Raw genomic sequence first — 144,179 nt, 5'->3', positions numbered from 1 at the left:
TATTATTATTCTCTTTTTACAGATGAGGAAACTGAAGCAGCAGGTAAGTGACTTATTCAGGATCACACAGCTAGCATCTTAGGCTAGATTTGAATCTAGGTCTTCCTGACCCTATGCTTAATGCTCTATCTGTTTTGCCATCTAGCTGCCCATTTGTGATCATTATTTGCTGCCTATGTGACATCAGCAAAACACTTCTTTCTCTGGGTCTGAGTTGTCTTATCTTTAAGATGAGGGGATTGAACTAGATGATATCTAAGGTTCCTTTTATCTATTCTAAATGTTCTTTCATGTCTGCAAGACATTTTTGGTATCTTTCAGGCCCCCCAGTACCATTTTCTTTTAACTACAGAAATATTAAGAAAAAAAACATAATGAATTTAACATAGCCCTGTTAGTTTGGGAAGTAATAAGTAAATAATATTGCTTCCTCCATTAGAGAAGGAATAATTCAATTTAATAATTAGGTTAGCATTTATTAAGCTCTGATTATGTGGTAGGTACTGTTCTAGGTGCTGAGGATTCAGAGACAAAAGCAAGACAATCTCTGTTCTTAAAGAATTTAAGAGTTTATGTGAGGTGGGTATGGGAAACAGATTTCAACATAAACGCAGGTAAGTAAATACAAGAGAATAATCAAAATAAATGCAGAGTATTTGGAGGAGGTGATAACAATTGAGAGAATCAGAAAAGACCTCTGGTTGAAGATGGTCCTTGATTTGAGCTAGGAGGTTCCAGCTAGGATATGAATAGGAGGAAGGAGAACATTCTAGGCATGGGGGTTAGACACAAAGATGGAAATAGATGTATGAGGTAATGGGAAATAGAGTGGTTTGGCTGGCACATATAGTACATGAAGGAGGTTAATGTATGAGCAGCCTGGGGAGATAGGCTGAAGTCAAATTTTGAAGCTTTTTAAAGAATGCCAAATTGTATTTTATTTTAGAAGGCAATAGGGAGCCAATGAATCATCTTTAAGTTAAATATCATTTATATCAAGTTATAGAGAAATTTCATCAAAAACAAATTTACCTGAAGTCACTGACTGGGTCATTTCAAAAGATAGTGATAGAAGTTAATACTTATGCCCACAGTTTTTGATAGTGGATTCCAAAATTATTGAAATTAATATTTAGTGGATTAAAATTTTTATTGTTCATTTAAAAATGTAATGTCTTATTAATGACTTTTTTGCATGATAACAATTTCCTGATACACTTTTTCCTACTCTTACTGCCCCATCCTTTGCAACAAAGAAAAGGAGGCAAAATTAAACCAACACATTTATTGTATCTGACTGCATTAGCCACATTCTGGAAACATACTGGGAACTATGTTTCATCATCTTTTTTCCTGGACCAGTAATGATCATAGGATCATAGCATATAGCTCTAAGGATCATAGAGACAAATAAGCCTAAATCTTTTATTTTATAGATAGGGAAACTGAGTACAGAGAGGAGAGATGACTTTTGTCATTTGAATCCACATATTCCTGACCCCAAATTTGTATTCTATCAACTGCATTGCAGTTAGTCTGAAATGTTTCCTTTTATTGTTATTTTATTTCTTTTCAATGAATATTTATATTATAAACTTAACAAACACCAAATAAAATAGATATTTCCATATACATAGTATAGTAGAAGAGGATTGTCATGAAAATGACATTTTATTATATGCCACTTGCTTCATCTTTTAACTATAATAAATTCAACATGTAATATTCAAAACTGTTCTTTTTTTGGGGGGGTGCTTCTCTGTTCTCTCTGGTGTATGTTTCTTGGTGCTTCAGTAACCCTCTTTTCTTTCTTTTTTTTTGCTACCCAATCCCTGACTTCCCTCACCTTCACAACTCCCTCTGTATCTCCATTAGAAAACAAAAATAAGAACAAAACCTTTTAACATATGCATAGTCATGAAAAACTAATTCCTATATCATCTATGTACAAAAATCTATCTCTTATTCTTTATTTTGAGTGCATCATCTCTCAGTAAGTAGATGGCGTGTATCATTATTAGTTCTCTGGAACTAATTGGTCATCGCATTGATCAGAGTTTTTCAAAACATTTTTTCTTTATAATGCTGTTAATATATAAATTATTTCCCCTGTTCTATTTAGTTCACTCTGACTTATTTATACAGGTCTTTCCGGTATCCTCTGAAACGGTCCATTTCATAATTTCCTTTGGCATAATATTCTATCACATTTATAGAGTTTGATAATTTCTTTAGTAATTACCCAAAAGGAGGTTAATCCTCTGGTTTCCAGTTTTTAGCCACTTCAAAAAGAACTGCTATAAATATTTTTATATATAATTCTTTTCCCTCTTCAATTGATCTCTTTAGAGAGAGGGAGTGTGTGTGTGTATGTGTATACACACATACATATACATATATAGTACATAGGGGTACTGATGAGTCAAAGATTTATATATGTATTCCTTATTATTTTTACATATACAGATATTCCATATTTACTTACAAATATGTATATATGTATGAAACCTCCCTATCCTTTTTTGACTTTAGTCCTATGACATTCATAGCTGCCCCAGCCTAAAAAAATGAAAAGATCCATTCTGTCATTTTATTGATAAGTAGTATGATTTGGTGGAAAAATGACCAGTCTAATAGTTAGAATGCCTATAACTAGCCATTATCTAAGAAGGAGACCTTCAATATATCATTTGACCTTTATTAACTTTAGTTTCCTCACTTGTGAAACATGGACAATTATCCCTTCCCTATCTCCCTTGGAGAATCCCCGCTACCCATTCAGATCTCCAACTGTTTGTAAATTATAGAGTGGCTTGCCCAGAGTCACAGAACCAGAACTGTTGGCTAGCCTGATTCGAATATAGGCCAGCTAGCTCTTTATCCATCATGTGGTGCTATCTCTTATCCATCAACATATCTCTTCCCCTCTCACTTTTTTGCTTTCATTCTGGAAGATTAAAATTAGTATCCAATGACTCCAAGTATTATGTTTTATAAGATTATAATCACTAAAGTTGCAACGCAAATTCCAAAGCCCTATTGAAATGAGGGTCAAGTTTGTCAACACCAAAGAATAGTAAACTGATAAAAATATGAATGAGAAGGGGAGAGAAAAAAAAACCCCACTCATATTTCCAAGCATCACAACTGTCATTTAATGTCTTCCTTTCCCCATAATCTACCACTGTCAGATCACATCGAAAGCATTTCCCTTCCAGATATTAGGCAGATTGAGCTAGTATGAGTGACTCTCATTGATGTTCATAAAGGTAAGATGTTTGCCCTAAAGGAAAACAGGTCTTTCCTTTCAGAGGAGAGGAAGGGAAATACGTGCCAACTCTATGTTAACATGGTTCATCAAAGATAAAATTCCAGATAACTTGCTAATGCTGGTCCAAATTTTTGTTTTTCTTTCAGGTCAAGGAAGTCAGTCCATTGACTAATACATCAGTCATGATCTTTAATACCTCTGCATCACCTCATCTGTATCAAATTCAGCAGCTGCAAGCTTTGACTAATTATAGCATTGGGGTTTCCTGCATGAATGAAGTAGGCTGGTCTCAAGTGAGCCCTTGGATTCTGGCCAGTACAACTGAAGGAGGTAATTTACAATGGACACAATGAAAATAGTCTAGCTGACAGTTAGTTATACACAATAGCATTAAAGGCAATTTAATTTGAAAGTAATTCTTTACTTTTCGTCTTAACTTTTAGTGGTGTGGAGATGGGATGGAAGAAACCTACCTCCTATATTTATTAAGGCTTTAGGATTTGGGACTTTTTGCACAATAGTATTTTCTCTGTGTAATATAATTTGTATACAGAGATTTTGTTCTTGATGCACCATGGATTAGGCATGCATTTTTTATTTGCTTTTCTGTAAATGGGGATGGATTTATGCTGACTCTTCCACATTATTTCCCTTCAACCTCATTATGAACAGTGACATGCATTTTAAAAACAGCTAGCTAGAAAAAGAGTTTACAATATGTGACCATGGATCTTTTTTTCTCCCTTAGTCTGATCTTGTGATTTCAACAGGGTAGGGAACTCCTCATATTGAAAGAAACTTTCCCCAAGTATGCAGATTATTAACTGACTTATACCTTAGAGTTGTTTATTATTTGCAGACTGGGGAATTTAATATTTCTCCAGATGAAGGGAACTGCTTTGTTATTAGAAGAGTATAACACTTTTTCTTAGCACCTTGCTTATAGTGGCTTTGAGTGAAAACAGTTTGACTCTGCTTCATTGGTGCAAGAGAAGAAAAGGAGCCTGGTAGCTAAGTGGGGAGGATCAGATGAGAACCAGTTAGCAGAGAATTAGCTTCATATATTGCAGATTGTTTTAAAATGACCAAGGGCATTAAGGACTAAAGTACAGCTTTTAGACCTACCCTGGGTATATAAATTTATAAATTTCCCCATTTGTCTTTGCTAGCTTTCTGTAAATTTGTGCCCATTCTTCCTAATAGACACTACATGTATTGGTGGGAGAGTGTGACCCAAGTTTATTGGTGGACTATGATGTGTTATTACTTCTTTTACCTACTCTTCAGTAATTGTGGTGTTTACTTATTTCTTCTTTAAAGATGTGTTATAATTGTTCTTGATTTAAATGACATATTTAAGAGATACTAGTTAAGTAAATGTTTTATGTTTAAGAGATACTGATTTTATGTAAATGAGGAGCCTGCTAATGGAGGCTCAAGAAGTATAATGGTAGGTAGTAGGAACGCATCCATTTCATCTCTGTTACTCCATGATCTTGAGCAGTGATTCCCAAAGTGGGTGCCACCGCCCCCTGGTGGGTGATGCAGCGATCCAAGGGGGTGGTGCTGGCCACAGGTGCATTTGGGGGTGGTGAATAACTGTAAGGAGGTGGTGATAGTATGTGACAGGGGGCACTAAGTAATATTTTTTCTGGAAAGGGGGCGGTAGGCCAACAAAGTTTGGGAACCACTGATCTTGAGAAAGAGTTTGAGTTCTAGCAGAAGTTATTATGAACTTTTCTGGGATCTTCCATTTTGAGGACACATTGGGAATAAATAAGGGCAGAGTAAGAACACAGATTCACACTGTGCTTAGTTCACAGTATTAATACCTAGTGGATATCAGGAAAGGCATTTTTATAAAAAGGTGGTATCAAATGTTTATTATAGTTATGGAATCTAGTAGATTTTTTTTAAATGAGGGTTTAAACCTGTGAAAGCATAAGAAGGCTATATACTTGTTGTTGGGAAAGACCATGTCAGGAGGCTTATAATCTCATAGTATTCTAGAATCCTTTTCCCATTGTTGCATATTTCTAAAATATATCATCACAGATTAGGAAGAGGAAAGAATATTGAGTTTGGTGTCACATAGCCAGAATTGTAATTTTTTGATAAAGGGGAATTTGTTCGCTTTGGAGTGATATTTCCACCTTTCTCTCAAGTGCCACAGCCTATGAAATAAATTGAGATGGTGGTAAAGACAACCTATTTTATAATAAACTATATAGAATAGAGGAGTGGGTAGAAACGAATAGAGGCATGCTAATGGTCTATCATGTCAGGGCTACACAACTACATATTAGTCTAAGGAAGGTAACGGTACCTTAAGAATCAATGTAGGGGGCAAGCTCAGTGGATTGAGAGCAAAGCTTAGAGACTGGAGATTTTGGGTTCAAATCAAGACTCAAACATTTCTAAGCTGTGTGATCCTGAGCAACTCACTTAACCCCCACTGTGTAGCTTTAATTACTCTTCTTCTGCCTTAGAACCAATCAATATGCAGTATTGATTCTAAGACAGAAGGTAACAGTTTTAAAAAGTCAATGTAAAGAATCTGCTTTTATATCACAGTCCTAAAAAATGTCATACAGAATGGACTCTTTACAAATGTTTGTTGAATTGACTGAATCATGGAAGAATCTTATGGGAAATTTGTTTGAACCTTTGAAGCAGGTTATTGGACAAACATCCTTGGATTTTTTCCCCTTAATCCAAGTATGAATTTTTAAAATTATGTTTTGTAAGATACTGAAAGAAAGTAATCACAAACACAAAAATAATAGCTAAGCAAGAAGCTAAATGGGGATAAGTCAGGGACCTAATCATACACTAGAATCAGGAGATACCAGTCATTTTTTGAAGTGAATATATATATATATTTGAGATTCTTTTCAAGAAGTTGCTACATTCCCTATCCTGACTCCTAATCTGACTGTGGGCCATATTCTGAACTTTTTTTTTATCTTTTTAAGATCTACCTTTACCCACATGGCACATTACTATGGGCCCTCGGATCGGAACATAGAGTATTTGGGTGTGTAATGGGTTATGAAATAAAGTCAGAAAGCTAGACAGGAGCCACATTGTGGAGAATATTAAATGCCAGGATAAAGAGTTTGTATTTCATACTAGAAGCACTAGGGAGCCACTGAAACTTTTAGAGCAGTGGATTGATAGTAGGATTTGAAACATGAAGGGTCCTTGATCTTGAGTTTTATAGATGACAAAACCGAGGTTGTTATTTGTACCAAAGTCACATAGCAAGTGGTTTATTTTATAAGAAGGAAGAAGTCCTGATCTGTTGCTATTTCATTGATGCAGAGAATTCTTTGTTGCTCACCAGGTGGCAACTCATTTGTAATCTAGAATCTCTAAAAAGTGCCAAGGAAAAGATTAAATGACTGGTTCAAGACCATTCAGTCAATTTATGTGAGAGTCGGGACTTACATCTAGGTCTTCCTGGTTCTTAGGTCAACCTCTATCCATTATACCACATCGCTTTGTACAGAACAAGTTATTCCAACTCAGTCTCTCACTCTCTCTCTTTATAATGTTCTGTAACCAATTTCCCAGAGTCAATTAATGAAAAACTTGAGTTTTGCATTGGTTTTTTAAAGCATATTATGAATATAAGAATATAACAATCCTTATTTCCAGTGAAGAAATGCTTTAGATTAGAATCCTCACCCCACACATTGAAACAATGTGCTTTATGTATAAAACATATTGCAATGGATAACTATTATTTTTCCTAAGCTTCTGAGTTAATTCTTAAATGCCCTTTAAAGGTTTCAGCCAAGAATGCTATCTTAGCTTAAGGGTTTTGCTGACATGAGGTTCTTACAGGAGCCCAGTGTTTGAGTGCATGTAAGCATTGACTTCCCGTTCTGGTCAAATATGGTGTTGATGATATCCTTTTTACTCTTTCTCATATTCAGGTTATTATTGATAATAAGCTGCAGTTTGCTTATGCCCACTGTGCATCTTTCTCTTCTCCTTTCAGTAGCTGTCCGTGTGAAGGACTTTTTAAGTAGAAATAAAGCAAAATTTAAAACTTCATGTGGACTTTTTTATTATTTGAGTCCATATATTTTGATAGCCGAGCTACTGATTTCCTAAGTGGTCTCTTCTACTCTAATATCTCTCTTCCTATTCCACTCCTATGCTTCACACAACTGCCAAGGTTATGACCTTGCATAGAACTAATCGGTACTTCCCTGCTTAAGGAGCTCCAGTATTCGACTCTATTGTCCTTAGTGTCCATCACAAATGCCTATTTGGCATTGAAAGCTCTTCACCATCTGGTCCCAATCCATCTTTCTGGGCTTATTTAACATTACTACCTTCCATGTCCTCTGCAGCTGAGCCAAACTGACTCATTGACCATGTGCAACATTCTACCTTCCATTACTTTGCCTTGTACAGTGATGCTTGTGTACACTTTGTACACCCCATACCTAGTATGTGAGATTTCTTCTTATCCTCAGCTCTCAGAATCCTTAGTTTCTTTGAAGGCTAAGGCGAAGTGCTCTCCCCAGATACTGGTGCTTCCCCACTGCACCCTTCCCCTTTTACTCTGTGTGTGTGTGTGTGTGTGTGTGTGTGTGTGTGTGTGTGTGTGTGTGTGTGAGAGAGAGAGAGAGAGAGAGAGAGAGAGAGAGAGAGAGAGAGAGAGAGTTAGTCTTCCAAAGGACACTGATCCCCTCTTAATAGACTATACGCCAGCCCAGGTGAGCTGTGTAGTGCATTGTATAAATTGACAACCACACCAGTCCTTTTCCCCTCAGCTTGTTTTGCTACTTGACTTCTTGTTATTAATTCGTGTCTAAATTCTAAGGTAATCAAGGGTTATGTTCTAATATTTTCTCATAAATTAATAGATATGCATAATCTCTCATTAATTAATTAGCTGTGAACCTTCACAACAGTTTATAGGATAGAGAAACCACAATGTTTTCTTTCTCCTCCTCTTAGCTTCTCCTCCTCCTCCTCTTTCTCCTTCTCTTCCTCCTCCTCCTCCTCTTCCTACTCCTCCTTCTTCCTCTTTTTCTTTTTCTTCCTTTTTCTGTCTGTCTGTCTCTTTCTCTCCTCTTCTCCTCACTTCTTATAGGCTAATTTAACCTTGCTGGCTATATACTTTCTTAACAGTATAATAATACAGAGACATAGTTAAGTAAATAAGGATTACTTCTAATCATTAACTACAATTATTGATTTTTCTTTAACTCTGGAAACATAACATCCCCATTCAGCTCACTCAAGATACTCGAAATGAATTAAACTCAATTATCTTACAAAATATCTCTTCACTCTTTCTGATTGACAATAACTCACTCAGGTGAGTTTTGGTGGCCAAACAGTCTTTCTCTGGACAGGGTAGTCAAACTATCCCTTTTCCAAGATCTTTATCCTCGTAAAAGTACGGTAATCATATCTATAGTCTCTGTATTAGCATCTATTGAAGCTGTAGTTATATGTACATATTGTATTAACTTTTTTCTTATTTGAGACCTTGTGCTTTGATAGCTGAGTTACTGGTTTCTTAATTGGTCTCTTGTTTCCTTTGATAGGATATAAACTCAGAGACTGTCACTGTCACTTTTGTCTTTCTGTGGTACAGCGGAAAGTGCATTGGCTCTGGAGTCAGTGAACTTCCATTCAGGTTTAGCCTCTGATGTCTGCTATTTGCATTGACCTCTCTGGGCCTCTATTCTTTGTCTATTAAGTGAGGAAATTATACTAGCTATCCTCTGAGGCCTCTCAATCTATTATTGTGTAACCTGGGATTTAGCACAGTGTTTGGCACATAGCAGGTGCTTAATAAATGCTTGTTGACTGGCTATTGGTAACCAAATTTCTTTTTAACGCTTTAGTTTTTTTGTTTGTTTCTTTTACAGCTCCATCAGCATCACCTCTGAATGTTACAGTATTTCTGAATATTTCCAGTAATAATTTAGAAGTAAGATGGAAAAAACCTCCACTTAAACGCCAGGATGGTGAACTGATGGGCTATACGATATCGTACATGTGGCAGGGTGTGGAGTCATCTGTAAGTCTAACCTGGAAAAAATAAACTCCAATGTGCCCCTTTGACTTGCTCTTTTAGCCTCCTTAAGTTAGTCATAGTGAAACAGTTTCTTGACCATTTTCTGTTTGTGAATAGATTTGGTTTGTATTCAGTTCAATTCAGCAAACATTACGTGCCTACTTTGGGAAGGTGAATAACATAAAACAAGGCTGGAAAAATAGATGGGAGCCATGCTGTGTAGATTTATAAATGCCAGGCTGAGAATACTGTAACATATCCTAGGGTCAATAAGAAATCACTGTAGTTTTTTGATTAGTTTGATTAGATTAAGACTTGACATTTGTCATATCTGTGTTTGAGGAAAATCAGTTTGTCTGCTGTGTTTAGTATGGATAGGAGAGTGGAAGAATGCAGATACAGGGAAACTGTTTAGGAGTCTTCTTGATGCATCCAGAGAAGAGGTGCTAACTAAGAGCCTGAAATAGGGGAGAGGTGTATAAAGAATAAACAAACTTCTGCAGTTACCTTCTAAGAGTATATGGACAGTCATTGTCTCATACATTCAGGGAGTGCTTTTAACTTTTCATATACTGTAATTTTAAACATTTTACTCAAACGTATAAAGTGCTTTGCAAACTTTAAAGCACCACGTAAATTTTATACACACACACACATATATGGCTACATTTTCGTCACTGGAGAACATCATAGAAGGTATTCCAAATCTACTACAAGATTTCCCTTGGCATGACTGTTAGACTAGATGAAATAGTGTGTTGGATGAGCTTCTGGGACTCAGTTTCTTTATGTGTAAGATGAGGATAATATCATCTTATTATTTGCCTTTCCAGGGTGTTGGGAGGATCAAAAGAGATAATGTATATAAGGTGCTTTCAATATATAAAGTACTATTGAAACACAAAATTAGGCAACTAGTTGGTGCAATGGATAGAACACTTGATCTGGAGTCAGGAAGCTGTGAATTCAAATCCTGCCTGTGTGATATAGACTAGCTAGATGACCCTTGACATGTCATTTAACCTCTCTAAGCCTCATTTTTCTGTTTCCTTGTATCTAAAACATGGATAATCTGCCCCATAGTTGTTATGACAATAAAACAATTTTGTAAGATACTTTGCAAACCCTAAAGTGCTGTATAATTGTTAGTTATTAATATAACTATAAAATTAGTTTCCTTACCTGGAAAATGAGAATAATACTGCCTGCCTTACAGAATTGCTATGAGGGAAAAAAAATTAGATACAGTATGTGGCTATTACTACTGTGAGCTTATGGGAAGGAGAAAATAAGTTGTTTGAGAAATAGCTGGAACAATTATCTCAGTTATATTTTTAGGCAGGTAAGTCCCTTTTTTCCTCCTGGTTTTAGCAGTGATATGGATTATTTTCATCTCAAACAGGATAGTGGGTCTTTCTGCAAGTAGACAGTATGTGATAAAGCTTCAAATTATGGAATAATGCAATGAATGGAAGGCACAGCAATCTTTATTAAAAATATGGTAAATTGTTTATTTCATAAGCATCTATTTCACGAACATATTTGTGCCTCTCCTTTTCATTTGTGCTATTTCCAAAATATTTGTTTTTCAATGTGAAGAGCAAACAATTTAAAGATATTTGATTATATTAAATGATTCATGCTTTTCCTTAAAATACAAGATTACATTTTCATTTCCCCTTTTCAGGCCCACATGGCTCAGACACAATGAAATTGGGAAAATAGCCTCTATTGCCTTGTGACTTCTTTGCATTTTGAACCATTGTGAAATGTCTGAACTTCTTGACTTATTTCCCAAGTTCTTTCTTATAAATTGACATGAGTTGCTTTCCATTACTGCTGAGATAAAACAAATGGTCTGGCTTCCTGCTGCAGATGGTGATTTGATGGAGTGCTCATATTGCCCGTAAAACTTTTTCACAGACTGTAGGTAGAAAATATAAGAGAAGGTTTGACGGGGAGAGATTGTGAAGATGGAAACTTTTGTCTTTCCTTCTTTAAAAACATTATTTTAATTGATACTTTTTGCTTTTAATTTTTGTCCCTTAAATTTCCTTCAGTATTTCTTCTCATATCTCTTTTCAGAGAAGTATCCCATAAAAGAAAGTTTTTTTTTAAAGAAAAGAAAAATCCCAGCAGAAATCACTATCTCAGAAAAAAACCTGAAAATATATGCAATGTTCCATACTTGTGGAACTCCAAGGACTGCAGGGAAATTTAAGGGAAATGTTTCCTTATATCTTTTGTTTGGAACCATGTATGTTCCTTATAGTTTTTTTCAGCTAAGTAGTGCAGTGAAGAGGGTACTAAACCTGGAATCAGGAATAATCTGAGTTCAAATCCAGATATTTATTAGTTGTATGACCCTTCACAAATTACTTAATTTCTGTTTGGCTCAGTTTCCTCCTCTGTAAAATGGGGATAATAGTAACTATCTCCCATGGTTGTTATGAGATAAAGCAAGATATTTATAAAGAACTTTGCAAACTTTAAAGCAATATATAATATTAACTATTATTGTGATTGTTATAATTTTGAACAATATTACTTTCAATTTGGGGGAGTTATTCTTTCCATTTATATTGTTAAAGTAATTTATATTGTTTTCTTGGCTCTGTTAACTATCTTGCTTTGTGGAATTATTTGCATGTTTCTCTCTATACATTATATTTGTCATTTTTTAATAGCAGAGTAAAAATATTTCATTACCTTCATGTGTTACAATTTGTTTAGCCATTCCCCAGTCATTGTGGATCTATTTTGTTTCCAGTTCTTTGTTACTACAAAAAGTGTTATTATAAACGTATTGGTGTATATGGGGACTTTCTTTTTTTAATAACCTTTTCGGGATATAAGCTTAATAGTGGAATTTCATTGTCAAATGATATGAACATTTTCATAGCTTTATTTGCACAATTATAAGTTGCTTTTCAAAATGAGTGTACTCTGCCATCAGTGTACTATTATGGCCTCTTCCCACAGTCCCTCCAACACTGACTATTCCCATCTTTTGTCATTTTGCCAATTTTCAGCGTATGAGGTGAAACTTCAGAGTTACTTTGATTTGCATTTCTCTTAATAGTGATTTGAGTATTTTTTTTCCATGTGCTTGTCAACAGTTTAGCATTCTTTTGAGATCCTGTGCCTACCCTGTTCTATTGGTTTTTAGGATTAGATACATCTGTATATCTTGGTTTCCCAACTTGAGAAATGTGATACAAAGATTTTTTCCCCATTCAATTGGCTTCCCTTCTTAGCCTATATGTATTCTTTTCTGTGTACAGAAATCTTTTAATTTAGTGTCCTAAAATTAGATATATTATCTTTGCAATAGCCATTGTCTCTTCTTTGATTAAGAATATATCTCCTAAAAAAAAGTAAAATAAAATAAACAAGAATACATCTCTCTATAGCTATAAAAGCTTCTTTCCCCACAATGGTGTTGGTGATTTATTACAAGATATTGGAGTTTGGAGCTAATAATTAAATGAAAACAAAAGGCACCAGTTACATTTATTTAAAAAACAAAACAAATTACAGCATGGTTGAGATCAAGCATTTCTTACATAGAACCAAGGTGGTTCTATGATCAACTAACTATATATTATTATACTACTACCTTCCTCCAAGAGCAAGTAGTAAAAAGGAAAGAAAATTAAACTCCATCCCGAATCACTCTGTTAACTGAATTATGAGTTGCGTTTTTCTCAGGACCTGAGTCACTTTGTGGGAATAATTTAAGACATCAGTTTCAATATTCAGGGGTGAAGTGTTTACTCTGAATAACTTATATTCCATAATGCTAGCTAGCACTAGTCTTGAGCTTTTGTACTTGCCTTTATTGGCCTTGCTCCCCTCACTCCTAATTTCTGATTTGCTGTGGGCTGGGAAACAAGATAAATAAGCTTGCTAGACTTGCATGTAAATATGGGTCAGAGTGAAAGGTCAAGAGAAAAATGAATGGCATTCAAACAGTGGTTTTTAAGCAGTTATTTCAAAGGCCACCTTCCTACTCCCTTTGCTAGTTCTGGTTTAGGGACCTCAACCTCTATAATAAGTGAGCTGTTACCTTGCCATGATGAAATGTGGTACCTTTATTTTGCAGAATGTGGCAATCCCTACTAAATCAAAAGATCCTTTTATTAAAAATGAATTAGCTTTCCATGGAGTTGATATTAAAAGGAAAATATTTTGACACCTGGAAATATAGTAGTGGCTGTGAATGTTTTCTTCTTTTCCCCATAAATCAACTACTCAAGAATCCTGAATATCATCATAGTGTACATTTTCTTGGCTTTTAGTTTTAGATGGTACAAAGTCCTATTTGGATGTTTTAATAAGGCAGGATACAAGTTTCTTAAGTTATCTTTTGGTAAAATTATATAATCTATTTCCTGAAATAATAGAATTTAGAGATACTAGAGGCCATAAAGACAATCTAATCAAACTCCTTTATTTTATAGGTTTTAATTGGTAGGAATAAAGAGAGTTTATTTTGACTATTGTCTATGTAATTGAGTAAACCACGATTTGAGTTATTTTCTATGAATAACAATAATGTTAACAGTAAATAGCATTTTATAGCACTTTGAAGTTTACAAAACACTTTACAAATATCTCATTTTATCCTCACTGCAACCTTGGGAGTTTGGCCCTATTTCCCCTATTTTATAGATGGGAAAACCGAGGTAGACTGTGGTTAGGTGACTTGCCCAGGGTAACACAACTATTGTCTGAAGCTGGATTTAAATTTGAGTCTCCCTGACTTCAAATCCATATGTATCCATTTTGTCATCAATATGCTTATATTAGGATATCAGAAGATATGGGGTACAGTAGGAAGAACACTGGAGATAGATGTATATAAAATTAGCTTTGCACTAAATTTGGTGCAGTGCATTTTTTCTAATTTTTGGCCTCTTATTTCTAGTTATAGGGTTCAGTATTAAATGGTAGGAATGAATATTGTATGGATTTTCCTGAGGCTTAGCTTTCCTTCAAGGCTCAGCTCCTGTGCCATTTTGAAGGCTCCAAGGAAGCTTTCCCTAATTCCCTTAGTTATCAATGCTCTTCTCTTCCTCCTCATATGATCGTGTATAAGCTTCACAGTTTGAATTCTTCATCCCCTCAATAGAATGTAAGGATCTTATATGAGATTATTTTTCATTTCATCTCTGTAGCCCAGCACTTAAGATGGTACGTTACACATAGTGGACACATAATAAATTCTCGCTGGATCTTATTGAATTGGTTTTGGAATCTTGGCCTGAATTTGAATCTTTGCTCAACTTTTGATTACTCATAGTGGAGTTAAACCTTGCTCATATCTCTTCAAATTTTTTGTCTTCCTTATTTGTAAAATGAAGGAGTTAGACTAAATCTCTAAGGTTTCCTCCAACTCTGAAATCTACCTGTGAGGGTACAGTCAATACCAATTGTAAAATAGTGGTGGTGTGAGAGGAGGCTTTTGTTTTATGTCTTTGTCTTTTTCTGGTAGTGTTTGGTACCATCTCTTTACTATTAAATTTGCATTCATCCATCCTGATCATTGATAAATCAAATGTTCTTCCTAGAATTAGGGCAGATAATGTCTAATCAAATCCAGCTGCCATAGGAGGGACCCAGATTTGCCAGCAGAAAATTATCTTATGAAAAGAAAACTGTTAATAAAATTGACAGTTTTTACAGGTTTCACATTTCCTTGGACTCTCTAAAAGCTACTTTTAAATGCCTGGGATTGGAACAGGTCTTGAGAGTTAGGAAATTGAATGTTGAGAAGGAATGATGGAAGCATCATAACCTACACCAGCTAGAGCACTTTATATTAAATACTATGAAAACTCTCTTGTTCAGGGTTCATGGCCCTTGCCTTTTGTTCAGAATGTCCCATTTTGCTCACTGCTCCCATTGCCTGTGACCTCTTGGGCCTTCTGCCTCCTTAGAGATGCAGGCTCAGCCCAATGGAAAGGTCATTTGCATTTTACTAATTGTATACACTGCATATAATAACAGTCTTATGATGGCAGAAGTTTAATGGCTCATTATGTGCTGGGCAGAATTCACTTTGACATGACTGAGCCTAGGTTTTCGGAATGTTATGAAGTGGGGGTATGAAAATTCTTGTAAAAGATTTGTTGGAGGAAGAGATTATGCCTCCCTTCAGTCTAAAAGCATTTGTTATTTTTTTGAGTGAGAGGTGTTAATTTTGATATGTTCTACTTTTAAATGTCATTTAAAAATATATATATTCTCTTCTCATTCATCCTTTGTAACAAAGAATTTTTAAAAAGAGAGAAAAAAGCAGAACAAGAAAAACAACGAATATACCCACTGAGACCAACAATTTTTGCAATATGATCTAACTATAGTTTCCTTCCTCTGCAAAGAAAACGAAGACATGCAATTTTTCCCCTCAACTCTTCTCAAAAGCCAAACATCTTGACTATTATAATTTCCCAACATTCTGAAAAGATTGACTGGACCATAGTGTTGTTTAGTCATTTTAGTTGCATCTGATTCTTCGTGACATCATTTGGGGTTTTCTTGGCAAATATTTTGACGTGATTTCCTGTTTCCTTCAGCTCATTTTAAAGATGAGGAAACTGAGGCAAACAAGGTAAAGTGACTTGCTCGGAATCATACAGCTAGTGAGTGTCTCAGGCCACATTTGAACACAGGATGATGAGTCTTAAAAGGAGTGGTTGCAATCATGATCTCAGAGAAAGCAAAAGTAAAAATTGATCGAATTAAAAGAAAGATGAGTCTTCCTGACTCCAGGCCCAGCACTTTTATCTGCTTCACCACCTAGCTGCCCCAGATCATAGAGTACATGACTCAGAAGACTGGAAATGTAGGTTGGTATCAGGTTGTAAAAGGTTTTAAATGTCAAATAGAGGAATTTGTACTTGATCCTGGGAATAATAGGAAGCTACAGGAGTTTGAAAAAAGGAATGACATGATCAGATGAGTGCTTCAGAAAAATCCCTTTGGAAGCTAAGTATGGTGGATAGGTTAGAATACGGTGGAGATTTATGACAGGAAGACCACTTAAGAGGGTATTGCATTAGTCCAGGTAGGAGAAAGAAATAAGAATATTTGACAAAAGATTAGATATGTGTGATGAGTAAGAATAATGAGTCAAGGATGATACACTTGACAAAAGTAGGGAAATTTGGAAGAGGAGTGGCTTTTGTGTTGCTTGGAATTCAGGGAGGTCCTGTTTAAAAGTATTTTACAAACTTCCTGTGGACATGTGGGGGACTTTGAAACTACATTTTCTGTGATCCAATGGGTTTCCGGTTTCTGATGTGATAATGTTAAACAACGGGAACCAACGTAGAGTGCAGCTTAAATTCGGAGGTTGGGCTTGAGATGACCTCTTTGACTATGTAGACAAGATGGGGACTGGAGGCAATTTGAATTTTTACAGGCGTGTGATCTAATTTATTTTACCATCATGGCTTTAATTAAATTATTATTTTCCCTCATAATATCAGCCTTTATCATTTTTAATCCTTACACTTTTGAGAGAAAGATTATGACTCCTGTTTTGTACATATTGAATTAGATGTACCTAAGAAATACGTAGTTTGAAATGCCCAAGGAAGTATAGAAGGAAGAAAGTAAGGATTCTATGAGGTAGGCACAAAAAGAGAATATATTCTGTCTCTGAAGAAAGTTCTGTGAATCTTTGTGGAGAATTGGTTTGCATGATTTTTAAAGAAATGTTTACTTATAAAATATCTTGGGTATGTAGCAATGGGGCACACATTTAGAAAGTAATTCATACTCTTTTATTCTGATTTGGGTGATAAAAAATTTTTTTTCTCCCAAATTCCTTGGCACTGTCCAACTGTTTAACACCAGAAACATATACAGTTTTTTACAAATCAGGAATAATACTAAAGAAAGGGCATTGCCATATACTTTGCCAAGTCATCCTAAGGACTATGAGTCCTTTCCATCTGATTTGCAGCCCATATGTGCTATGTCATCCATTAAAATGTGAGCTCCTAGAGAGCAAGATTCATCTGACTTTTCTATTTTGATTCCAGCAGTTACAACAGTGCTTCATTCACAGTAAGCACTTGATAAATACTCCCTTTATTCATTCCTATATACAGTCTTGAAACTCTCTCAGAGACTGATCCCTGGCTGTTATGTAGTTATACTAAAGATAAATGGGGATCCTGTATCCTACTCCTATTATGCAACTTAAAGCAGCACAGTAGAGAGTGTAAGCATCAGAGGACCTGAGTGCAATCCTGTTTCTGCTACTTAACTACTTCTGTGACCTTGGGAAAGTCACTTAACTTACCTAAGCTTCATTTTCCTTATCTGTAAAATGAGGAGGAAGTTGGATTTAGTGGTCTTTAAGGTTTCTTCCAGCTCTGTAGTTCTGATCCTATGACTAAGAAACTGCTACTGATTAATCACCAGTCTCATTCAGTAAACAATCTAAAAGAAAATTGCAGTTGTATTGTTTCAGCATACATCCCAAACCCATTCCTCTTTCAAATTTCCCTACTTCTCTCTCAGTTGCATCATACTTGACTTTTTATTCTCACTCCACATATTGAATCTTTTGCCAAATCTTTGTTTCATTTATCTATCCATGTCTCTCTATTTACATAGCAATATGTAAATGTCATATTTATAACATGTAATATATGTTATATGGGTGCACACATTCATATGTGTGTATTTATACATATGTATATGTATATATACATATTTTTTCCTATTGGTTATGTTATATAACACTTCTCTTTATAACTTGACTTTCAAGTAAGAGCTTAAAGTTGAGAATCAAGAAAAGAGGTTATACTCATTGGATAAGTCATTACAGATCTGGCTATAAAGTGAATGATCCAATATCTCTAAAACCAAAATAATCTCTGGTCCCATCCAGTGTGAAAAGAGCACTGAACATAGAAGGACAAGTTCTAATTTTGCCACTGGCAAGCAGCCAACATGGGCAAGACATTCACTCCTCTTAACTTCAGATTCTTTTCTGTAAAATGGAAGTAATCCTTGTTCTATCTATCTCACAGTTGTTTTTAACTTTGTAAGCAGTAAAGTGTTATATAAGAGTGTGTGTGTGTGTATGTGCATATGAGATGAGAAAGAAGATATGGAAGATATGACTACATCAGTGCCTTGATTACATGTCCCATGAAGTGAAATTGCTTTGCATTAATTTATTTTCATACAGAAAGGTCCAAAAGATCTCAGCTCAAGTTATGTCCTTTCTAACACAAATTCTTATTTTAAAATAACAAAGATGTCAGATTTCCCCTTTCCAAGATAGATACAAGATATAAATAGGTAAGTATATGCATGATAATTTGAGGATGGGGCAAAGGTCTTTAACAGTACATTGCAAATAACAACGCTTTGTTCTATAAAACAAAATTGCAGTGATAGAGAAATAGCACTAGATTTATAGTCAGAAAATGTTGGTTTGAATCCTGGCTCCATCACTTACTCTTTGAGTTAATTTGGGTAAGTACCTCTCCCTGGATCTTTTTCTTCCCTCTCTTAAGTAAAGCATTTGAACTAGAGGTCCTCTATGAGCCCTTTCAGCTCTAAATCAGAATGGGAATGTGGATATTCTTTGACATTCATTATGACGGAAATGGATCACTAATGTGGCTTATTGATTGGTTGGTTGGTTGGTTGGTTGTTCGGTTGTTCCTAAGGTAGAATGAGCTTATTGCCTTTTATAGTAGTGAAAGAGTCTCAGAGATTGTCTCTGATACTCACCTGAGCGCTATCAACTGGGAAATTGTACATGGTAGGAAGGAATTTTTAAAGTGTACCTTTTGAGCAATTAAAGAATATATTGTACCGCCTTTTCCTTGTTATATAGTCCATTCAGCTATAGTCCCTTCATTCTTGTTCAAGTTGTTCTTGGTGTGGTTGCTTTTCTGATGCCTTATATATTATATTTTTCCATAAAGGAGTTGTGACAACTTACAATCACATACATATATACTAATATGTATAAACTCATGTAAAACAAGATGAGCAAAAATACAAAATAAAAATACATTAAAGAGGGTAGAGAAATAGATGTTTCAGAAACTCAGTGTGCTAGGATCTTTAGTTGAGTGTTGAACTTATTGTCAGGGCAAGCAAAAAGTGAAATCTTTGGGTTTATATAATTCTTTAACATTCATGTGAAGTGACAGATTTTCCTGGTACTGAATTATATGAAGAATTTATTGTGCTCCCTATATATGTCATGTTAGCTAATTCAAGAGTGTGGGATAATGAACAAATCACTTAACCCCTATGAACCTCAATTTCTTCATTTGTTAAAAAATACATTGAACTAGATAGTGTCTAAATTCCCTTTATGCTCTATATCTATGACCCTAAAATAGTTTTAACTGCAGTTTCACAAAGGTACAATCAATAATGTTTTTTATAGGGTATTAGATTTAGAGTTCAGAGAAACCTGTCTTCCAGGTATCTAATCCAACCCTCTCCATTTACAGATAAGGAAACTGAGGCCTAAAAGCAGATATTTGATTTGCCTAAGGTCCCACAGTAAGCATCAGGGGTGAGATGCGAATCTAGACCCTCTAACTCCAGAGTTTTCTGTTTTTCCCCTCTTTAATCAGTCCTCTAGAGAGAACAAGGGCATAATATTATCTTAGCTCAGTAAACCCATTTCTTGGATGAGTGAAGATAATATGGTTCAAGTGTATAACTTGCTGATGATATACTTAATAAAGGTCCTATCTCAAAGATTTTAAGATTATTAGACTTTTGGGGAGGGGAAACACATATACATATGCGTAAAAACAAAATATGTCCAAGCAACATAAATTTATTATTGGGAAAGTTATCTTATAGAGGGTGGAAGCTGGTCTAAAGGATTCTAGGAATCAGCCTTTTTTTAAGGAAAACAACATGGGCATGTATACTAAATTACAAAGCAAATACAAAGTAATCTAAGTAAACAAGACATGTAAGATTACTTGTCCAAAGTCATGGAGGTAGAAGAATTGCATTTCATGTTGACGGAACTGCAGACCAGTTCAGCAGCGCTGAAGCGGCAAGTTATGAACAGGAATAATATGAAAGAGGATTAGAAGGGTTGTTGGGAGCCAGATCAGAGAAGGTTGACTCAGAATTTCCCCAGAAGTTGTATGACTGAGAAAGCTTTTGTGGATTCTGTGTTTATAGAAAATGAAATCATATTCCTTTAAAAGTTAATAAGTTAATCTTGGTGGTACTTAAAGGCTCTCATATTCTATATTCAAAGTCTTCCCAAGAACTTAACACAGTTCCTGGCATACATCAGATCCTTAATAAATGCCTATTAACTGAATGACCTAAAAAGGACAGGGAGCAGACCTATCATTTCATTGGCATTTATTATTTTTCATATTTCAGTCATGTCCAACTCTTCATGACCCCATGGACTTCTGTGCATGCAGTTTTCTTGGTAAAATATTGGAATAGTTTGCCATTTCCTTCTCTAGTGGCAAACAGGTTAAATGTCTGACTTGCCTAAGATCACATAGATCAGAAGTTCCTGAGGCTGGGTTTGAACTCAGATCTTCCCGACTCTAAGACTAGAACTCTTGCCACTGAGCCACACCTGGCTGCCTTTTGGCATGAAGAGCTCACAAATGAGTAAATGTCTCCTACTTATGCAGGGCCACAGCATTAGTGTCTTTAAAAGCTCATTAGAGGGGCAGCTAGGTGGCTCAGTAGATCAAGTTCCAGACCTGCAGACAGGAGGTCCTGGATTCAAAAATGGCCTCAGACACTTCTTAGCTGTGTGACCCTGGGCAAGTCACTTTGCCTAACCCTTACCGATACTTAGTATCAATTCTAAGCCAGAAAGGGGGGGGGGACTAGAAAAGAAAAGAAAAGAACACTATTTAGAGTACCAAGAAGTTATGATTAACCTGGATCACAGAGCCAGTTAGGTCAGGAACAAAACTTTAACCCAGCTCTCCTTGGCCATGAGGTCAGCTCTCTATCCATTTATGCCATGCTGCCTCATTCTGCTTTGACCTCTACTACCACTTTAAGCTTGTAATATTAACCTTAAAATGAATGCAGTTGTCATGTAGACTAGGGGTATCACATATGGAGCCTGTACAAATTAAAATCTAACTGGGAAATATTTCACAAAATAAATAAAAATAAAAAATAAAAATACAATAGAACATAGATAACATAGTTGTCTTTATGGGCAGTTTAATATAAGACTATATTTCCATATTTCTCATGGTACATAACATTACCCATTGTTTTTTTAAAACCTGTAGCTTCTTATTAAATCAATACTAAGTTGATTCTAAGGCAGAAGAACCATAAGGGCTAGGTTATTAAGTGAATTGTTCAAAGTCATGTAGCTAGGAAGTGTCTACTGTAGCTGCCCCTTCTGTAGAGACTTTTTGTGCTCTTATCTTCTATCTTAGCATCAATATACTGTGTATTGGTTCCGAAGCAGAAGAGCAGCAAGGGCTAAGCAATGGAAGTTAAGTGACTTGCCGAGGGTAACACAGCTTAGAAGTATCTGAGGTCAAATTTGAACCCAGGATCTCCCATTTCTAAGCCTGGCTCTAAATCCACTGAGCTACCCAGCTGCCCCCTCTCTTTCTTTAGTGTTTAAAGTTTTTAAAAAGTGCTTTCCTTACAACAGTCCTCTGACATAAGTAGTGCATATAGTCTTATTCTCTTCTTAGGTCCAGTTCTCTTTCCCCATCAGAGTACTTCTGAATATCTCTATCTATAGATTTCTATGCATAGTATAAAGATTAAATTAAGACTAAATAAAGAGCTTTGAAAATATAGTCTCGTACTATTTGTGTAACTGTCTCATTTCTGAAAAGCTGTACATAAGTCAGAGTAATTTCTTTTTTTAAAGGTATTTTTAAAGTAATAAAGGGGGTGGCTATTTATTAAAAGGAATTTTCTGGTGAATGTTGCTATTTCTATCATAAGATGGTCATTTCTACTGAAATATGTACTGTTTGTCTTATTAAATATCACACTGCAAGCAGTTAATGGCGGTTCCATCTCTGTCAGTGCAATAGAGAATGAGAATATTTCCAAAACCCTCCAAAGGTACAAGCACAACTGAATTAATTTTGGCTCCCTGGCAAGGTAGTAAAGTTATGTTTTATAGATTAGGGCCAAGAGACTAAAATGGAAAAATAATTTGCTTTGGTTTTCATAATGAATGACATCAAAGGATATCAAATGATATCAAAGGAGAAAACTTTAATTTCCCTCTTTATTCCCAACCTACTCTTTAATCTCTTTGTATTATTCCTTCCAAAAAAATTCAAATTTAAAAACCTTATACTTTTATTAGGATTTTGGTTCCTTTATCAAATGAGAGACAACACGTATTGAATTCAAATAGAAAGTGAGGTCATTAATCCATACATATGGTTCTATAGACCACATAGTGGCTTCATTTTTAAATGGAATGTTATCTGTGTTTTGTTGTATTTTTATTTTCTTTGTTAAATATATCACAATGACATTTTGATCTGGTTCTGCCTGCATTTGGGAGTGTTGCAGGCTGCATGTGTTTGACTCCTTTAGTGTAGTAGAATACACATTGAATTTGGTGTCAATGGTCCAAAACTTGTCTTGGATACTTACTAGCTGTATGATATGAGCAAGTCTTTTAACCTTTTCAATCCTCTGTTTCCTTAGATAGTAATTAGTACCATTTATCACAGAGGGATGTTGGGAAGAGAGGTTGTGTGGTCCACTGGATAGAACTCTGACTTTGGAATTAGACAATGTGGCTCCATATCTCACCATGTTTACTTCCTTCCTTGGTCAAGTCATCTCTTGCTTGGTTTCAATTTTCCCATCTGTAAAACAAGGAAGTTGGATTAGATATCCTCTGGGATCACTTTCAGCTCTCAATCTAGCATCCTAGGAAGATGCCCTATACCTAAAGTCCTATGGAAATGTGAGTTATTGTATTGAAAGAGTATTTCAACAAAAAATAGTAGAAAACATTTATTAAGTTTCAACTACGTACTGAGTACTTTGCTAGGAGCTCAGGAAGAAACAAAGATAAAGGAATTGATGATCTAACAGGAGAGGGAAATAGATATAGTTATCATTTTAAAACAGAGCTGCTAAGAGGCTCATGGTTCAAGTAGGTTCTGAGGTGGTTCCATCGCAGCTGTGCCCCGATTTCCTCTTGCTATTTACTGATTTCCCTCATAGACAATGCATTGTACTGTCATCATATATGCTGAGATTAGTGAACAGATGGAAGGGAGTTTACTGTATTCCTCACCAGTCAGCCATGTCTATTGTATAATATTTCAAAAAATAGTTGTTTTCCACCAGTAAGATGCAAAATAGCACTAGTCATTTTCTCAGCTGCTTGGCTGACTAAGTTCAGGCTCAAGAAGTGACAGTGTGTGTTTGGAGGAAAAAAAAGAATGACTGTACTTAATGATATTTTTCCTGAAAAAATTAAAATACAGAATGACCAGTCAACCTATGAATCCTTTGTTTATAAAGCTTCTTGGCAGTGTTTCAGAAAAGCTCATGTAGAACTCAAATGCAGGGAATCTTAGGGAAACAAATCTTGGAGGCAGCAGGAAATGGTAGAAGGAGCCCTGGGTTTGGAATCAAAGAACGTGGGTTTGAATTTTGGCTCTGCTGCACTCATATGACTTTGGGCAAGATGCTTAACCTTGCTGGGTGAATTCAACAACATGAATGCTTAGATCCCTTCCATTTCTATATCTTATGATATATTCTTCCTCTCTCTCTCTCTCTCTCTCTCTCTCTCTCTCTCTCTCTCTCTCTCTCTCTCTCTCTCCCCCTTCCCTTCCTTCCCTCCCTTCTTTGTCTCTCTCTGTCTCTCTGTCTCTTTCTCCTTCTCTCTCTCTCTCTCCCCTTCTCCCTCTCTCTCCTCCTCCCTCCCTAACCTTATGTCTTAGAATTAATACTAATTCTAAAGCAGGAAAACAATAAGGGCTAGGCAATTGGGATTAAGTGATTTGCCCAGAGTCATATCTAGGATGTGTCCGAGGCCAGATTTGAACCCAGGTTTTCTCAACTCCCGGCCTGGTTTTCTACCTATTGTACTACTTAGTTGCCCTGGCTTGCACTTGAATCTGATGGCTTAGTCCTTTCAGCTGTCCTGACAGCCTCATCTATTTTCTATATATGTACATGTTGTTTATATATGTACATTTTCTACATTTGTACATGTTGTCTCCTCATGTTAAACTATAAGACTTTCGAAGCATAGGCACGGTTTTTGCATTTGTCTTTGTGTCTTAGTAACTAATACAGTGTCTGAGGAATAGAACTTCAATTTAATTTAATGCAGCAAACATTTATTAAGCAATTACTATGTGCCAAGCACTATGCTAACCACTGGGGATACAAATAAGAAAAAGATAGCCTTTATCCTCAAGGAGCTTATAGCCTCATGGGAGAAGACAGCACACAAAAGGAAGCTGAAAAGGTGGGAGACAGGGAGTACCTGATGGAGAGGGGGATGTTGTTTCAAGGAATCAAAACCAAGCAGAGTTTTTGATAGAAAGTGGAAAGTTACCTGGAAACTTCTGAGTCCTTTATAAAGGAAGGCTTTCAGAAGTATTTATTGCTCTGCCCTCCAGCCCCCCAGTCTGAGGGAAGAGGTTACTAAGGGAGCCAAGAAGGTACTGAGTCAATCAGCATGGAGATGAGATTTCAGGTGGTCACCTTATCCTGCTGGAGCCTTGATGTCCTTTGGCATCAGCCAAGCAAAGCCTGTAATGGAAAATGGAGAGCAGCTGTAATTGTTTAATAAATGCTTTTTGATTTGATTGATTATCAGGGGATACTAGAAATGTTTCTATGAATTTGCCTAGGCACAATGGAAAGAATGCTGGATCTGCAGTCTGGAAGATTTGAATTTAAAATTGGCCTTAGATACTTCCTAGCAATGTGACCCCTGGAGAAATCACTTAACTGCTATCTGCCTCAGTTTCCTCAACTGTAAAAAGGGGCATAATAATAGCACCTATCTCTCAGGGTTGTTCAAGAACCAATATTTGTAAAGTGCTTAGTTAGCATAGTGCCTGATACATAGATTGGTAGTATTTTTTTAATTGAAAATCCTTACCTCCTGTTTTAGAATAGCTACTATCAGTTCCAAAGCAGAAGAGTGGTAAGGGCCAGTCATTTGTGGTTAAGTGACTTGCCCAGGGTCACACGCCTAGGAAGTGTCTGAGGCAGAGTTTATATTCAAATCTTCTTGACTGCAGACCAGCACTCTATCCACCAAGCAACCTAGTTGCCTCAGCAATATCTTAATATAAGCTCAAAGCCCTTTGAGGTAAGAAAAATGAGAATGTATCTAAAATGACACTTCTTTTAGTAACCTTTCTGGGTTGTACCGTTTTGTTTCCTGATGATTCCTGCCAGGTCAGAATTAGAAAAAACTCTGGCTTACTGGCACATATTCTCCCTTGGCCATGAATAATGTGATTGTCCCTTCCTTATAGATGGGGCTTGACTCCACCCTGCAAAATTACCAGGACGAGTGACTGGCACAAGACTGAAGGGCATAAGAATATGAGTGTCACGGAAACACTTGGTTTGGGTTGGGTTTCAGCAGCCTCTGATGCTGTCAGCTGGGTACACTAATTATTACTTACTCCTTAGAAAAAGAAATGACTCCCCTTTGTAGAGTGAAGTCAGGGATTCTATATCCAGAATCCAGGGCTTCTATATCCAGTGGAAAGTTCTGTTTTGTGATTAACTTTGCATTTGGGTGGAAAAAAAGTTTTCCCTGTTTTATTCTCACAGAACATTCTCCTGAAAAGGTTAGCCTCTGATTCCCACTGTACCTCAACTGTATCAAAGATTGTATAGAAGAACGATTGAAGTGAAATGTGAAAGAAAGGAAAAGAAGGGAGTGGCTGGAGCTAGAGAGATGGAGAGATAAAGAGAGAGAAAGAAAGACCTTATGGCAATCATTTCAGTTTTGCTGAGTTTTGAGGAAAGGCAACTAACTAGGTATAATGAGTGGAGCACAAGTATCAAAGGACCTGGATTCAAACTCATGTATTCTTATTTTTACTTTCTTGTGTGATATTAACAAACCACTCATTCTACACACACACACACACACACACACACACACACACACACACACACACACCTTCTTATCTGTAAAATGGGGGAATAGGACTAGAATCTAGTCACTCGGTGAACTTTAAGGTCCCATAAAGGTCTCAATCCTATGAATCCCTTATATTTTAGAAATTCATTATTGCTTCAAAAATATGACCTTAGTGCATGTCGTGGTAAAATTTTATTTCTAAAAATCGAGGAGAAAGAAAGCCTGCTTATGTAATCTTTATAGTGTTGTTTTTTAGAAAGCAAGAAAAGATGATAGTCCTATTTATAACATGAGGTAGTGGAAAAAACCCTAGATTTGCAATCAAAGTCCTGGGTTCACATTATGGTTCTGTAACTTTACTACCTTTGTGACCTTGGAAAGTCACATAACTTTGCTTGCTCTTATTTTTCTCAACTAAAAAATGATGAGCTTGGACCTAATGGTCTAAATCTGTGCAACTACAGTTTTTTAAAGGTACAGTTGGCTGTATCAGTATTTTGATGATTTTTGTCTCTGTTCCCAGCAGGAATATTCTGAAGAAGTGGACCAGAATGACAGCTTTGCTCTTCTTCCTGTGTTAGCTACTAATATTACATGTACAGTGAGGATTGCTGTTGTCACTAAGGGAGGAATTGGGCCTTTCAGTGACCCGGTGGATGTGTTCATTCCAGCTAATGGTAAGACTTAATATCCTTATTTGCTGCCAGAAAGTAGTTGTCAGGTGGTGACCAGATTGTCATTAAATACATTATGGGAGGAGGGAATGATTTAAGACTGATGTCAGAGTCAAAGTACATTTTTTTGCAATCATAAAATCACTTGGTTTTCCTAGTTATAAAGTATCTCATCACATGCTTTTAAATGGCCCCTGGTTGTTCTGAAAGTCTTACGGAAGTATATAGTTCATTAGGAAGATAAGTGCTTTGAAGATAGAAAATTTGGCTTTACTCCTTGGATTTTCTAATTCCCTGGGGTGGAGAAAAGTACTTCTGGAGATCATTGAATATTAACTTGCTAAACCAGTATTATGGGGATTGGCAGGATCTTTTAGTTCAGCAGAAAAGAGAAAGACTCATCTAATATTTATCTTTGGGCTTGATTTTGAAATACCACTTGACACTTCAATCCATTTCTACTTCCAATATTACTGTTGGAAAGGCCAAATGGCCTTAATGTGATACTCTCCATAAACAAGTAGATGTGAAAATGGTATTCTCAGGACTGGACTCTCCAAAGTGCTCCTGGCTTACAGATTCAAAATCCTGGTCCTATGCAGTGCTTTTGGTACCTTGTTTTTTATTCTTCTGGCGTGGAGTCTTAACATTGCATCAGGTGACCTAGTACACAGCCTCTGATTTCACAGTCTAATGGAACCACTTTTGTTCTGACTTTGGCCCATCTTGGACTTGTCTAAATATCCTGGCATAAAGGGCTATTGTTGTCGTGTTGTATTTGTGTGTGTTGTGCAGGTTGGTGTAATGTCAGTCAGCCAACAAGCATGGATTAAACATAGACCACATGCCAGGAATTCTGTTAAGGGGATGTAAAGATTAAAATGGAGCAGGTTCTTCCCTCAAGTCACTCATGTTTTATTGGGGAGTGGGTTAGGGTGGGGTATCTTTTTCTGCTGCTGCTGTTTGCTTATAAAAGTGGCCTATGTATCCAATTGCAGGCATAGTCTAGGAATAGAGGCCTGAATTAACCAGCCCTTTATAGAGAAATAAGAACAAAGGGGGCCTACCCATTCTTTCCACTTAAACTTTGCTCTTAGGGTTAGAATAGGATCTTTTCACAGGTTTTAGATTCTGGGGAAGGTTAGTAATTAAATTCAGTTTAATCTAATTCAACAGAAATTAAGCACCAACTGCCATCACCTGTACAAAGCGATTTACAGAAAAGGAGAACAAAAGCATAACAAATGAGACATTAGAAAAAGCCTCATATATTGGAAGAGACAGAGGGGAGGGAGGGTGAGAGAGAAAGGGGGCAAAAGGGGGAAGGGAGAGAGATTCAACATATGGGGAACAGCCTATTCACTTTGCTAAGATGTGCAAATAAATGGAAGATAAGTATAATAATGATAGCAAGGAAGCTAGTTTGTTTGGAGAATAGTGTGTGTGTGGGGATAATAATAAGTATGGAAAGATAGGGCATAAAGGTTAGCTGTGTTTCCCAGTGGTTAGAACACCAGACCTGGAGTCAGCAAAACCTGAGTTCAAATCCATCCTCAGATGCTGATTAGGTGTATGTCCCTGGGCAAGTCATTTAACCTTGTTTGCCTCATTTTCCTCACCTGAGAAAACACCAAATGACATCACTATGAGTGATACATGATTGAAAATGATATAGTAACAACAACAATGGAAAGATAGGTTACATCTAGAAAGTGTGAGGGCTTTAAAAGATGAACAAAAGAGTTTTTATTTTACCCTAGAAGCAATAGGGAGCCACTGAAGTATGAGAGTGATGTGGCAAGACCTGTGTTTTAGAAGTACCAGTTTCATAGTTCTGGATGGATTGGAGGTGGGCAGGATTGGATACAGGGAGACCAGTAAAGAGGCTATTTCAGTAACATATGGGAAAGGTGGTGAGGGTCTAAACTAAGGAGTGGTGATCATGTAAGTACATCCCCTTCTTTAAGGGGATGGATGTGAGAGATGTTGTAGAGTTCTAAGAAACAAAGTCTTGATAACTAATGTGATATGAGTGGTGGAAGATGGTGGAGAGTTGAGGATGATTCTAAGGCTGTGAATCTAGGTAAACAAAAGGATGATAATAGTCTCAGTGGAATTATAGAAGTAAAGAAGATTGATAGATTTGGGGGTGTGTGAAGTGGGAGGTAATTTTTCAAGTTTTATGAAAAATCCATTTAATTTGAGAAAAGTTGTATACATAGAGAAGGGAAGGAATATGTGTCTATGAAATAGAAATATCACGTCTTGGACTTCTCTTAAAGGAACATTGGCGGGGGCAGCTAGGTGGCTCAGTAGACTGAGAGCCACTACTAGAGATGAAGTCCTGGGTTCAAAATTGTCTCAGACATTTACTAGCTGTGTGACCCTAGGCAACCCACTTAACCTGCTTTTGCCTAGCTCTTACTGCTCTTCTGCCTTGGAACCAATACACAGTATTGATTCTTAGGTGGAAGGTAAGGGTTTAAAAAAAAAAAACAAAAGAGAGATAGGCTGACCAGGTACAGATTTACTTATATGAAGTCCAAGAAGATAAGAGCTCTTATCTATATCACATATAGTAAATGCCTTTCTCTGAAGTTTACAAAGTTTTAAAGTTATTTCAGATCATTTTTGTGTGATAAAGTGAATAAATTCATCAAAACCTTAGCACTGTTTGATGTTTGTTTTTCCTTTCTGTTATTACTACAAACCAAGAGAATAGAAGACATGAAAAACTCTTAGTTTTCAATATGAAAAAGTGTGGGCAATCCAATTTTTTGTTGGTGGAAAAAAAAAACTGTGATCAAGACAAAAACCTACAAAATTTGAGAAGGAATCTCCAAGGCTGCTGAAACCTTGATCCTACTTGATCCAGAATCCCTTCTATAATATATCTGACAAGTGATCATGTAGCTTGAACACTTCTTGTGAGGAAGAACCCACTATCTCTAGGGAGATCCCATTTCATTCTTGGATACCTTGAATTGTTTGAAAGTTTTTCTCGCACCAAGCCTAAATCTCCTTCTTTGCAACTTTCACTGGTTTTGTTTCTGATCTCTGAGACCAAACAACAAGACCATTCCTTCTTATATTAATTACCAGCAACCTTTGAAAGGATGAAAATGTAGGAGTGAAGAGAGAGCAGCACTAAACTGTTACTTCTTATTTGGTTAAAATTCTAAGAGTATTTTTGGTTTTTAATTTGAAAATGACTTTTTTCCCTCCTAGGCATAATAGACTTGGCTCCTTCTTCAACTCCAGCACCAGGGAATACAGACCCAATCATAATTATTCTTGGATGCCTTTGTGGAATTATTCTTATTGGACTAATTCTTTATATATCTCTAGCTATTAGAAAGAGATTACAAGAAACAAAATTTGGGTAAGTCAAAGAACTATAATTAGCATTAAAACAAATAATATTACATCTTTTTTAAATCAAATTTTATTTTTTTAGTCATCAAAAAATTCATCTTTTCTGCCTCTCATTCCCTTTCTCCCTCCAATTTTGAAATAAAAGAATACTACATATTAGCACTTTTCTGATTAGTCATTTTGATATGCTCCTACTTTCAGTCCAATTAGATTGAGCCAAAACCATTCTGTAGTAAATGGTATAGTAACCTTTAGGATGACCAGTCTACCAAATCATACAATTTTCTTAGTTAGGCAGATTCTCAAATATTAACTTTTTTGTGGTTCACTACAGTTGATTTTGGCAGAAATCCAAGGCTAAGAATCACTCTCAGAGATAGTTAATAATACCAATTCAATTTAATAATCTAAAACCCAATTAATATTTCTTCAACTAGAAATCATGCAAAAATATCTTTAGTATAAGTGTTTACTTATGTATAATTATATGTAAAGATCTTAAATGTTAAATTATCTGGTTACAAAAACTATACTTTACTGTAGAGATCCCAAACTTTTTCCTGATGAGAACCTACTTAAAAAAATGTTTTCCACTAAATCTTACGATCACTAATAATGGAGAAGAGTATTAATCAATTACAGTCAGTTATGGGGGACCCAAATTCATTTCCCATCACCTGTGGATGTATTGCCAGACAAATTCTCTTCTTTGGCATGACCTCCTCCTGCAATTCCTCAAAACTTTGGGGAATGGGAAGTGGTGGTGGCATTTGACCTGCCCTGCTCATTGAATATGATTTAGATACTAACTAGTAGCTTTTGGTTATCCCATTTGAGAACCCCCGATTTGTAAGTATCACACTTCAACATGTGAACAACAAATCTGTAGTTTGAAAAAGTGAACGGATCTTTTTCTCAGATGGGTGATTTAGCTGAAATGTCTCCCTGGTGTTTTCAGTTGTTTGGTTCTTAACTGCTTTGAGTATTTTTTGTTCTTTCTCCATATCGTCAAGTAATATTCAGAAGACCCAAAGGCTGCAAATATGGTATAGAAGAAAAAACTGGATTAGAAATTGTGAGATATAGCTTCTAGTTTCCAGCTTGCCACTCATTGACCCTTGGGCAGGCTGCAACCACTTGGCTTTGGTTTCTGCATCTGTAAAATGAAAAGGTTGTACTGCAAGATCTGTGAAGTCCTCTTAACTCTAAAATCAATGTGTTTAAAACTTTTGGACTTTAAAGCAATTCAAAAAGATATGTTAAGTGCTTACCATTTGCAAAGTATCTTGCTATATACTTGAGGATACAAAGAGATAACAAAAAAAAAACAGACCCTGCTTTCAAGGGCCATTCTGCTTGAGGGGTCCAGCATTGATTTGGACAACCCTTAAAAATGTGTAGTTAAACAAAACATTTTATTCCAACTAGGCAGAAATTCCTAGGTTAGCATCATAGCAGGTATCTGATATGTAGAAGTAGTATTTCTCATTTTGTGATAATTGGATTTTTTTGAGGGCACTTAGAATGGATGATCAGTAAATGCAAACCCAAAGAAATAAAAGATAAAATCACTCTTACGCATAGAAGACACTCAGAAAAATGCTAATTGAATGACTGGCGGTTTCTAATGGCTTTAGTCAAGGGCTTCAATTGCTGCTAAAGGCTAGACTCCCCTTTCCAGTAATCTCACAAGTACCTCCCTAATTCTTTCACTTGCTACCCTTTCCACTTCTATTTTCTTCCTCCTTTCAGAAGGAAATTTGACGTCTTCTTGACCCATAAAATTCCTCTAATCCAGGGATTCATGGACCCTGTGGCAGCCTGGCGAAACCTTCTTGGAATAATATTTTATTGCTTATACTCACAACACAATGAAATGCTAAGTTTCAGTTAGGAATTAATGAAAATAAAGGTTTATTTTCCCCCCTACCTAAGTTCATTTACCTCCTGAAATCTATCTATGGCAAGCAGGCAAAAAAAAAAAGTCAGATATTTACTATATGCCAGACATTGAGCCAAATGATAGAGGCAGGGAGAAGGGAAGGAAGTCTGTAGATCTAGTTTTAAAACTCTAGCTCTACAGTAATCATCATACATATTTTTTAAACTTTAGAAGTAAAATCTAACTGAGATCTTATTGAGTCATGGGAGCCCCTTGGCAAAGCATCAACATTTTTTTACTATTTTAGTCTGCAGGAACAAATTACCAAAAATATTAGTAGATGCAGAAGGAACAAGCTTTCAGGGAAGGGGTGTTACTCTTTGCCTAGCCAAGATTTTTGACCTGACCAATGGCTCTCCAACATTTTTGGATTCTGGAATTCAAGTTATTTGAATATTGCATTGCAAACTTGGAAAGGCAGTGGAAAGAAAAAAAAGAAAAACTTCATAAAATGAAAATACAGTTTATCTTTGGGAGGAGGGGTTCTTTTAAAACAAGAGTTCTTAACTTGGAATACCTAAATTAAGTTTGAAATTTTTATATACATTTGAATTTTTGATATCTATTTCCACATCCTAGGTTTCCTTTGTAATCCAGTGTACTTTTATTTTATTCATTTAATAACATTATTCTGCAATGAGATTCAAAAACTTCACCAAATTGTCAAAGGGGTCCATGCCACAAAAAGAAGACTATTCTCTTTTAAAAGAACAAGCTGATTAGCAACAGGTACAATTAGTGAAGTACTTGATTAAACAATGTATCACTGTTAAATCACTGTGTGATCCTGGACAAATCACTTAACCCTGTTTACCTCAGTTTCCTTATTTGATGGAGGAGGAAATTGCAAAACCGTATAGTATCTTTGCCAAGAAAATTGCAACTGGGGTCACAAAAAGTCAGATACAACTAAAAAATGACCAAGCAACAACATGTATCAAGTTCTGTGCTAAGTTGAGGATACAAAATACAAGGAAGCACAATAGTCTCTGCCCTCAAAGAGTTTACCATTCTAATAGGAGTAGACAAAAATAAATTGGAATTGGAAGAAAATTTTGAAAGTGAGTGTAGGCCTGATTCCAAGCAAAATAAGGCAAAAACTCGCCTGTCAGCTCCAGTGTTCCAGGGACTTTAGCTGATGGGTGGCACAGTAGTTAACATTAACATTTGCTCTCTGTTTTATGAATTCAGTTTTCCAAAAAGATTACCACAGATACATATTTACATCTTAATTTTTTTTTCATTTAGGAGTGCCTTCAGAGAAGAGGCTTCAGAATTGGTTGTAAATTATAAAGCAAAGAAGTCTTTCTCTCGACGAGCTATTGAACTTACCCGTAAGTTGACTGTTATTTCAATTCTCTTGAAAGACATTTAAATGGTTTTCTGACTGGCAATCCCACATCTGTTGGGGTCCTAAGAAGCACTAACTAAGTGGAAGAACAGATGTGAATAGTTTGATGAAGTAAATGAAAATAAAAAGCTAAGCTTGGAAGCAGGAAGACCTGAGTTTAGAACCTGATTCTGGCAATTGTTAGCTGTGTGATCATGAGGGAGACCATTCATTAGTCATTCTATGCTTCAGAGAATTTGCTAGAACTTTCAACATTTGAAATCTGTTGGTTGAGGTAGTTCATCACTGTGAATTTCAAGCTCTAAAAATCAAAATTAGTCAGAGAAAGACTTTATCATCCACCACTATTTTGGACATCCTTAAAGCTGGTTTATTCATAGGCTTAGATCTGGAGGGGATGGATTAATATATGTAGATTTGTAGTAGTTAGAAAACCAGAGCAGTAGAATGGAGCCCTCATACTGATAGCATTACAATAGCTGCTTTTAGAAGACCTGGTCAGATGTCAAATGTTCAAAAGAAAGGAGTAACCCCAAAGACTTAACCTTAAGCATTATTTGAAAAAGTTTGTTACCTGGTAACTGTCTTTCAAAGCCCATAAAGTGATTTGTTCTCTAGTGTCCTTTGTAAAAAATCATGTTTTCTTTTTTCCTAGACTTTAGATTGCCCTAATCAGATTAGAATTGCAGGGGAGGTAGGATTAACATGATCACAATGATTGTGAATTACTTCTGAAATAATGTAAAAGGAATCATACAAATGTTAAGATACTTTTAGGTTTCAGGAGAAAGGCTGTTACAATGCAGTGATGGGTATATAAGTAGACAGTCAAGTCATTTAGTTAACAAGCATTTATTAAGCTACCCACTATATTCCAGATTCTGCACTTCATGTAGGGCATAAAAAGAAAGACAAAAATGTGATTCTTATCCTTAAGGAATTCACATTCTAACAGGAAAGTTACTGTGAAAATAAATTAGATAGATAGATAGATAGATGGATGGATGACAGACAGACAGGCAAGCAGGCAGGGCAGGCTAGTGAGATAGCCCAGAAATTAGGTGACAAGGGCCTGCACTAATGTGCACTCTGCACTATTTGAGTGCAGAGAAGGTGATGTCTATGAGAGATGTGAGTGCAGAAATGACAAGACTTGACAACAGATTGGATATATGGGGTAAGGTAAAAGACTTAAGGATTTTACCAAATAGGGAAGTTTAGAAGTGAGGAGGGTTTGGGGAGAAAGATAAAAATCCTGCTTTGGATAAATTGAGTTTGAGATGTCTAAAAGGCAATTGATGCTTTGAACCTGGAACTCAGCAGACGCATTAAGGTTGGATATATAAATTTAGGAATCATTTGCATAGAGATGATAAATAAACTAGTGGTAGCTAATGAAATCATCAAATGAGATAGTTTTAAAAAAAAGGAAGAAAAGCAGTTCCAGGACAGAATCCTGGGGGGTATTCAGTTTATAGGTGTGACCTATGGAAGGATTCAACAAAGGAGATTGAGGAGTAGTCAGACAGATAGGAGTATAATCAGCGGAGAAGTGTTATGAAAACTTAGAGAGAAGAGAGTATCAAGGAGAAAAATGTGTTTGACAATGCCAGGGACTACAGAGAAGACAAGATATATGAAGATTAAGATAACAGCCATACATATAATTTTGGAGAGAGCAGCTTCTGTTGAAAGATGATATCACAAACCAAATATTAGAGGTTTATAGGAGAGAATAAGAAGAGAGGATATAGAAGCAATGAGGCAGATGTCAAGAGTAATCCAGGGTTGTATTTTGTCAAGGCACCTCAAACTCAACATTGTGAATGCAAGATTTGTTATCTTTCTCCCCAGATCATCTTTACTTCCAAAATCCCCTTTTGGCAAAATCCTTAAATCCTTGCTCTTATTTATCCCATATATATATCCATTCTGTTGCCACATCTTGTTGTTTTAACACTCACATCTGTCATATATATATATATATATATATATATATATACACACAAACATATATATATATCATCTTTTTGTCAGGGCAACAAGAAACGGACATGGAATCTGAGAGGAGAGGATTGTGAAATTAAAGTGATTCACTAAGGAGATGAAATAGAGAAGGGAAGAGAGAGTAGACAAAATAGAGGTGATGGTCTGTGATAGTACAAGAGGGATAGAAGACTTATAAGTCATTTTAAGGTTGAAGAGTAGAATTGGGAGTAGTAAAATATGGGAGGAGAATGAAAGATAAAAGATTTGTGATCAAATGAAGGCGTTTCACAGTCTTTGAACATTGGAAGTAGATCACTTTTGGGCGATGGCAAGATCCCTATGTATAGTGGAGATAAAGTGGAGGCATGATGGGATCACAGCTTCATAGCTAGAAGGAAGGGAACACGCATTTATTAAGTAACTACTTTGGCCTAGCACTTTCCAAATATTATCTGATAACTTCCCTAGTCAGATAGCTAGTAAGTGTCTGAGGTCAGATTTGAACTTGTCTTTCAGACTCCAAGTCCAGCTTTCTATCATAGCATCACTCAGCCATCTCCTAACTTTTAGAAGGGACCCAAAAAGTTATTTACTCCATCACCCTTTTTTCACCAATGAGGAAACTGAGGCTCCAAGTTACTTGTGCAGAGTCATGTAAGAAGTAAAAGCACATACCAAGTACTAGAGTACTCTTTTTTTGTATCTTTTTTATGCCACCAGAAAGCAAGCTCTTCCTAGGCAGGGATCATGTCTTCATTTATATCGGTAGTACTGTACTAAGCACCAGGCTTTTCCATCCCCCTTATAACTGTTTTGTCTCATCCCTGTAGAAACTGAGCACTTTGACAACAAAGACTACTTTGCATTTCTGTTTGCATTCTTCAAGTTTATCACAGTGCTCTCCCATAGGAAACACTTAAATGCTTTTTGATTCCGTGTCATTTCATATTAAATCCTTAACAAATACTTATTGATTGATCATAGCATATACTCAAGAAAGCCAAAAAGAAAATCTTCTCTTCATACCCACTTGCCCCCTGCTATGCTGTGGCCCAATATGTAGCAAATCTTTTATGGTCTTGGAGAATTCATGAATGGATTTTCCCATGGTAGTTAAATATCTGGCCAATTAGGCTGTTAGCATTAAGAAACTAACCTTTCCCCGTGTTCATCTGGGGCCTGAAGGAGGTTTATTCTATCATCCGAGCTGTAACAGAAACCACTGTAATAATTATCTTTAGCATTAACTCTGGGTCACAGTATCTATGTTATGGAAACTGTTAGCCCTTATCAGTCTTCGAAGCACTCTGCATCCTCTTTTGGTAGGGCTTTCTATTTCTTAATTTTTTCTGATTTGTCCTGTATGTATGTATTTTGCATATAGATATTTTCTCATGTTGTCTCCCTCTCTTATTTAAACTGTAAACTCCTTAAGAGTCTGGGCTGCCTTTGGCCTTTCTTTTTATACCCTAGCATGATGGTCGGCACATAGAAGGCTCTTAATGTTTGTTGAATGAACTGACTGATTGAAAAAAGATCCTCATGATGTTGTCAACCACTTCTTATGCTTCTCTTTCAGTGAGCAGTTTGGGGGTCAGTGAAGAATTACAGAATAAATTGGAAGATGTTGTCATTGATCGGAACCTCTTAACTCTTGGAAAAATTCTGGGAGAAGGTAACAATTTTGGAACCATTATTAAAATACAGAAAAATTACCCCAAGATTATTTTATGAATTTGAATAATGTGAAATGTCTCTGTGGGTATTTTTTGGATCATTTAAACTTAGAAACAATAAGGTTTATGAGGATGTTTGTTGTGAAGATCTGCTCTTTGAGAGTTGTTCATAAAACAGTATGTTTTAGTCCCCTGTAGAGAGAAACACAACTACTCTTGTGAGAGTGAATATCCAGAAACTCATCAGTCAAATATTAATGTGCTTTAGACTGAATTTTCTGATCCTTAAATATATAATTTCATTAGGAAATCTAGATACAGAAACACTTATTAGCTATGTGACCCTGGACAAGTCACTTCTAAGATTGTTTCTTCATCTACAAAATGGCAAAACTTTTTTAAAGACTCTAGTGCACTACAGAAATGCAAAAATCCCTTTCATGACAGTATTAGCCATCTTGTACAAATCTCTTTAATGTGTGGCTTAGAGCCTTAGACTAGAAGAGAGCAAGATTCTCTTTCTATTTCAATATTCAATATATCACTCTTTGTTGTTTTGGTTAAAGTTGAAGAAAGTCTAACCTTATACATGAATATAATAGGAAAAGGGAGGAATATCTTAATAGACAAATAACTTCTCAGTATTATTATGAAAATCGTTTGCTCTCACAAACCCCCTTAAAGGCCTCAGGCACCTCAGGGTTCCCCAGACCACCTGTTGAGAACTGACGTTCTAGTTCAAGTCCCAGAACTGCATTTATTGTCTGTATGAACTAAGGCAAATCTCTTTACATCTCTGAATTTCAGAATCTGTATCTATAAAATGAGGAAACTGAATGAGTTGATCATTAACTTGTCAGTTCCTTGAGGGAAAGGAGTATCTTCTACCTCTTTCTGCATGCCCAGTGCTTAGCCCAGTGCCTGGCACATAGTAGATAAAATTAAAAGTTTATTGACTGACTTAATTTTAGGGTCCTTTCCAGCTCTTACTCCTTATTCTTCTATTACTAAACATCCTATGTTTGGGCTACTGTGTTAACCTCTGCCTGGTATAAGCATGTTAATACTTTTAACCAAACTGGCAAAAATTACTTTGATGCTCTTAGGTCTCTTGTTTTTGTGGGGTAATTTCGCACAGGATTAATATAAACTGTTGCTTTCTTTTTTAGGAGAATTTGGGTCTGTAATGGAAGGAAATCTGAATGAACAGGATGGAACATCTCAGAAAGTAGCAGTAAAAACCATGAAGTGTAAGATCTCATTAGATTAATATAAGTACTATGGGCAGAGAGTGGTTTTTGTTATGTGTTTTATGGGAATATGTGCCATAAGGATTCCAACCTTAGGTGATGAGGCACTCCTACTTTGATCATATAAGTAAAAAAATCTGCTTGGAAGAACAAAGGAGAGGTAGGAGGAAGTTCTGCTGCTGGGGGAGAGATGGAGAAATGAGAGAAAGACTTTCAGGTGGCTTTGTCATTTCTTATGGAAAAGATTCTAGGTTTCTCCCTCTCACTGCCAAAAGCGTTTGGGTACTTGTTCAGGCCCAAGATTAACCTTTCAGCCAAATGGCTTTAGCATCCTGATAGCAATACTCTAATGCTTCAATGGATCCATGATCACATTTGTCTGGGTTTCCCTCTGATTAGAACCAACCCATACCTTCTCATTCTGTGTGTTTCTTCCTTATATTTTTCTACAAATCCTCCATCTTGATCTACCCAACACAGAATAGGTCTTCCTTTAGGTCTTTCAATATTTCTCACATACCATGATTACATTATGGTATTTCAAATTAGCAATACATTAGTAGTACATAATAAGATGGCATATTTTATTTTTTAAAATTTCATCAAGGCCCTTAAAGAAAATGAACTGTTAAGCCTGCTGTTACCCCTAGTAGTGGGCCCACTATTATTACCTTCACTCTTCTCTTTTTCAACTCATGGCTAATGTTCTGTGGTTTTGTTAATCAAACATGAAAGGAAACTTAAATTCTTTCAAAATTGGACTAGGCATTAATTGGGCATAAGAAGAACTGGAATGCAAGGGTAGTCTTTTGTGCTTATATATATCCTAGAAATTTATTACAACAATAAAAAAGGAAAGACTTATAAATTAGTAGCAAAATTTGCTTCTAATTGTGGCCATTTAAATAAACATGGACTTGGTCTGAAGTATTTATTAATCTCTCCTTTTCTTTTTATGATTTTTATTTTAGATTTGTGAACATACTCTCCATGTGCCTGCTTGCAAGCACCTTTGCATATTTCTTTTGCCCACTGGCATGGCTGAGGTTAACAGGGGGAAGAGTGGATAAAAAGGAGTAATAGATTATGGACAGAGCTGCTGACAAATTTATTGGCCATTATAGCTTTCTGAATGCCACTGCCAAGTTAATTTAATTTCCGAAAATGGGGAGAAAGCAAAAAATAGCTTTTTAGAATTGAATTCCTGACCCTTGAATAATACTTACTTATTTAACACAACATTTTTGGAATCCTCTCCATTCTTTAAGATCTTGTTCAAATGTTATCCTTTCCATAAAATTTTCTCTGATTTCTGTCCTCTCCTTACTCCCCAAGACAGATGGACACGATCCTTCCCCTCCTAAAGCTTCCTGGTACATGGTACCTTTACTACATAGTTGGTGCATTTCATTTTAGATTTACTTATTAAGTAAAGATGAGATATATTATAGGAAGGATTCTTTTTCAGGTTCAGGTTAGAACAGATGGCCACTGAGGTCCTTTCTAACCCTGAAAAAAATTCTGTGGAATAAAAAGAATTCTTTGTTTTTCATATATCTCATCTGCTCAAATAAGTGGTAAGTTTTTATGGATAAGGTATTATTGTCTTTATAGCTCTCTCATTGCCTACCATTATGTCTGTACATAGCATACATTCAACAAATGTTGGTTGAATTTATTGAATTATATCTTTAGCACAGCCAAAAAAAATAATATATTTATATAATAGGAAAAAGGCAAAGTGAATTTTAGGAAGGTAAAAAGTGCTTCTCCTCCCACCCTGTAACTAGATAAAATAACTCTGATCTCTAAATTTTTTCAACTCTTTTTTTTTCCAGTGGACAACTTTTCCCAGAGTGAGATAGAAGAATTTCTCAGTGAAGCAGCATGCATGAAAGACTTTGACCACCCCAATGTCATCACACTCCTAGGTACGCAGACCAGATGACAGAAATGTAGCCTGAAAAGAGGTAGTTCTACCAAAATATAATCACTGAAAGTAAACTCAGAGGAAGCATTTGATTTTAACAAAACTTCACAGCTTTTTCCCCCTCTGAGTTTCTCTGCAGCTTAGTTTTGTTGATATTTGAAGGCATAGACCAGATCATCCATTAGACTGAACTTCCTGAGGCCAGGGACTGCTTTTTTGCCTCTTTTTGTACTCCCAGTGTTTAACAGTGCCTGGCACCTAGTAGGTACTTAATAGTTTTTATTGATCAATTAGTATTGTGTTTGGTATAGGACATAATGAATTTTAAGAAAATTACTTGCTCACTTTCTTGAGTTCCTTAGATTTCACTTTTCCTGCTTTAGGCTACCTGACTAACATTGCCTCCCCATTAATCTGAATCTCTGGTCTCTGCTATTTCTTTGCTTGCTTTTGATCACTCTTGTTTTTCTCTCTTTCATTCTCTTCCTTTGCTTATCTCAGATGTCCCAGGTCTCCTTATGACATACTTATACTCCTGCTGCGTCTTACACTGACAGTAATAATGATCTTGAACTCCACCTCCTTGGGTTTGTTTTCTTATGTGAAACACTGAAGAAACATCACCTACTGAAAACTGACTAATCTAATACTGCTAGAGGTTAGTTTTTCACCACTGGGAACTTTGCTCTTATTTTTCTGGTGATGGAATTAGGACATTCAGGTCAACATGCTACACAGGATCAGCACAGTTGGGCACTAAAGTGGGGATTTCCCTAGACTGAGGTTTCACTTCTAGGTCTGATTATGCCACTGATGAACTGCATTGTTGGCATGGGAATGATTTATCCACAGTAGGTATTTTCTTCCCCCCCAAAATAGCATATGCCCTATGTACCAGAGCAATAGTTTGAAGGGAAATCAGATTCTATCAACAGAGCATTTGAGACCAAAATACTAAATATAGATAGAAAGAGTTATAAGTTTGTATTTATGTAACACTTTGTGGTTGACAGAGCAATCTTCTCAGAACTCTGTGAGGTAGGCAAAGGGAATGTTATCTCCACATAATTGATGAGTAGTGGAGGCACAAGGAGATTAAATAACTTTCCCATAGTTATAGCTATTGTTGTCAGAACTGAGGATCAGACTCATGTCTTCTGAGTTTAAGTCTGGGTTTTTTGAGGCACACTAGCCTATTTCCCATACTTTTTCCCAAGATGCCTGCTGAAGAAAAGGAAAATGTTTCAGATTATTTCCAGCTAAAGTTTACATTTTTCTTAAATGAGCAGTAAACTAATTTTCATATCCTAAGTACATATATCCTGAGACACTAGTAGTGGTAATCTGTGCCTGGTAGCTGGATGAAGCTGATTTACTATTAAAATTTAGCCACAAATAACCATGAAGTAATTCCCTGAGAGTTGGATCAATTGCTATTTTTATGAACTTGCAATTATCCAAACTGTAAATCAACTTTTGAAACCATATAAGTAGGAAATTTCCGCAGACATATCCTTAAAAAAAAAAGGCATAGGGAGAAGCTAGGTGGTTCAGTGGATTGGGAGCCAGGCCCAGAGATGGGAGGTCCTAGATTCAAATCTGGTCTCAGACACTTCCTAGTTGTGTGACCCTGGACAAGTCACTAGCCCTTACCACTCTTCTGCCTTTGAACCAATACATAGAAAGAGTTTTAAAAAAAGGCATATTGAAAACATTTAGTTCTATCTCCTTTGTGCAGTGGACTTTCACAAGAGGTAAAACATCCATTTACTCTTTTATCAAAACATAATGAATTTGTCTTGCCTGAGTTTTTTTTAATACCTGTCAGCCTTTAGTGGGAAGGCATAATAATGGCCATTCCATGAGGAAATGATTATGTGATAACAACTGGGAACCAATGATGAGCTTCTGCATTGGCAGTTTTCTATGTTATTGATCTTCATCTTTAAAATGCTTTGAGAAGTAATGGAGAAAAGTATTTGGGGATCTTTGAACAAAACATGTTTTATGTAGCTGGAAATATTGGTTCCCCCTATTGAAAACAATATTCTATTCCATTTGGGCATTTGAAAATATGTCCAAGTAATGTTTCACAATGAAAAAAACTGCTAATTATAAATAAATAGTTATCCACCAGAGACATCTGTGGGTATACTAAAAAAGGCACTGAATTCAGATTCTGAAGATCAGAGCCTGAATTTTGGTTCTATGGTTTCTTTCCTGTGTGCTCATGGGCAGGGCATTTAACCCCTCTGTTTCCAGTTTTTCTCTCTGTAAAATGGACTAATCCTTAACTCACTGGGTAGTTGGGAGGATAAATTGAGATAGTGCATGTAAAACTTCTAGTAAATTGTAAAGTACTGTAGAAACAGAAACTTATTTTTATTATTAATGATGTGTCAGAACCTAATTACTGTATGCTTAGCAATTTCAAAGTGTTTATAGGAAAGCTTTAATAGCATCTCTTATTAGGAGATCATGGCATAGGCTAACCATTTTTACAATGAGACTGCCTTTATGTAACATTTACATTTCAGGGATACAATATAATATATAACATATCTACCTTTTTTATTCTCGTCATGTCTTTGTGGTGTTTTTCATTGTCATTAATTTTCGGTACGTGAAACCAATTCATCAGTAAAAATTTAATGTCAGTATGGAGTACAACTGTCAATACTAATTTATGTTGAGAAGGGTGACATAGTAGATAGAACACTGACTTGGAATCAGGAAGACTTCAGTTCAAATTCCTCCAGTCGTTAACTATTAGTTTTGTGACCAAGAACAAGGTACCTCTCTGAGCCTCAGTTCTTTCATCTGTAAGACAGGGATAATAATACCTTCTAGGACTGATATATCTGTCAATCAACAAACACTTGCTATGAGCTAGGCAAAATGCTAAGTGCTAGGGATGCAGAGATGAGATACTGTTATATAAAGGGATCTGCAAACTTTATAACACTATACAAATGGCACTTATTATATTCATTATAGATACTTCCTATAAGAAACCCAGAGTTCCACATGGCAATATTGTTTATCAAATTAATTGATTGTCAGATACATAGATAAGATGGCAGCAATCTAGAAATTTTAAAAAAGAACTGGATGCTGTTTTCTTTCATATTCTGTGAATGGAATTTATATCCTATGAGCTCTTTAATGAGACTATTAGAAGGGAAACATGGCTTTACTTAAGCAATTATCTCTCAAGCATTTTTTTTTTCTGAGGTTGTATAACAAAGATGGATTTTATGATACTAATTTATCCTTTTCTTAAAAAAATTTAGGTGTTTGTTTAGAAATGAGTTCTCAGCGCATTCCAAAGCCAATGGTTATTCTACCCTTCATGAAATATGGTGATTTGCATACCTACCTGCTTTACTCTCGATTGGAAACAGGACCAAAGGTAATTATCAGATCTATGATCATTTAACCACCACATCATTCCTAAACAGTCATTCTCTACCCCTGGCCAAGAGTCTCTGACTCCTATATTTTATTTATTTATTTTTAAGATTATTCTTTAATTTATTCCAGTAACAAATTTACACATACATTTTCCATGGTTATATGATTCATATTGTCTCCCTCCCCTTTTCTCTCCCCCTTCCCAGAGTTGACAAGCAATTTCACTGGGTTATACATGTATTATCAAGCAAAACATATTTCTATTTTATTCATTTTTGTAAGAGTAATCTTTTAAAACCAAAACCCCAAATCTTATACCCAAATAAATAAATGATAAATCATATGTTTTCTTTTGCATTTCTACTCCCACAGTTCTTTCTCTTGATGTGGATAATGTTCTTTCTCATAAGTCCCTCAGGATTGTCCTGGATCTTTGCTTTGCTACTAGTAGTAAAGCTGATTATATTTGATCACTCCACAATGTTTCAGTTTCTGTATACAGTGTTCTCTTGGTTTTGCTCATTTCATTCCACACCTGACCACCTATGTTTTAAATGTTCAGAAATCCAGATATCATTCTCAGATAGCATTTTCTTAACTTAATGAAGATTCCTGTGTGTAGTCATGAAAATTATTATCCTCTGCTTCTAACTGTTAGGGTTAAGGGAGCATTCTGCAAAGCCTGAGATCAGTATTCAGAACTTCAGCTGAGCCACTGTAGAAAGTGCCAGGGTAGCAATAATAATTATAATAATTATGATAGCTGGAATAAATAGGACTCTAAAGTTTTCAAGGCAGTTTTCAGATACCATATTTTATCCTTACAGCAATCCTGGCAGGTGTGTGCTATTATTATCCCCATTTTACAGATGAAGAAACAGAGGTGAATAGAGGCTAAGTAACTTACCCAGGATCTCACAGCTAGTAAGAATATGAGGCTAGACTTGAAGTCAGGATTTCTCAACTCTGTGTTCAGAGCCTCTACCCATTATGCCACCCAGCTACCTCCAAGAAAGTGGCAAGTGATCTTCCCAAAGAAAGGAACACACCTCTCTTTTTTTCTCGATTTATCTTCTTAGGAGTGATGGGGTGATAATCCTTTTTTTCCCCCAAAAAAATTCTTTTATGTCTTCAAACCATGTAAGTCCTTAGATAAATATAGGAAACACACAAGATCCCAGAGTTTCTGAATATATATTATGTGAATTTCTTTCAGGGAATAAAGCATAATGGAACTAAGTTCTAAGTTAAATGATGCTCTCTTGTTAATGACCATAGTTCTTTGGTCCATTCAGATTCTGGGAATTTTGTGTGGAATACACTTCCTTCCAGGAAATGGAGAGTAAATAAAATAATATTTCCAGCCCTAATTCTCCCCCTGAGCTCAAACCTGACATTTCCATTCTTCTGCTAGATGTCTCCCTCTGGATGTCCTGTTGGTATACAAAAATACCATGTTACTTCTAACAGGAAAATATCCTTTCCCTCTCACATCTTCCACCCATCTTTCTGGATACTTTCTTTTACGTCTTTTCAAAGTGTATGGGTACTACAGTGCAGTATCATTACATTCAGGTTACCTTCCCTTGTTCTTACTAGAGGACAGACATTTTAGCATAACTCAATTGTTTTAGTTTTTCAAGTATTATTATTGAGACTATGTTTATGATTACTTTGAAAAGATATTAAATGAAATGATTATAACATTCTTCTTCTGAAAAATTAGTCAATAAAGAAAAGGCACATACCAATTGTATTTCTTGTGAGTTTTTTTACTGTTTACATCCGATTCTGAAAGGTAATCTTTAGGAAATTAAATGTCCAAAGTGTGCACTATAAATAAAAAAGACATTTATTCCTAATTAACTTGCAGTTTCCTAGCAACTCTATTGCACATGAGTAGATTAGATTTGAAGGCAATTTATAATAGATACAATATGTGACTGGCATGTAAGTTTAATTGGGCTATAAAAACTGTTCAGCTCCAGTCTGGCTTTGTGGGAAAAGTACTGACAAACATATGTTCTGTGGAAAAGAAAGTCATGGAAAATTAAGCTCCCCAGGGAGCATGTGGGTCACACATCATTAACCCTTGGATGGCTGAATGTTTTTGAATATGGATTCACTTCATTTGGATTTCAAGATGTGCCTTCAGCAACTCAGTAAATCCTCTGTTTCCAAATAGAAGGCTTTATTTAAATCAGCATCTGAAGAACCATACCACACAAAGGTTAGGTGGGTTTTAGGAGGACATCATGATCAAGTCATCACAGTTGTGATTATCTCTAAGGAAATAATCATAGCATTTTAGAGCTAGAAGGGACTTTAGGTGTTTGCGTGTGTGCCAAACCTTACATTAATATGATTTCTATAGCATAACCAAAGTGCTGAATTGCAGAACATAGCATTAGGATTCTTGGGGGAAGGAGATTTCTTAAGACCCTTTTATGTGTGTGCATGAAAGTCAAGTGTTCATATGTGGGGAGCTATTTTTGGGGTAACTACTTGATATTGCAGTCTCATGGTATTTGATGGTTTACTGGCCAGACAGCCTGTTAGTAACGAACTCTGTACTTAGTTAGGCTGGTCCTTGGAAAGCAAAACTAGTGTGTCCTTGGCACTGTACACAAAAGTCTTTCCACAGTAGTAAAAACCTGCCAGAACTTGTGTTCTGCTGGCATAACTTTTGAGACAGAAGCCAGGATTACCTCTAGGCCACAACGAGGTCTCAGAGTAGGACTTTGCTCAATTCTACACATATACTCAGACACACACACAGAATATGTGAGTATGTAATATAATAAATAATAAATATGTAACATAAGCATGTCATAAACACATCAGTATAACATATATTGTAAATATATGTTTATAAATACTTAATATGGCAGCATGTCTTAATATCAAAACACCAGAAAGAAAAGTTTATTTGATTCATAGATCCTACAAATAGTATTTTTATTCAATCAGCAGTCACTCAACTGAAAATAAGTTTTGGGATGGTTGGGGAATATTTGATACAGTATTGGGAATTGATACCAATGGGAATCCCAATTAAGATAGACTAGACATTTTTTTTTAAACCCTTACCTTCTGTCTTGGAGTCAATACATAGTATTGGTTCCAAGGCAGAAGAGTGGTAAGGGTAGGCAATGGGGGTCAAGTGACTTGCCCAGGGTCACACAGCTGGGAAGAGTCTAAGGCCAGATTTGAACCTAGGACCGCCCATCTCTAGGCCTGACTCCCAATCCACTGAGCTACCCAGCTGCCCCCTAGACTAGACATTTTAACTTTTTTTTTTTTTCTTGGTTTCCTAATGCTAGTTTCTGGTAGCAACATTTTACTCTTTCTCTGGTAGGAAAGAAACTATTTTTCAACACATTTTAAAGCAAAACTAAAATGAAACCATATGGTTTCCAGACATATATAGTTAATTGGAAACAGTGTTGTTGTGAAGGTTCTCTGACTAGTGAACATCAGATAAGACTCCAAGGAAGCCAGGCAACTTCAAACTGGAAAAATACTGCATTCCATTGTGCATTCTACCAGTATTCTCTTTCTACTGGCTATTTGGTTACACAGTGACAATTCTATTTTGCCTTCCTATTTTATGAAGAGGAAAATCAAGTGGATATTTACTATGTCTTAATGATGACATGAAACTCCGAGGATTTTTTTTTAAACAAAGCTTGGATTTTTTGTTTTGTTTTTCTTAGGAAGTCATAACTATGATAACAATATTATGGAAGTTTAAAGTCCATCCTTTTAATTATTGTACTCTTTTGAAAAACAGATGCATATGCTAAACTTAATTTAGGCAGAATTGCGCAAGTTCTTGAGGAGATGGGGTTTTTACTTGTTTCTTAATGATAAACAAAGCTACACTATTTATTAATTCTTTATTTTTTGGTTCCTCAGCATGTACCCCTGCAGACCCTACTGAAATTCATGGTAGATATTGCATTGGGAATGGAGTATCTGAGCAACAGGAATTTTCTTCATCGAGATCTAGCTGCCCGAAATTGCATGTAAGAATTCTAGTATAGTCTTCATCTTTTAAACTCATTATATTTCTTTATGATTCTTCTATCATAAAAGAAGAGGAAATGGCTGTTCATTCCACTTAAAAGTTGGAAGGGAAAAAATCATTATGTAGGGGAAGAGCAATGTTTTGTGTGTTTCAAAGGACAGATAGCTCAGGTTACATTTTGTATAAGAGCTAGAATTGCAGCATCTAAGAGTTAGAAAGGAATCATCTTGTTTAGCCTATCCCTAAACAATATTTGTGAAAGGATCCTAGAACTAGGTTGTTTACATCTCTTTTTTTGTTTTTTTTTTTATTTTTAAATTTATTTGTTTAAAACATTAAAATATCCAGTTAACTCTATCCTTCCTTCCCTCCCCTCTCCCCATAAAAGAAGGCATACAAGTAATTCTTCAAACAACATTTTTGTTTCTGTATATACTGTTCTCTTGTTTCTGTTTGTTTCACTTTTCATAATTTATGTGGGGTTTTCCATATTTTCCCATGTATAATTTATTCATAATATATTCATAACTTAATGTAGGGCTTTCCAAGTTTTTCCAAAATTAACCTGCTTATCATTTTTTGTGTCATAGTAGTTTTCCATCACAATCATATGTCACAATTGTTTAGGCATTCTCCAGTTGATGAACATGCCCTAAATTTTCAATTCTTTGCAACCACAAAGAGAACTACTATAAACATTTAAAAATATATAAGTTCTTTTCTTTTTCCTCTGACCTCCTTTAAAAATAAACCTAATAGGGTATTACCGGGTCAAAGGTATACATAGTTTTATAATTCTTTGAGCATAATTCCAGATTACTCTCCAAAATGTTTGGGTCAATCCACAGTTCCACCAATAATGTATTAGTATCTGCATATTCCACATCCTTTCCAATATTTTTCATTTTGTCCTTTTATCAGGCTAGCTAATCTGATAAGTGTAAGATCATATCTTAGAATTGTTTTGATTTGTATTTCTCTAATCAGCGATTTAGAGTATTTCTTCATAGTTATATATGCCTTTAATTTCTTCATCTAAAAACTGTCTGTTCATATCTTTTGACCAGTCATCAATTGGGGGAATGATTCATATATTTGACAAAGTTCTCTATATGTTTTAGATATGTGAGCTCTAGCTGAAAATAAAAATTTTCCCTTCTAATATTGGCTATATTAATTTTATTTGTACAAAAATTTTTTAGTTGAATTTGTTCAAAATTATCCATTTTACATCTTAGAATGATTTTCTATCTTTTGCTTATTTATAACTCTTTCTCCTATCCATAAAATTGATAGGTAATGTGTTCCCCATTCTAATTTGCTTATGATTTCTCCCTTTATGCCTAAGATCATGTATTCATTTTAATCTCATGTTGGTAAATGGTATAAGGTATTGTTCTATATCTACTCTCTGCCAGACTGCTTTCTAGTTTCCCAACAATTTTTACTAAATAGTGAATTCTTATCACTAAAATTTTGATCTTTACTTTTGTCATACACAAGGGTATTATAATCTTTTACATGTTGTATATATGTTCTGTTCTACTGATCTACTTTTCTATTTCTTAGCCAGTACCAAATAGTTTTAATGATTACTCCTTTATCATATAGCTTAAAATCTATTATTGCTAGACTACCTTCCTTTATATTTTTTCATTATTCCTTTGATATTCTTGATCTTTTGTTTTTCCAAATGAATTTTATTCTTTTTTCTCGATCAATATAATAAGTTTTGGCAATAATTTGGTAATTTAATTGAGGTAGCATTGGATAAGTAGATTTGTTTATGTTGGATTGTCAATTTAATTACATCCGCTCTCTGAAAGGGTAGAGATAAGATGGAGGCAAAGGTACACAGATTTACCTTGACTCTACCAAAATATCATCCAAACAATTATGATAGAATGTCTCAAAGGAAATTGTGAAGAAGCATAACTCACAAAAAAGATAAGGTGAAATAATTTTTTAGCTCAAAACAACTTAGAAGGATGGCACAAAATATCTGTTGCATTGGGGTGAAAGTGGAGTATAAAGCAGCATGTCAAGGCAGGATCTCTGATAGTAACAGACTTGGGAAGCTGCTGAATCAGCAGCAAAGGTTTTTGAAGCTCTCAGCCACAGACAGTAAGGGGAATCAGGCAGTTGCTCAGAAGGAGATTATAGGGTTCCCTTTCCTGGCTCTGGATGCAACACTCTAGTAGAATTACCCATACACAGAGCCAGATTGCAGTCCTGTGTTGTGATCTTAGAGTGAGGAAGAGCAAGTAGTAAGTACACTTGAGGCTTTAAGGGAGCAAGGGACTGTGGTTATAGTTCCAAAATGGAAGAGAGTGTTGATGGTTGTTCATAGGCCAGAGCACAGCCTAGGAAAGTATTAAGCAGACCTCTTCTTAGATCATACCATCTTGAAAGAATTGAAAAGTTATAGATCTCCAGAGCTATATTTGAAGGCAGTGCACAAATTTCCTGAAACTTGGAGGAGTTCTCCCTTCACTACAGGTACAAAGTCCAACTTTTACAGTTAAGTCAAAAGAAAAGAAAAAGGCTGAAAAATAAGCAAACAACAACAAAAAGAAACTCAACATAGAAAGTTATTCTGGTGCCAGAACACAAACTCAGAAGACAACACAAACTCAGAAGACAACAAAGTCAATGCTGCTGTATCCAAAGCCTTCAAGAAAAATAATAATTGATCTTAAGACCAAAAAGAATTAATAGAGGAGCTTAAAAAGGATTTTAAAAAAACAAATAAGAGAGGTAGAAGAAAAATTGGGATGGAGGGGAATGAGAGGAAAATCATGAAACGAGTCAAAAGCTTGGTAAAGGAGTCACCAGAAAATACTGAAGAACACAATACCTTAAAAAACAGAAGAGGACAAATGGTAAAAGAGGCACAAAAATCCATTGAAGAGAACTCCTTGAAAAGCAGAATTGGCCTCATCAGGAAAGATATTTTAAAAATGCACTGAAGAGAAGAACTCCTCAAAAGGCAGAATTGACCATCTGGGGAAAGCAGTACAAAAATTCACTGAGGAAGAGAATTCTTTACAAAGTAAAATTGGCCAAATGGAAAAAGGGGCACAAAAACTCACTGCAGAAAGTAAGGTCTTTAAAATTAGAATTGGGCAAGTGGAAGCTAATGACTCCACATGACATCAAGAAACAATTAAACAAAGTAAAAAGAATGAAAACAATAGAAGAAAATGTGAACTATCTCATTAGAAAAGCAACTGATCTGCAAAACAAATCCAGAAGAGAGAGTCTAAGAATTATTGGACTATCTGAAAGCCTATTGGACTATCTGAGAGCTTAGACATTATCTATTAAGGCAAACCATCCTGATGTTCTAGAACCAGAGGGCAAAATAGAAATGGAAAGAATCCACTAACCATCTCCTGAAAGAGATCCCAAAAGGATAAAATTCCATTACTCTCAGGTTAAGGAGAAAATATTGTAAGTAACCAAAAAGAAATGATTTAAATATGGAGCCACAGGCAGAAGAACACAAATTTAGCAGCTTCTACATAAAAGGATGGGAGGACCTGGAATATGATATTCCAGAGAGCAAAGAAGCTAGGACTTCAACCAAGAATCATTTATTCAATAAAACTGAGTATAATCCTTCAGGGAAAAAATGAGTATTCAATTGAAACAGAATGAAGTAATCAGGACCAGGAGAACATTGTACACAGTGTCAGCAATATTATCTGATGAATAACTGTGAATAGCTTAGCTCTTCTTAGCAATACAATGATCTAAAACAATAACAAAGAACTCATGGTAAAAAAATGTCATCTGCTTCCAAAGAAAAAAACGGATAGAGTCAGAATCCAGACCAGAGCAAACTTTCACTTCCTTTTAAATTTTTTTTCAGTTTCCTTCCACAAAAGGATTAATATGGAAAATTATTTTACATGGTTTCACATGTAAAATCTCTATCAGATTCCTTACCATGTTAGTGGGGACTGTGAGGGTAGGTAAGGAGAGAATTCAAGACTGAAACTTTTTTAAAATATTAGAAATTGTTTTTATATGTAATTGGGGGAAAATAAAATACAATTAAAAATTATATTGACTGCCTACTCATGAACAATGACTTTAATTATTTATATCTGGCTTTATTTGTATAAATATGTTTTATAATTATGTTCATGTACTTTCAGGGTTTGTTTTGGCAGATATACTTCTAGATATCTTATTCTATCTATTGTTAGTTTAAGTTGTTTATCTTTTACTTTCTCTCTTTTCATAACATATCATTGGGGATTTTAAAGTTATGCAAATGAGTTAGTATTTTGAGCCTGTAGTTATTGAAGTTAAACTTTCTGTCCCTAGGTTACGGGATGATATGACTGTGTGTGTGGCTGATTTTGGTCTCTCTAAGAAAATTTATAGTGGTGATTATTACCGGCAAGGTCGTATAGCCAAGATGCCCGTGAAGTGGATTGCCATAGAGAGCCTTGCTGATCGTGTCTACACAAGCAAAAGTGATGTGGTATGTATGACATGCTGAATGAACAGCCAAAATGATGAAAATGATAGCATACAAAACAAAATGTCAAGCAGATTCTTTTTACTCTTTCAAATGATTAAACACTTGGGAATGCGTTTTGATCTTTCATGATACTATAAGATATTTTAGTTCATAGAAAAGGAGGGCAACATGGCATAAAGTCAAAGACTCAAAGACAAAAGGACCTAGATTCAAATTCTGCCTCTGAAATTTATTAGTCATTCAACCCTGAGCCCTGAGACTCAGGACTATTGTGAAGATCAAATGAGATAACATAAAAAAAATTTGGTCTGAAGTCAGGAAAATCTGCATTCAAATTCAACCTCAGACACTTACTAGTTGTGTGACCCTGGGCAACTTGCTTTACTTCCAATTGCCTCAGTTTCCTCAATTGTAGAATGAAGATAATTTGTGTAATACTCAGGAATGTTAAGAGGATCAAATGAAATATTTGTAAAAATGCTTAGTACAGTTCCTGGAACATAGTCAACACTCAATAAATGCCTGTTCCCTTTCTTGTTATAATCTGACATTCGTGAGACCCAAGCTTCACTTCAGTCACTGACTTTTTATGAATTTAGATATGCCATTTCATCTCTATTTTCCTTAAAATAAAAAGGTAATGATGTTGTCTGCTATTAACTACTTAAGAAGTGAGTTAATCTAAGTAAAATTATTTGGCATCTTCAAAAGACAGATGCCTATGTCCACATAATTCATACTATTCCAACTTCATTTCCATGTGACTTAAATTTTCTGGGAAAATCACAAGATGGGAGTTGACATTAACAATGAGAGAGTGCAGTAAACAAAATATTTCTGGGTGAAATGCTTCTGTATCTTTCCTTGCAAGATTTCTTGGAATGAATTTATTAAAATTAATTAGCAGTAAAAGTAACACCGTGTTATTTCCATATTGTGGGAACATAACATCCTAGATATAATTATCAACATTGTGTGTAATCTGCATAGACTACAGAAAAATGACCTTTTCTGATGAAAAGAATCATTCAATCTTTCTTGAAATGACATTTTGATTTGTTATTGCTTTGTCATAGTGGGCCTTTGGAGTGACCATGTGGGAGATAGCCACCCGAGGGATGACTCCATATCCTGGGGTCCAGAATCATGAAATCTATGACTATCTTATTCATGGCCACCGACTGAAGCAGCCTGATGACTGTTTGGATGAACTGTGAGTGCTGCTTCTCTATATTATCTCCTGTTTCTACTATTGTCTTGAAAGTATTACAGATTATACTGTAAGCTCTTTGAGAGGAGAGATTAGATCATCTTTCTTGTCCATTGACATGCAGTGCTTTGCATATGGTAAACACTCCATACCTGTTTGCTTATTAATTGGCTAACAAAGTCATACAGAACTTGATTTTAGAAAGGAGTTAACTGCTTACAGTGGCAAGATTTATTGAGGGGTGGGAGAGGCACAATGAGGAACATTGAAAAATACTGTTTTTTTAAATGCACATAGTTCTAATCTCCAAGGTTTGGGAGTTTGGGTGGCAGGTGAATCAAGTGATATATAGATAGATATAGATATAGATATAGATATAGATATAGATAGATAGATACATAAATAGATACATATATAGATACATAGATAGATCACTCAAAGCATTTAGCAGTAAACAATTAACATACCAATGGATTTGTTATCTTATTGATGTGGGTATGCCTTCCTACAACCCATTATCACCATTTGTCCTTGTTCCTGTCCTCTGGTATGTACTCTTAGAAGGAAAAGCCACCTAACAAGCTAACAACATTCCTCTAGACCTTTTAATGTTATGCAGATACCAGTGCAATATATTGTATGTTCATCTGTTTTCTTTTGTGCTCAGTACATGACCTATCTACCCCTTTTGCTGATCTTTTTTTTTCCCCTGGGATAATTTTTTTATGTGCTACTCTAACACAGAGATCAATTAATAGATGGAACCCACAGGTGTTTTATCCTAATTCTAGGGCTGGCATTTGACTATGGATCTCTTGCTTCCTCAGCTCTACATAGTATTATTTTAATCATATAATTCTTCTCCACACTTTCATCCCCCACCCTATTTTGTGTAGGAGAAAAATACAAATATTTTGCTCGCTTAATGGATATGAAGCACAGATGGATTTTCTAACTTATAACAATTAATTTTATGAGTGCTATTTTGAATTCAACTCATCATATTCATTGAGCTCCTACAAAATGCAAAGCACAATAGAGTACAAAATTGAAGAGATTACAAAAATGAATAGGATAAGATCTATGCTCTGAAAGAACTTATACTGTAGAAAGGAGAGATAAGAGAAGTACAAAAATAACTATATCAGACAAAACAATGATAACTGCTAGAAAATATATAAAACCACTGTATTCTGGAGGTTCAAAGGAGATATAGAGGTCATATCCAGTGATAAGAGATAAAGAAAGATTTAAAGAATCAGGTGGACCTTAAAGGAAAAGATCTAGGGACAGGTCCTATAATTTCACATCTATAGATAACTCTGAATTTCAGGTCAAAATCTTATATACAATTTATAGAGCCTTAAAGGATTTTCTAAAGGACTAGGAGATTAAATGATTTGCCTGGGGTCCCATTAACAAAGTGTGTAAGAGGTGAGATTTGAATGCAATCCTGAATTAAGGACCAATTCTCTTCCTGCTACACCATTCAGCTTTTTAAAGATGATTCACAAAGATAGATAGAATTTCAAAAGAGAGAGAAGGTAAAGGGTGGCATTCTGGCTAGAGGGATTAGCATGAGAAAGAATACAGACTGGAAAGCCAGGGACATGCAAAAAAATATTGGGTGTTCATTTCTATGGATGCTTTACTGTTCAGCCTAGTACTAACAAACATTTTTTTTAACCCACAGGTATGAAATAATGAGCTCTTGCTGGAGAGTTAATCCTTTGGACCGACCTACCTTCTCAGAGTTAAAACTCAGATTAGAAAAGCTCTTGGAAAGTTTGCTTGATGGCCAAGAAAAAGCCGATGTAATTTATATTAATACACGACTGTTGGAGGACTATGAAGGAATGGCAGAGGATCCTATGTTCACTCAGATGGACATGGACATTGATCCTAATTATATCATTGCCTCCTGCACTCCCAAGCCTGACTCTAGTGTGGTCACAGTAGAAATGCATGAGAATCATCTTAATGAAGAAAGATATATCCTGAATGGATTAAGTGAAGAATGGGAAACACTTCCTTTGACTGCTCCCACATCAGTGACTCCTGAACAGATGAACACGGTTTTATTGGAGGACAAAGTTTTGAGGAATGGGGCAACATGGTCACAGTCTAGCACTCTGCCTATGAGTAGTACCTTACATGATGAACTGTTGTACGCAGATGACTCTTCAGAAGACTCTGAGGTTCTGATGTGAAAGAGGAATAGTGATAAGACTTGAAGGGAATGATATGGTTATAGATGCGAAAGGTCTACAAATGATTTATTCTTTTATTATTTACTTGGTCTTCCACCAAGTAAATGGTCTAGTCCCAAAGTGCCATTTGGAAGTTGACTAGTTAAGTAGCTATTAATAATTCATAATATATATTTGTAAATAAAGAAATATATGTGTATAGAAAGAGTTGCAAAGAGATTATATTTTATTAAAAGATGATCTATTTTATTTCACCATATCTTGTAGATATGAACATTTAGGTTTAAATAGTTTTATCTTGCCAATATTGGTTTCTTGTTCACATCATGTATAAAGGTTTTAAAAAGTTGTTAATGTTTTCCTTTTTTTTCTTTTTGTAAATTAATAATGAATAAATCTGTACAGTGAAATTTTAACTTTGAGTTTTCTTCTGCTTTCTATAAAATAATTCTTTCATATTAATTATGTAATTGACAGTGTGTTTCTACCAAGTCTCTGAATTGCCTTTCTTGGTCTGAATTAGCATGTTTTTAGTCTGTAGACTCTTTAGCTCTTTCTGAGTTCTGTGAAACATATTTCCTTCCTAATGGCAGAGAGGGTGGGGAGGATCATAGATTAGTATATTTTATACTTTGTCAGATGCTCTCACTATACCTGATATTTTAGCTTACACATTTTTTTTGTCACAATGGAAGGCACAACATGAAGAGAGGCAAGCTTGAAGTGGCTTTTATCAAGACAAGTGGTATCAATAAATAATTTTTAAAGAAATAATTTTCCTTGCTTTATCTCTGGTTGGCTTGTCTTTTAATGACTTAGCCCTTAGACTTAGCTGAGATACCAGCCTGCTGATCTCCTATTGGTTTATCTCCTTCCTCCTAAATCCTCTTCTATATTTCCATGGACATAGGGGTTGAGAGGAATGAGTATAGGAATACAACTAGCAATATTGTATAATTTATAAATAATAGTTCAATAATAAATTCAAATCAAGGTTTGTTTATTAATCATCTGCGTTATTCAAAGCATTTTAAGGTCCGGTAATGTAAAGATAGGCAATTCCTACTCTCAAAGAGCTTGTAATATACTGGAAAAAAATTCTACTTTGATACAAATTAGAATATAATAAATGTATCAGATATATATAAGCAAACTGCTATATTATTTCTCATTGGGTGAAGCAAAGATTACTTTTGGCTGGTTTAGGGTTTAGATCAAGGCAAGCTTCATGAACACAAACTGATTTTGTGATATACTTTTCCTATTAAACATAACCTTGGCAGGATGCATTATAATTATTTAATTTAGGGCAGTTATGAAGGGTTATTATCAGGGGGATATCTGAAACAGGGTCATTCCCACAAGAGAAACTTTAAATAATCAGGAAAAGATGAACATGCCCCCTTCCCACAGAGAACTGAAGAATAGAATTCCACAGACATTTATTAAATAACTACTATTTGCAAGGAATATGAAGGTTAAAAACAACAGTCCCTGACCTCAAAGAGCATCAATGGGATGGGGGATGGAGTAGATATAAAACATTTACAAATAAACATAAGTGCAAAATAAATGGTATTAGATACAAAGTAGAGAAATAACCATTGTGTTCTAGGAAGAGTTGAGGAAGACAACATTTTCACATGGGAGTAGGTAGGGAAGCAAGAAGCCTCAGGAAATAGATCATGGAGGTGGGGTATAATGTGAGCTAAGCACTGGAGGGAGAAGATTTTGAATAGCAGAGCAAAGAAATGAATATATTCTAGGCACATGGGGCAGACTATGCAAATACTTTGAGTGGGATCATCAAGAAATAATAATCCTGTGGCCTAGTCCTCTAAATTAGTTGTAGGATTTAGACAGGGTTTCACAAAAGAATCAGACAGGTCAGTGATGTAAAAAGCTATATACTTTTCATTTTGGCTATGAAAGCAAAATTCAGAGGCCAAAGTATTGGGGAATAGGGATGACAAAGAAAGGATACAACCAAGTCAGTAGCTAGTACTTCAACGATGATACAATACACAAGAAATATGCACAAGAGATGGGTTGGAAGGGGAATGATGGAGTGGTGGTGTTGATAAGGTCTTGGGACTCTGTATGCCACATTCAGGCAAGCTTTTCTCAAACTCCTAGTAGTCATGTAGAATAACTGAGTTGCAACCACCATCACACTGAGGCAATTTTGGGGGCCACTGATATAGGCAGGTGAGTAGGTTCTTGCTACAAGTGGTATGTGTCCTATCTCTTGTTTCACAGGCAGGAAATGCTTAAGTTCCCAGTTAAATCAAATAGAGTACTAGTGTAGAATATAATAGTACCAGAAAATGGCAGAAAGGGGTTGTTGAATTTGAATACATAGCTAATCTCCAGTAAAGTGGTCTACGAAACTCAAGTGGGGCTTGATTCCATAAAGGTTGACCTCAAGGGGGTGTGAGATAAACTAATCGGAGGTTGGAAGATGGGTTCTGTCCAATCTTCTCTGATAGACAATCCCAGAGCTTGTTTCCAGGGTAATCACACCTACTATTATTTGTCAGCACTTCCCCTGTTTTTACTCTCTTGTCATTGTGCAGACTTAATTTAACTTCTACTGGGCACCAAAAGCAGCTGCTGCCTAGGACACCACTGGGAAAATTCTACCCTTCCCATCCCAGAATACTTACCTTCTGTCCCTTACACCCCTTGGGGCAGTCACAACTTGGAGGACAGGTTCTGTGATCTGGAGCTGTGATTCCCACCTTCCCCTTTTCGTTTTGGCTCTGACAAAGTGACTTGTATCACATGAGTGAACATGGCTGGGTTGTGATCTACATTTCAGATCTGATCACATTATCTTTCCTTTAAAACCTACCTAATTTCTGTACTTCTCTATTTCTTTCAAGGATGCCAACCATCTTCCTAGGCTCACAGGTTCATGACTTTGGTGTCATCTTCAACTCTTCCTTCTCACGCACCCTGCATATAATTATAAGTAACATTCATATAGTGGCCTAGTTTACAAAGTGATTTGTACTTACTATGGACCAGGCACTGTGCTAAGTGCTGGGAATATAAAGAAAAGCACAAGTACTGTTCACATTCAAGTGGGGGAGATAATATGTTAATAACTAGGCACATAGAAGATATGTACAGAAAAGATGGAATATCTTAGAGTGAAGGCACCAGCCTTGGAGAGAACGGGGTGGAAAGACCTGGAAAGGCCTCCTAATATTACTCCCCTACTTAGTAAACTGTAGTAGCTCCCTATTGGCTTTATCAACACATATTTCCTCTTTATCACATTTGTAAAAGGGGTAAGAATTATGGTTGGACTGAATATTTAAGAGTTTTGGTTGCCAGGAATTTAGTCAATTCCAAATGATTTTTATGGTAATTTATTACAATATATAAAAAGAGTGAAAGTAAGAAAATCAGAGAGAGAATAGGGTAAGATATCTAATCTAAAACACTAAGTATTTTGCTCCGACCCCTGGCTCAACCCAGGTAGAGCTAATTAGTCCTCAGCCAGAGGGGCCTCAGCCTTGAGCAGAGGGCCTGGTGGTGAATAAAGCAGGGGCTTCAGCCACAAAATCTCTCCCTAGAGGGGAGACCTCTCCTGAGAATAGTCCCTTCAGAAAATCCAGGAAAGAGTCAGTCTTTTTTCACTCACCCTCATGGTAGTTCTAAAGTAGTCCAAGGTCCTCAGCTAGAGCTCTTCCAGGATCCTGTCCAAAGCAAAAGAGCATCCCAGGAGGTTCTGGCCACTTTTAAAGACCACTCCCTTTGTCACTTCCTGTGCATTCCTTCTGTTTTAACATGTACCAATTACAGTTTTGCTTAGGATTTCCCAGGGGCCAGTCAGTCGATTCTGATTCGTCACCCACTTTTGCACACATGGGTTACAGACCTCCCCCACTCAAGTGTAAGTGGGGTGTTTATACTTTTGGTGATTAAATCTAAATGGGCAGGATAGAGTTTATCTCATCTTCACACATTCTTTTTCCATTTTTATTTGTATAACATGCAATTATTAATATATATTTATTATAACATGCAGATGACATAAATAAGTAAATATACACATGTAGCAAATATGCTCTGGCCTCACTCTTCCACAATCAGTCTACTATATATGCCCATCAGAGTACTAGGGATCTATGTGAAGGGTTTGGATGCTTCCTTTACTACTATCGGTTTGAGCCCTATTACAGGTGCATTTCCCCTACTATTAACTGCAAATAACTAACATTCTAATTCCACTTAACCACTTAACATTAATTTGTTTATGCAAAAGATATTTAGCTCAAAGATAGAGCAAAAGAGGCTGCTAGGTGCCTCAGTGGAGAGAGTGGCAGGCCTGAAGATGGGAGGACTTGGGTTCAAATCTGGCCTCAAATATTCCCCGGCTCTGTGACTTGTGGAAAGTCACTTAGCCCCAGTTGCCTAGTCCTTACCACTCTTTTGACTTGGAACCAATACACAGTATTGATTCTAAGACAGAAGGTAAGGGATATAAGAAAAAAAGATATAGAAAGAACGGAAGTACAAACATTTGTACTATCTTCAAACATTTCATGAACACATTCTCCCTTAGAAACCTTGGTTTTTAGAAAGAGCAGGATCAATCTTAATGCGATTTCTATAAAACATTTGTCCCATCAAGTTCATGTCCAAATGCAGGATCACTTTTGGATGAAGCCTCAACTCAAGTATCATCTGGTCCTGAAGTTTCCTCTTCACTCCTTTAAGCATTGATTGTTACAAAATCTGGCATGGTCTTGACACTGATACCCCTGGATGCCCAAACTGACTCCCCCATCCTCTCCTGACCTTCTGAAACCCCCAAGGTAATAGTGCCCAACTTCACCTAAAACAAAACCTAAAACCAAAGAACAAACCCTGAGGAAGAGAACCCAGGGCCCCTACAGCATTGTCTCTCACAAGACATTGTCAGCAAAGGAGCCAGGCAAAGAGATGTCCCACAAAGAGAGAGAGAGAGAGGCCAACTTAGAACTTTGGAAGGTGCCTCCAGTTCTGGTTTTATAACTGCAGCCAAAGAGGTTGCCATTCACCACATGGTTCGACCAGAACCAATTAGAGAAGGTCTATGTGTGTTCTAAAGTTTCTCCAAAGCATTTTCATTACATATCAGCACAACTCTCCTAGAAGCAGACTTCCTACTGTTTTCCATATAGGGAATTGCATCAAATGAGCACTCTGAAGAGTATACTACATTGGCTTCTAAGGATTAGGCATATTAGCCAATCCCCCATTACATATGTATTATGCTTCATACTCAAAAATATATTACTTAAAGAGGTGTGCAGTCAAAAAGGGTTGGAGAGCATTAGTTTAGAGCAGAGACAGCTTATAGCAAATGATCCTTATGACTCTCAAAGAGGCTCACAAATCTTTTTGCATATTTTGCAAACTAAATGAAAGAAATATGTGAAATAGACTGCAAAGGGGGGCAGCTTGGAGGCTCAGTGGATTGAGAGTCAAGCCCAGAGATGGGAGGTCCTGGGTTCAAATCTGAATTCAGACACTCCTTTGCTATGTGATCCTGGACAAGTCACTTAACCCCTTTTGACTAGTCCTCACTGCTCTTCTGCCTTGGAACCATACACAGGATTAATTCTAAGACAGAAAGTAAGCATTTTAAAAAAGGAAATAAGCTACGAAGGTAGATTGGAACCAGATTGTGTATAGCCTTAAATGATAGTCAGTCAGTCAATAAGGATTTACAGAGTGCTATGTGCCAGGCACTGTGCTAAGTGGTAAGAATACAAGGAAAGGCAAAAAAGAAATCCCCGCTCTCAAGAAGCTGAGAGTTTAACAGAGGAGACAACATGCAAACAAGCATGCCTCACACCGGATGAATTGAAAATAGTCAACATAGAGAAAGCACTAGAATTGCTTTTTGAAAATCCTTTCCTTCTGTTTTAGAATCAAGGTTCCAAGGCAGAAGATGGTAAGGGTTAGGCAATGGGAGTTAAGTGACTTGCCTAGGGTCTCACAGCTGGGAAGTGTCTGAGGTCAGAATTGAACACAGGACCTCCCATCTCTAGGCCTGGCTCTCCATCTACTGAGCCACTAGATGCCCCCAGAAAGCACTAAAATTAAGAGTAGTCAATCAATCAGTGTTTGTTAATTGATTCTGGAAAGGTTTTGCCTTTCTTAGGTAGGTGAGATTTTAGCTTGGGCTTGAAAGAAGCCAAGGAGACAACCAGGAGACAGAGATGAAGAGGGAACACATGCAATAGTGGGAAATAGCTAGAGAAATTTCAAGGATTCAAGAGAGCGAGCATGTATGTTGTGTGTGAGGAACAGCAAGGAGGCCAGTGTCACTGTACTGCAGAGTACATGTATGTGTTAGGGAGGGATGCGGTGGGATGGGAAAGAAGACATAAGAAGACTGGAAAGGTGGAAGTGGTGGTGACTAATAATAATCTGAATTTATGTAGCTTAAAGTTTATAAAGTGTTTTATGTGTGTTATATAGTATCTTAGATTAAAAGTATTATATGTTTCTAACAACAACCCTGTAAGGGGGTACTAATATTATATCTATTTTGCAGATCAGGATTTGGAGGTTAAGAGAAGTTAAATGATTTGATAAAGGTCACACAGCATAAGTATCTTAGGTGAGATTTGAATCAAAGTCTTCCTGACTCTAGGTCCCAAACTCTATACATTCTAATGCATTACCTCTCTCACTAAGCGGTTTATATTTTATTCTATAGGCAGATGGCTGGCTCAGTGTTTTAGTAAGGAAATGACATGTTAAAGGATATACTGGAGAGGGAGAAGAATGGAGGTAGGGATGCCAGTAGGAACACATTTGTAATAGAACAGGCTAGAGAAATTTGTAATAGAACAGGAAGCTGGTCATGTGAATAGAGACGTGAGAGACAGATTCATAAGATGCTACAGAAGCAGATTCAATGAGATTTGACATCTGAAAGGATGGATATATATATATATATATATATATGTAGTGATGGGGAGTGGAGATTGGAGGAGAAGAGTTGAAAATAGCTCAAAGGTTCTCAGTCTGGATGGCTATGAGGGAAATGGTGCAAAAAACCCCCAAACAACCAACTAAGAAAATTGGAAGAAGACCTCAGGGTTAATATTCTGAATATGTTGAATCTGAGGTGCCACTGGTAAACCTGGAAGAAGAAGCTAGAGATATATCATTGCAGTTCAAAGGAAATACAAAGGTTAGATATAAATTTAGGAGTCATGTTTGTAGAGGACATAATTAAATTCATTTGAGAATGGTTAGAAAGGAAGAACACAGTAAGTGGCACAGTCTATAGATATTCCAACACTTAGGGGGCAAAAGGAGGCCAATGAACCAGCAAAGGCCTGAGTGGGAAATCAGACAGACGAGGAAATGAATTTAAAAGTATTGTTTAGATTTTAGTTAGACATCTGAATATAAAGTATTTAAACAGACCAACAGATGGTAAACTAATTAACTGGAATAGACTTTTGAGAGAGATTATGGGCTCTCCAGAAGTTTGAAAAAGTTAAGATGGAAAGTTTTCTAAAAGGGTTCAGGACTAAATGCCTCCCCCTCCATATCATTGAGTTTACATTATCTCAAACCAGCCCTGCCATTAATTAATTTGATGTTTGCCCCTGGGCAGTTCAATTATAAATTAGGCCAACCTTTTTAATAGGATTGTTGTGAAGAGAAAAAAATAAAATGGGGGTGGGGGGAGTAGGCAAACGAAATGTGGCATAGAGAATAGAGCCCTGAACTTGGAATCTGAAATATCTGTGTTCAAATTCCATCTCTGGTACTTGGTGTAGTATGCAGAATGCTATACTTGGAATCAGAAAGATTTTGATTTGAAATCAGCATCAGATACTTAATAGCTATGTAGCTCTGTATGAATTGCCTGTAGACTTGGAAAAATAGTAATATTTATTTTATAGGGTTGTTTGGAGATTTAAATGATATAATAGATCTAAATGGCTTTGCCAACCTTAAAGTCTAATATGAATATAAACTATTATCATAATCATGATTATCTATGTGACCAGAGATAGTCACTTAATCTCTCTGAACCTTAGGTAATTCTTTGAATATTTATTTAACTGAATCATAGAAGGGTTACATAAGAAGTGCTAAAGACCTATGACAATATTTATTTTTATTTTCATTTCCAAATTCTTTCCCTCTACCTCTCCCCCACCCATAAAAAGGCAAGAAATATGATATCCATTATACATATAAATGATGACAATATTTCTAAAAGGTATTTTAAGTGATTGCTTTTTTTTTGTCACCAAAAAGTCCAGATGGTCTCATCAACAAATATTTAGTGAATGTCTACCATGTACAAGATCTCTAATGGATGTTATATGGGCAAAAAGGAAGTAGAATAGAAGACCTTACTCTTCAGGTAGTAATTTGATTTCATAACCTAAAGTGATGATGAAAAACATAAAAACAAGAAATACAGTGTTCAGTACTTCATGGCAGTCTTTCTTGGCCTTTATTTCATTTAAGAAAAAGATCTTATGATTCCTTTTCAGTGCTTATTTCTATATGTTTATAAAATAAGACTTTTAAATAGAGAAGTCTGCTAACAGGGAGGTCTGAAGCCACCAGACAGAAAGGTGAATGCAGCAAAGTTCAGTCATTTGGGGTGATGACTTTTTTTTTGAGATATTAAGATATACAAAAGAGAAACTCATTTCATTGACTATGTAATATAAACTAACCAGAATGGGTAACCATTTTTGGATTTCTACATGTGATATTTCTTCATTCCTTTTTATATGAGAAGAATGAAGTTTACATTCTATTTTTTGGAACTATTTCAAGTCATTTAAAATTCTGAAACTGCAAAACATATCATTTCTGTAGCTTTATCTGAAGGTGTTTTCAGGGTGTATTTCTATAAATATAAAATGTATATATAGATGAACAGTCTAATTTTTTTCACATTCTGAGCTAAAAAGGAAAATTTTTCTCTCCATTTTTATTTCCAAGTCTTCAACTTGTTTAGGAAGCTGGCTTTTGGAAAAAGAAAGCACTATTAAAAAGAAATGGGGCAGCTAGATGGCTCAATGAATAGCAAGTTAGGCCTGGAGATAAGAGGATTCAAATATGACCTCAGACATTTTCTAGCTGTGTGACCCTGGATAAATCACTTAGCCCCATTGCCTAGTCCTTCACTCTTCTGCCTTGGAACCAATACTAAGTATTGAATCCAAGATGGAAGGTAAGGGGTTAAAAAAACTAATGCTGATTTGACAATCATGGGGATGTCTATCAGTTGGAGAATGGCTGAACAAATTTTGATATATGATTGTGATGGAATAGTACTGCGCTGTAAGAAACAATGAGAGATTAAATTATTTTTAAAACTTGGGAAGAACTATATGAGATAATGAAGAGTGAAATGAATAGAATCAAGAAAACATTGTTTATAGTTACAGTTATAATTTTTTTGAAGAATAACTTATATATGTTCAGCTCCAGAGAATGAACTGAGAGAACTGGAAACACAAAAGACATAGTCTATATATTTTGCCAAATGATGCTTTCTGTGGTGTGGGAAGGGGAAGGAGGGACTGAATACAATAATAATTTTTTTAAAAATTCAACTTCAGACACTTGCTAACTGTGAAACCATGCATTTGTCTTCTTTACGTCTTTGTAAAGGGATAATAATAGCACCTACTTTCCGGAGTTGTTTAAAGGATAAACTGAAATAATATTTGTAAAGTGCTTTGTAAATCTTACAGCATTATTTAAATGCCAGCTATTATTACGTTTGATTCCTTTAGCTCTTGGTGATGTAGCTAACAATGGGTTGTGTCAAATGTTGGTAGGTTTGTCATTTGGATCTGATTCTGTGAAGTGGAGGCACAAGTGAGGTCTAGGAAAGAGATGCTGTCAGAAATGTGGCCAGAGAGTGAGTGGCCTTCTTCCCCTGTGCAAACCCAAGACCAAAAAAAGGCTCCCCATGAGGGAAACCAGCAAGAAAATGCTTTCTTAACATAAGTCAGTATGCTAAAATCTAGAGATTGTGATATCTTCCAGGAGTGTACATAAATTCAGCTGATCTTGAGGATGTCTGAAGCCTGTGGCAGCATATTATTTATGAACTTTGCCACTCAGCAATGAGAGAAACTATTTTCCTCCTTGTTCATAAACTTTTGTGACCTCTTTATTATTCCTTGGTCAAAGGACAAAGCAAGCAAAGCATATGACATTTGCTGAGTCAGTGAGGAAATGGTTTAAACAGGAAGAAAATCAATACAAATAGCAGACTAACTTCTCTTAAATATTCCAAAATGAAAAGTAGGGGAAAAGGGAAGATTTGTTTTTTTTATTTGGAAATTTCAGTAATGAAATATGTTGGAACTGTGTTCCTCCAGTTCTTTTTCATCCTTTTTCTCTTTTCAAAGCTCCCCAAAGGAATACTGTTATCTAAGATTCTTCCTTCCAGCATCTCTCCCCAAAATAGGTGGAACTAAAAAATATAGATATTTAAAAGCTGAAATAATTTACTTGAAACACAGTACTTCCTGTTTAAAATGTCCCTTATAATACTGGCCACCTTGCTGTTGCTCACACATGATACACTCCTCACCCCTATGCCTTCTCATTGAGTATTCCCCATATCTGGAATGTTCTCCTTCCTCTTGGCTTTGTGGAAAATATATGTAAGGTAATGGGGTCACCAGGGATATTATAAAGAAACTAAGTGGTTTGTAGGAACACACTCTGGGATTTATGAGAGACTGGACCAGGATGGAAAAACCAGAGTTTACTGGATTCCCACAGGAATGGCAGTTGATCTCAACTGTCACTCAGCTTCCACTAGGCCAGAGTATAGTAACAGGCTGACAAGGTAAAAGGGACTTAACAGCTTTAATTATATTTGACTAAAAGGTGGGAAAGGGATTTCTATACTTAAAATCTAAAGGATAAAACCACAGGGCAATGGGAGGACTTATTCTACTCTTATCTAAGTGATATAAACTAACAGGGCCCAAAGAGCCCTGTGGAGTCTCTGCCTCAGACCTGGAACCTGCCAGTCTTGAGTACAGCTAGGGCTTTGTGGCTTTGGGATTCTCACTGCAATCCACTGATGATCTCTGGATGCCAGGAGCTAAAGTTGTCTCAGGAACCAAGTAGTGAGGGTTTTGCTTGAAGCACTGTCCACCAGAACTCAAACTTCTCCTTCTCCCTTATCTCTGTAGATCTTGTCCTTTTTGCTAGATGCCACACCACACAGGATCCCAAGGAAAATCAGGATGCAAGATGTCCTTTTACTCTGAGTGCTCCCAGGGCTAACCACAGTTTGTGTTAACCCCTAATGGTGTCCCACTCAGAGCCAAGTCACCTCTTCCTGCTCCTTCATTCCAACCTGGAATTCCCAGCTCTCTAAATCTCCTGACATGACATAATTACCAAAAAAAACATGCAAGCTATCACTCTCAATACATGAGTTACCTTCATCTTTTTTTCTGGTCATACTTATCTTTGATAATCTCTTTTAGGCTTCTTCTTCACAATTGTGTATTGGACATAGATCTAGATTTGAATGGGACTTCAGAGGTCAGTTAGTCCAATCTTCTCACTTTACATTGAATTTTTTTTTACATTTACATATTTACATATTTGAACCCAAGACCTCCTGTCTCTAGGCCTGGTTCTTAATCCACTGAGCCACCTAGCTGCCCCTAGAATGACGCTTTTGTTGAAAAGATGGGCCTTTGTTTTTAGGGAGAAACTCAACTTCATTAAAAAAATCAGTCTAATTTCCCAAAAACACCAAGAAAGGGTCAGAACTACTAAGTATCTGAGGTCAAATTCAAACTTAGGTTTTCCTGCCTCCAGACCCAGCACTTTATCTGCTATGTCACTAATATCATACACAATAAGATGGAGCAATAGAGTCAATATTATACATAGGTGAGCTTGTTTCACCAGATTTTAATTTTCTTCCAGGATTCTGGTACTGACTTATTATATATATAGTTTGTGTAATTAGAATTGGCTCCCCAGGACTTCAATTTCCAGCATCCCACTCTCCTCATATTACATGCTGTCTCTCTCTCTCTCTCTCTCTCTCTCTCTCTCTCTCTCTCTCTCTCTCTCTCTCTCTCTCTCTCTCTTTTTCTCTCTCTCTCTCTCTCTCTGTCTCTGTTTCTCTCTCTCTCTCTCTCTCTCTCCCTTGATCATATTGGTGAAAGCGGGCAGGAGAAGTTACTCACGCGGGTTTGCTTTTTTAGGTTTGAACTTCTATTTCTTTTAGTTTATTTTCTTTCTACTTCAAATGATTATTAATAAACTTTATAAATTAATATTTGGAGTTATTGGAAATTAATTTAAATCTTACAGGTTCAGTGGTTATTGGTAACTATCAAGCATTGCCTTAGGTCCTGTTTTACTCCATTGTCCTGGGTCAGAACAAAAGCCTCATCAGTGGAGCAACAAGAACTTTATAGCCGCAACAAAGAGACATCACCAATGTCAGAATCAATGGCCAGGTTCTCTCCTCAACAAGGCTTGAAGTTGCCTTGACAAAGTTCTGTCTTTGATACTATGTGAACTTGCTTTGCCTGATATTTGTCCCTTTGACACCTTATCAATGCTTAATGATGATTCTGGCTATTGCCTTGATGATTCATCTTTAAAAGACAGGAAACGGAACTGCTCCCTTCTCCATCTCTACTGAGCTACCTTGCCCCTCTACCCAGCAGCCCAATGGAAGCACTTACTCCTTCCCCTGAACAAAGTGCCCAAGCCACTCCCCTGCCTTTCTCCCTCCTCTGTATGGGGTAAAGTGGTCAGGGGCGGGGGTGATGGTGGTGGCATTTGGTCAAGGGGGGAGGAGCACACACTATCTCTGAAAGGTTTGCCATCACTGCTCTAGAGACTCCTCCATCTACCCTTCTCCAAGAAAATCTGATTCTTGGGGGCAGCTGGGTGGCTCAGTGGATTGAGAGCCAGGCCCAGATATGGGAGGTCCTGGGTTCAAATCTGACCTTAGACACTTCCTAGCTGTGTGACCCTGGGCAAATCATTTGACCCCCATTGCCTAGCCCTCACCCTTCTTCTGCCTTAGAACCAATACACAGTATTGACTCTAAGACAGAAGGTAAAGGTTTAAAAACAAACAAACAAACAAACAAACAAACAAAACCCCAAATGATTCTTGCCAGGAGAAGAGCAAGTCTTAAAGAATAAACCTGTAGTTATCCAACTGTGATAAACTTTTGAGGTTTTCCCAAAGAAATGTAAAAAAATAAAATAAAAAGACTCAAAAGTCTGAAGGCTGTAGACTGGAGGATAGCTTTGTATTCCAAGTAAGATATTAAGCAGGAGTTATGAAAACTAATCTCTTATTTTTCCCTGGAAGGAGCAAGCTACCTTAGGAAATCCCATTCTCTACAAATAAGGTGTTATTACCAACAAATCACATACCTCTTATGCAAAAGAACCTCACACTTTTATATAAGAAAACTAGAAAATGATTTTAGCCTAGTGTTATGTCAACTTTGTGTATCTAATGGCTTTGCAATTTAGTTATATTTTCTGTTTTCCAATGTTTTCCATATTCTTTCTTTTCTTTTCTTTTAAACCCTTAACTTCTGTGTATTGGCTCCTAGGCAGAAGAGTGGTAAGGGTAGGCAATGTGGGTCAAGTGAATTGCCCAGGGTCACATAGCTGGGAAGTATCTGAGGCCAGATTTGAACCTAGGACCTCCTGTCCCTAGGGTCTGGCTCTCAATCCACTGAGCTACCAGCTGCCCCTCAATATTCTTTTTTTAGATCCATATACATTGCTTAAACATTAGAAGTAATTCCATCTTTCTGGACTTCTAGCCATAGTTCATTGACTATAATCATATGGCATATTACCAATGGCTAAGGGGTGACATTATCACATGGTAGCATAAATTATTGTTTTTATCTATATTTATAAATGACTTATCTATATCATATATATTCATAATATATCATAAAATGTATCATCTATATTTATAAATGACTTACCATCCATGAAAAGTAGTAGGTTCACTTGTATTAGAACTCTTCCTTCAAGCAGTGAAGCACTTGTTAGGGAGGTGGTAGAAAGGATTCTTATTCGGTGAAGGATTGAAGAAAATGGTGCCTGGGGTCCTTTCCAGATCTGAGGATCTGTAGTTCTTTTTATGCTGGTTTTCTGAAAAAAGATAAATGCAAATGTAAATAACAATCACAGCAAAAATTTCTTCAAGTCCCCAGAAGAAAAAGAGAAAAGAAGGAAATATAGCAAATATACTATCATTATTTATAGGTACTTCTCAAATACTATGTTTCCAGAAGATGCTGACCTGTTGATAGAGAGAGTTACCAAAGCCAAGAATCCTCTATATTTATGAAATCACAGGTCCAGTTCCTATACCTATCCTTAAAGTTTATTTATTGTCAAGTAGCCAGGTTAGGCATAGGTTGGGTGGTGGATACAGTGTGATTACCTAAATAAATACACATATTTCCACATCTTACTACTACTGTCTCATTTCTTGAGATGATATCATAATGTTATGTCCAAAATTAAGGTAAACTGAAGCATATAGTTCCAAGCACAACCAATTTATTGACAGAGCATGAATTTCTCCATAAACAGGGTCTCAGCTCCCTCAGGAAAGCTAAGACTCAGCTCTCTTTTATAAACAAAAGGAAGATCATTTAGAATAGAAGACAGTATCATAGATAGAAAAAAACAGTATGACCAGTTACAAAGCTTATATCATAGGTGCGAGGAATACTATGGCTGCCTGGAAATTGGGAATGAGGGGCTATTCCATCTCTCCCTAAAAATTTCATTGTTTCAGACCACCTGCAAAGGCAGTTTAAAAACAGTGGACCAGACTGTCTTGGATAACAGACCAGACTTCCTGCCATCCATTTGCATCTTTTTTTTTTGAGATCTTTTCCTTTCTTTGCAGAAAATTTTGAAAGCATATAGGGTTGAAGATGTCAAAACAAAATTTAATTTCTTAATATCTAGATAAAACAATCTCAGTCCTTTCTGCCATTCTCATGTTTGTCAATGGCCAAAGTGTTGGTTCTTTCAGTTTAAAGCACAAAAAATGTTACTTTCAAGAATAATTGGATGACTTCCTTCCTGAATCATCTTCTTGTGAGCCTATACTCTTTTGCACAAACTGAGGATTCACTGTGATTTCTTGATCCATGGTTTTGAGTGGCTCATCCAACTCTAAACATTTCACCATCTCCTGATCAGTGTTATGAAGTTTAGATGGATTATTATATTTTTAAGGATTATCATGGAAACTGGCCATACCATCCTTTTGAGTAATACTTGCAAAAATTTCACCATCTTCTATCATGTGAAGGACATATTTTTCAGCCTCCTGAGATCCTGACAACTGTACATGACATGACTTGCCATGTCTTATAATGACAATGTTAAAATTTCTTTGATAGCCTATGAATGTTCTTCTTATAAAGAGAGGACAAACTCTGCTTAACTAGCCCCATACTGTTATCTCTAGTGAAAGCTTCACTATGCTTGTCTGCCAGAATTCTAGTTCTGATGAATTATTGGTTGAATAAATTAGTGCTAATTCATGGTAAGCATCACTAAGGGGTTTAATGAATCTATTTACCATCTAAGAAGTATATTTTGGCAGCTGTTGAACTTTGCCTAGTAATATCAAAGAAACTAGAATATATTTTTTTATATGATTCCAACATAATGTGACTGACTGCCATTGGAATAGGTATGGCCTATTCATAAAAGTAGAGTGCTCTTTCAAAGTACTTTCGCCCCGAGTAGATCATTCCACCATAGTAGTGGTAACATAAAAAGTGCTTTGTGTCATAAGCCCCATTCTCCTTACAAATGTCTACCATATCCACATCCAGGTAGGGGAGGGTAGCAGGCTTGAAGCATTTTGCCAATAAACAAAATTAGCAGAGATATGCATGTACTGAGGGCAGCTGGTTTGTATTCATCTGCATCTTGTCTATGGCTTGTCTGAGGATACCAGTTCCTTACAGGGCCTGTTTTCTTTCCATGAGAGTATTTGTTAACTAGGGGCAAAGACCAGTAAAATTGTCTGTTGCATATGTTCCCCGTTACAAGAGCTGATAAAAAGCTGAACCTGTGAGAATAATGTTCAAAGTCAAGTCACAAACAGAACTGGAAGAACCCCTAAGGAATGCTCCTGTGCATTCAAAGCACCAAGTACTGTATCAAGATGGGATATAATTTTTGCTAACAGTTTTCCATTTTGTTTATCAGTTCACAAAGTTGTGTCATTTGTCCTAGAGCCAAGAGCTGCCTGATACTGTTCATGAATTTCTCCATGGCCAAAGCAATGTTAAGCCCAGGGAGGGAGGGAAAGGGGAATCGGGGACAGGGCAGAGAGAGGCCCAGACTGCAGCAGGGAGCTCTGTAGACTTGCAGTGATTGAACAAGGTGGCCGTCCAACCCACTGTGCAGGAATTCTCCATTTGTAACTATCAAGAATAACAGATTTCCTTGAGGCAAGAATAGAACAGTGATTAGCAGGAGAAATAAACATCTAAACTTAACTCAGAGACAAAGCAGAATTTACAGGAAAGTTGAATTTCCAAAATTAACTCTTAGACAAATGAAACATGACATAAGCAGTTACAAAAATATAGGCAGTGGTATAGAATTGAAATCAATAACAAAATAAAATCGGTTTGATGTTTCCAATTTTCACTAAAAACAAGACCAAAAAAACATCCACCCCATAAACCTGGGGAGCAATGTCCCATAAACATATACAGCATCAGTGGGAAGAGGTGATTCACCCATAGAGCACCCTAGTGGAGAGGAAGACACTTTTAAGGAACAAATATGGTCAAGGTGACACTCCCCACAATGGATAGGTAAAGAATCCCTTTCAAGAGTTAGACATTTTTTTCTATAACTGACTCTCTTCTTGACTTCCAGAGCTCATACTCCTCAAAGATGACTCCAACTCTGCCTTAGTGAGACTTGGTAGAATTATGTTCAGTTTTGGATGCCAAAGTTTAGGAGGAACATCGATAAGTCAGAGAATATCCAGACAAGGAAAATGCAGATGTTATAGGGGTTTGAGTCCGTGTTATAAGAAGATCAGTAGATATATTAGAAGAGAAACAATTAACTGGGGAAAAAATTTCATCAGCAATTTTCTCTGACAAAGGTCTCATATTCAATATAAATGGAACTTAAAAAATCTGTAAGATCACCTGGGACAATTCTGAAGGACTTATGATAAAGAATGCTATCTACCTCCAGAGAAAGAACTGTTGGATTCAGATGCAGATCAAAGCACACTATGTTCCCTATTAGTTTGTTTATGATTTTATTTTGGGGTTTTGGTTTTATGTGAATATTCTCTTACAAAAATAAACAATATGGAAGTATGTTTTGTATGATAATACATGTATAATCCTGCTCAAATGACCACTTCTGAGAGAGGGGAGGAAAGGGAGAGAGGGAGACAATTTGGATCTTTCATTTATAATTTCAGAAAATGTACGTAGAAAATTGTTATTGCATGTAATTGGGAAAATAAAATCTTAAAAAAAAAGATGTGTTCCCTAGGTTCTAAAGAACCAGGAGCACTTGTGGAAGTTGCAAAAAGGTGAATTTTGGCATGACATCTGGGCACATTTCCTAAAAACTAGAATTTTCCAAAAGTGAAATGGGTTGCCTCAAGAAGCAGTGGGTTTTCCTGTCCTTGGAAGATGAACACATGTTGAGTATATTTAAATAGGAATTCATTTAGTTGTAAGGGGACTAGTTAGCTGTTGAGCTTCCTTCCAATGCTAAAAGTTCTGATTCTATGTAAAGTTTAAAATACTATGTCAATACACATTCAGCCCACAAATGTACACAAGCAGGAGTTTTTTATAACAAATTTCTGATTTTACTTGTCCTTTTATCACTTTGTCTCATAAAATTTCAAGGCACTCTATAAAAAAAGGCTCCTTGCTTTCTTGTTGTATGGCATAATATGTTTAAACAGTATATGCATTGATTTCATCTTAATATAGCTTCTGATTATTATTCAGATCTCTTGAAGAACTATTCTTAAAATATTATTACTTAATAAATTAATGCTTTAAATCAATAAAAATTATAAGATCAACAGCCTTCAAAGGATATGAATAGGCAGTTCTCAAAGGAAGAAATTAAGTGATTCGCTATATGAAAAAATACTAGAGAAATGCAAATTAAAGTAACTGAGGTACTATTTGATGGAGAAGAAAACTGTAAACCACTCTAGTATCTTTACCAAAAAAATCACAAATGAAATCACAATGAGTTGGACATGATTGAAACAACTCCACAGCAACACATTCTATTTCATATCCACAAGACTAACAAAGATGACAAAAAAGGGCAAAACGACAATTATTAAGGGGGTTGTGGGAAAACAAGTTCACTATTGGTAACTACTCTATAACTCCAACCAGGTCTGGCCCCCCCAATTCTTTATGTTTCAAAATGACCATTTCCTTTATTTCTCTACTCTCCTCAAAGTCCAAATTGGCTATTTTCAAACAAGGTTAGGAAATAAGCAATTTCTTTCAATATCCCTCTTAATTTTTTTCCTGGAGCACTTTGTCTGGATGCCTTCTTTGCCGCATCATCATAATAACTAGGAATTATATAACATTTTAAGGCTTATAAAGTGCTTTACATGTTATTTTATCCTTACGAAGAGGTACCATTATTACCCCCATTTTACAGATAAAGAAACTGAAGCATAGAGTGGTTTAAGTAACTTGTCCTAGGTCACATAGCTAGGAAGAATTTTGAGGCAGGTTTTGAACTCTGAACTTCTTCATTCTAAATCCAATACTATATCTCTCCTCTGAATAAAGCTGCCTCATCAGGGTCTACTTTGTATTTATTTATGTATATGTATTATTCTCTATAATGTAATTCTCTTGGGAAGAGCAGGGAGAATTTTTTTTAATTTTTAATCTTCTGGAAATTCATACAGTATATTTTCTTTTAGTTTTGCACTTAATAAAAGTGTGCCAAATGGAAGGGATTTGGGAGTAATTAAAGTAATTATGATGTGAGAACCAAATCTCACTGCCCTCCCAGAGATAATTGTCTGACCTTTGTTTTGTCTTCCTTTATATGCCTATATAAATACATCATGGAGTGATGTCTTCACATACATGGATTTTAAGTGAGGCAGAGTTGCAGAAAGTTTTCATTCAAATTCAGTGGCAAGACAAGTCAGGAAAACTGGTGATGGCCCAGGATATCTTGGATGAGCTTGGCCTCTTTAATCTCTGACCAAGTTCTAAATGCTCCACAATCCCTTGACACTCCCTTAACTTACCAATGGGTTTGTTGCTTATTGATTATTCTCAACTTAGTTTAGCTTATCTGTTGAGAAAGTTTACTTGGGTTTGGCTGCTGTGCATGTTACTGCTTTTTGGAGTCACAGGTGAGAGCTGGGTAGCAGGTGTGATTACCTAAATACAGTGTCATTACCTAAATAAATACACATATTTCCACATCTTATTACTACTGTCTCATTTCTTGAGATGATGTCATAATGTTATGTCCAAAATTAAAGTAAACTGAGGCATATAGTTCCAAGCACAAGCAATTTATTGACAGAGCATGAATTTGTCTATAAACAGGGGCTCAGCTCCCTCAGAAAAGCTAAGACTGAAAGAGGGTGACAGCTCTCTTTTATAAACAAAAGGAAGAATATTTAGAATAGAAGACAGTACCAAAGGAGGCAAATCAGCCCTCAAACAGGCTCAGTAAGTCCTCACACCAAAAGTGCTAGTCCTCCTTGAACACCCATATACCCCATACCCTTGCAAAGGTATATGTATGTTAAAAGGAAGATAGCTGGTGAATCCAAAAGCTTCTATTTGGCATTATTTGGTTAGTATGCCATCCCTCTCATTTGGTTCTCTTACTTTGATAAATTATCATTCATATAATGACTCCAAATTATAAGCATATTGTAAGGTCTCTTCTTTTTAGGTTCAATCTCTTAGCAACCTCCTCAGCTTCCATGAATTTAAGCAACATCTCTATGCAGGTCACTTCCAGATCTCCACATTCATCCTTAAATCTCTCCTCTGTGTTCTAGTCCCATATCACCTATGTCAACTGGAGAATTTGACCTGGTAATCCAAAATCTCAAATGCATGTTAAAACTAGATTTTATTATTTTCTCCCACTCTTTCGAAAACACATTTTCCTTCTCAATTTTCTTATTTCTGTCAAAGCTATCAAACTTCCAGTCGCTCAGGTTCACAATCTCAGTATTATCCTTGACACCTTTCTCTCACTCATTCTACATATCCAATTGTTAATTGCCAGAACCTATGGCTTCCCTCTCAAATATGTTTCCTTCTCTCACAGATAGTATCCTACTTTAAGTCCTCATTACCCTTTATCAGAGCTATTGCAATTGGTTTTCTAATTGGCCTTACCTCAAGTCTTTCCCTCTCCAATCTATTCTCAACACAACTGCCAAGCTGACAGTCCCCCACATCAGGTCTAACTATGTAATTCCCCCATTCAATAAATTCCACTGGATCCTTATTGCCTTTAGTATCCATTATAAACCCCTTTGGTATTTAAAGGCTTTGACAATCTGTCTTTAATATATTTTTCAGCCTTTACAATAGATCATTTCCTTTCATGTACTCTGCCACTCAGCAAAACTGGTCTTCTGTTTCTCACACACATTACCATATCTTTTCACCATATCATTGAACTGATTGTCTCCCATTCCTGGAATGCACTCCTTCCTCACCTTCAACTCTTGGAATTCCAAAATTTCCTTTCAGACTCATGTCAGAACCTTAGGTCAGTTTGACCCACTGAGGCAGAAAAGCAGAAGGGAAATCTCAGAGAGAGGCATTTATGCTGTGTCAGATTCTGTAAGGACAGATCTTAATTGCACACAGAACTACAGACTCTTATCTGAGAAGAACTTCTGGCCAGCCATAAAACAGTTTTAGACAATGGAACCTTGGGAATGTTTTAATTAGGCTGAGGTTTCTGGTGCTGTCCCTTCATAAATCCTTAGCTGTATCTCTTTGGACAGGTCTCTTCCTTGGATTGTGTCATTATATATCCTATGAATTATGTAGATCAAAATAACCTATGTATACTTTGAAATATGTAGAACAAAATAGTTTGACATTCCCTTGAATGTAGAGAAACATCTGCATTTCTGTATTCTCTTTCTCTATTTGCTTTGCTGTATCCTATGCTGGCTTAGCACGATTTTGCTGTATATGTGTGAGCTTGACTTTCAATAAACAGAGCTAAGTGAAGCTACCCAGTCTGGCCCCGCCTTATTCATTTACTTCAACTCTAAGAGACCATGGACTTTGCCCCCCACCCAGAGCAGGTCTCTGCAGGGGGCAATAAAAGGCTCAGGTAAAATACAATTTACTTTCCCTCACAACACACTATCATACTTTCCCTTCCCTATTAGTGCCTTCTTTTCCAAAGTAACCTTATGTTTGATTTTTGTATATTCTATAAATAGAGTTGTCTCTCTGAAGAGAATACAAACTCATTGAAGACAGAGACTATTTAATTGTTGTCTTAATAACTCCAGTGCTTAGCACAGAAATTAAGCCCTTGTTGCTTAGTAGGAATTACAGAGAGGATTAAGTTTGGCAAAAAGAAAAATTTTTCTAACAGTAAAGTATTCAAAAGTGAGGTTGGTTGGTTTCTGCAAGGGTAGGTTCTCCAACACTGAAGAAACAAAGGCTGAATGAACACTTGTGAGGGATTCTTATTTAGATAGGGTTAGAGTGGACAATTCCAACTGTGAAATTCTGTCATTCTATGTGGGTGTATAGGATATATATATATAAAATATAGTCTTGTAGTGCCATCTTCTGGTGAAATGTCATATTCTAGAAATGGTTTCACACAGTTTAGAAAAAAAATTTTTTTTAAATCATGACAAGTATAGAGATTAAACAATTGCTTTTATTTTTATTTTTTTATTTTTAATTTTTTAGAAAAAAATTTTTCCATGGTTCCATGATTCACGTTCTTGCTCTCTCCCCAACCCCCCCACCCCCCAGTAGCTGACGCACATTTCCCCTGGTTATATCACCTTTGTGTGTTAATATATGTTAGAAATTATGGATTTCCAGATGGCTAACAGAGGAAAGAACCTTTGAGATGATCAGTTTTTCATGATCTAGAATTTTAGATCGATAGCTTTCATCCTAACAAATGAAAAAAAAAAATGTTATGTGAGTCTTCTGTAATCTTTGTTTCCTTCCTTAGGTAATGTGGTTTGAGGGTTTCCTTCCTTAACTCTATAGAAAGGCAGCTTATAATTATACATATATTTTTAACATTTATTAATATTTATTTTTTAGAAAAGTTAAAATGGTTACATGACTCATGCTCCTACTTTCCCCTTCACGCCTCGTCCTCCCCCCCACCCCTGGCCAATGCGCATTTCCACTGGTTTTAACATGTGTCATTGATCAAGACCTATTTCCATATTGTTGGTAGTTGCATTGGTGTGGTAGTTTCGAGTCCACACCCTCAATTATGTCCACCTCAACCCATGCATTCAAGCAGTTCTTTTTCTTCTGTGTTTCCACTCCTGCAGATCTTCCTCTGAATGTGGGTAACGTTTTTTACCATAAATCCCTCAGAACAGCTTATAATTATATTAATTATACAGGGAAGGAATGCAATATGTGAGTTGACCATCAGATAGTAACTCTGTGGAACAATTTTTCTTAAAGCTGCAATATCCCCTACTATTGGTCACTAGAGGGTGCTCAACCTAAAGATGACCTAGATTGCTACCCATAGGACTGTAATAGGTATAGGCTTTGAAGGTATAAAGGCAGGTTTTTGCAAGTAGATTAGGGAAAGCCTTGGCTGGAAGTCATGGACATTCTGTATAGAATACAGGGGGTAGGGAGGAGAGAGCTAAGCAACAGATATTGCTGTTTTGTGATGGGTTTAGAGCTGAAGTGCAATCAGCAGTCCCTATTTGACCTGGGATCTTGGAGAGTGGTGAAGGTTGTAAAGGCTGAAGACATCATCCTGCAAGTCAACTCTGAGTAGGGAAGAGGCCTGTGTTCTGGTGGACAGTCTGCAGACATCTCTCCCTACCTGGTTACTTTGGATCATCGGGCCGTGGAGGAGTTGGTTCCTGGTATCCTGAAGACATCTCTGGATCAGTTGTGAGACCCCAAATCCAAGCCCTCTTCCTCAGGTCCTTAGCCAAGCTGTCAAACCTGGCAGGTTGGCTTAGGAATTTACACTTTTGACTCCAGTCCTGGGCAGTTAGATATAGTTTCACCTCACCCCCTCTCCTATCCTTTCAGAAAACAATTAAAACTTTTCCCTGTGTGTTTTTCTTCGTACCTTGAAGTTTCCATAGTGTGTATTTATTATACTCTGAGTTTATCCCTTGTCTAGGAGAAGCAGGGTGACAGTTAGGGCCTGTCGCTTCTGTAAACAGTCTTTTCCTTAACAGTAAACCCAGTATTCCTAACTTGGTTTCCCCTACTGTCCATTCCTGTCTCCTACTCACCCCTTCTGAACCCACACATATAATATTTAAGTTAACTCCCCTGGTTTTCCCCATAAGACTACTGAAATTGTAACATCCAATGGCAGGGTTGGTCAGGCCCAGAATTTAATAATAGCTAGATTTTATGTAGTTTTTTAAGTTTTTCAAAGTATTTGACAAACTATTTAATTTTATTTCATCTATTTACCACATTTAGGCATCTTCACTTAACTAAATAGATTAAAATCAATAACAAATGTAGATACATTAAAAATCATATAAAAGCATTTAAAAATTCTTATCTATGAATTTTTCCTCCAGAATACCAGAAGCTATATATGACTTGGGGACTGTGAGCCATTTCTTTTTAGTTATAACGAAGTTCCCTAAAGCTTGAAAACCTTTCAGGGTTTCTGTGCAATTAATAAAACCACTCCTATTATCAAATAAGCAAAAAATTTGTTTTTGAAGGAAAAAAAATGTGTAACTTCCCGTAGAAAGTTGTATCCATCTTCTTTGGGAGAAAATAAAACATAAGGACATCTCTATTAGCAGTAATGAATCACAATGTCTCATAATACTCCATGTTTTTGACTTTGTCTTTGTTCCAGATACAGTGATGTGGAAAATCCATTGCTACCTCTTGATTTATAGTTCATCTTCATATTAGTGGTAATGAGATCTGTTGGGGAAAAAAATCCCAAACTGATCTGAGAACCAAGAGACCTCAGGTCTTGTTGAGGGTTTGTTTCTGGAAAGAATGTTGACCTTTGTTAAGTGATCTAAATTTCCTGTACTTCCACTTCTCAATTTTTAAGAGAGCAATTATAACACTTAACAATATAGTGCTTCAGAGTTTTAAAATGCTTTATTTACATTTTTTCATTTTATATATAACAATGACCCTGTAGAGTTGGCAGAGTATTATTATTGCCATTTTAGAGACAAGGAAACAGATTGAAACAGTTAAAGGTCATTTGCCCAATGTTAAGAAATTGCCCAACTTTGTAGTTTAAAATCTTCTAATCTCATTTAATGTAGTCATATGCTTCAATATTTTAAGGATTCATGATTTCATTTTGATGCATATTGTAAATTTTAATGTTTCTGGGGACAAAAAAAAACAACCCCCTGCTATGCCCCTTAAAACTGAAGATGTTCTTCAGAAGACAACACACACACACACACACACACACACACACACACACACACACACACAGTCCATCATCAGAAATAGTCAAAGTCTTTCCAGCAGGGTAGAACCTAGAGAGTATACTTGACTGGCATTGTCATTAAGAAACCAAGTTTACCTCCATATTAAATGAAGCACTAGAAAAGAATTTGAGCTATATTTCTAAAAGTACTCATGAACTCTTTCTCTTATACATAGTTATGAAAGGTTTTAATTCATTGCTCCTGCTTATTTATGATGGGATCTTTTATAGTTAAGCTTATATAGGGTAGCTAGGTAACACAGTGGATAGAACACTGGGTCTGGAATGGAAGTTCATGCAGTCAGACTCTTTGTAACTAACTCCATTTGGGGTTTTCTTGGCAAAGATACTGGAGTAGTTTGTTATTTCCTTCTATAGCTCAATTTACAGATAAGGAGCTGAGACAAACAGTGTTAAGTGACTTGCCCAAGGTCACATAGCTAATGAGTATCTGAGGCCAGATTTGAACTCAGGAAGATGCCTCTTCCTGACTCCTGGCCTAGTACTCTATCCTCTTCACATGTAAAATTGATATCAAATTGCTTGATTTCTCAAGTTGAGGAGAGAGGTAAGAGAGAGAGAGGATTTGGAATTAAAAAAAATTTTAATGATTGTTAAAAAATTTTATATTTAATTGAGAATATTTCATGAAACAAACGTTTAAAAAAGAAAATACATCTCCTGCCTATAGCTGCAAATGCCTCCCTCCCTCCCCCCTACCAATAGTGTTGGTTATTTATTTGTTGAAAAATACGATTTTTGAAGGTAAGAAGGATTTTTATAAACTGGACCAGAGTGAAGTGAGCAGAACCAGAACAATTTATACAAGATTAACAATGTTGTAAGGGAAAACACTATTCCTAAGGATCTATAAAGAATGCTATTTACCTCCTAACAAAGAAATGAATTTGGGATGGAGAAAGTAACATATTTTTAGTCATAGCCAAACTATGCAAACTTTGCTAAAACAATATAGAAAAAGAAGGAAAAGCGGGTCATTAAAACATTTTTTAAAAATAAAAGAAGAGAACAAAAGAAAGGGCAGAAGGAAACACAGAATAGCACATCTTAGAGGTTATGTAGTGAAAAATTAAGATTACTCTCAGCCAGGCACTGATTAAGCATATAGGATACAAATTACAAATAAAAATGTTCATTTTCATGTGCAATCTTCTTTTACTGTTCTACTTTGTAGTTAATAATTTTATTTATTTGTAGGTTAATAATTTATTAAACTATATATTTTCAAAGTTATTTAAAATATATTTGATATTAAAATATTTAAATGTATTTGAGATATATTTATTTAGTACTTACAAAATTTGTTAAATATATTTGTCATATATTTACTTGTATTACAATTTTATGTTGTTTTATATTTTATTATTGTTATATTTTAATACATTTATTTATTTTTATATAAATACATTTTATATTTGTTTTTGTTTATTTAAAAATAATTTTAATTTGTGGAGATGATCATTTGATTTGGTGTCAAGTTCAGAATATAAAAATAAAATTAAAAAAGCATATTAGTAGAATGTGCTTTACATACAGCTGTATAATAAATATTTGATGAACTGATCATATTTTAAGATAAAAGTTTTGTTAAATTGGTTTGGGTGGAAGCAAGAAAGTGGAGAAAGCTAAAATTACTCTCAGGAAGTCTGGTGGGGAAGGGAAAATAGTCTGGGAAAAAAAGGATGATAGCTACTTCAGGCTTCAAGGTCAGAAGACTGTTTTTTATCTTTGTTGCTTAAATATTAGAGAGGGAGTATAATTAATGGAATGAGAGCCAGCATTGGAGTCAGGAAGACCTAGGTTAAAATTGAGCCTCATACACATAAGCAACATTTTTATGGACAAGTCATTCAGTCAACTCCCTAAAACTATAAATTATAGGTGAGTTGCCCAGCTATACCAGTGGAAATAGTTTCTCTACCTAGGATTCACTACACCAATGAAATCACACAACCAGACACCTATAAATAAATAAGACCTACATTTGTAGGCAGAAAAGAATAAGTCTTTGGAAAGTGAAGAGGGGATAGGTGATGGAAGGAGATGGATCTTGAGTACAGACAGAGAGATTAGCCTTGACATGAAATCTGGAGTGAATGGAATGGGTGGATGAAGAAAGACAGGAAAATATGGGGTAAAAGGAAGCAAGTCAAGTAGGTACATGAAAAACCAAGATACATTTTTTTGTATGTATGAAGCATAGTTTATATGAATGTGATTAATCGATCCTTCTTACTAACATACCTTCTCTGTGATGCTTTTGCACTTATTCAAATATTCAATACTGCAAAAAAAGCAACAAAAAGCAAACTTAAAAAAAAATCTAAAATCAGTTTTGTAGAAGTAGCAACAAATTGTTTTTTCCTTTTTCTCCCTACTTCTTAGCAGTGCCTTGACAAATAGATTGCACTTAAAATGCTTTAAAATTCTGCTTTTTTTAAACCTCTTGTTCTGTTCAGTTTTTGAAGGTTGGTTTTTGTCACCATTAGCAATCATCATTTTTACAGCCTGCTCCTCCCCCAACCATTTACCACTTTCTACAATCATCAACAATTCTATGCTTCAGGTTTCCTCAAAATACAGAGAGAAATTCAGAATTTTAATGTTGAGCTAGGGTAAGCAAAGTAAGACTTTCTTTAAGAAGCAGCAGATTTTTCAGCAAATACATTAGTGGTGATGCAGGACAACCAGACACCAGGAGCTTTGCATTCCAATCCTTTGCTTCTTGCAAATTATGAGTGCCAAATGGAAAATCACTTTATTATTGTCACTGTCACTACCACTACTAACATCCCATTTTCCATCAATCTGGAGGCAGGGAGGCATAAACACTCTACTGGTTGTCCTAAAAGCTTGAGTAGGACTTAGAGCTTATTTTACACGGAGGTTTTAAAACTAAGCTTTAAGGGCAGCTAGTTGACTTGAGAGCCAGGCCTAGAGATGGAAGGTCCTGCATTCAAATATGAACTCAGGTACTTCCCAACTGTGTGACCCTGGGCAAGTCACTTAAACCTTACTGCCCAGCCCTTACCACTCTTCAGTCTTATAGTATTGCTTCTAAGGTAAGAGGTTAAAAAACACTCAACTAAGCTGTGATGGCTTTAAAACTGCACCCCGACCTTTGAGACACCCCGTATTTGCAGCTCCTGCTGTTCAGTCACTGGAATCGGATCCTTCCGTGCCAAGGCTTCTGAGGCCTGTCAAATCGTCAGTCCTTCTTAGCGCTCTGAAGCCGTCCGGGCATCCATTCTGGGGTTCTCTGGTCTCTTCTACTCATTCTCATTCTCACAGTTTCTAGAATCTCACTGCCATCCATCCTTCAGTTTTGAAACTTTGCATAGAGGGTTCGGATGCCCGGGTCGTGGCCTAGTGAGAGTCTAGCCCTCCCGAACCCGGGTTTCCTTCCTCCCACCACAGGGGGATTTCGGAAACAGTCTTCACCTTCCCCAACTCCAGGACTGGGGTTCCCGCGAGTGCACAAAAGGCTACGGCGGGGTCAGGGGGCGGGGCCGCCGCGTGGCAGGTGAGGGCTCGAGGGGGGGGCGGAGGCTAGTGGGTGGAGCGGGCGTCACGCGGGCAGCAGGTGAGGCCTCTGCGTCAACATGGCCGCCTGCTGCCAACTCCGGGGGAAGCGGCTCCCGGATCCTAACCGGAGCAGCCGTGGTCCCCGCCCCTCCCGCCGCCGCTTTTGCAGTTCGCCACACCGGCTCCCCCCCGGCCACCGCAGCGCGCTTTCGCTGCTGCTCTTCCTCCTCTGCTGGCTGTGCGGAAGCGCGGGGGCCGCCCCGGAGCCAGGGCGCTGGGCCGTTACCGTCAGCAATGTAAGTGGAGGCTCCAGGAGGCGAGGCCGGGGGCTGGATGCGGTGCCTTTCCGGCCTCCCGGAAGCCGCAGGAGCTCAGTCTATTCCCCCTTCTCTTCTAATCCCCTTTCTACGTCAAAGCCAAGGTCAAGGCCCTCACAGACCCTCCCTGTGTGGAGGCTCGCCATTGGAGTCTATGGGCGGGTATAGATCGGAGCCTTACATCGTAGGACCCCGGCAACGTGTTTAAGAGGCCTGGGGTGCGGAGGCAACATACCCCTTAACTCACAGCCACCCCGCTTGCAGCTTGGGTGGAATCGCATCTGGAGGTGGGCTGCAAAACTGGTCCCAGAGGACGATACATCCCTGGCCTGGGCTTTAAACTCACAGTTGCTTGCATTGACTTCAGAGAGAATAGCCTATTGGTGGAGGTTTTTTGTTTGTTTGTTTGTTTTTGTTTGGAGTGCTTGCCTTGGATTCTGGAAGACATGTTCAAAGCTAACTTCTGACTGCCAACAAGCATTTATATTATCTACCTATCAAGAGCTTACTTTATGTTAGCTGTCTGAGTTCCTTGCTCTCAAGGAGCTCACATTTGAATGGGGGAGAGTACATGCAAATAACTATGTATGTAAGCTGTATATCGAGTAGATCAAATGTAGTCTAGTCTAAAAGGGAGGCTTTAGCAATTTGAGTCATACTTTAGAATCTTAAAGGAAGCCAAGGGAGATGGAGTAAGGGAAGGATCATGTTCCAGGCACAGGGAGCAGCCATGCAAAGGCAGGGATGGAGGACTAACTTGTCTTGTTTGTTGACCTGCCAGTAATTAGGCCAGTATAGCTGGATTCTGGTGTATAAAGGGGAGTAAAATGTAAAAAGAGGCAGCTCAGTGGCTAGTGAGCTAGGCTTGGGGTCTGGTCAAATTTGACCTCAGGCTCTTACTAATACTTAACTTCCAGTTTGCTCTAATCCAGTGGAGAAGGAAATGGGAAATCACTAATATCTTTGCCAAGAAAACCCCGTAATGGGTCACAGAGTCATACAGTACTGAACATCAACTTATTTTAAAGTATAAGAACACTGGAAAGGCAAGATGGATTCAGATTATGAAGAGCTTTAAATGACAAAGGATTTTGTTGTTGATATTGGAGGTAATAGGGAGCCACTGGAGCTGAGAGTGAGGAGGAAGAAGTTTTGACCTGGGAAGACTTTGGATAAATGACTTTTGAAGCTAAAGATGGATTTTAGAGATGAGAGACAGGGGATACCTCCAGTTAGAAGGCTAGGCATGTTGTGATGACACTAGCTTTGTGACCCTAGCAAGTTGATGGGATCATAGATTTTGAATTGGAAGGAAAAAGACCATCTAATTCCACTTTTTAATCTTAACAGGTAAGGCACTGAGACAGAGTTTAAGTGACTTGCCCAAGGTCAAATAGGTAGTGGAACAGGAATTTGAACCTGCATTCTCATTGCAAGTCCAGTACTGTCTGGACATATTCCACAATGTCTGTGTATGCTTTAAGCAATTCCTTAGGAATTATTTACCAAATTTTAGGTTGGTGGTGGGAATTTTCATACTGGGAATCATAGCATAGATTTAGAGCTGGAAAGGTTCTTGAAAGTCATCCAGTCCAATTGTATCATTTTACAGATAATGAATTGTAAATCATACAAGTGACAAATATGAGGAATTTGAAATAGTGACTTCAAATTCAAGATGTAATTTTACTTGTACATTTTGTATGCTGTCTGGCACATAGTAAATGTGCTTGTTGACTGGCTTTTAATAAATATATAATTTACTCATAGATTATGACTATCACTATTTCTGAATATACAAAGGTAGAGGGAAAAGTTTTTGAGGGAGTGTTTGAAAGGGTTAATTTTAGAGTGAGTAGGTGAAAATGTCTTAACAAGAGAACACCATGAGAAAACATGGAAAGGAAATGCATAGGAGAATAGCAATTATTTTATTTTATTTTTCAAACCCCTACTTTCTGTCTTAGAATCAGTATTATATATTGGCTACAAGTTAGAAGAATGGGAAAGTCTAGACCAGTGATGGCAAACCTCTGACACATGTGTTAGCACTGACACACAAAGCCATTTTCGATGACACACTGCCGCATACAGAGAAGCAGGGGGCCGAATGCCGAGGCTGAAACATTTGCTGTAGTGTAGTATAGACACTCTATGCACTGTAGATGACAATTCTACCTATATTAATATACCTATTTTGGTTTATTAAGTACAGTTATATATTACAATTATACATTTTTGTTATTTAAACTATCATGAAATTATGGGTTTTTTTTCTCAAAGTGACATGCCACACAAGTTATGCTCAGTTATTTGGCAAATTTTGACACACCAAGCTCAAAAGGTTGCCCATCACTGGTCTAGGCAATGGAGGTTAAGTGACTTGCTGAGAGTCACCTAGTTAGGAAATGAGGACAGATTTGAACCCAGGACCTCTCATCTCTAGGCCTGGCTCTCAATCCACTGAGCCACCTAGCTGCCCTTGGAGAGTAATTATAAAATACAAAAAAGGAAAGGGTAGAGTTGTGGGAAATTTTTGCAGAGAAGGCAGAAGAGAAGATGGTTATCTTTTCCTTTTCATAGATCAGATGCTTTGTCATGGATCCAGGAGTTGGATGAGAGCAGTGTTTTCTCCATTGGAGATAGATTAGTTTGATGTTTTGACTTAATCTCAATACTGATATATACTCAGCTAGACCTTGAATATATTTCTAGGAGTTATAAGAATCTCTTTCTGCATTAAAGCTAACAGAGAAATTTATAGTTATCATTGCAGTAGAGTGGTAGAAGTAAAATGGCTCATGAATACTCTTATTTGTATTTTTCATGTCTGCAGTGTTTCTACAGAATCATAAACTTTGTAAATGCAGAGCACCACATTTATTACTTCCTATAAGCTTGATTAAAGATTTCTTGAAGTGGAGACATTAATTTGCCATTGAACTTTGGGGACAAATAATTTCCTGTTCTTAATTGTCTTAAGTTTTGCCATTTATATAACAAATTAAAAATAAAGTCAGAAGTAATTAAATATACAGTCTCAGAGAAGAAAGGAAAGAAGGATTACTGAAGGAGCTAAGATCTCACTTGTAACTGAACATTCTGTATGAGGTACTTCCTGAAAAGGGAGGGGACATGTGCTCTTTTAAGGAAAAAAACAAAACAATAAATAGCATTGGTTTATGACTTCTTAAAGGGAGATAACCATTAGAAAGCATAGAAAGATCCTTGGTCCTTAGTCTACTTCTCTCTCCATTAGTTCCTCTAACTCTCCAAAACGACTATACTACACATATAATAATAGGTACATTATAGGAAGTGTAATAGGCCAGAACTTCCCAAGCAAAATCCACAAAGGAAGCCAGCAATAAAACCTGTAATATACATATTACTTTTTTTTACACATACATAATATTGAAAAAAAAACCTTAGTAAAACTATGGCCTTAAATGTGTATATATGTATGTATGCATACACACACACACACACCCCAAAATATTGATAACCAGAAAGGCAAACTGGGAACCCTAACTTAAGGAGGAAAATTTGATATCAAAGTAATCACTGAGACATTGGATAAAACCTTTGATGACAATATAGCTTTGAAAAGGTTATTGTATTCCTGATTCAATAGGAACAGATTGTGTGGGAGTTTAGGTGGGAGAATAGGTACAACATATATATTAAGAGGACATAACTTATTTATTTAAATAAACCTAGCAACTAGCGATATATATATGGTGCAGGATTTTTTCATGCTTTATAGAGTTCCTCTGTTAGTTCTTGATTCTGTTAGTTCATGATGTGGGTCTCTAGGTCCTTATGAAGTAAAAGGGCATTCAGTATCATTGATCAGTCACGCTTATACCTGTCAAGTTAAAATTGTGACTTATCACCAGAAAGTAGGCTTGGTGTATGTTTGTGGTGTATGTTTGTTTTTTTAACTGCAACACAGCTTATATGCTAAGGGGCTAAGAGGATGGACAAAGGTGGAGAGAGTATTCACATTGATCAAATTATGGATCTGTAGTTGTATTGAAGCATATTCTTGGAGATAAGTGTCAGATAAGTAGAGATAAGTATGTTTTCAGGGTATCTACAGAATATTTCAGTGCAGAGACAGACATTTGTTCAAACATGAAGATGAAAGATGAGATGAAAATAATGAAAGGGAAATAGTCATTCTTTACTAGTCACATACATTTTCATAGAACTAATTAATGTCTGAAGGAAATTAGGCCAAGCTTAATAGGAAGCAATTAGCAATTTTTATTAATATTTTGTATTTTAGAAGTTAAATTCATCCATGTGATTACTTACTCCCTCCACCAATATAGATTACAGCTCCTTTAAGCCTTGGCAGATGACCCCTTGAATTGCCCTGGATACACATTTCATCATTTATTGGATAACCTCCTGATCAAAGACTTAGAGCTTGAGGGGCTCTAGGGCTGTAATCTAACCTCTTCCTTTTATGTATGAGGAAACTGAGACCTGAATGGGTAAGTAACTTAATGGCAAGATTTGACAGGACCAAGTCAGGATTTGGACCCACTGACTCCAAATTTTCAGTGATTTTAGTTAGGCTTGTGACAAAAACAGTGTTGACTGTGATAAAACATTTCCTGTTACAATTGGAGATTGCAAAGGAATCCGAAGATATTCAAAGAAAATATTTTTCTAGTATTTTGTTCCTTACATCTTGCTCCATTACAAATGATTTTTCCTTTTTAAATACAATTTTAAGAGCAGACTACATAATAGCATGTTCTTATGCTGCTAAACAAATGGAAACTAAAATAAATAAAGGATTGTAATATGGTAACTTTCTTGAAGTGAGATGGAAATATGCAACAGTAGAGCTTTTTGACTCTACAATTTTCAAAGAAAATTTACTTCTGATTTTGAAAAGCTTCTTTGGATTCAGCTACCCTATTCTAGGAACCTTTTAACAGGTGGAACTTGAAGCCTTTCCAGGTGTTGTTTGTTGGCAGAGACTTGTAGAGAACCTTTAGGTTTTATGATGAAAAAGATAACCAATACCATTCATCTTGATTATGCTAATAGTTAATTAAGTATATATGCAAAATAATGGGCAGAAAACTTGCATGTTGTTAAGGTATTAGATAATGCACATATAGTTTTGACGATAAGCAATTAAAATGTACCCTATGATTTCTTTCAAATAAATACAGTCTTCATAGAAAAAAATAACTTTTGGTGCTTTAAAATATGCAGTTTTATATGACTAGGTAGCATGAGAAAAATTATCAAAACTCTGGTCTTGCTTCTGTATTTACTGGACCACCCTGGTCTATCAAAAAAGAAGGAAATTTCAATTCTTCTCAGCATTTGTTAAAAATCAGATTAGTTATTTTATTGTGGTTTAGGCCAGTATCACTTAGCCTTATAGTTATATGAGGGAAATGGACTTCTGTTCCTGAAAGTTTTTAGAACATGTCCTGAGGGTTGTAGAATTGGATTCAAATTAATCTATGCTTCTTTACAAATTGATGTCCCATCATATCTACTTGGGATCATGACTTACCTTTAACTGGCAAAAAAAAAAAATGAATTTGCAGTATCTTTGCACAATGCCTGGCACATAGTAGATGCTTAATAAATGTTTATTGATTAGTTGACTGATACTTGTTTCTGAACAGCTACTAAGGCAGCCATCTTTCCAGTATTTATTTTCAGATCACATGCTTATTGTGCAGTTTTATATATATTCTGTAGCAAAATGAAATGCTTTAATTTTAAGCAGTAAAGAAAAGGTTTAAATAACAAGCTCTTTAAATACCTTTAAGACTAATATAACATTTTAATTTTTCTTTGTAGGGATCAAGACCATTAATATTTAGGAAAACTATGTTTAATTCTACTGAAATCAAACTTAAAAGTAAGTATAACACTATTGAGAGATGGTTTTTTTCCTAAAGACATATTTTAGCAACTTTATAAGGTTTTAACTTGAAATGTTATAATTTCCAAGGCTGAATTTTTCTGAGTCACACAGTTCCCATAGTCATAATCCCATTAGCTAAAAAATTAGAGATGTCTGTTTTTTTTAAAACTTATCTTTTTCTTTCAATTATATATTATTAGGAGAGGCAGCAAAGCAAAGTAGGAAAATGTCCAGACTGGGAATAAGAGAATCAGATTCTAGTCTTTGCTAGTTTTGGGATGTTGAACAGATTATTTAATCTCTGTTTTCTTTCATCTGTAAAATGAAGAATTAGATGATCTCTAAAGTCTCTTGATAGTAATCCTCCATTCTGTATTAATCTAGAAGGATTTAGTCATTTTTCTTTTCTCTGTGGAAAAGAATTACTAATTGAAGGAGTTTTGCATTTTCAACTGTGCTGCCTTTGTCTTTATGGATGAGTGCATAGAAAACAATTGTAGGATGATATGAGACTTGGTGGATCAAATAGATTAGCCTGATAACAGATATACATGACTCTTACATTGGATTTAATCTGTGTTAGCAACATTTAAGTTTGTGCAGTATTTTAATTATGTTATTTACCTTTTTTTGGATTGAATAAATTGTTTTTATTGAGTGAAAGCATTAAGCACTTCAAAATGGGTTACTTAGAAAAATACTTTGTTTGAATTTGTAATTGATATTTTCAATGTAAAATGAGATTCTTTCTTTCTAAACAGTTAAGTCATTCAGCTGTCCTGAGCCTGTGAATTTTACCATAGAATGGCATTTGAAATATCATGCATGTCACAATGAATATACTAAGATGGAAGTAAGTAAAACACAAATGTTTTAAGGATTGTGCTGCTAATTAGAATTGGTGGGGACCAGGAATATATTAAAATATTAGAGTGTCAGATTAAAAGATAAGGGCTTTACATTTAATTTAAGCAAGCAAGCCCTCATCCCTAGAACATTTGTTCTTCATCTATATCTTTTTGGATCCATATGGTCCTTGAAGGCTAAACTTATTGCTATGTTTTTCTTGAAATTTCTTTGATTCTCTAGGATACTACCTTCCCAGTTGTTATTGTTCTTTCCCCTCTCAAATTACCTTTTGTATACTTACCTGTGTATATATTGAACCCTACAGCAGAATATTAGCTCCTTGAGTGTCCAGATCTATTTATTCTTTCTGATAAGGACTGCTTAGTTGATAAGTAAATAATGGGACATGGGAGACGATCTTGACAGTTAACTCATAGCTGCTTCTCCGAAGTGTCATTGAGTCACAAGTTTATTATATATGAAAATTCAAACTCCCTTTCACCCAAAAACACAGAGTTTTACAGCTTCAGAGACATTGCAATAAGTTTAGGCAACACACAGAAACCTCAGAAACTTCAAGGTGAAGATAAGAGTACAAGGTTGGATTGTAGCTGCCTCATTATCAGTTAAGCCTGGGAATATTTTGCTGGGTCTGGAAGCCCCTGAATTTTTCAGCCTTGAATGTCTAAAACCATTTTTTGAGACCCAGCAGCTGCATTCCTGACCAAAGGGGAGAATGTTAACCTTTTGGCTGCCGGTTTGCTAAGAGCTTAAAGCTTTCTAATAAGGAAAGGTGTGGATCAGAAAAGGAGTCAAAAGAGGAGTCTCAAATTTTTATCTATTTGATACTCTGTTTTTCTTATTGGCTTCCCACACTTGAGGACAAGGGATTTCTTTTTCTGTCTTTGTTTCTCTGGCATCTAGCACAGAGTTTTCAGTTTAATAGACAATTAAAAGAGTTTAATTTATTGTCCTAATTTTGCCACTAATTTGAGATTTCAGATTAAGTCAATTAAACTGTCTTTCTAGAATACTAATCCCCTAACTTCTTCACCAACATAATATAAAAAAGTTAAATTAATAAAAATATAAGAAAAACAATTTTTCTCCAGATGAACTTTAAAAATTAAGAACAGAGATCATAAGACTTTAATAAATGTTTCAGTTCCATATTATGGCTCAGTTAAGAAAGAAAATATTTAGGAGAAAGAAGAGAACAAATATTTTAAGTGAAAGGGGAGTGAGAAAGAGGAAGAATGACAAAGGAATGGGAAAGAAGAAAAATTGGCATTCCCTAACTTGCATCTAAGGAAATAAATATCTTTGTCACCTCCTTCATATAATTCTAAATTGCTTTCCAGAATGGTTAGATCAATTCATAACTGCACCCAACAGCATTTCAGTTTTCATTTTTTCAACAGCCCCTCCAACATTGACTAATTCTAACTTTGGTCATCTTTACCAGTTTTCTGAGTATGAGGTGAAACCTTGGAATTGTTGTGGTTTCTTTCTTTTTTTTTTCCCAAGTGATTGGAGAAGTCTTATATTGTTAATAGATGGCATTCTTTTGAGAATTGTTTATTTATATCCTCTGAATATGTATTCACTGGGGAATGCTTGTTGGTCTTATATCATGGCCAGAAGGCCATTATTTAACACATTTATTTTTCTAGTCAGCAGTTTCTCTTGTTCTTGCTGGACTCATTTTTGTTTCTGCAAAAGTTTTTCAATTTGATGTAATCAAAATTACCTCTTTTATCTTTTGTGTTCTTCTCTGTCTCTTAAGCATTCTTTCTTTAGCCTTAGTTTCAATAGGTAGCTGTTGGATGGGAGGATTTGAGGAGGAAAGAAAGAATTTGCAGCTGAAATTGAATTAAAACATGATTGGGTTGGAAAAGGGAAGTGGGAAGGGAGAAAATTTGGAGCTAAAAATAAAATTGAATAATAAAAAATTTTTTTGATCCACTTTTCTTTTTTGAATGTGAACTTTTATTAATACTGCATTTCTAAGTCAACTTTATAAATACTGCATTTGCAAGTAGTCACCTTTTCATTGTTGAAAATTTAGGTGTAGGATCATTTTAAACTATTTTAAAACTTGCTTCAATTTACCCCTGTCAAAAAGCAAAATTGAAGCAATCTTAAACTTTTTTTGGTAGGAACTGTTAGACAAACACATTCTTAGTGGCAACGAAGACTTCTGTAATGATTATTTCCAAGGAAAACAATGTCGCAAGCAAAAAAGTGAACATTTGAATTGTGACAGCAGTTTACAGATGTTTCCTATGTTGAGTGTGAGTATATTGTGAATTTCCAGAATATTATATTAACATTTTTTCTTTCTAGTTAATGCAAATGTCAACAAATTTTTATTAGTCACTGAATCAGAAAGTGTTTAATTTTTATCTACTATTCAGTAGAGTGCTTTTTTTCTTCTTTAAAAGTGTTTTGTGTGTATCACTAATAAAGTATTGGGGAAATGCATTTTATTTTAGTGTATTTACTTTCATGCTAAATTTATAACTTTGTGATTTTTCATTGTGTGATCATTAGAAATTGATGTAGCTTTCTTTCTAATTTATTGGGTATAACAGATCATGAGTACAGCCTTTGATATCATAAAATCCAACTTTTATCCCCCAACTCAGTGATGGAGAACCTTTTGGAGATGAAATGCCAGGCATCCTACGTCTCCCCTCTCTACTCCCCCTCCCAAACCCCCCCCCCCCACACACACACACAGGGGAGGAAGAAAGCTCTCCCATTGGGCTGATAGGCAGAGGGGCAGGTGAAGTGAGGAACAGAGAGGGGATTGGGAGTGACCCAAACTCTCTGCTCCCCTTCTGCTCTGCTGCTTGTGAGCTGTCCATATTACCCCCTGTGAACTTCCATTGGGCACCTGGGCAGAAGGGTGGTGGAAAGAGGGAAGGGAGCAGCTCTATCCTAGGCCCTCTGCCTTTCTAATTATGAACTCTTAGTGGGGGAGGATGGCCGCATGCCCACAGAGAGCGCTCTGTGTGCCACCGGTTCACCATCACTGCCCTAACTCCTGAATTCTCCACTTCAGATGAGGTTATTCTTGGCTAGGGTCTTAGAAGACTCTAACCACCACCAAAATTCATTTTTCATATTTTAATACTTTAAAGAGCAGCTCTTTAAATTGTACTTTCTGTCCCAAAATATATTCACAAAAGATTTGTGCATCAGAGCATCAGTGTATAAAGTAGGGACTGGGACTCTCTGTGGGAGGTCAAGGGATAACTTCCAGAATTATATGATCAATCAATGAAAAAGCAAGTTGAATCCTATCTTCCTTGCAATAGCCAATCATGGAATTTGTCTCCAATACAACTACACCTTTCCTTTTGCTCCAGCTATTGTCCCTCAAGGTTAATTATAACCTAATGATTATTTGGGTGCCTTCATTAAAAGGTCCCATTAGGAAAATTCTTTACTCTCTACATGCCTGTTCTCTTATCCCACTGCAGCCCCTGCATACTAACCCAAGTCGAGGGCCACAGTGGGAAGCCATATTCATTTCTTTGTCTTCATTATAACTGGGTCTTTTCCTTCTTCCTAAAAGGGATTTCTACCATCAATTTATAAATTGATTAGTTTTTTGCAAAACAAAACAAAACAAAAAACTTCTTAAGCTATTTTTATTACAAAAATATTTTTTCCTTATTTTAAGAGCTTTATTTTAATATTTGTTTTTCCCATACAAAATGTGTGTATATTACTAGCATTTAAGCCAACTTTAAGCCCATATCCTTGATTAATTGTATATTGACTATTCATAAAGGTTGCAAAGGAATTTCAAGAGAATATATGATCCCTGAAATCTCATTCCAAGTTTTATAAGTAGAGGTTATTTTCCATTATTTTTTTTTTTTTTAGTGAAAGGAGTTATTTCACATCTAGTGGACTTAGGCAAAAAGGAGTAATTGTTAGGTCTAGTGGACTATGGTCAAATCTCTAGTTTTCTCTTAAGTGTTAAATCCCTTTTCCTTTAAGATTTCCTCATACATTCTACCATTTAAAACCTCTTAATTATTTTAAGTGTCATTTTTTTCTTTTGTCTTATTAAAATGTGGGTCCTCTATAAAACAACTAAACTGTGATATCTATTAGTTTTAAGTATTGTAGACTTAAAAAATAATACCAGTGCTTTATTTTTGCCTCTCTTACTCAACTTGTTCTTTGAGATTCAGATATTTTATGTAGAGAGGCATTTCCCATTTGGTATGTGCTATCTTTGACAACTGTTCATTTTTTTTCCTTTCAGAAAGTACCATATAACAGTTTTTATTTCAAGTTAACCTTGTTGATATCAATCATCTGTTCTCTTTTTAGAGTAAAGAGCAAACAGTAATAAATATGAAAAAGTTTCCAGATTTGCAAGGATCAATGGTAAATTTTAATTTTCATTAGTAAGAATTCCAGAAAAAAATCTATCCCTGGATAATAGGCAGTTTTATTATGCTGAATTGGCAATTTGCATGTGTTTGGAGAAGAGGCAGAATAGGTAATTTGTAAATAGAGTTTTAGGATTGGGATTTTTCAAATGGAGACATACATTGCATGTTTTAAAGGTTTTTATTTAATGATCTCAGGATGTCATTTCTTTTTTCCAAACTGTTATTTCTCTGCCTTTTACCTTTTGCCCAAGAGAAATAAAAGAAAAGACATAAGCCAGATGATAGAGATTAATTTTATTCATTTTCAGTTGACATTTAAACTTTTTTTAACAATTATATGTAGAAACAATTTTTGAAGATTGTTTTCTGACATTTTGCAATCCAGATCCTGCCTCCCTTCCTCTGGGCAGTAAATAGTCTGATTTAGGCTCTACCTGTGCTTTCATGCAAAGCATGTTTCCATATTGATGGAGATTATTTAAGCTCATAGGAATGGGTCAGACAAAGCATTAAAGAGAGAGCAAAGGAAACAACCATAGAGTGTAGATAGAAGGGGCAAGGGAAGATAATACTTGTGGAGAATTATAGCATATCAGTAATTCTGAGAAAAGTGAATTTAGGAGAATCTTGTAGTCATGGAATTTAGAGCTAAAAATAGGACCTTAGAGATCAATATAGTTCCATTTTATGTTAGATCCAGAGAAGAAAAGTCACTTGCCCAAACTCATTAAGGTAACAGTTTGTTATGGTTCCAAGTCCCAAGTCTTTTCTCCCCCACTGCTTTTCTTAGAGTTAAATGAATTTTATCCTTTGCTTTTAATCTATATTCTTCAGAAATTTTCTGAACTATTGTTTTAGAAAAACTAGATGTTGAAAATAGCTACCAAAAAAAAAAAAAAAAAAAGATGGGGTAGCATAGAAAGGTGGCTTTTGGAGAGAAGTTTAAAGAAAACTGCCCCTTTTTTGGCCCAGTATGATAATACTTAAAACAGATTTATTTAAATAAAACAGATATTTGATATTTTCAACATCGTTCTGACTTCTATAATCTATGTTTGCTACAAATTGAAAACAAATTCAACAACTGATACTTGATTTAAAGCATGAGGAGTAAATAATTGTTTTAAATGGCTATTTCTAGTTGCCATAAAATAATTTTTTCCCCTTACAGGATGATGTTGTAGCCACAACATGGAGGGATGGACCACATCTCTTTATTGTTTCTTTTAAAACAGAAAAAGAAGATACAAACTGGAATTTGAATGGTACAGTTATTTAATTAAAAGCATGTTTCTTTGTGTTCAGAGTATTCTGTCTCTTATTCTGAATGCTAACATATCATTTAAAAGTTAATTATGCTTCAGAAAGTGAATAATGTTTTGGAATGGCCTTAAATTTCTAGATGAAAGTCTTTTGCTTTTCCTAAGAGCAAAATTATATTTAAAAGAAATGTTTTAATTTCTATTTGGAATATCTGAGAAACTTAATTTTTCAGTTAAAATTTTGTTTAAACTTTAAAATATTATATTCATCTATAAAGCTCACTTTGCACTTGCAAATTAAAAAAATACTTTAACTCATGTAATATTTTGGAGATTGTCAGATATTTGAAATTTTCTTTGACATTTTCAGAATTTTATTATATTGAATGTTTCTTGAAATAAGTGAGTACTATTGGACACTTGAATGGTTTTGATTTTATAAATTTCAAATACATTAGCTTGTAAATGAGGTTTTATTTCATTTCAGTACACATATACTGGAGGCAGACCTAGTAGGGATAAGTATGGTACTCTGGCAGGTTGAGGAAATGATAGAAATGGTGAAAGAGGGCCAAGTCAGACTCATTTTTGCTTTGGAAAAATGATCTTAGGATGAGAAAGGATACAACAAAACTCTTGATAGAGAAGTGAAGCCCAAGATAAATAGGAAGGTTGTAAGAGAGCACCTATTTGGTCTTGATGAATTAGTCATCAAGCTTAGATGAACTATGTGCATACTAAACAACTAGTAAATGGGTGAGAGGTATTGACTTTGAAAGACTGAAGAAAAACAAATATCCTAATTTTTTAAAAAAGGGAAGAATGATATGCAAACTATAGACCACTGAGCTTGCTTTTGAATTCTGTCTGAATTCTAGGATAAGCCATTGTGGCAATAGGATTTATTTTGTTCTCCTTCCTCTAGAATTAGAAACAGAAAAATGAATAGAAGCCACAGAGAGGCATATTTAAATATTATATGAAGAAAATCTTTTTAGCAATTAGAATTGCCAAAAGATAGAATGTGCTACCTTTGGAGAGAGTATATTCTTCCTTGTAGATGTCTTGAAATTAAGGCTGGATGTGGTAGAAGTATTTTTTTCACATGTAAATGAGACTTAGACTTCCAACTCTTAATCATTTAATTCTGAGAGAGCCAAAGAAGGAGAGATCCTATCTCTTGGAAGAACAATGAAGACTTTAATGGATGAATTAGCATTTAATTTGATCTATGCTCTTAAACATGAGAAGACTTTCAGTGGGCAGATGTTGAGCTTTAGCTTTGAGGGTGGGAGCAGAGCACAGAAGCATGATGGCTGTATGCACTGTGAGAAGGAACAGTGGGAATTGAGGGAGGCCAAAAAGGTTTCTTGAAGCCATGCATCAAGGCTGTTAGTTTTCACTTAAGGATTTGGGACTTTATTTGGTAGGCAAGGTGTTATACCATTGAAAAATCTTTAAGTGGAAATGTAACTTGATTATAGTGATGCCCCAAGAAAAGTACACTGAGGAGTAGCTAGATTAGATCGTCCCAAGAAGAGAGCCCTGTAAACTATTTCAGAGCCAAAGGCAGTATTTGAAGTGAGAGTTAATGGGTTAATGTTGTGATAGCGGTAATAGAAAGGAGGGAACAGCTGTGAGAGATCTAGTAGGTGGAACCAACAGGACTTGGTGACTGCATGTAGAAAAGGAGAAGGGAATCAAGGATATTACAGTTTTAAGCCTGGGTGATTGAGGAAATGGCGGGGCCATTAGTAGAAATGCTCAAGTTCAAAGCAAGGACACGTCTTGAGAAAGATTAGTTTCAGACATGCCCAGTTAGGTCTAGTCAAGGTATCAGAGTCAAAATACCAAGGAGGTTGTTGGAGTCTGTGATCTGGAGCACAAAGGAGAACTTGTGACTAAACAGTAAGGTTTGGAAGTCAATCCTATTGAGGTAATAGTTGATATTGTGGGAGGAGATGAGATCCCTATAAGCAGAAGGTAGAGAATAATACTGAGGACATAGCCTTTCAATGACACCTACATTTAGGGATATAAGGAGAGAAAAACTACCAGAAATAGAAATAAAAGAAGCAGTCTAAGCTGATGTGAATAAAAGATTATAAATCTGAAGAACAAATGGGGTGGGGTTCAAAATGGGGAGCCCCAAGTATAAATTAATATTTTGTAGTGAAAGGAAAGCAAGAGATGAAATGAATGAATAAAATGATTGAAAGAACTAAGGAGAAGTAAATGTCTTAATCTTGACTCTAATCATTCCCACTTCTTATTCTGGGATAGGAAGAAGTACAGGATTTAAAAATAGGTGAAAATTGAGGTCTTTGAGGATTAGAAGGCTTTCTACTAATCCTAACTCCTCTACTAAAGCTAGTTTTTCATATATTTATTCTCTTACCTATCCTCAGCTATTGAATATTCTAAGAATAGAAAAGAATTGGCAGCATTATATTAACTGCTTTGAGGAATCTAAAAGGGGACTAAAAGCTTTTTGAAGACAAGGAATAGACATGAAATAGATAACATTTTTCTTAGTTTTAGACATCCAGAATGCCAGATTATTGTTGTAAATGATATGGATATCTGGATACAAATTTGGCACAAATCATTTGACACAGCATGGGCCAGAGTATTGAATTAATCTGTCAAATAAGCTTACCATTCTGCCAGGTGAAATATGGTATTTTTTTTGGTTAATTTGAATGAATGAAGAATTATAAGTATTATGTGCCAACCAATGTGTTAGTTATATAGTTAAAAAGGCATGATAATCACTGCTCTCAAAGAGATCAAATTCTCACTGGTCAGGGTGGAGATGGGGGGAGAGCAGAGAAGACTAGTACACATAGGAAGGCATAGCCACAGGGAAGAAGATGCACAGGGACCTCTCATCAGGGAAATGAATATGTTTAAAGTAGTTTAACAAAAGAAATTGATAGAAATTTTGTTTTTTTTTTCCCCCACCAGTTTCTCTTTCGATGGTGGGCCTTCATGGATATATCTCTGCATCAGAATGGCCTTTAATGATTGTAAGTAGGAGAGTAAATGGAAATGAACAAATCTTATGTTAGAGCTAGAGTTGTTAGATGTTAGAGCTAGAGAGAAAATCTCTATATCTCTCATTTTGTAGATGAGTTAGTTGAAGCCTGAAGAGTGAAAATGGATTTTCTAGGATCTCTCAAGTGTCTTACTTTGTCAGTTCTCATCCATCGAAGTACCAGAAATGTAATAAATAACTTAGAATGTTATTTGGCCAGAGGAAAACCAGCCTTAAGAGAAATAAAACTTAACATGATCTAAAACTTATTTTCTGTTTACAGTTTTACATGGTGATGTGCATTATTTACATTTTATATGGTATACTCTGGCTGATGTGGTCTGCCTGTTATTGGAAGGATCTATTAAGGATTCAATTCTGGATTGCTGCTGTTATTTTCCTGGGAATGCTGGAAAAAGCAGTATTTTATGCGGAATATCAAAATGTCAATACCACAGGACTGTCTTGTAAGTTGCTAATCATTTACATATTTGCAATATGAGACATTGGATGGGTTCTATAATAAATATGGGACAGGAAAGAGTTGAAGGAGAACTATGTGGTCCTCTGAGTAGGAATTGGACTTGTGTTGGCATGCATTCCCCACCATAGTAGCTTTCCAAGCAGAGCTTAAATAATCAATCACTTGTGGGAAAAATTTTCCAAGTAATGACTTGAATTAGATGGCACTCAAGTTCCTTCTGATTCTAAAATTCTGGAATCTTGTGATTCCTTTCCTTATTCCTGTTCCTCATTTAAGTAAAATTCTAGTTCACTGTTTTTGATCCTAGTCAACTTAATCTTCCATGTGTAATTGTATTCTCAAAGAGTAGCTTATTAACTTAAAATGTTGTTGGTGAAAATTAGAGATTTTTTGAGTTAATTCTAGTTACTTGCTTTTCCCTTTCCCTTTTCAATATGACACAAGGAATCTATTTTGTTAGCATCACACCTGTAAACTATCCACATGCAGCCATTTTTTCATCTTTATGGGTTTCTATATTCATGGATGACAACAAATCTGAGAAAGCATTGTTCATATCAATTTGAAGAGACGGGAAATCTTGAATATGGAGAATTTCCTTTAGTTCACTATTTTGTATCAGAAGTTATTTGTTTTCTTTTCAGCCCAAGGCTTATTAATGTTTGCTGAGCTGATTTCTGCAATTAAGAGAACATTAGCACGCCTCCTGGTTATTATTGTGAGCTTGGGCTATGGCATTGTGAAGTAAGTATTAGGTGTTATTACAACCTACCTCTGAATTTTCCTCCTCCTTTTAATGGTGCCAGCACTTTCCCATTTAAAACCTTGGAATCAGTTTTGGCTCAGTCTCTCTCATCCTCTAATTCATTCCCAGTCCTATTGTATTTACCTTTCTTTCATATCTGCCTTTCCTTTAAATTCTCATTACTGCTTAACTAGTTTAGGATTTCATTACCTATGGCTTGGCCTATTGTAATAGTTTCTGATCTGGTCTGCCTGTTTCATGTTGCTAATGTAATCTTAAGAGATAATGGCTATGCTTATGTAACTCCCTCCTCAAAATTATGCCATTTTAGTGTTTTTATTTCATAAAAGCTTGTTCACTGATCTCTATTTGGGCACATGTTTTATCACATATTAATTTGTGCATTAGGGTGAGAAGAGGTTCTTTTTTTTTACTTTTTTTTGGGGGGGGTGGCAATCCTCAAGCATTATAAGCCCAAGTTATGCTTGGGAGAAAGGGTTCTAACTCTTCTGCCAGGGAAATAAGTGTTTGAATTTTATTGGTTCTAATAAAAATATTAAATACCTTAGATACTAGAAGATAACTGTTTTTGAATGAATCTCTGGCGAATACCGAGAGGTTAAATTACTTACCCAGGGTCACAGCCAACAATTCTGAGAGGTAGAATTTGAACTCTGGTCTTCTTTTAGAATTTAGACCTCTCATGAAAAGAGAATAGTTCCATTTATTCTCTTTGTGTCCTCAGGGCCTTGTACAGTGCTTGGCATATAGTAGGCTCCTATTCATTGCTTATTGATTGATTCTTGACTCTTGAATTTGGTTCTATCCATTATTCTATAATTGCCTCTTAACAAAAAGTCAAAGTACAAAAGGAATTTTGATTATTGAGGGTTCCACATTGCATTCTTTTAATTTTCATTTAATCCTCTCAGAACAGTGCTTTTAAAAAAGCATAGACCCAGTGCCCTAAGATCGATTTATTCTTAGTCTCTAGATCTAATCTGCACAAACTCACTGTTTTCTCTTGCTGCCTTAACTCACTGGGTCTTCCTTTCAAAGACCCGATTGCCATCTGTTGTTGAAAAAAAGCACAGGAAGAAAACAATTGGGAATTGCTTCTATGTAATGAATTATATGATGACTTGTTATTAATACATATGTACTGGTATGGTTTTTTTGGTTGTATTTTGTCTTACTCATTCTGTTTTCTCTTGTTTCATTGATTTAGACCCCGTTTAGGAACAGTTATGCATCGAGTGATCGGACTGGGTGCTCTTTACTTCATTTTTGCAGCTATTGAAGGCATTATGAGAATTATTGGGGTAAAAAGTGGCAACTTTTTAAAAAATTGTTTTTAAGACATGTTATACTTTGTCAAATCTTTTGGTGAGTTTCTCTAGAAATGAATTTACATAGTTTAATATTTATGCATTTTTAATTGCACAAATTTACAAAAGGTTTCATCTGGATTAACTTGACATTTCTGCTTAATATTTTCATCTTTAAAAATTGTTACTATTTCTCTTGACCATGTAAAGAACCAGATAAACCCTTACTAATGTCTTCTTACATAGTCCAGTTTTAAAGTTTTTGTAGGTACAATTAAGAATTATGATAATTACTTCAAAGAATATTCTGCCTTAGATATTGTGAAGTTTGAACACTTGATTTCCCCATGTAAACTTTGCAAATTATTGATCACACAGACAACCTAAATATTATTTGCATACATTTGAGCATTTTTAAACATTCAGATATACTTTATTAGCAGTTTTAACTGATAGGACACGACCTGACTTGCTGTTAGATCTTTTTTAGCTGAATTATATTTATCCTTATTAAATTACATCTTTTTAGATATGTCCCATGTTTGAGCCTATCATGGTGTTTCTGGTTCTTAACTTGTCTGTTACATGTGTTTGCCATGTCTCTAAGCTTGGTGTATTCTCCAGATTTGATAAGTATGCCATTAATTCCTTTATTTAGGTCATTGATTAGAATCTTGAGTAGTACAGGAACAACCACTCCACTAGTTGTCTCCTAGGCAAGACATTTCACCTCTGTCTGTCTCCAAGATGGAGGTGATGATTATAGCATTTATCTCCCAAGATAGTTGTGATGATCAAATGATTTATTTGTAATACACTTAGCCCAGTGCTTGGCACATAGTAGGTACTTAATAGATGCTTATTTCCTTTCTCATCCCCTTTTCTTTGATCTTTCCCTTTTGGAAAAACATCCTTTTTAGTTGTACTTTTTTTTTTTCCCCAGTAACCTCAGGTCATTCTGAGTTCTGATTTTCCTGACATTATTCTCATAAGACTGTGTCATACTTTTTGTGTTTATCTTCAGTTTCCTTCTCTGACTTCTATCATCTGTATACCATTTAAGAAAATTTTAAGTTGGTTGGTGGGTAGTTCCCTCTACATCTATATCGGGCACTCTGTCATTTTCCCTCTTTTCTTCTCATAAGAAATGCTCTTTTCCCTTTGCTTCTTTAGTGTTTTGTTCTTGAGTTTCCTTACCTCATTAGTAGAAATGTGAGCCCCTTTAGTATAGAAATTGTCTTACTTTTGCATTTGTATTTATAGTACCAACTGTATGGAAGGTGCTTAATAAATGTTCAATGATTGATGCTTCTTAGACTCCAGCAGAGCTTTTCTGTCTTTTCTCTTTCTCCATCACAAATTTTAAGAAGAGGTCTCTATATTTCCCCTTTAATTCCTAACCAGAAATGAGTTCTTGCTTGTTGATGAGAATCAAGTACAGAATAGAAATTTATTTCATTGTCTTTTTCCTATTTTGAAGGATGAAATTATCATTAAGAGACTTCTTAGGGGCATCTGGGTAGCTCAATGAATAGAGAGCCAGGCCAGGATCTGGAATGTCCTAGGTTCAAATCTATCCTCAGACACTTCCTATTTGTGTGACCCTGGGCAAGTCACTTAGCCCCAATTGCCTAGCCCTTATTGCTCTTCTGCCTTGGAACCAATACACAGAATTGATTCTAAGATGGAAGTTAAGAATTTACAAAGAGAGAGTTCACAGAACTGCTTCTGGTAAAGATGGATTGCTAGGTTATATCAAGATAATTTGTTTCTAGTTATTATTAAATCATACCCTGGGGTTGTGATCTGTTTGGTTTTTTTTTGAACTCATCTTTTTTCCCTTTATTTCTTGGTGTTCATTAATGTCTGTTGACAACACCTTTTTGCTTCTGCTTCTGCTTCTCTTCATCTTAATCCAGATACTCTCTACCATATTTTCCCTTCTGTTTCCTAGATTTCCTTGAATGAATACATCTTTTAAATATATGGTGTTATTCTGCAAATCCTGTTTCTCCTTTACCTATCTTTTTCCTTTGAAGAAGACATGCCACCAGAACCATATTCCCATGTCTTTTCTGGCCATGGCTCAGTGATATGTATGGTGTCAAATTTTCTTCTTTGTACTAAGATCTCTAGTTTACCTCACTTATTATCCATACGTTGAACATAATAATAGTTAGCATTTATATTGTTCTTTAAGGTTTGCAAAGTGCTTTAAAAATAATCTCATTTGATCCTCACAAGAACCCTGATAAATAGGTACTACTAATATTTCCATTTTACAGATGGGGAAACCAAAGGAGACAGAAATTAAGTAAGATGTCCAATATCACACAGCTACTAAGTGTCAGAGGTTGAACTCTGGGTTTCCTGGATCCAGGCTTTGCACTCTGTCCACTTTTCCACCTATCTGCCTCATATGCATAGATGAATGAAGTAATTAGTTTTATTATGAGCTTTTTTCTTATACTTTGTCTCCTGGAACTGCTAGGCATCTTTATTGCTTCTTCTTATCTTGTACCTGTTCTTTGATATCTGATTTGGTAGAGATACATAAGCAATTTTTCCCATACCTGCTTCCTTGTCTGTATAAATCACTTTTAAGTAGCTTTGTCTATATAGTCTATATAGGTGCTTACCCCCAGGCCTTGTTAGGCATTCTTCTTCTCTAACCAGGAGCCTGTCATTCGCTCATTTACACCATTATCCAGAAATGCAAAACATTTTCAAGTGGCATCTTATTAACTTGATATCTACTTTCTAAACCTCATTTTCCCTCCTGAAGCCTTTGCTTTCAGCTGGGAACAGTAGTCAGAACTCCACCTTGCCTAAGAGTCTGTAATTGTAAGTGAGCCTCTCTGGATCCCTCTGAGCACTCTCATTTTGTGTCTCCCTGTGAGTCACCAGAAGTTAGAAGTGGCTGTTAGGTTCTCTGCATCCAGGGAAGATAAGAGATATCTTTCTTGTGGTTAGATGCACAAATAACTACTCCTAGACTCCTCAGGAAGCAGTCACTCATTCTTTGCCTTGCCTCTTCTTTTCTGATTTCTGCTGGATGGTCTCTGACTCAACAACATATATGGAAAGACATTATCATGGAGGGTCAAGTAGGTTCTTCCTATGGAGGGTTTAGGTCCTGTAGGTAGAGATTCAAATTGACTTCTTAGGGAAGAAGGACCACTGAACATTTGTGTTTTTCAACTCAGTATCATATTATTCTATTTGGAGTTCTGCTACAGATTGGCATACCAACTTACTTCTTATGAGCTTTTTATACATTGAAATTCTTCCTTCATTTTTTAAAGGAAGCACTTTATTCTTCATGTCAACCTAAAGAGTGGAAGTTTCCTTTTGAGCCCCTTGACCTATATCTTAAACATAGATGAATTACTGGGTTATAGTGAAAAGATTACAAAACAGATCATACACTCAGAGTAGGTCACTGAAGAGTTTTCCTTGTCCTCTATGAAGCAGGATCTTCAGTTCTTTCTTCTTCTTTATAGCTCTTTGGGAATAGGAATTGTGTCCTAAAATTCTAATAACATTGATCATCTTCATGTTAGACTTGTAATTCTGAATTAAACCCAGTTGGTATTTTCATTTTTCACTGTTGTCATTTAAATTTTTCTCTAATTAGAGAGAATTCATGTGTGTGTGTGTGTGTGTGTGTGTGTGTGTGTGTGTGTGTGTGTGTTTGTGTGCCATATGTTAACAACTGACATATTGGGTTTTAGAGTTAGGTAATAAAATGAATAGAGTGCCAGGCCTGGAGTCAGGAAGACTCATTTTCCTGAGTTCAAATCTGGCTTCAGTCACTGACTAGCTTTGTGACCCTGGGCAAGTTACTTAACCCTGTTTGCTTCAGTTTTCTCATCTATAAAATGAACTGGAGAAGGAAATGGTGAACCACTTCAATATCTTTGCCAAGAAAACCCCAGATGGGTCACAAAGAGTCAAACATGACTGAAACAACTGAACAAGTCATATAAGTTTTGATGTTTACAAATATCTTATTTATCTTCTTCTTTGATCCTTAACAGCAACTCTTAAAAGGTTGACCTTACAGATATTATCCTCATTTTATAGATGAGGAAACTAAGATCTAGAGAAGTTATGATTGATTCATAGTCACATTGTAGTAAATTTTGGAGGCAGGGCTTGAATTTATGTCCTTTATATTGCAAGGGTGTCAAACTTGTATAGGCAGGGCCACAGAACTCCCAAGTCTTAATTTAAAATGTAATTGGGAAATATTTAATAAAATAAATAAAAATTCAGTACAATATAAGTAATGTTAATCTATGTTTTTCCAAGTCATTTTACTCAACATGAATTAGTTTTCATTTGAGTTTGACACCATGGCTTTACAGTGATGACTTACATGGAAGAAGTGGCGTAAATAAGATCTCATTCATAAAGTACACCACTGAAAAAGGATATGGCTCAGTAATCAGGTAGAGTTGGGGATGATGGATCAAGTCTGTACTATTACTTTTACAGAGTATTAAGAAATCTCAAGAGAGGTCTGCTAAACATTGGAGAGATTCTCTATGGGGCATAGATAGGAATCTTAGAGATTAGGATGAAAGAAAATCACACATGAATGACATGCTTCTGATAAAATTTTAATTTAAAAGAAGGTATAATCTATTCAGGGAATCACTATTTAGTCTATGTATTTATGTAATTCTTACATTTGTTTTGAATATTTCACTTATATGTAAACCTCCAAGAGTGGCCAGTCAAGAATAAAATAATAGACTGTCTTTTTACTTGTAAGATTTATCCAAAGGTGTGTTCAGGGTAGAAATGAAAATTTTGACTAAAGTGAAGAATTTTCATTGCATATAAATTTTAATTTACAATGGAAATGCTTTCATACATCAGACATAGAATTGCAAAGAAAATGATTATAAAATTAGAGATCATTTGTTCCTGGGAATGAACAGTTGTGTAGTGGAAAGAGCACTAGATTTGGAATCAGAGGACCCGAGTTCAAATCCTAGCCCCGTTGCTAACTTTGACCTTAGGTCTATTACTTTGTTTTTATTTAGGGACCCCAGTTTCCTCCTCTAGAGGAGTAAGTCTGATCTATTCTCTGATCTAGTCCAGCTCTCTAGAAGACTTCTGATAATCATTCTACATTCTTTTCTTGCCACTGCTCTTAGTAAATAAAATTAAAATCTCTTAATGTGTCCCTTGTTCTCTGGTTCAGATGCGAGACTGGTTTTACTCCTGCCTCCCACCCCCCAGGTTAAAATGATCATTTATATTGTTCTGTGTCATTATGAAACCTTGTTACAAGTGATTTTTCCCTTTTTTTTTTTTTTTAGGGTCCTAACCATGTAGCTGTTCTCATTTGTGACATTATTTTAGCAATCATTGACTCCATTTTTGCATGGTTCATATCCTTTACTGTGTGTCCTTTTTTTATAAAAATTAAAAAGTGAAGAATGTGATATTGAATGGCCATGAAAATGAAAATATAATGCCAATTTAGAACTCAGAAGGAATTCAATAGACTTAGACCATTTTTAGCAGTTGAATGTAGTAGAAGGTAGAATTGAAGATGTTTTGCTCTGAGAAGGGAGTCAATGGAGAGAAGGATTTCAGTTTAGGAATAAGATGAGTTTTTTAACAAAGAGGTTAACAAGGAAAACTGTAAATTCCTAGAATTATCCAGAAAAAAAATAGTAATGCATCCCTTATTGGAGGCAGAAGGTTGTATTACTACATTATCCTTTGAGGCGCCTTCTTGAGCTCAAATCAGTGACCTGATCAATGAAAACAACCATGGAAAAGAGAGTGGGTTTCTATCTCCCACTCTGCCACAAATAGTTGAGTTTCCTTAGACAAGCTAGTGAACCTTTCTGGACTTCATTTTTTTTAGATCTACACAATTAGAGGGTTAGATTAACAGAGATCCAAATTTCTAAAAATTCTGTGATATAACAGGATTCCTAGAATAAATGATTATTTCTAAACATATATTCTCATTTGGTTTTCTTTAGTGTTTCCTAATAATATGAAATTTATATTTACTTATGTATCTGCTAGGAATTCAAGCCTGTGTTTAACTATCTTTTTACGTCAAACCCTTGCCTCTTGGCTTTTTTTTCTCCCCAATTCCCAGTCTATAAATCATTAATGTTATGTTTCTGAATTTCACAAATAGTTTAATGTTATGTTTCTGAATTTCACAAATAGTTCTTGAGTTTTAAGGAATAAAGATAATTAATTTTTTTTCTGGCTAAAGATTTTGTTTGCAAAATTACAATTCTCCCCCAAATGTCCCCTTCCTGTCTAAGAAAAAAAAAATAAGATTTGTGACTTTTCACTGAGCTTTTAGTGCTTTGCAAGTTGTAAAATTTATGATAAGCATGGGCTATTTTTTTTTAAATCTAAGTAACTATATTCTTTCTATGATGCTCATTCTGGCATGGAAGTGACTTTAGGTTATTAAAGGCTATGCCAGCAGATAACTGTTTCAAACAGTCTCCAAGGCTCGAAAGACTTTGAATATAAATTCCTTGAGCCTTCATGTGTCATCCAAGTGTTAGGCAGAGTACAAAAAGGACTCATTACTAGGTTGTCTGAAGGGTGATAAATTTTTTATCTAAAGTAGTGTTTGCTAAATCTTGAAGGTTGCAAGCTATTGGTGAAGGTTGAAGCTATTTTCACTGGTAAAGTTATGTGTCTTTCAATGATTTAAAAGTACAAAGATAAGTATTTATGTAGAATGCAGAGTTAAGTGAAACTTTCACGTGAGAGAGTCAATATATTGCTATATTTTGTTAATGTTTACTGTACTTGGATCTTATTTTCATGTCTAAAGACAATCTTTTTCAGATGCCATTGTGATTCATTACCCTTCTTTAGTTTTACTATTTCTTTTAACTAAAAATGCTGGATATTTTTGGCATTTTATTTAGCAAAATTATTTTTCAGAAAGGAAAAATTTCAGATATTTGATCCAAGGATTCTTTGGAATCATACACTAGAATAACTTCTTTAATTAGAAGTTAGCCACCTTTACATGTAGAGGAGGAAAAAATGTCAACATTTATTGTCTTTAAAGACAAAAATCTTTTGCAGATAAATCTTACTGCTGCTTTGGCTTTACTCAACAAATCTTGCAGCTTTTCATCTTTTCTCAAAATAATTTTGTACTAAAATTTCTTAAAACCTTTTTGCAATCTGCTTAATCTTAAAGTAATATACATATCCAATATTCAGGGCTCTTAAAGTTGAGGTAGGCCTTTAGGAGAGAAATAGACAGTACATCTAAAAGATACTTTAGTATGTTTGACCTTATTTATGTTAAAGGAAAATTATACAGGTGTGAACTATAGGAATAAAAACAAAAAAGCTACTCCACAAAATATTACTAACAGGGAAAGTAACCTTTATGCATTTGTCAGAAAACTTGGAGCAAAAGTTCTGATAACTATAATTGCTTTCTGATATTTTAAGCAAGATTACACACTACCTTTATGCAAAGCAGAGATATTGTCCCATTTCTGAAAGTAAGATATATTAAACAAAATAGCTCAAATATCTAATTTGCTTAGCTATTTCTTCTAATGAATGTCAACTTAAAAAGCCCTAATATTTAAATTTATATCATACACAGATGGTTATAAAGATTATATAAAAATGAAGAAATAGTTATGAGAAACATCTGAAAATTAAAATTATCTTGAAATATTCAATAAATAGTGGAGAAATCCAAATTATGAGCTTCCAATATGCATGTTTTGTTCTGAATCAGTAATTTTATTTTCATTGTCATATATTCAGCAAGGTTATACTTTCTCTTCATGGAAATGAATATTTTATTGAATCTTTGAAGAGAACTAATGAATTGTCTTAATGACCAAGAACTACAGAGTGAATATTGAATTGTCCACATCTAGATTTAAGATTGTTTGGGGGAAAACCCAGCATACACTGAATTTCAGTTAACTTATCAAATCCAGTTTGATTAGTAGCTGAGTAGGAAGAAAAAAACCCTGAAAAAGTTAATGATTTTAGACTATATTTGTGACTCAAATTTTTGGCTTTTTTTGATGCAGGCAAAAGAATCTGATCTTGTTCCTCTGGCCAGCATCCCTTTGGCTTTGCTTGATTCTGGCTTATGCTGGTGGATATCCTTTTTCTAACTACAGCAAGCATTAAAAAAGGGTTATTGCTTTGTTTTTGTTTATTGCACCAGCTTATTTTCCTCTTTTCACTTGACTTTTGAATGATGCCTTAAATTTTGCCCAAATATCACAACTGCTTAATGATGTGTCTTCTCTACTAGTTTCAATTTGAAAGAATTACCTCTTCTTGTATTCTTTGGCCTGTCATATACCCTTTTAATTCCTGATAGACATTTTTGAGGTGTTTGGTCAGCTTTTACACCACAGGTATTTAGAAAGTCTTAAGATGTGTGTGGCTTTTGATATGAGTTAGTAGACACATAAAAGCAAAGCTTAATTGATATGTAATTTTATCTTTGAAATGAAATATAGTTATTTGCTTTTTAATTTTTTAAAAATGTTTTTGAGTCTAAATTAAGTTCTATGTGCTTTTAATCCTAAAACTGTCTTTAAATGGAGCATTTATCAAAGGTAAATATACCATGTCCTAAAAAGCCTTAGTGCAGTTTCAATTTTTAGTAACTTATATTGAAACATCCTATAATTTATATGACATGAATGACATGAAAACTACCTAATGTAACCAATAATAAAAGGTTATGGACTGGGAATTATAAGGCCTGGTTTCTAGATTCAATTGTATCTTTAATATTAGGAAAGTCACTTTATTTTTTTAGACTTAAGAAAATTTTATATATAAGCAAAAGTACTATTTGATCTATTTAGAACAGAGTGGTGTGAAGATACATAAAATAAGACTTTGAAAAAATACTATGTAAATGCTAGATGACATTATTACATAAATAGTTAGACCTGTTTTAGATACTACGCCATAGTCCTTATGGTATACTTCTGTAGATTGTTGCATATCTGTTGATACATTTTGTATTTAGAATCACAAGATTTGAGAATTAGAAGGGACCTCGGTGGCATTCTGGTTTAATCCTTACTTTACAGGATATAACAGGAATTCCCAACAATAACATACATAACAGTGGTCATCTAGACTCCACTTGAAGACCTCTAGGCATTGGGAATTTGTCCCCTTTGAATGAAGGGCACTACTTTTTTTAGGTTTCCCAAAGTGGCTGCTTCTGGAAATAGTGGTTTCTCTCTCTTTGGAGGTCTTTAAATAGAATCTGTATGATTGTTTCCACAGGAATTGCTTTTGTGTGTGGCTTGAATTAGAAAGCCACTGAACTCCATTCTGTCTCTCAGATCCTTTGTTTCAGAACACAAGCTTGACTCACGTATAGCCACTGCCGGGAAGTGCTACACTTCTACCAAATGGCTTTGTCCAAAATAGGCCTAACTCTGGAATACAAAATACAAAATCATCTTGCATTTATATAGTGCTTTCTTTCTCCCAAGATGAGGAGGCATAAAAACATTCTAGGACGTGGTCATAAACTACTCTTTAAGAATGTTCATTTAGTTTAAAGAAAGCCCAGAGTTATAAATCAACATATGGGAAAGTGGAGTTGGTATAGAATTACTAGCTTTAATGACATTTTCTGCATTTTTCTTTTTTCTAAAAAATGTTTAATATATGTATTTTAATTTGGAATTATTTTTAAATGCATTAAATGTAGAAATTTGAATTTTTGTTCTTTTATATTCTTTACTATTAAAAATTACTTTCCTTAGTATGTATGTGTACATATTTGTAAGTTTGGCACAAACAATGAAGACGCTTAAACTAAGGAAGAACACAGTGAAATTTTCACTCTATAGACACTTCACAAATACTTTGATTTTTGCTATATTGGGTAAGCTATTTAATTATTCTTTTTAGGCTGAATTTTTAAAAAGTTTTAATCATTCTTTTAAAGATAACTTTTCTTTCTTTCAGCTTCTATAATATTTATGATATGGACAACTAAAAAGTTTAGATTAGCAGAATGTCAGTCTGTAAGTATAATTTTGTTTAAGTACAATATTTAACTGCTAAATTAAACATTGATTAAGAATCTCATTTATTTAAATGTGTGCATAACAATTTCTGTGGAGAACTTCATTTTAATTTAAGCAGTTTGACCCAATGCTCAAGTATCTTTTATTTTGAAGCAACCATTGAAAAACATTTTTTATCCTTCTCATCTCGGCTCCTATGTCTTCCTCCACATTAAAGCCTCTTCTTATTTACACTATTGATGAATGGGAAATAAGACAACTTTGAATGAATAACATACAACTAGGCAAATTTTTATTCATTTTGTGGACATTCACTAAATATTGATGCCTAATTATATTGTTCAAAGGAAGATATATATTCTTCATTGGAGCTTTAAAAAGCATTAATCTATTGACCAGGGATTAATGAATCTATATGCTTGTAATATAAAATGTTTTTAGATTATCCAGTTCAAGCAGGTATTTTTTAAGCACTGTTCTAGGTATTGGGGATATGAAGAGAGAAAATTAAAATTATTCCTTCGGAAGCCAGGTGGCCAAGTGGAGAGAGCACTGTCAGGAAGATCTGATTTCAAATCCTTTTAGACAGATGCTAGCTGTGTGATTCTGGACAAGTGACTTAACTTTTACCTGCCTTAGTTTCAACTGTAAAATGGGAATTATAATAACCTCTGTCTCTGATAGCGGGATAATCAAATGAGATAATATTTGTAAAGTACATAGCACAGTTTGGGGTATGTAGTAGGTACTTTATAGATTCTTCCCTCCCCTTCCTTCTTCCCTTCTTATACTCTACAAGGAGAATGTAGTGTGTATATAGATAATACAACTTGTAGGAACTTAAGAAATAAATTTTACTAAATTTTACTAAAGATAGGTATCTTATCTCTGAATGACAAAGTTGGGAAGAGCTTCAAAAATTCTGTTGTTCTTTTTTAACTGTAGTTTATTAGCATAGCAAGCTGAATCATTTTGAAATTCTTTTTCTCCTATATTTCATGCTTGTATTTTCATTTAAAATTTTGTGGAATTTTAGGATTATTCTAAGGATTAAAGAAATCATCATCATATTATTATTACTAATGGTGATGATAAATAGCATTTATGTAGAGCTTTAAAGTTTGGAAAACACTTTACAAATATTGTCTCATTTGACTCTCACTACAACACTTTAAAGTTGCTGCTATCATCTTTGGAAGCTAATTTGCCAAGGATCACAGTCTGTGAGACTAGATTTGAACTTAGGTTTTCCTAACTTTAGCTCTGTCCACTTCTCCCAAGCCAGAGGCTTATATCACCTTGAGAAGTAAAATGTTAAGTGCATTATGTTTTGCCACCTTCATCTTATTTTATCCTGACAACAATCTTGTGCAGTTAGTACTGCTAGTTTTGTTATTTTCAGTTTACAGATGAGGAAACTGAAGCTCCATGAGAGTAAATGACTTTCTCAGAATCACACAATGGCCAGCAAGTAACAGAGCTGGCATTCTGATAGATCTTCTGTCACCTGTCTCAGTGTTCTATCCCACACAGTTTCTTGCTTAAAGACCCTTATATGTTGTAGGTAGAACATCTGTGGGGGGGGGAAATGGTTTGCATTACACATTTTGTATCAAGGATTGAATCTTGATAAATGCTAATGTTAACTTAAATATAAATTAAATATACCTTAGATCATGCCCCTCTAATTTACATCCCTCACAGTTCTGCCCTTGACTCATTTCTCTTCCCCCACTGTATTACTTCACTTGGTAATCTCATCAGTTTCCATGTCTTTAATGACCATTTCTATGCTGATGATTCTCAATTCTACTTATCCTGCTGCAACCTCTCTTCTGACCTTTAAAATCTTCTTTCTCCAACTGCCTTTCAGACATCTTTAATTGGATGTCCATAAGACATAATAGACTTATTATGTCCAAAACAGAATTATCTTTCCCCCAAAACTCTTCTTCATTCCTGACTTCCCTATTACTGTAGAGGGCAGTACAATCCTCATATTTGACTTCACTTCATCTCTCCCCAATCTTTTGCCAAGATTTTTTTTTTTTTTGCCTTTTACCAAGGCCTAACCTTTGTTTGATATTCAGGGCCCTTCATAACTTATCTTTCCAGTCTTCTTACATGTTACTCTCTACCACATGCTCTTTGATCCTGTGACTCTGGTTTCTTTGTTGTTCCATGAACAAGATACTCCAAATATTTTTTCTTACTGTCCCTCTTGCCTGGAATGCTGTCCATTGACTTCCCTAGCTTCATTTAAGTCCCAACTAAAGTCCCATCTCTTATAGGAAGCCTTTTCCAACCCTTCAGTTCTTCTGGTAATTCCTTCTGGTAATTATTTTCTTTTTATCCTGTCCGTAGCTTTTTTTATATACATTTGTTTATATTTTGTCTTCTCCATTTGACTGTGAACTCTTTGAGGGCAAAGACTGTCTTTTGCCTCTTTTTGTATCTTATGGGCTTAGTCCAGTACCTGGCAGATAATAGATGGTTAATAAATGTTAATTGAGTGATTGAGAGAAACCTAGTTAATTTATTTGCTTTGTATCACCTTGGGCAAATCAGTCTAGACTAATGTACACTAATAAAGATTACTCTGGTTTTTTGTTCAAGTATTATACACTGATAACAGTAAAGTACTAATCAATTTCTTTCTTAAGTGAATTAAAATCTTAGTAAATTAATTAAATTGCTTGTGTTTTTGAAACTTTCTTTTTATAGGATTGGATGGAACTCTGGGTTGATGATGCATTTTGGAGATTCCTTTTCTCTCTCATTCTTCTAGTAATAATGTTTTTATGGAGACCATCAGCAAATAATCAAAGGTATTTATAATATGTAAAAGTAAGTATTATACCAATTGTTTTACAAAGCCATATTCCATATATAATAGGAAAAATATATATATATATATTTGCCTTCAGAAAAATTATTTTTACTGTCACTTCAGTTTCTTCATCATCTTCATTCTTACTACCAAAAAGAGTTTATCTTCCAAAAACCTAAAGCTACAATTAGTGGTATTACTGTCCAGGGCAACTACTATGTATCAGTACTAAAGAGCATCTGAGAAAACTCTTTTCTATTCTTTTTATGAGAAATAAAAATTAAAACAATACAAACCAATGAAAACTTCTTTTAGAAGAACTTTTTTGTCTTTAAATTTTTTTCTTATTTTTATTGATATCTTTTGTTTTTGTTTTTATTATTATTTAAGTATTTTATTTTTCCCATTATATATAATAACAATTTCTCACATGCACTTTACGAACTTATAAGATCCAAATTGCTTCCCTTCCCCTACTTCACTCCCCCTCCCCCCCAAGTGGTAAGAAATTTAATCTGGTTTATACAATGTATTATCATGAAAAACACACTTCCATATTGGTCATTGCTTTAAGAGAATACTTCTATAAGACTAAAATACCCAAATAAAAACATAAATAAACAAAAGTGAAAAATGATATGCATCAATCAGCATTCCAACGTGACACCAACAGTTCTTTCTCTGGAGGAGAGATGATATCTTTTGTTTTTATATCACATTTGTTTTTCAATTTATTTTTCATTTAAAAAGCATTTATTTTTCTTTGTCTTCCCTCAACCCTAATTTAAAAGAAAAACCTTTAAAACCAATATGCATAGTCCAACAAAACAGTCCTCACAGTGCATCTTGCTCTTTAACTGGAGGAGATATGGGGAAAATTGGGACACTAATGCACTGTTGATAGAACTGAGAACTAATACAACCATTCTGGAGAACAATATGGAACCACAATCAACTCTGCAAATCTTTTGACCCAGCAATACTACTACTAGGTCTGTATCCCAAAGAAATCAAAGAAAAAGAGATATATACCAAAATATTTTTAGCAGCTCTTTTTTGTAGTGGCACAGAATTGGAAACTGATGGATTGTCCATCACTTGAAAATGACTGAACAAATTGTGGTATATGATTGTAATGGAATATGCTATTGCACAATAAGAGATGACAAACAGGATAAGTTCAGAAAAACCTTGAAAGCCTTATATGAAGTGATAGTAAAAGAAGTGAGCAAAACCAGAAAAAATGTATTCAGTAACAGAAACATTGTGTGATGATCAGCTGTGAAAGACAGAACCATTATCAGCAAAGCAAGTTTCCAAGATAACCACAAGGGACTTATGATGGAAAATGCTACCCAAAATCAAAGAAGGGACTGTTGAAATCTGCAGGTCAAAGCATGCCCTCTTCCACTTTATTTCCTTCGTGAATTTTTTCATTATATGTGTGATATGTGTCTTCTATCATGACATGAGCAATTTGGATATATGTATTGCATGAAAGCATTGGCATAATCTGTATCAGAACATCTAAGTCCTAAAATGTCAGAAAACAGTTGTCAAAAATTTTTTCTGCATGTAACTGAAAAAATAAATAATTTTTAAGGAAAGAAAAAGAAAATGAAGTCTGAACAATTTAAAAAAGAAAAGACTAGAACTGATGCAAAGTGGATTGAACAGAACCAGGAGAACATTGTATATAGCAGTGATTCCCAAAGTGGGCACCACCGCCCCCTGGTGGGTGCTGCAGTGATCCAGGGGAGCGGTGATAGCCAGAGGTGCATTTATCTTTCCTATTAATTGCTATTAAAATTAAACAAAAATTAATTTCCAGGGGGCTAAGTAATATTTTTTCTGGAAAGGGGGCAGTAGGCCAAAAAAGTTTGGGAACCATTGGTATATTGTAACAGAAATATTATATAATAATAAACTGTGAAGGACTAAAGGATTATCAGCAAGGTTTCAAGACAACCCCAAGGAACTCATGATGAAAAGTGTTCTCTGCAATCATAGAAAGAACTGTCAATTGCATATTGAACCATACCATTTTTCACCTTTTCTTCATGAGTTTTTTTTTGTATGTGCTATATATTATGTCTTCTTTATCAATATGAGTAATATAGAAATATATTGAATGACAGTACTAGAATAACCTATGTCAATTTTTTTTTACCCTCTTGAAAGGTGGATCACCAAATGTCAGAAAATAATTGTTAAAAAAATTGTTTCTACATATAATTGAGAAAAATTAAAAGTGAAAGGGCAAAAGAAAAAAAATTGTTTTTTTCAATTAGCAATCTTTTGTTTTCTCTCCGCACCACTTCTTCTGTCCTCATGGGGAAAAAAAAAGAAAGAAAAACAATACCTTGAAAGGAATATGCATAGTCAAACAAAAGCAAATTCCTAAATTGGCTATGTCCAAAATACATGTCTCATTTATTATTTGAATCCATTTATTATTTTGTCAGAAAAATTCTTCATTATCTGTCCTTTGGAATAGTGATTAGTCATTGTAGTAATCCTAGTTGTTAAGTCAAAGTTAATGTGCTTTTATAATAATGTTATCATATATATTGTTGTGGTTCTGTTCACTTAATTCTGCTTCAGTTAATATAGATTTTTCCAATTTTCTTTGAAACTATCTTTTTGCAGCACTATAAAATTATATTTAAATACCATAATTTGTTCAATTGAAAATCACCCCATTCGTTTTCAGTTCCTTGGCACTACAGCACCAGAAACATAGTAATCTAATACCTGATTTTTTTAAATCAACAGATTTATTTCCAATTCCTCTGTGTTTTTTTAGGGCAGTGTCTGGATAAATCTGGACAAGATGGTACTTTTCTAAGTGTGTTAGATCATTCTAATATTTTAGGTTAGTTGTGTTTTTTTTTTTAAAAAGCTTCTTAAAAGGCTAGTTAGTATCTTATGCTGAGAACATTTTGAACAAGAAAATATTTTGAATAGATTTAAAGTAATAAAAGCACAATACTCAAATTGCTTTTTGCTCTTTTTTGTGTAGGTATGCCTTTACACCCTTAATAGATGATTCAGATGATGAAATTGAAGAATTCACAGTAGTATCTGACAATTTAGGTAAGTTTCTTAGTTTTGCAGTTTTTAAAAGATATTTATTGAATCAAATCAATTGATGTATCTTAATCTATAAGCAAAGCATAAAGATTTTATTTTTAAAAAGGTGGTCTAAACAAAGTATGCCTATATATTAAAAAAAAAGCAAACATCACACAACTGTCTTACATATATGCCTTATGGGGTTGAGGAAAGAAATTAAAGATAGAATATATGAGATCTGTCTTATTGCAGTTGAAACTTTTGTACGTGTTTGCTTTTTTAGTATAGGATTTAAAATTTGGCCACAGTGATTTTCTAGACTGACAGAATTTTTTCAGAGGCTTTTAGCAGCATTTATTAACTTGTGGATTAGCGATTATATTGTACAAATTGCTCTCAGGGACTGGGGTCTTTTTCTTTTTAAGTCTCATTCCTTAAAACTTTTCATTGTTGGGGCAGCTGGGTGGCTCAGTGGATTGAGAGTCAGGCTTAGAGAAGGAAGATCCTGGATTCAACTCTGGCTTCAGATACTTCCTAGCTCTGTAACCCTGGGCAAGTCAGTCAACCCCAATTGGAACCAGTACTTTCTGTTGGTTCTAAGATGGAAGGTAAGAGTTTAAAAAAACAAACAACAAAAAACCCCTTTTCATTGTGATTTCTCAGATATTTTCCTTCTCTTTGCTACGTAGGCTGTAGTAACCACCAAAATAGTTTCTTTCTACTTACTTAAATTTTATTGATTTTACTTCTTTTGCCAGTTATTGTTTGAAAATTTTTCTTGTTAATATCTTTTTTTTTTAAACCCTTGTACTTCGGTGTATTTATTCGGTGGAAGAGTGGTAAGGGTAGTAGGCAATGGGGGTCAAGTGACTTGCCCAGGGTTACACAGCTGGGAAGTGGCTGAGGCCGGATTTGAACTTAGGACTTCCTGTCTCTAGGCCTGACTCTCACTCCACTGAGCTACCCAGCTGCCCCCCTCCTTGTTAATATCTTTTAATATTTACTCTTTAGCATTTTCCGTTCCAGCTCTTATTAAAGCAGTGATTTCAGCAGTAGTTTAGAAGAAATACAATTGGAAAAGCAATATAATTTTCTCTATATGTTCCATTATCTTCATTTTGCCCAGTAAATGTCTAAAATTTTTGTGATAAACATAGTATAATCACCTTCATATGGTAGGTCTCAACTTCGGTGTGTCTTACAGTCAGGGAGAATGATTCATTTGTGGTGTTTTAGTATTCCCTAGTCTTTTCACCTCACATCTTTCCCCCCACATACTTAGAATAACATACACTCCTCTGCTACTCTGTGTTTCTTAATTCAGGAATGAAATTGATAATAAAATATTATAGTATTTGGGTCTTAATGTGCTACCTGCTTGCAGCTATTTGTATTTATTTTGATGTTTTAATGTTTTACATTTAAGTTTTCCAATACTCCCCCGTACCCTCTGTTGTAAAAAAGAAAAAAGAATTACATAAGAATAATGATAGCAATCACATTTAATAGCTTCTATGACATTTTATACCTGTAGTCCACTTCCTTTCCACCAAGAATTGGAACTGCGTCTCAGCATTTGTTGTTGCATTTAAGATATTAGTATTTTAAGAGGATATTTGGAAATAAATCTTTTAATTCAGTGGAATCAGTAGAAGGTATCTAATACTTTATTGTGTATAAAGCCAACTCCATTTATAATATATCTTATAATATATTATATATAAGACTCCCTGCTGTGCTGCTTGTCAGTTAGTGACAGTTAAAAGGGCGTGGCGGAGGGGAGTTAGTCAGTTGGAGACAATTGAAAAGGACTTTTTGTCTCTGGATCCCCTGGAGAGAGGAGTGTGTGGCTTGCTCTCTCTGGGACTGTGAGGAGACTGAGAAATGGATTTAAGGCCTAAACAGCCTTATTGATCATTGGTAACTTGGGTAGATAGGTAGGTTGATAGTAGATATATTATTAGATAGATAGAGAAGAATAGGCAAGGTCTTCGGCCTAGCAAAAGGCCTCCTCTGAGGCAGATGGATATAGGGTTTTTTAGAGAAATTTAGTTAGGATAGGGATCTTAGGTATAGTCAAATAGTAGATTACTTTCACTTTTCTACTTCCTATTTCCTATCCGTATTTCCTAATAATAAACTGAGTGTTTTGCCTTTAATAAATTGCACTCTGGCTTTTGAGCAAACTCCTGGCCTCACCCCTTGCCCCCAAATTTAATGCTTCACATTCCCTATTAGATGTATCTAATCTTATGTTAGGTTCTGGTGATAGGAAGGCCACAAACAATAATGTTCTGAAGAAACTTTTAATAATTCATACTGGCTTTCTTCCTCCCATATGCATCAGGGCTAAATATCTACATTTTCCCTAAGAAAAAGTTTAAGAATACACCTGTGGAGATTTGTTTTGATTTTTGAATTTTATATTCAGTGCCATGGACATTGTTTCTTTGCTTTTTCAAATAGAAATGTATAGTTCTATTTAAACTTTAGATTACTGGAGATTGATGGGAAGTAATTATGAAAAGGGGAGTTAAATCTTTTCTTCTGTATATAATTCAAACTGGTAACTTGGAAAACTTGTTTACTAATATATGCAAAATACTAAAGGAAACCAGTTATACAACTCTCCTAGTGACACATTATTAGAGAAACATTTAAAACAAATTCACATCTGGTCAACTGAACCCTTTGCTATCTTATGTCGTGCTTAGTCTTGGAGTTCCAAGACCTCAGGGATTAATATAATACCACCATAGGCTAAATGAAATAGTTCAGGGATAGAACATGATTTTCTGAAACAGTGATATATAGTAAATTCTTTCAGTTTTCTTTTTGAACTGTTAAATATGTGGCTTCAAAAAAGGCTATATCTTTGTAGAACTTTACATGAAGTTTTTCTTCTATTATAGCTGAAGGCATAAAGTTAAGAGCTTCAAAAACTGTTTCCAATGGAACAGCTGTACCTGCTTCTTCTAATAGTGTTGTAAGTATTATTTTTTAATAGAAATAGATGTGAGCATTCTAGTATTTGTTAGGAAGCAAATGCATGTCCCTTTCACTCTATAGCAATTATTAAAGTTTAATGTGACTATGAGTGGGGTGGGGTGAATGTCTGGGGTGGGGGAACAGTGTTTATAGGAAAGAGGAGAGAAAATAACTAGGATATTTTGGTTTAGGATATGTAAGACACTGCACATAATAAATATATAATCATTTGAAATTTTTAAGTGAACACTGGAAAATTCCAAGCATTTAAAAATGTGTCATTACCTAATACTTTTAAAGTCAGCTAAGATGTCATCATATTAGGCAAGATGTTATCAGCTTTGTATCAATATCATTATTACAATATAAATGTCTTTAAGTAGCAGCTAGGTAGCATTAGGGGATAGAATGCTGGGCCTGGAGTCCGGAAGAATTGGCAGGGTGATTATTTACGTCACTTAGCTGCTCTTTCCCTCTGCTTCCTCATCTAAAATGGGAATAATGGCAACATCTATATCCTGGAGAATGTTTTGAGGATCAAATGAGATGATAATTCTAAAGCATAGCCACAATATCTGGCATATAATAAACATCATCTAAATGCTAGTAATTTATGGTGATTATTGTCATCATTAATGTCTGTAGAAATTTCCTTCAGAATTTACTTGAACTTAGGTTGGAAATGAGCTAAAAGACAATTGCATTTTTATACTAATAGTTTTACAGTCATTGGAATCTATCAGTTATACCTATCTGGCAAAGATTTATCAGAGAATGTCAAGTACTACATGATTAATTTATGGGGAATATAACACTCATGGAAACCATTTACTAAGGGGTTAAATCTAATTGTTGGAGAAAATAGTCATACTGATAAAATCACAGATCTTTTAAAATATTAGAGTAATCTGTTTTTAGAAAACTAAGTAAAATTTCTAAGCTAATTTCAAAACACTAGGTAAGTATTGTAAGGGAATAGCTAGCTTTCTTTTCCTAAATTAGGTAGAACCTATTCTTACCTGTCAAAGTAGATCTAAAGCAGGCCAATATTACATTAGGTCTTTTGACTGACATATTTTGGACTCATTAAATTAGAAATCTTTACCTCTTGAGACAGCTATACTACTTCTGGATAGCTCTAATCATTACAAAGTTTTTCCATGCACTAGTCTTCCACCCCTTGTTCTTCTCTCTAGGGCCAAAGCAAAAAAGTCTTATTTCTCTTTTACAAGTTATTTTCCCCTAAATCTCTTGAAACCAAACATCTCTAGTTTTCTTACTCCATCCTCATATGGTCTTACCTCAAGTTCATTCATTATCCTCTGTTTATTATCTGGTTGATCTTAAAATGTGGCATCGAGAACGAAACGTAATACTTGATATATGGTGTGACCAGAGCAGAATGTTGTCCCTTCTTAGTCTAGGATTTTAGAGCTCTTAATGTAGCCTAAGAATGTATTAGCATTTTTGGTTCCTTAACTTTTATTTAGCCTGCAAACTACTAAGCCTCCATGTTTTTAAAAATTAAGTTTTATTTATTAAAAATGAAGGTCCATCTTCTCTCTTTACCACTGTCTCCTCCCTTCCCTATTGGGAAAGCAGGAAAAGTAAAACCTTTTGACAAACCTAGAGACCCTCGCTAGGCAATAGGAAACAAACAAACCAACCCCAGCCTAGATAACAGAAGGTCAAAAACTCAACTAAGCAATAGGCCAACAAACAATGCTGCCAGGGCTAACTGTTGCCAACAACATTCCCCCTTCCCCCTGCCCACTACTACTACTTATATCTCATGATTCCTCCACTCAGAGGGGACTCTGTAGCTAATTCTCTTGGCACCTGCTTCCCCCTTGCTGCTCTTTCCCCCTCATCTCCACCCTCCCCCTCCATGGGACTCCCCAGTGAGCTCCCCTTTACTTCCATTCCCCCACCTTCTCCTTCCCTTCATTAAAGATCTCCCTATCACTTCTCCCTAGCAATCTCTATACCCCTTCTCCCTTTTTCCTTTCCCACAATAAAGCTTTGTTACATTACTCTGTCTCCTTAGCCTTGGTTTGGACCTCGTGTCAGCCAGCTTGGACACCTTTATTATAAAGATATGTTATCAAGAAAACAAATTTCCAAATTGGCTGTATCCAGAAAAACATATCTTACTTTACTCTTGAGTTCATTACCTCTCCATCTATGATACAGGTGGCATATTTCAGCATGCATCTTTTCAAACTTGCTGGGTTTTGTGTTAATCAAAGTTCCTGAATTTTTCAAATACATTACTATAGTCAACTATAATATTGTTGTTACTGCATAAATTATATACCTAGCACTTCTCAATTTAATCTGCATTAGTTCATAGTAATCTAATCAGATTTCTCTGAAAATATCTCCATTCTTTTTTTTTTTAAACCCTCACCTTCTGTCTTGTAATCAATACGGTGTATTAGTTCCAAGGCAGAAGAGTGGTAAGAGCTAGGCAATGGGATTTAAGTGACTTGCTCAAAGTCACACAGCTAGGAAGTGTCTTAGGTTAGATTTGAACCCAGGACCTCCCATTTCTGGGCCTGACTCTCAATCTACTGAGCCACCTAGCTGCCCCCATCTTTCATTATTTTTTAAAACACAATTATGTTCTAGCACATTCACATACCATATTTTGTTTAGTTCCAAGTTCCCCAGTTGATGGGTACCCCATTAGTTTCTAATTCTTTGCCTTCACTAAAAGAGCTACTGGAAATATTTTTGTACCTGTAGGTCACTTACCTTTTTATTTCATCTCTTCAAACCTCTTTAGTTTTTATACAAGTTATTTAACCATGTCTACTTGTACAATTTGTTTTTCGAACCTAAGTGCAAGACTTCATACTTATTCATATTAATTTCATATTTGTAGATTTAATTAATTGTTCCAGCTCCTTGAAATATTTTTTGATATAGTTCTTTTATCTAGTATATGAAAGGTCCCTCCCAGCTGGATGTCATGGCAGAATTGATGAGCGTTTCACTTATATCTATCTTTGTAACTGATGCAAAGGTTGAGTGGAACAGAGCTAAAGAGAAAGTGGCCTGATAATAAAGACTTCCCTCCCCATTTTTGGTTGATGTTGATACTAATGAATTATCATTCTTTGGGTCAGTTTCTACACTTCCAACTTCATCTAACTGTACTATCATCTAGACCACAACTCTCCATTTAATTCTTGATACTGGCTTGAGAGATTATGATGTATGCTTTGTTAAAAATCCAGGTAATTGGGGGGATGAGGGGCTAAGGTGGTGGAGAAGATACATGGATCCATCTGATCAAATTACCCTCCAAAAAACTATGATACATCTCTTCAAAATGAATTCTGGAGCAGCATAAACCACAAAAAGATAAAAGTGAAGTAAATTTTCAGCCCAAACAACTTAGAAGGCTGGCATGAGGGGTCTAGTGTACCAGGGTGGCAATGGTATGCAGTGCAAGGCAGACCCCACTACATGGCTACCAGACCTTTGAGTGTAGCTGAAGCAGCAACAAAGGCTTCATGAGCTCTTAGCCACAGATGGTAAGGTAGGGGTTGGGCAATTGCTTAGATGAGATTACAAGTATCTCTTTGCTGGCTATGGGTGTAAGATTCTTGTTGTGTTGCCCATTCACAGAAGCAGTTTGAAGGATGTTATTTCAGGGTCAGGAAGAGCACTAGCAGGCACTAGTGTTTGTAGCTACAGGGGAGCTGGGGACCCTGGTCACAGTTTCAAGGAGGAAAAGAATGATGATTTACAGACTAGAGCAGAGATGGGCAAACTACAGCCCACAGGCCAAATGTGGCCTCCTGAAATGTTCTATCTGGCCATGTGACATTATTCCTAATCTTATGAGTACAACGAGTAGGATATGATACAATGAAACTTCAAAAGAGTTGCCTTAGAAACAGACTGAAAGATGAGCTTTTCCTTTCCTTAGGCCCCTTCTTTAAAAAGTTTGCCCATCACTAGACTAGAGCACAGAGTAGAGAATATTAAACAGCTCTCCTTACATCATATCACCTTGAGAGAACTGAAAGCAGATAAATTCCAGAGCCATCTCTGAAGGCAGCTGCACAAAGAACCTAAAGCTTGAACAGTGCTCCCTTCAAGAGTTACAGAGCCCAACTTTAATAGTTTTTTAAATTAAAAAGAAAGAAAAAGTCTGGAAAATGAGCAAACAACAAAAAAGAAATTCAGCAGAGTTACATTGATGACAGGGAAACCAAAATGCAAACTCAAAAGAAGACAACAAAGTCAATACTGCTGTATCCAAAGTCTCCAAGAAAAGAACTTAAAAAGTAGAATTTTTGTGCCTCTGTTTTTTAAGATGCTAATTTCTTTAGTATTTTTTGTGCCTTTTTTTACAAAGCTATTGACTCTTTTTTCATGATTTTCCTGTACCACTCTCATTTCTTTTCCTAATTTTTCTTCTTCCTCTCTTTTTTGATTTTTAAAATCCTTTTTCTACTCTATTAAATATTTTTGGGCTAAAGATCAATTAATATTTCCCCCCTCCCAGAGCCGACAAGCAATTCCACTGGACTATACATGTATTATCACTTGATAACTATTTCTATATTATACATTTCTATAATAGATTAATCTTTTGAAACCAAAACCCAAATCATGTACCCATATAAACAAATGATAAGTCATATGTTTTTCTTTTGTATTTCTACTTCCACAGTTCTTTATCTGGATGTGGATAGCGTTCTTTCTCAAGTCCCTTGGGATTGTTCTGGATTGTTGCATTGCTACTAGTAGCAAAGTCAGTTATTTTGATTGTGTCACAATGTTTCAGTTTCTATGTATCATGTTCTTCTAGTTCTGCTTACTTCACTACACATCAGTTCATTGAGGTTCTTCCCATTCATATAGAAATCATGCAGTTCATCATTCCTTATAGCACAATAGTATTCCATCACCATCGAATATCTGATTTGTTCAGCCATTTCCCAATCAAGAGACACACCCTCATTTTCCAATGTTTTGCCACCACAAAGAATGCAGCTATTAATATTTTTTTACAACCCTTTTTTATTATCTCTTTGGGGTACAAACCTACTAGTGGTATTGCTGGATCAAAGTGTATGGATTCTTTTTAAAGCCTTTGGGGCATAATTCCAAATTGCCTCCTAGAATGGTTGGATCGATTCACAACTCCACCAGCAATGTATTGGTATCCCAATTTTGCCACATCCCCTCCAGCATTTATCACTTTCCTTTGCTGCCATATTGGCCAGTCTGCTAGGTGTTGTTAGGTGGTACCTCAAAATTGTTCTGATTTCCATTTCTCTAATTGGGAGGGATTTAGAATACTTTTTCATGTGATTATTGAAAGTTTTGATTTTTTCATCTAAAAGCTGCCTATTCATGTCCCTTAACCATTTGTCAATTGGGAAATGACTTGATTTCTTATACATTTGACTTAGTTTTTATAAATCTGAGAAATTAGGGCTTGGTCAGAGATCTTTGTTACAACTTTTTCCCCCCGGTTTGTTATTTTCCTTCTAATTTTGATTGCATTGGTTTTGTTTGTACAAAAAATTTTAAATTTAATATAATTGAGAGAATTCATTTTACATCTTTTAATGTTCTCTATCCCTTGCTTGGTCTTAAATTCTTTTCTTTCCCATAGATCTGACAAGTATACTATTCTATGTTCACCTAATTTACTTATAATTTTCCTCTTTATATTTAAATTATTTACCCATTTTGAATTTATCTTGGTATAGGGTGTGAGATGTTGATCCAAACCTAATTTTTCTCATAATGTTTTCCAATTTTCCCAGCAGTTTTTGTCAAATGGAGGGTTATTGTCCCAAAAACTGGGATCTTTGGGTTTATTGAACACTAACTTGCTAACAAGGTCATTTACCCCAACTCTATTCTATTGATCCATCCTTCTATCTCTTAGCCAGTACCATATTGTTTTGATGATCACTGCTTTATAGTACAGTTTTAAGATCTGGTACCGCTAGGCCCCTATCTTCCCCCCCCCGCCTTTTTTTTTTCATTATTTCCTTTGATATTCTTGATCTTTTGTTCTTTCAGATGAACTTTGTTATAATTTTTTCTAATTTTATAAAAATGTTTTTTAATAGTTTGATAGGTATGGCACTGAATAAGTAGATTAATTTGAGTAGGATTGTAATTTTTATTATTTTAGCTTGTCCTACCCATGAGCAATTAACATTTTTCCTTGTTTAAAACTAGTTTTATTTGTATGAAAAGTGTTTTTTAGTTGTGTTCATATAATTCCTGAGTTTGTCTTAGCAAATAAATTCCCAAATATTTTCATTTTTTTTAAACCCTTAACTTCTGTGTATTGGCTCCTTGGTGGAAGAGTGGTAAGGGTGGACAATGGGGGTCAAGTGACTTGCCCAGGGTCACACAGCTGGGAAGTTTCTGAGGCCGGATTTGAACGTAGGACCTCCCCTCTCTAGGCCTGACTCAATCCACTGAGCTACCCAGCTGCCCCCAATTCCTACATATTTTCTATTGTTTAAAGTGCACATATGTTGAGTACTGATATTTTCTTCATTGTCTATACTGCCTTTTATCAGGATATAATTACCTTCCTTATCTCTTTTAATCAGATCTATTTTTGCTTTAGCTTTGTCAGAGATCATGATTGCTATTCCTTCCTTCTTTGTCTCAGTTGATGCCCAATAAATTTTGCTTTGGCCTCTTACCTTTATCCTGTGTGTGTCTACCTGCCTCATGTGTGTTTCTTATAAATAGCATATGGTTGGATTTTGGTTTTTAATCCACTTTGCTATCTGCTTCTGTTTTATGGGTGAGTTCATCCATTCACATTCAGAATCATGATTACCATTTTTGTATTCCCCATCATCTTGATTTCCTTTTTTAATTCTGCCCTTTCTCCTTTCACTATTTCCCTCCACACCAGTGGTTTGCTTTTAATCAATCCTCCTCCTACCCTTATTTTACTCCCTTTCCCACCCCCTCCCTTCTTATTTCCCTCCTACTTCTCTTTAAAGTATTTTAATCACACACCCCCAACTTTTCCGTTCCTTATATTACTCCCCTTTCCACATACCCCTTCCTTATTCCCTTCTACTTCTTTATAAGGTAAGATAGGATTCTATACCTCAATAAATCTGGCTTTTCTTCTTTCTCTGAACCAATTCCAGTGAGAATAAGTATTGCCTGTTACCACCCTCATCCTCCCCTTCTTGTAATAGTATTCTATCCCACCCCCATGCACCTCTTTATTTAGTATAATTTACCCTATTTTACCTCTTCCTTTGTATTTTTTCTTAGCACAATCCTTTTTTTACCTCTATTTTTTTTTACATATCATCCTAAACAGGTTAATACCACACTCTCTGCCTATGTATATTTTTTCTATCTACTATGATAATGGAAACAATTTTTAAGAGTTACAGATATCATTTTTCCATTTAGGAATATAATCAGTTGGGCCTTATTGAAGCCCTTAATTTTTTTCTCTTATTTACCTTTTTATGGTTCTCTTGAATTTTATATTTGGACATCAAATTGTCTGTTTAATTATGGTCTTTTATTCAGGAATGCTTGGAAATCTATTTTATTAAGTGCCCATACTTTCCCCTGAAAGTATATAGTCAGTTTTGAATGGTTGATTCATTATTGTAGACCCAATTCTTTTGCCTTCCAGAATAGCATATTTTAAGCTTTGTGGACCTTCATTGTGGAAGTTGCTAGATCCTACATAATCCTAACTGGGGCTCCATGATATCTGTATTGTTTCTTTCTGGTTGCTTGCAGTATTTTCTCCTTGACTTGGATGCTCTTGGCTATAACATTCCTGGGAGTTGTCATTTGGAGATTTAATGTAGGGGGTGATCTGTGGATTCTTTCAATGACTATTTTGCTGTCTTGTTCAAAAATATCAGAACAGTTTTCTTGGATAATTTCTTGTAATATGATGTCTAGGCTATTTGTTGTAAGCCACAGCTCATAAAAAACTTTAATGATCTTGATTTTATTTTTACAGTACTGTGCCACTCTTATATTGGTCTTCAAGTACCTGCTATTGCTTTCATTTCTTATACATGCCATCTTTAAATCTGAGCCTGCCATTGTGTTCACTGTTTAGCTGTTAACCTCTTTATAGTTTAGATACTTCCCTCTTTCTTCTCCAATGGAAAAATTTATGAATGGGAAATCAAAATGATTTCTTAAGAGACATATTCTTTGTGAACCTATTTCTTTGTAGAGTCATTTCCATCAGATCCTACTGAGTCTCTCTCTGACATTTATCTAGCATTTTAAAAATCCAAATAGCTGCCAATGGCTAGCATTCTTTTGCTCATGTTTTGATCTTTGGCACAGGTGACTCCTCTTAAGATTCTCATTGCTTATTCCTTCAAAAAATTCCTCCTTATTGGTCCCGTTGTTTATTTCTCTACTCTCTGATTGATGAAATTATCATTAAGGCAGGTCAGTAATTTATCAGATACTCTACATTTAGCAGAGATATCCCTAGCAGATAGCCAGATAGTTAAAGCCTCCAATTATCATGGATCTTGCCCCTGTGGTGGCTTTGCCATGTATGCTGGGCTTTATAATAAATGTCTTTAAAACTGACAGTTGCTGAATATAATACAAGATTTAATTTTGGAGTTTAAAAAATACCTTGCCAAAAGGCTTTAGGCAAAGGCATTTTGTATGTTAAGCTCAAGGTTTGACCTGCTACTGATAAATAGTATTTAGTAATCTTTCTTTTCTTTGTAGGATGAAGATTTGAAGTGGGTAGAAGAAAATATTCCTTCCTCCTTCACAGATGTGTAAATATCCTCTATTGTTGTGCTTATTGTAGTTTAAATAACTCATTCTCAGATTTTTACCATGTGATTCTCTCCAAGGAACTTATAATCCCTTATGTCCTCAATTTACATAAAAGTAGTCCCTTCTTGAATGACAAAACTCAAAATTTTTGGTAGGATGCCCCATCATTGAATTGAATTGAGTAGAGTTAATCATCTTTTTCCTTTAAGACTGCCCAGAGAACAGAGGTCTTTTTGATCCAGTCCTCCTTCCTAGCCATTTAATGATTTTTAAACAAAAATAAGAGTAGGACCTCAGCAACTTCTGTTATCTCTAGGTTACTTGAATTTATTTTTGAGGTCAGAAGGAAAGGAACATGAAAGCCATATTCTTTTGAGATACCTGGGACCAGTTGTAGGAGAGAGCCATAGTAGAATGGTGGAGAATTTATCAAAGCTATTGAACTGTAAGCAGGACTGGTTTTTTTAGTGATGATGGGGGAAAAAAAAAGGCAGGGCAGCAAAGATAATATTTGTAGGAACTCTGTAGACTACAGTGTCCCAATAATCAGGTCCAAACAATTCATGTTATCTCTTTAACACTAGCACAGCCTCTGTATTGTGCTAGTGTCTGTGGTGGTGCTGTGACAAAAAAGAAGGTACATTGTCCTTTTTCCTCCTCTTAAATCTTCTTAGCACTTGTTATATCACTTTGTTCTCATTCTCCTATGACTTACAGAAATAGCTATACCAGCACTTCTATCTTAACATAAATTTTTTCCTGGAGAAACTAAGAGGTTTTTCCATTTTAGGCCAAGGGTGGTGATAGATCATCACTATCCATGTCTCCTTTTCCCATCCCCCTAAATACACTTCATATGCTATTCTGTTGGGCTTATTATGATCAAATGACTATTAACTTGAAGTATAATAGAAATGTGTGAGCTACTCTCGTAATATTTTCCCATTTCCTTACTAGAATGAAAACATTATAATAGAATGATGTAGTGATGCAATAGTTTCAATATCAGCTAAATGAGTCATATAGGTTAATTTTTATTTTAGTCATTCATCTTATAGATTGATCTCCAGCTGAACCTTAGGCTTTGGATAGACCAACATGTACCTGAAACATGAATCTTCTCTATGAAATCCCCATATTCTCTGTTTGAAGACTTCTAATACCTAGGAAATCACTACTTCTAAACAGAACATTCTACTTTTAGGTAGCTCTGAAGTTAAGAAGTTAATCTTTTTTCTTTTTCTTTTTCTTTTTTTTTTTAAGCTAAAGGAAGCCCTTAGGCCTCTGGGATGAAGCAGAATGAATCTTATCTCCATCCCCTAGTTAGGCTGTAGGAGTATTCTGCTTTGTGATCACATTGTGGTTTTAATCTTTTTCTCTTGTTTCAGAGCTCTTCCAGTTTTAGTGGACTCAGATGAGGTAAACAATATTTTTGCATTTGGTTGGAGATACTTTTCTATATCTAGAGTTGCCCAGTGCACTACACTCCGAACCTAGAAAGGAAAATATGATGAAATTTTGGAAATAATTGCAGATAGTATGGTTGCCAAAACCCCTAAAAGATGAATTCTAGTGAAGATATAAGGAGTTTAATTTACCAGTTTGAGTAAGAGCAAGGATTTGGTCATGGTTACATGGTTATTACAGAATCCCTAAAGTTCTTGGATTTTTCTGATAATGTGTTATAAATTGTTGGAGTACAAGAATTGTGTGCTCTTGTAAAGCAGTACTAGGTAATATTAGCCAACTGGATGCTTTATCTACCATGGAATTTCAGAGGTTGAAACTAAATTAGCAATTTGGATAGAATTCTTTGACAATGTGCAAATATTTACATGTACCTTCTTTCATTCAGGAAATAATGATGACCAAATATGAAATGTCAGAAAGAATGTTATCTTCAGAAAAGATAATGTGATTAGAGCCTGCATAAATGAAGCCTAGTTAATGGCAAAGAATTATTCTTATCCGAGCCCTAAGAAATCTTCACCAGCTATGCATATATGTTTATATGTATTGTTAGTGTCCAGCCATCTGGCCTTTTTGTTTTGCATACACGACACACCTATCTCCTGATTCTCTGCTGTTTGGGCTGCCCCCCATATCTGGAATGCCTGTCCTCCTTCAGTCATCTCCGCTTCTTATAGTACTTGTTTTTTTTTCAAGACTCAAGCACTGCTTGCTACAAAAGGTCTTTCCTGGTCATCTATCTCACCCAGCTTCGAGTGCCTTCCTCCTAAATTACCGGGTATCCCTTTTGTGGGTATATAAATATACAAATATTTATATGTGTTGATGTGTGTGTGTGTGTGTTGTATATGTTACCTCTGAAGAATGTAAACTCTTTGAGGGCAGGGACTGTTAATATTTTTTTTTTAAATCCATAGCGCCTAACAAGTTGCCTAGCACGTACAAGGCGTTTAATGCTTGTTGATTGGGTTTTGTTGTTGTTGATGTTATATTATCATGGAAGATATACATATTCATATGAAGTGCTCTGGTATTGGGAAGGAATTTTTTTTTAAAGGTGGCTCTTAATGTTTCTTAAGTGTCAATTAGTTTGCTTTAGTTCTGGAAGCAATTTAAAGTATTACTTATAAGAAGTGCATAAAATCTATCCTTGCCTAGTGGATACTATGTATGAACTGTTTTGAGACAATTTTCTTTGGAGTAAAAGTTTGTGATTTCAAGGTAGCTATTTATTTTTTAAAATTTCATACAAATGCTCCTACTGTTCTCTGACTTTTTTTTTTAGAAAGAATGTGAGTCTTCTGTGGTATTGCACAACTGTATTTTTTCTCCTGAGTTTATACTTTATTATTTGATATTTTTCTTTTTTTATATATAAAAATAATTCTATATTAAGTAAAATTTGGGTAAAGTTGAAGTGCAAGTATGTTTATATTTCTTGATTTTGCTCTTTTGTTTAAAACAAAGGATATTTTAAAATAATTATTACTAATAGGATAAAAATACTTAATCTGTTTTATTCTTTAAGACTGGGGATGGTACAAGTATTATGTCATCTCTGGTTTAGAGGGGTGAAAATCCTCTCTCCACTTCCATTTGGATTTCCAGAGCTAGTTATACCATCTCCAAAAGATCACTCAGCTATTGTTATCATTGTGTAAATTAGCATATTGGAAATTCAGACTAAGGTGAGCATAAATAGACTTAGATAGCCAACATACTTATATTTAGGACCCAGGAAACAAGTAGGTTAAGTGGCCACTTGAAACACCTGCTTATGTATATGAGGAAAGAATCTACCCTACTGCTATGGCTTTATAAAACACCGCTAGTCCATCCTGTGGAGAAGGTGATCAGACTCAATATGTTTTAGTTTTTAAGGAAATAACAACCTCATTTGTCCATATAACCTTGACCCCATTTTCTCTTTTGACAAAGATTGTGACATCCCATGGCTGAATTTCTCATTATTAACTTTCTAAGTGTTAAAGCCTTCAATCTCTATCCTCAATCATTTTTATATGATATAAATTTTTACGTATTTATAACTTAGCATCCTAATGCATAATTTCACACTTTTAGTTTTGATATCTTTTTATGAAATATAAAATGTCCTAAACATTAAGATAAAGTGAGTAATGATCCGATGAAAATGTGAATCATCTACAAATGCTATTAAATGCTGCTTTCATAACCAAAGAAGGAGAAGGCTTTAAGTGGAATTTAAAATGAAAGTATTTTAACTTGATTTGTTTATCTCTTGAAGGAGCTCTATTGACCTGGTGATTTTAGAAGTTACTTAAGAAAATGTAAGGAAACTAGCTTTAAAAATCTTAACTACCGCAGATATTTCTGGAATTTTGTGGGAGGATGAAGAATTTGCCTTTCCTTTTAAAAATTCACTTAAATTCTCTTATTTACCATTTTCAAGCTTGTGTATAAGGAAGATCTGTTATGTTTGTGATTTTGGTCTGAGTTAATATATCTCAAAACAACCTCTTGTATTCATCAAATAAATGAAAGGATTTTATTTGAATATAGGCCAGATGATTTAAAATGCCCCTAAAAGCATTGGTTTTGGGAGCATGCCATTGCTTTGGGATATAGGTTTTAGAATAAAAAATGATAAAATAGGGATGTGAACTTTCCTTACTTTATTTTCTACCATGCATAAATAAGGTAAATTAGTCCATCACAAAAATGATACTTAAACAAATATTAAATTCAAGTGTTTGAACACAATTAGACATGCATAGGACAAAAATACTTGGTCACAAAATTACCCCTATTCAAAACTATATTTGTCCTATACACGCCTCATTGTCTTCTGGTTTCAGTTTGTTTTGCCAAACTCAGATGATTTTCTACTTTCTGGTTCCTAGCACTTTACATTGAATACCTTTCAGTCCTAGAGGAAGGAACTATCTATTGTACTATCCTGGTGGAATTTGAAAATTAAGCATTCTGGGTTACTTGGCTGTAATAGCTATGGGGTGGTGGTAGTGATGATGCTCATTGTAAATTATAGGGAAAACTACCTCTGAAGCAACCTGACCTCTTTCCCTCCTTAATGTTTGTAAGAGTACGTCCTTTTCCTTCTGTAATCAAAATCATTTAAGAAGTGTTCTGACTCATCCTTTTTCACCCACCCTCAGAGAAAGCAGTATATCTCTCTTCCCACTTGCCTCCACGGGGGTGCAATTTTACATACATGCTATGAGAGTTTATATTTTTTAGGGGATGGTGCTGGTTAATGGAGCAGAAACAAAAACAGTTATTGGCATAGGTGAGCCATAAGACTTATGACATAGATTCCTGTATTCATCATCCTTAGTATAATAGGCTGAGAATTTCTTTAAGAATCTTCTAAGTAGCCTCATACTTAAGAGAGCTTCAGAAGTTAGATGGAATACTAGACGTTATAGCTTATAGTGAAGCAGTTTGAGGAGAGACTGTGTGGAGGGTCTTTATAAATGTTAGGACTATTGATAACTGTTTTAGTTGCTATTGCCTCGGCTGTCTCAGCCTGTGCCTTATGGGATAAGATAGAGCCTTTTTAACTCCTAAGAAAGCACTTTTTGATCAGGTAAAAGGAGATAACTTATTATTCAACTAGTCTTATTAACTGCCTATTAAAGAGAGAATTTGAAGAAGAGTTGATATGGATTCTTATATTTTGTCCTATATGACTGCCTCCTTAACATAGAAAGCATTTAGAACTAAAAAGTGATAATTATTGCTTTGAGGTAGAGAAATGTATATTTTATTTAAAGGCAGTTTGTTCACTTAGTTGATCTAAAACTCTTAAGCCTAACTTTGTATTATTAAATATATTGATGGACAGAATCTTCTAAGACCTGTTGTTATTGCATATAGCTTTTAAAGAATATAGCCTCATTAGGGACCCAGAATATTTCCTCTATAATACAAAAAAGTTGTTGCTGATTGATGTGTAGTATTTGCTGTATTTTTGTACCACTGTAATGTTGAGACTTTGTATATAAATATACATATGAGGTTGATAATTTTATATCCTATATCCTGGAAAAAATTTGGTCTTTTGCACCAGACTACAGTTGACATTTTAGTTAGAGGATATTATACTAGATTATTAAGTTAATACTGGTGATTCCTTTGGGTAATTAAGACCAACCAAGTAGCAATAGAAAACACAGTAAGCCTTAAATTAAAAAAGAAAGAAATTAATTTAGCCACTTGTTTAAAGTTCCAAAAATATCATATGTACATGTTTAGTAAAATGAGTTGTGGTTTTTTGTTTGTTTTGTTTTGTTTGTTATTAAGAGAATGAATGTTTTTAAATATGTGAGGGCAATACTGCATTGGGTTGGTGCAGTTTTCTAAAATTAGGGGAATTTCATTTGAGAATGAGGTTAAGTTGGGAATGACATTTGATATTATGATCTTTTTTGTAATTAAAGAGTGAATGATGTCTTCATTGAAAGTTTGTTTTGGGAGCAATTTGTCCTGAACATAGGAAAGAACCATTTGAAGAATTTTCATTACTTGAAAAATTGATGTATTACTGTGCCTTAATGTTTGTTCTGACTTTTAATAAAATCATTTTTGAAATTCTGAATTGTCTGCTCCTTGTAAAATATCAAGAGTAGTGTTAGGAATAGGTAAAGTCATCTCTTGTAAGAAAACAATAAACCATTAGAGAATTGGGGTACTAGCTGTACTAAGGTTCTATTGGAAAGGCACAACCTGTTAGTACTTCAATTTTCCCTATTAATATAATTTCTAACCTTGGGGGAGGCCTTTGAGTTCCTCAAGGCACTAGAGGACTGTGTTCAAAAACATAGATTTTCATGGTATAAAAAGGCATAATGGTATCTGTTTTATAATTTCATTTGTTACACTTAATTCAACAAGCATCTATTAAGCAACTTAGTACAAGGCATTCTGTTGTATTCCTTATGGAATATTAACAAAATGATCGTCTTTCCTTTTAAGGAGTGATTTTAATTGAAAGTAAAAGTGAGGAAAGGAAAATGTTACGTAGAAAAGTTTGATATAGGATTGAATATGATAGGGACAAAAATCCAGACAAGTTGCTTTAGGAAAACTTGAAGGAAAAATTACTTCCACCTGCTTGGAGGCAAAACTAGGGCTTGTCTGAGAAGGTTTGATTACAAAGTAATGAAATGTTCCGGATCACACAGCTGGGTTAGCGACAGAACCAGAACAGAACCCAGAGAAGATAGTCCAGAACTTTGTGCATTATAGTTCACTTAAATATGTAATACATGTAAGTAAGCTGTCCTACTCCCTCTTTCTGCTTGAAGTATAAGTACTTCTGGCTTACCTGCCTGAGAGACTAGCTACTTCCTTCCCATTCTCTGGGACTTCTAAATTGATGGCAGAGTTGTTCCTTGGTTCAATATCAGATTAGGATGAATATTCCAGGTAATAAGCATTGGGGAGCCTCACTTGGTAATCAAGAAATTTAGAGTTTGTAAGGGACCTCATATAACTAGCACTAATACAGACATCTGATGAGAGAGGGATGGATAGGAACATCTGGTACTAAGAAAACCACCATCACCCAGTTTTGTATAGAGAACTCAGTATAATATATAAAGTAAGGGAGGAGCTAGTGTTGTTGCTGCCTAATAAAATTCTACTTTCCTCCTTCCCATATATTGCCTCCTCCCCACCATATTGTGTTTTATTTTTACACCCGCCATGACTCCCCCAATTGTACTTAACTGCTTGATGCTCACTTTAGCTCGATGAAAATGCTAGGGGGTGGTAAGGATCCAATCCATAAGTATAATATGCCCCTTGGTTCCAGGACTGACTCTAATGGCCCTCTTTGTCAGAGAGTATATAGCCAGGGGAACTTGTGACAAAGGTCACAAGCCTTTTGGAATTCTTTAGGCTACTCAAGAATGACTGCAAAGAACCAAGAGGCCACCAGAGTGGTTATAAACAGTTTGTAATGAAATGCTTACACCTAACCATGTAGCTCTCAACTGTTCTCTGAATGACTTGATTTTAATGTTCCATGGCTCACAGACATACAACACATATAAAGTGTAGGTGTCCAGGAAAAAATAGGACTGAGGAAGAAGTTTGAGTTCATTACAGGAACCCTGCAGTTTTTCATAAGCAATCCAGTCCTCTGTCCCATTTAATTCTTCATCCAACTTCTTGTGCAATTTCTTCTCTGCTTCTGACTAGCCATTATCATGAGATAGCACAGGGTACAGACAGGAAGGCTACAGTTTATACACTCAGTAAGGCACTTGATCAGTAGCTGAGAGATGTGTGTCTCTGATAATTCAGATGACAGTTACTCCCTCAAGTAAAGAATAGGTCCTACCATCACATACACATCCCTATTTAATAAACTCCAGTTCTCCCTATCACCTCTAGGATCAAATAGAAAATCCCTTGGCATTCAAAGCCCTTTATTACCTAGCCTCTTCCTATATCTCTAATCTTACACCTTGCTCCCAACCCCATACTCTGATCCAGTGTCACTGGCCCCCCTGCTATTACATGAACAAGACATTTTTTCCTGGGATTTTCTCTTGCTAACCTCGATGACTAGAATTCACTCTTCATGCCCCCACACTGGCTATCCCTGCTTCCTATAAATCCCAACTTTATGCTCTTTTACATTAGTCTCTCTTTCATGTATATTTGTCTACATAACTAAGCTGTTAAGTTCCCAAAGGACAGGGCTATATCTCCTGTTTCCACCTCAATACTAGGCATGTAGTAGACACTCAGAAGTACTATTAGGAGAAAGCCACCACAGCATCCTGATATCAGCAGGAACAATTCCATTGAGATTCTATGGCCACGAACTAACTGTACCTGTGGACCTTGGTTTCTTCACCTATAAAATGAGGAAGTAAGACTACATGGACTTTGGGTTCTTCATCTCCCCAAGATCCCTAACTTCTTTGTTCATTTCATTGTTTTTTTCACCTCGTTTTTTTTCACTTCGTTTTTTTTCCCTCCTCGGTGTAGGAATCCTGCTACCATTTGCAGTGGAGTAGGAAAAAGAATGGCTTGAAGGGCAAAGGAAGGAGATAGAACCATAGGCAGGAAGCAAGGGAGTGATGTCCAATTAATTAATTCATTGAATAAATATTTATTGCCTTGTGGACCAGTATCATAGACAATTCTATCTAAAAGAGATGTAGTTAAAATGATTGCCTGAGTCTGACAGATTCAAAGTCTTAATTTTGTACTAATTTATAATATGTACTAATATACTAACCAGTATAATTATGTACTAATCACTTATAAAATTGGAAAAGGTATATATACTTTTTTTACGAAGATGGATTTCTGTCCCATGGGCTAAATTTACAATATTCCCACTCTTATAGACTTAAGGAATATTTTGTTTACAAGTATTTTTTGATAAGTTTCCCATTAGATTGTCAATCATTTGGGATCTAGTAGAAAGAATACTATACTCACTCATAGAACTGGAGTTTGAATTTCAGCATCACTCAGCTTCTCCAGGCCTCAGTTTTCTCATCTATAAAATTAAGAGCTTGGACTACATGACCTATAAGTTTCCTTCCATCTCTATATTTGTGACCCTAATAAAAGCCCATGACAACAAAGAGAGTGGATTTATAAAAATATATTTTCATGGTGTTTAATGTCTCTGGCTTTCCAGCAGATGGTGCCAAAGTAATTGCTTTTTGTGGAATCTATTCAAAGACCAGTTAAGTTGGAATCAGTATAGAATTTCTGACTGAAAGGTACCTTAGCATTCATCTGGGCTAAACCTGGAGTCTGTGAACTAGATTTTAAAATATTTCGATGACTGCATTTCAACATAATTGGTTTCTTTTGAAATCCTTTTTATTTTATTTTATCCATTTAAACATATTGTTTTGAGACTGCCAAAGGAGCAAAAAGTTAAGAACTCCTAAGTCAGGCCAACCTTCTCATTTTATAGATGTGGCAACTTACTATAAAGGAAGCTCATTTTATAGTTGAGGGAGGGGAAATGAGTTGGCCAAGGTCACATGGTTAATTTGTAGTTACATAGAAATGAGAATCCAGGTATTCTTACTTCCAGAATTGTATTCTTTCCACTACACTTTTATGCCTCTCACACCTAGGAGGAAGAAGAGATGTATTTGGAAAGGTCATGTATCCTTTAAAATTTAACTGATTCTGGTTCCATTTTGCAAAATCTTTACTTCCTTGTTTATAAATTCTTGTGGCTTCTACCCTTTAATTTCCATCTTATTTTCTCAATTTGTTAAGCATCACAACCTAGAAGTCTGAGGAGAAGACTAGAAACCATATGGCATTTCAAATTCCAGTTCCACCATTTCTCTATGAAAGTAATTTCCACTTTTTAGAGATATTCAGAATAAGTTTTATCAGTATATGTAATTCTTATGAAAGGAATGAGGAATTTTATAAGAAGTCAGTTGTTCAGTTGTTTTTCAGTCATGTCTGACTCTGTGACTCCATTTGGGATTTTCTTGACAAAGATACTGGAGTGGCTTGCCATTTTCTTCTCCAGCTCATTTTACAGATGGAGAAACTGAGGCAAATGTTAAGTGACTTGTCAAGGTCACATAGCTAATAAATGTCTGAGGCCAGATCTGAACTCAAGAAATTGAGTCCACAGCACCACCTAGCTGCCCCTTTTAAGGGACATTTAAAAATGCATACACACACACACACACACACACACAAAAGAGGGAAAGAACCTTTCCTTTTACAAGAATACACCATCACCTGCATTTTCCAATGTGTTCCCTTCCCCTTTCATTTCCAGAGAGCCATCACTTATAAGAAGGAATAAAAAGAGAGGAAAAAGCAGTTGGAAAAAACTAACAGAAGATATTGGGGGGGGGGGACCCTGACTTCCTATGTAGTATTCCACACCCAGATCCCCTATGTCTGCAAAGAAACAGAGAGAGGGGCTTTACGGCTAAACTTGGTCTTCTGGATTTCTAGCATTGAGTTAGTTTATTGTTATTATTTTGTTGTTCTCTCTGTTTACATTGTTGCAGGCTTTTTGTGTATGCTTTTGTCCAGCATCAGTTCACATGTCCTCCCATTCTTCTCCGGATTCCCCATGTTCATCATTTCTTAGACATTCTCATGCTAATAACACTTGGTAGCATGTTATCTATGAGAAGAATTGGGGTAAGGTGGATAAAGAACTGGCCTGGGAATCAGGAAGACCTAGGTTTAAACCTGGACTCTTGACACATCCTGACTGGAGACCTTAGACCCTCACCCAATTTCTGAGCATACCAGGCCACTCTTGAACATTGTTGCTTACCAGCATTGGTGGAGGGGCTTTTCCTGGAAAGTTCCTTTCAACCTCCCCTTCTTTACAAAGAGAGAGAGAGCTCAGGTTTGCTCCAAAAGGCAGAACAACAACAAAAAACAAACAGGCTTGAAATGCAATTGTTTAATTAGCAAGAATTTTTTTAGCATATAATCTGTGCCAGGTGCTTGTTAGGGAGAATACAAAGACGAAAAACAGGCAGTCCCTTCCCCAAAAGAAAGAATTTATATCTTATATTGGGGGGAGACAACAGTCAAACACACATGACTGTATGTGTATGTTTGTATGTATAAGCATGAGTTTGGAGTGTCATAGAAAATCGCTGAGCTTTACCAAAAAAGTCTCCTTTTTTTCTTCCTCTGGAAACCTGCACTCTGAATGACACACCAGGGGCATTCCCTCCTAAGAGCTCCTGTAGTCACAAGGATTGAAAAATTCATTATCCACACCTATTCCCCATCCTCCCATCCCTATACCTGCTCAATTTTGAGATTTGGGGTTGCAAATAGCTCTTTTCTCTTTGCTTAAACCTAGCCCTGGTTCTCACAAAACAGGTGCACACATATACACACACATATGCATGTATACAAACATGTCTAAATATATATGCACATGTATGTGTACATGTGTGCTTATATACTCTATAATACACTATAGCAGTGCCTGGGTGTCCCCAGAGGACTAGCACTGCTGGGGTGAGAGCTTGCTGAGCTCTTTTCAGGGCTGCTCATCCACCTTTGGTGCCCACCTGCCACCCAGATCTCAGCTGTGGCTCCAAGAAGCTGTAGCATGGCGCTGTGGCCACCACCCTGGTAAAACTGTCCCAGCAGATGGGCTAACCCAGATTGAAGGTAATCAGTAGGACTCGAACCTCTTGGTGAGTTCGGGGGTTGTCTACCCCAAACGTGTGGACCTTTCTCAGTGGAATAATAAGCAGATGAAAACAAGTTGCTCCACCTGCCAAGAAGGCAGCTGAAACAAGCACTGTGGAGTGCTTAGAGCCTGCTCGACATCAAAGATGTCAGTGCCATCCACTGTGTCCGGGCTCATCAGTGATCATCCTGACTCTGGTCCTGCCTCTGGACTTTGAGGACTCTGGAAGAGAAAGGGAGGCTGATGACTTTGTGCAGTTCTGCCCCACTTAAAACCAATTCACACTCAAGTCAAGACCACTCTCATGGTATCATTGGTCCTCTCCAAAAACAAAGAACCAACAACCACCATATATATTCACAAACACAAGAGTGGATTTGTCATTTCAGTGATGCAGAAAACACCCTCTGCCAAGGCATGCTCACACCTTCTCTGTAACAGCGCCTAGAGAACTACTTGCACACAATATACATACACAGATTACACACACACACACACACACACACACCACACACGTATATACACACATATGAGTGTATCTCCAGTCTAGCGGCTAGAAAGTACCATTAAGCCAAAGAAACAAGGGCTGGCAGTTCTCCTGACCTTTGTCTTTGTCTTTCACTTTTACTTGCCCTTAGGGCTGATCCTGGATTTGTGGGTCTCCTCCACTAGCTTCCAAATGCTTCAGTTCCATTTTCAGCTCAGATTTCTGAGGAACAGTTCTCTTTTTGGCTCCAGCATAAGGGACGCTCCTGAGCAGGGAGCAGAGGGGAGAAGAAGCAAAGAGGTAGCCAGGCTAGAGACATGAATCGGGTGTGGAACAGGAAGTTTTATTTCCACACAGAAAGGGAACGCTAAGCATTAAAGAATTGTAGGATGGTTGCCATCGAGAGCCTTCATACTGGACCAATGAAGATATTCGCAAACACCTTCTCTGGGAGAGCTGCAAAGGATCTGTCTGAACACTTCACCTCTCCTCATGATCACCGCTTCGGCTCTTCTCTCCTTCTCTATAGGTGACTCTTCTCTCCTCCCGCTTTCCTTGGTAGTTTCTGTGGCAAGTACCCCCATAGCTTGGGAACCGGGGAAGAGGAAGCTGTCAGCTACATTCTGAAATCTTGAAAGGCCTTGTACCAAAGGAAAAAAGATGCAAATAAGGACAGCCTCGTTCCAGAAACAGGCTTATCTAGGAATCCGTGAGCTCATGTTCTGTGGCACGGTGGGGAGAAAGGATACCCTCATGCCCTCTGGAGCTGCCAGAGTTGTCCTTACATTTTGAGGCCAGCAGGAAGAAGCCACCTGAAGTGTAGTGATTGTCCCTTGAATATATCTTCAGTGAGTTCTGACTGAGCAGCCAAATAGAAGACTCATGGCCCAAAGGAAGAAATCAGAATATAACTGCACCTGCTCTGGAGTGGAAAAGGGCCCATCCATCACATGTCCCTAAGGGCGTAGAACATATATATGGAATGTAGGATGTGAGGAAAAGCGAAGAACAGTTTGGCTTGACCATACATTATAGGAAGAGAGAAATGTATAATAAGCCTGGAACAATACTTCAACATGATAGTCCCCAATTTTCTGGGGCATAGTTTTATGTCATTCTATGTAAATGCCTTAAATACTTCTGACTCACCAAAAGGTGGTTACAATACTTTATAAACAATTAACATTTCTCTTTTTCATCATTTTTATAAAAAAGAGGGAGAGTACTAGTTTGTAGTAAGAGGACCTCTGTTCGAAGCTCAGCTGTACCATATTATTTTTGTTGCCATGTTATGTACACAATCTTTTTTACAAGAACAGTTGTCTAGTTATGCCTTTCCCTTTTTGAACTTGTGAAGTTTTTTTTAAAGCCAAATCTCTATTCAATGTCAACCTGATAGATTTGTCTCAGAATTCTAGCCCATTAATATATTATTAAGTTTATTAATATTAATAGTTAATATTAATAATAATAGTATATATTATATATGTCCATTAATATATCATTAAATTATCCTTCCCTGCTTTGTTTCATTTGCAGAATTTGTAAACTTGGCATCTATACCCTCATCCAAATCATACAATTGTACAGTTATCAATCCAATAAATATTTATTTTATAACCCTGACCTTCTATTT

General features: G+C 35.7%; 2 protein-coding genes and 1 pseudogene across 2 annotated transcripts in view; 2 read left to right on the top strand and 1 right to left on the bottom strand.

The window, feature by feature from the left end:
• The window catches only part of MERTK (MER proto-oncogene, tyrosine kinase), a 122,313-nt gene extending 65,903 nt beyond the window's left edge, over window positions 1–56,410 (top strand). The window contains exons 7-19 of the mRNA XM_044659507.1: window positions 3,418–3,601; window positions 9,172–9,323; window positions 26,975–27,125; window positions 30,351–30,504; window positions 33,688–33,773; window positions 37,359–37,454; window positions 38,625–38,705; window positions 40,544–40,636; window positions 43,929–44,047; window positions 47,968–48,077; window positions 52,415–52,574; window positions 53,651–53,787; window positions 55,478–56,410. Coding sequence (XP_044515442.1) covers window positions 3,418–3,601; window positions 9,172–9,323; window positions 26,975–27,125; window positions 30,351–30,504; window positions 33,688–33,773; window positions 37,359–37,454; window positions 38,625–38,705; window positions 40,544–40,636; window positions 43,929–44,047; window positions 47,968–48,077; window positions 52,415–52,574; window positions 53,651–53,787; window positions 55,478–55,994 — 2,040 coding nt within the window. The 3' untranslated portion in view covers window positions 55,995–56,410. The remainder of the gene's footprint in view (window positions 1–3,417; window positions 3,602–9,171; window positions 9,324–26,974; window positions 27,126–30,350; window positions 30,505–33,687; window positions 33,774–37,358; window positions 37,455–38,624; window positions 38,706–40,543; window positions 40,637–43,928; window positions 44,048–47,967; window positions 48,078–52,414; window positions 52,575–53,650; window positions 53,788–55,477) is intronic.
• A 14,690-nt stretch (window positions 56,411–71,100) lies between these two features.
• LOC123234799 lies at window positions 71,101–72,347 on the bottom strand (annotated as a pseudogene).
• Window positions 72,348–84,382: 12,035 nt separating this feature from the next.
• TMEM87B (transmembrane protein 87B) lies at window positions 84,383–132,643 on the top strand. Its single transcript, XM_044659506.1, has 20 exons — window positions 84,383–84,601; window positions 90,464–90,524; window positions 91,292–91,383; window positions 93,539–93,673; window positions 95,733–95,789; window positions 96,969–97,062; window positions 100,027–100,088; window positions 100,380–100,563; window positions 101,225–101,324; window positions 102,554–102,647; window positions 107,987–108,070; window positions 110,729–110,796; window positions 112,445–112,566; window positions 112,650–112,708; window positions 115,436–115,539; window positions 118,564–118,637; window positions 121,529–121,602; window positions 130,350–130,402; window positions 131,792–131,822; window positions 132,259–132,643. The coding sequence occupies exons 1-20, from the start codon at window positions 84,383–84,385 to the stop codon at window positions 132,319–132,321; spliced, it is 1,830 nt and encodes a 609-aa protein (XP_044515441.1). The 3' UTR covers window positions 132,322–132,643.
• Window positions 132,644–144,179: the final 11,536 nt, after the last annotated feature.

This window comes from Gracilinanus agilis, chromosome 2 (assembly GCF_016433145.1).
Source record: "Gracilinanus agilis isolate LMUSP501 chromosome 2, AgileGrace, whole genome shotgun sequence".
NCBI lineage: Eukaryota > Metazoa > Chordata > Mammalia > Didelphimorphia > Didelphidae > Gracilinanus > Gracilinanus agilis.
Note: the sequence above shows the minus strand (reverse complement) of the source record. Positions and strands in the feature narration are given on the sequence as shown.

What these genes read in the sequence shown, in the direction of transcription:
- TMEM87B (XM_044659506.1), top strand. Translation starts at nt 84,383, where the DNA reads ATGGCCGCCTGCTGCCAACTCCGGGGGAAGCGGCTCCCGGATCCTAAC. An exon ending in TTGGGCTATGGCATTGTGAA is followed by an intron (nt 101,325 to 102,553) that starts GTAAGTATTAGG and finishes TCATTGATTTAG; the next exon opens with ACCCCGTTTAGGAACAGTTA. An exon ending in CTTGATTCTGGCTTATGCTG is followed by an intron (nt 110,797 to 112,444) that starts GTGGATATCCTT and finishes TACTTTCCTTAG; the next exon opens with TATGTATGTGTACATATTTG.